General features: G+C 32.2%; 5 protein-coding genes across 5 annotated transcripts; all 5 read right to left on the bottom strand.

Moving 5' to 3' along the window:
- Positions 1–5,399: 5,399 nt before the first annotated feature.
- Positions 5,400–29,544, bottom strand: LOC143048573 (adhesion G protein-coupled receptor L3-like). The gene is made up of 19 exons (XM_076222319.1): positions 29,477–29,544; positions 27,837–27,951; positions 27,153–27,248; positions 26,631–26,694; positions 25,004–25,097; positions 23,674–23,720; positions 22,543–22,663; positions 21,632–21,735; positions 20,851–20,953; positions 20,212–20,362; positions 19,541–19,610; positions 18,477–18,543; positions 14,913–14,998; positions 13,450–13,576; positions 12,662–12,703; positions 11,639–11,713; positions 10,748–10,781; positions 8,904–8,991; positions 5,400–6,130 (listed from the first exon to the last, which is right to left on the bottom strand). Exons 2-18 carry the CDS (start codon positions 27,919–27,921, stop codon positions 8,915–8,917), a joined length of 1,443 nt encoding a protein of 480 aa, XP_076078434.1. The 5' UTR covers positions 27,922–27,951; positions 29,477–29,544; the 3' UTR covers positions 5,400–6,130; positions 8,904–8,914.
- Positions 29,545–31,220: 1,676 nt separating this feature from the next.
- On the bottom strand, positions 31,221–36,159 carry LOC143049593 (uncharacterized). The gene is made up of 3 exons (XM_076223194.1): positions 34,795–36,159; positions 32,479–32,571; positions 31,221–31,228 (listed from the first exon to the last, which is right to left on the bottom strand). Exons 1-3 carry the CDS (start codon positions 35,837–35,839, stop codon positions 31,221–31,223), a joined length of 1,146 nt encoding a protein of 381 aa, XP_076079309.1. The 5' UTR covers positions 35,840–36,159.
- A 17,173-nt stretch (positions 36,160–53,332) lies between these two features.
- LOC143049592 (adhesion G-protein coupled receptor D1-like) lies at positions 53,333–66,473 on the bottom strand. Its single transcript, XM_076223193.1, has 8 exons — positions 66,434–66,473; positions 62,857–62,942; positions 61,384–61,516; positions 60,596–60,637; positions 59,572–59,646; positions 58,681–58,714; positions 56,837–56,924; positions 53,333–54,063 (listed from the first exon to the last, which is right to left on the bottom strand). The coding sequence occupies exons 1-7, from the start codon at positions 66,467–66,469 to the stop codon at positions 56,848–56,850; spliced, it is 483 nt and encodes a 160-aa protein (XP_076079308.1). The 5' UTR covers positions 66,470–66,473; the 3' UTR covers positions 53,333–54,063; positions 56,837–56,847.
- Positions 66,474–67,430: 957 nt separating this feature from the next.
- Positions 67,431–85,937, bottom strand: LOC143049591 (uncharacterized). The gene is made up of 17 exons (XM_076223192.1): positions 85,824–85,937; positions 82,475–82,553; positions 80,615–82,246; positions 78,980–79,072; positions 78,318–78,412; positions 77,528–77,719; positions 77,023–77,094; positions 75,387–75,501; positions 74,703–74,798; positions 74,208–74,271; positions 72,897–72,990; positions 71,553–71,599; positions 70,419–70,539; positions 69,510–69,613; positions 68,726–68,828; positions 68,088–68,238; positions 67,431–67,501 (listed from the first exon to the last, which is right to left on the bottom strand). The coding sequence occupies exons 2-17, from the start codon at positions 82,551–82,553 to the stop codon at positions 67,431–67,433; spliced, it is 3,129 nt and encodes a 1,042-aa protein (XP_076079307.1). The 5' UTR covers positions 85,824–85,937.
- An 8,305-nt stretch (positions 85,938–94,242) lies between these two features.
- LOC143048570 (uncharacterized) lies at positions 94,243–123,956 on the bottom strand. Its single transcript, XM_076222315.1, has 25 exons — positions 123,833–123,956; positions 120,953–121,031; positions 118,145–120,334; positions 116,218–116,310; positions 115,777–115,871; positions 115,057–115,242; positions 114,438–114,509; positions 113,318–113,432; positions 112,527–112,622; positions 111,834–111,897; positions 111,370–111,463; positions 110,516–110,562; positions 109,866–109,986; positions 108,876–108,979; positions 108,054–108,156; positions 107,399–107,549; positions 106,725–106,794; positions 104,718–104,784; positions 102,540–102,625; positions 101,908–102,034; positions 101,118–101,159; positions 100,095–100,169; positions 99,205–99,238; positions 97,705–97,792; positions 94,243–94,973 (listed from the first exon to the last, which is right to left on the bottom strand). The coding sequence occupies exons 2-24, from the start codon at positions 121,029–121,031 to the stop codon at positions 97,716–97,718; spliced, it is 4,188 nt and encodes a 1,395-aa protein (XP_076078430.1). The 5' UTR covers positions 123,833–123,956; the 3' UTR covers positions 94,243–94,973; positions 97,705–97,715.
- Positions 123,957–132,260: the final 8,304 nt, after the last annotated feature.

Genomic DNA, 132,260 nt, shown 5'->3' with positions numbered 1-132,260 from the left:
ACATTACTACGTATATTTATTACAAAGCCCATATTTCATTAAAAACTACATGTATGGTAAGACAGTATTGTGGAGTCCATTCAGTTTTGATTTTAATCAATTTTGTACAGAAGCATTGTATAATTGTCCATGGTTTATTTATTTATTATGTTAACATTTTGTTGTCAGAGGCTTGGATGAAATTTGAAAAAGGCAAGACACGCATTTGAGCAAACATTAATTTAAGACAGTAACAGTAATTTGGCATAACAGGCAGATTACAATTTATGTAAACAATTAATTTCAGGATCACGAGTTTAAATAAATTTTAAAATCCGCTATTCCGAAGTTCGAAAAAAGAATTCCCTTATCCCGAAATCCCAAACTTAAAAAAAAGATTCTGGTGCAATTCCCCCCTCTATCCAATGATTAAAAAAATGCAGGACAACATTTTTAATTCTAGCCCTCCCTTCTCCCCCCCCCCCACACACACACACTATATAAACAAATGGTATTATCCTTAGACTTTTGACTTTTTGTACTTTATTCTATTTTATGTAAGACCTAGGCATTGGCAAGTAAAAAACGAAAACAGTTATGGTCCTTTCTGTTTCCCTACTTTTCTAACGTCCCGGTTTTCTTTTGGTAATTTTTTTCACTCTGAAATTTCCCTTTTATGTCTCTTTGAAGATTCATCTATTGAAAATGAGTAACTTTAAATGGATTAAAAGATTAAATGAATAACAATAGGTGTACATCTGCTCTTAGCAATCATGTAAACATTCTGATCATGATCTTTTAAAAGCTTGCATATTGCACATGATTTTAAAACGTAGCAACGAATCAGACTATGAGTAAGAGTTATCTTATCTTAGGTGTTATGTACCCCCTTAAAAGGGTTAACAACAAAATGATTGTATATGTTAATTAACATTGCCATCCAGTCTTGTACATGTTGCCGTTTTCAAATCTTGAATACTTTTTGAGAAAAATATAAAAGAAAAAAATTGTTTCAAGGGGACATAACTCTCATAGGGAATGATGAAATCCTTAGCAGCCTCATATGGTAACACATCATGATGAGATCTAACTGTTGTCCAAATAAGGTCATGATATCTTCAAAAACAACGAGTGGGGGCCATGTCGAAAAAAAAAACAATAAAAGGGAGATAACTTGTAAAGGGGATGATGAAATCCTACACAGCCTCATCTGGTAATACCTCATGTTGAGGTCTACCGATGGTCCATATTTGGTCTTGATAACTCCAATAGAAACAAGGGGAGGCCATGTTAAACAAATGCTGGATGAAAAAAGAAAAAAAAAAAACATGAGAAAAAACAATAAGGTCTTTCCTCGCGGTAAGCATGGCTAAAGAGAGCAAAAAAAAAAAGACAAACAAAAATGGCGATCATGAAAAGGACCTTCTTTAAGAAAAAAAAGAAAGACAAGGATTCACTCTCTCAAAAGGAATAAATCAATTGAAAAGGCACATGAATATGTTCAAATATTCACGACTGAAAAAAAAATAAACGATGAAATTTTGTTACTCATTAAAGGATATACCATCTCCCTCGACGAAATTTTCAAAACTTAGTATTAATACAGATTCCAATACATTTTCAAAACATGTAAATATAAATTTTGACAAGGGTGATATTTTGAAACGTCATCCCTTTTTAACAAATTAGGCATTTGAACCGGAACTTGTTAACAATGCAATTAAGACAAATATATTAAAAAACTTATACTGAGATACATAATTTAACATTACAAATAGCACGCTATTATCTCACTACGGTGGAAAGAAAAGGAATGTATTCCCTGAAACGAAACAAAAAAAGTTATTCGAAAAGCAGATCAAATAATACCACAGTGCACGTGATTAAAACAGAATATATAAATAAAAGACTGAGGCAACTGAGTAGTTATACTCTCTTCATAGAAATTAAAAACTAACATATAAGAGACAAACCAGAAATCAACTATTTCATCTTTGAAATGCATAGAAAATGGGTCATGTATAAAAACACATTTACATATTTTTCTGCCTTAATTGTACAAACTAGATCCTGAATTAATAGAAAAGGTGCAACAGAATACAACGAGGTATGAAAATGCCAGAATTCAAGGGGGCCACTTGTTTCATTAGCTGGAACTATCTTGAGGGAACTATTTGGAGAAATTCATGCCTCCAGCAGTGGTACAATAAGAAACATATTTAAGGGACATAAATATTATTGAGAAATTGCAGGCACACATTTTTGTTCTTCCTTGGCCGGGATTTTAACTCCTGCTACTGAGATATCGTGACACCAAATCGCATTGCGATATGCTCGACGCTCTATACCACTCGACCTACTAGCCTCTACAGTAAAAAAGCTTTTTGTGGCCAGATGCTACATTTCCTCGTCAGTTTTTGTCTAGCGTCGAAACACATGTATATCATTTTAGTTACATGGTGTGTTAGTGGCCTAATATACAGTATATACGGGGTCAGTAAATTCCATATGGAGTGAGAGGATACCAGAACGGTGAAAGGTGTTCGTAATTCCGGAAACATTGATTATAAAAGCCGAACTTGATTTATAATTATGTAAACAAATATCTAGAAAAAAATATTCTCTCAAAATACAAGTAGAAAAATACAATCAATTTCTCAAATGTTATTGCACGAGAAAAAAACAGACAGAAACATTTGTTATGCATATAATGATAATGATGATAATAATAAAAACACGAGGGTTTTCCGTTTTACCACTGATAAGATTTACCGTTAACGTCAAAGAATAACACAACAAAATCATGCAATTGTGAATAAAAATGAAAACGTTGTATGATTTGAACAGCGAGATTAAACATTTTGAAATATAACTCGTGCAAAGATTTAAATTATAATAATGATGATAATACGATAAGGTCTTATCAATACATAAATTGGTACAAAAATAAATCAATGTTAAACAGATTATCCTAATTATACTTATGATAATATTGACTTGTCTCCATTACAATTTTTTTAAGACACCAGTTGTTATCTCCCATGTCTAAATTGGCAAGGCGAGTCTAAGAAAGATAACTCAAATTTTTCACAAGATGTAAGTATAATTATGTTATTTCATAATATTATGCAATTTCCTATTTGCCTCGACTGTACATGCCATTAAAGGTATTTTGATTTTTTCAGTACAAGACACCATAAACTGTTGCTTTGAAATGCAATGATTGCCACTTTTTTTTTTTAACTTTAAACAAAAGAGGTGTGCCTGCTTAAAACAGAGGAATTTAACATAGAAAGCAATGGGACTATTGAACTAGTTGTGTACTTCCTAAAGGGTTGGGGGATAACTTCGGTTTTTGGTTAAAAGTGGGTACAGAAGTGCGGCTTAAATGTGACCCACATTCAGATATCAATGCATTAAATTTTCAGCCAACTCATATTTGGGGGGGGGGGGAGTTGAGTTGAGCTCTGAGCACAAAGACACCTGAAATCATACATGGTTGGTATAATTGAATAGGTAAAGGGTGCTATAGATACAGTTAAGCTACCTCATATCTTGATTTACATCTAGAAATTGACAATGAGGGTCAGTTGAAAACAAAACTTTACGACAAAACAGATGATTTCAACTTCCCAATTGTAAACTTTCCATTTCTATGTAGCAACACTCCAGCAGCGCCTGCCTATTGTGTATATATCTCCCAATTGAAACGATATTCAGGGCTTGTGTTTCCTATTATGATGTCCTTGAAAGAGGATTGGTGCTCACAAGGAAGCTATTAAACCAATAGTTTCAAATGTTGACGATGCAATCATTCCTTCGTAAATTTTACGGACGCCATCACGACTTTGTTGAACGTTATGGAAAAACCGTTTCACAGATGATATCGTATTTGTTTTTTATGTCGTAAATACAACACCCGTCCGTTTTCACGAATGCGACATACTGAATTAGTCTATTTACCGAATTTATGTATGTAATTACATAAGCAACACGACGTGTGCCACCTGTGGAGCAGCGTCTGCCTACCCCTCTGGAACTCCTGAGATCACCGCCAGTTTTTGGTGGGGTTCTTGTTACTTTGTCTTTAGTTTGCTATGTTGTGTATTCTGTACTATTATTTGTTTGTTTGTCGTTTTATTTTTAGCCATAGCTTTGTCAGTTTATTTTCAATCTAAGAAGTTGACTATCCCTCTGGTGTCTTTCGTCCCTCTTTTACAAGTACAAATATATGTGTTTTCTATGTATGTTAGACCTAGATTTACGTTGGGTCTCTAATCGACGTCCGTTCCTCAACAAGACGTCCGAATCTGACGCCACGTTCTCAAATCAGTGTTCAACATTTAAACCCTCGAATCGACGTCGAATGTGACGTTATGACTTACAAAAACGACGACTGATTTATGAGGGTCTCCTCTCATTGCGATGTTTAAATATGCTATTGACTTATTTATTTCTAAATTGATCTGCATGTTTTTTTGTGTGAAGTAGAGCCATAGAACAATAAAAAAAAATTAAAAAAACGTATTTTTCAATGCATGTTTGAATTTTAGGTTCAATCCACCCTTTAAAAAAGATATGATTACACTGCGTCAAGTCCATAAAATGGATGTCTATTCAAATGATCTGCAACTTCAAACGATGTCAACCGCGAAATTATAGATTCATGGCGAAATAAGTACATTGTTTAGATGCTAGTTATACAAATAGTGTCTCTCAATTTCAATCGTTTTTGTACCTGATTAACTATTCGTTATTATTTTTAAAATTTTAAGGGTTCAGTCCTGAGATAAGATTATGTTATCATGACGTCACTGCGAACAGCACCAGTAACAGCAGGAGGTTTTAGGTTCACTGAGAAGTTGATATGAAACTGTATAGACTCTCCTTCATTACACTTGTACATCTATTGACATGCATATTTTATTTTTATTTTATGACTTTTGTATTTATGGTGTTATGTGTTTTCGCCTCAAACCAAACAAACGATTTATTGATAATTATGTCTATTATCGTACATTTAAACGTACAAATATACTTTCATGAATAAAATATTATAAGTTTTAAAATTTTTATTACTGGGGACTACTATATTTTGGTCATCCAACTGCTACGTAAGTTGCATAAAAAAAATAGTGTTCAAATAAATGGCGACAGCAAACTGATAGCAATTAAACCTTTGAATTAACATCGAACAAAAACAATTGAATAGTTTCCCTTATGAAACAAAGCAGAAGTTTTACAACGTCATAAAGCTATTGTATATACATTTTGACAACCCACTTTATCAAATATAGAATAAGAAAAATAGCAGTTTTGAGCTTTGTTGTGTTGATATAATAATGTATATACTATATCTCCTTCGTTTCCATTCAAAAGTCGGTCGTAAATATAAATAAGTTCAGGAAAAATGTCAAATGGAAAAAGTAATTTCTTTAATATTCATTTGATACATTAAATATAGGGTACTATCACATTTACATTTAGGGTAAACAAAATGTATCAATACAAATATGTTTACCCTCAGTTCGAATGAATGCATATATAATTGGTTTACAATACGATTTTATTTTGTGACAAACAAAATAATCATTTAACAAAAGAATTAATATGAAATCTTCAAAAGACATTCCATCTTTAAAGTGTAAAACATCTTGTAAATATACAAACAGTAAGTACTGATTATTTTGCATATACATGTGTCGTACATACAGTCATTACTTGTTACACATATGTCTGAAATCAAAATATACCAAGATATTTTGAAGATAATATTTCTTTTTAACAAGCTCGGATGATGTTCCTCTCTCTGCTACTTTTTTTACTGATTAAATTAACAAATAGTATACAAGATAAATGTGAAGGAATAACATACAACACAAAACATCCACGAACAAATATATTAAGGCCCATTATTGACGACCATGAACTTATTAATTTCGGTGTATGTTTACCAATTATTCTATCAAAACATTCTGTAAAATAATAGTCTTTGTGATAGTTTAGTATAGCTAACATACGACAGTCAGTAATTTCTTCATATTTCATCAAATTTTAGTTTTAGATTGATTGCATTAGACATGCACTAGTTTGACAATTTGTTTGGTGTACGCTACTATTCTTTTTCTCTCATTGAAAGAATTCTTGATGTCTGAAAATAAAAACAAAATAAATGTACAGTTTAAACTGAAAAACTATTCTTTCCATCTATCAATTGTTTTATCTGTCAGTCTTGTTAGTTTAAGTTGTAAATGGAATATGACAAGTTCATTAACGTTGGTATACATGAAAACTTATTCATCTTGAGTAAAAGTAATCTTTGATATATCATTATACTAAGTTTAAATTATACATTTTCATATTTCATCGTAATCGATTACCCTACACGACATAAGCTATTTCATGTAGGACTTTTGTTTTCATATTAAATTTAGATTTTTAATTTTGTTCCTCAAATAGTTCCAGAAACAAACTTCAATTCAATAATACGTTAGCTGAAGCAATAAGGTCCAATTCACTGGCGATCACCATCAGCTTTTTAAAGATGTTTGTGTTGTTCATTTTAAGAAGTTTGATGTAGATTTGATTTATTCGTCGTTTTTCGTTCTACTATGTATGTATCGGCCTGTTATAAAAGAGGGACAAACGATACCAGAGGTACAATCAAACTCATAAATCGAAAATAAACTGACAACGCCATGTCTAAAAATGAAAAGGACAAACAGACAAACAATAGTACACATGACACAAGAAAGAAAACTAAAGAATAAACAACACGAACCCCACCAAAAACTAAGGGTGATCTCAGGTGCTCCGGAAGAGTAAGCAGACATGATTTTTTTACATAAATAAGGCCGTTAGTTTTCTCGTTTGAATTGTTTTATATTGTCTTATTGGGGCCTTTTATAGCTGACTATGCGGTATGGGCCTTGCTCATTGTTGAAGGCCGTACGGTGACCTATAGTTGTTAATGTCTGTGTCATTTTGGTCTTTTGTGGATGGTTGTCTCATTGGCATTAATACCACATCTTCTTTTTTATAGATCCTGCTCCACATGTGGCACCCGTCGTGTTGCTTATGAGATAACAAATCCGGTAAATAGTCTAATTCGGTAGGTCACATTCATGAAAGGGAAGGGGATTGTAGTTACGACGTAAGGAACATATCCGATATCATTTGTGAAACGGTTATATATAAGAGTCAGCCAACTCGTGATGGCGTCTCTAAAATTTACGAAGAGATGATTTCAACTTCACCATTTGAAACTCTTGATTAAATAGCAACAACCCTCTATCAAGAAAATCATGATAGGAAGTGCAAGCATGGGAATATCGTAGCAATTGGGAGATATATACACTGTATGCAGGTGCTGCTGGAATGTTGCTACTTAGAAATGGAAAGTTCACAATTTGAAAGCTGAAATCATCTCTTTTGTCGTAAAGTTTTGTTTTCTATCGACCCTCATTGTCAATTTCTAGATGTGAGTCAAGATATGAGGCCGACTTAACTGTATCTGGTGTATCCTTTATCTCTAGTTCAATGGGATAGATGCGTTTGACATAGTCACCAAATTGTGAATTATTTAGTGAAAGAACATCATCTATATAGTGGAAAATAGAGTTAAAGGATATTGCTAACTTCTTATCTTTCTTCATAAGAAGCTCATGTATATAGTCATCCTCATAATAGTAAAGAAACATGTCGGCAAGAAGAGGGGCACAATTCGTTCCCATTGAAATACCGATAGTCTGTTGAAAAACATTTCCTCCGAACGTAACAAATATGTTGTCAATCAAGAAATCAAGCATCTTGATAAAGTCAGTTTCAGAGAATGTTTTGTTTGAATCAGAGTGATCCTTTACAAAGGAGGATTTATCCCTTCCTAAGACAGGATACTTGTATCTTTGTTGGCCATTCTTGTTTATGAAACAAAGCCAAATACCAACTCTTTCAATTTATCTTTTAGTTTGGAATGTGGAATACTTGTATAAAGTGTAGAAAAGTCAAATGTTTTAATACTATTACAAGATGAAAGAGAGTTAGATTGTATGTACTCTAAAAGATCTTTGGAATTTTTAAGTATCCACATCAGAGTCTCGCCACCTCTAGAAAAGGCAGTTTCACAATAACTTTGAAGCCCGTCTTTGATTGCTGATAAAATAGATGTTAATAATTGAGAAAGATGTTTCGTGGAGCACTTGGAAGACCCAGCAATATACCGTTGTTTGTAAGGAGACTTATGCAGTTTAGGTATCCAATACAGTGATTGAAGATCCAGTTCATCATCTTTGGTTGATAGAACAGACCTATGATTATCCAGGATTTCCTCTTTGGTAAGTGTCGTGAGGGTATATGTTCGGTTTCAAAGTGAATTGTCAATACCTAATTTGTTTATCAAGCAGTTACTGTAATGAGTTTTACACACAAAAACGATGTTGTTTGGGGTTTTATCTTAGGGGACAACAACATATTTGTCATGAAGTTAAGATGATAAGTGTTATGCAATATAAGGGTCTTTAAAGATTGTCGTAGCATGGGCATTGGTAGACCCATTCAGTTTCCTAATTCTGATTTGTATCAACGACCTCACTACCTTAATCCACTCGGAAAGAGTGTCTACGTCTTCCTTCTCACGCTTAGCCCATTGCCTGGCATAACCCTCGACTGAATCCATCAAAATTTTAAAGTTGTATATCCAATTGATGGTTTTCAGTCCACAATATTTTGGACCTTTCGATAACACATTTCGTCGGGATGTGTTATTAACAATGTTGTTATAAAGCTTTGAGTCTTATTTCTTCCCAAATTTTCACCCGTATACATTTTGATATTCTCTGGAGTTTCTAAGTGTATTTTATAGTTTCCAATTCTCACAAGTTAACGTTACAAAAGAATTTCCTATACCTTATTTCTTTCACACTTACATATTTTACATTCAAATAAAAGTCCGCATCCTCAGATGGGCCCTCATTGGTTTGTCGTATGGATATTCATCTGAACTCATTTGGTTACCTTGTTAAAAAAAAATTAAAGAATGCACTTTTCTATCTTACACACTCATCATTTATTTTTCAATAAATGAAAGAGAATTCTTTAAATGTTTTAGATTTTTCTACCGGAAGCAGGCTAATCTATGTCCTGTGAATCATTTTTATGTTTGAAAGCTTTAGTGGATTTGGATAAATAAACTTCATCAAGAGGTATTCCATTAATAAGGGTGAGATGGTCTACCTGTACTAAAGAATTATGCATTTAGTGATGTATACGGATAAGATGTGATGATTTTAGTAATACTCGATTATATTAATCCTTTTCAACGTATATCAAATTTAGTAATCATAACAATGTCACTATTAAAGATGAATTTCAGACAATCTGCAGTATCTGATTACAATGTAATTAGTTGAAGATGGACTTCAGGACCCCGCAGTACCCGATTCCAGTATAACTAGTGAAAGATGAACTTCAGGACCCCCGCAGTATCCGATTCCAGTATAACTAGTGGAAGATGAACTTCAGGACCCCGCAGTACCCGATTCCAGTATAACAAGTGAAAGATGAACTTCAGGACCCCCGCTATACCCGATTCCAGTATATAACTAGTTGAAGATGAACTTCCGGACCCTCGCAGTACCTGATTCCAGTATAACTAGTTGGAGATGAACTTCAGGACCCCTGCAGTATCCGATTCCAGTATAACTAGTGAAAGATGAACTTCAGGACCCCCGCAAAACCCGATTCCAGTATAACTGGTTGTAGATGAATTTCCGGACCCCCGCAGTACCTGTACCAGTATAACTATTTGAAGAAGAACTTCAGGACCCCTGCAGTATCCGATTCCAGTATAACTAGTGGAAGATGAACTTCAGGACCCCCGCAGTACCCGATTCCAGTATAACTAGTGAAAGACGAACTTCCGGACCCCCGCAGTACCCAATTCCAGTATCACTAGTGAAAGATGAACTTCAGGACCCCCGCAGAACCCGATTCCAGTATAACTAGTGAAAGACGAACTTCCGGACCCCCGCAGTACCCGATTCCAGTATCACTAATGAAAGATGAACTTCAGGACCCCCGCAATACCCGATTCCAGTATAACTAGCTGAAGATGAACTTCCGGACCCCCGCAGTACCCGATTCCAGTATACCTAGTTGAAGATGAACTTCAGGACCCCCGCAGTATCCGATTCCAGTATAACTAGTGGAAGATGAACTTCATTACAATGTAAACGGTGTAATATATAATTTTAGTATACATTGTAAGTTTTAACACTCATTGCTGAACAGCACTTTATGTTGGCCTTTAAAATATATAAGCATATCATGAGCTTTTTGTTCTATGATATAATTTTAACAACACGTCTTAGTGAAAACGGTACAGTTTCAGCCGTAAAAGGAAATTGCATTGTATACATTAACAGAAATGCAACATATGTGTACTTTAACATATAACAAGACATAAAGATCCAGTTTGCGCCTGTCCCACGTCACGGGCATCTGGCTTTTAGAAATCTTGTTTGACTTTTCATTTAAGTTCATTTATATATTTCTGAGTTTTTTATGACATCTATTATCACTGAACAAGTACACCTTTTTGTTAAGAGCCAGCTGAAGCACGCCTACGGGTACGGAATTTTATCGCTGTTTTGAAGACCCACTGGTGACCTTCGGCTATTTTCTGCTCTTAGATCGGGTTTTTGTCTCTTTGAAACATTTCCCATTTCCATTCTAAATTTAATTAATGACACAAGAACAAGTGTTAACATACCTTTAAAATCAAATCTGTTCTGTAAACCAGAAGACTACGAAAAACATAATATAAAGATTTAAATTTTTTTAATGTACAACGACAGGAATCAAAATATGTCGGATCTTTTACCTAGTACATTGGAACTCATACACTGTGAATAAAAATTTGTAGATACAATCTTTTGTTTTGAAAATCACGAACTTTACAAAACTATCACTTAAAGAGGGGTTAAATATGCAGCGGGCAACTGAAAATAATCTGACCACGCCATGGCTAAAAAAGAACAGAAACAAACAATAGTACATGAAACACAACAAACAATAAGTAAAGACTAATCAACAGGAATCCACCAAAACCTAGGGTGATCTCAGGTGCTCCGTAAGGTTAAGCAGATCCTGATCTCTTTGTGGCACCCGTCGTTTTGCTCATGTTAGTACACACTCTGTAATAGGTATAATTCTGTATGTCAAATTCGTGAAAAGGGAACGAAATTGAAGAAACGACTCAAGTTCTATATGTAAATCAAGATATGACGAAGATTTTTTAGTGAGAAGACATCATTTATATAGCGAAAAGTAAGGTTAAAGGATGTTGCTTACTTCTTTTGTTTCTTCTTAAGAAGTTCCTGTATGAATAAACTTCAGTAGGGTAAAATACACACTATTAGCAAAATGTATTTGTACCAAGTGTACATTGGTGAATGACTTTGCGTTTGTAATTATCCTTGGCGTTTGGTTTTCTTGCTATGCCACTTTTTTTGCAGAAATCATCATCATTGAAATATAAGACGCGTTGATAAATTCGAACACAATGTGGATCATCGATAACTTAAATTTCGATTGTGATTCACATGATGAGATTTGTTTAGTTGTTTCTTAATCGTCTAGACATGTAAAAGTTTGATCAAACCTGTGTTTTACTGCTTCCTTTTAACATCGAGTTTGATCTGTATCTATGCACCGCTTTTCTGATTCCTTCGTGTAACTAAAATGCAATAAAACACTGAATGAATAAGTAAGTGAAAATCGTGAAGATTATATGTCCTCTATTCTGTTTTTTTTGGTGAATAATAGAACAAGGAAGGGTGCATAAATTATGTTGTCATAATTCAAAATTGTATTGTTTTTTAATAAACGATCATACATTAAAAGGAAAGAAGAAATAACTGCAAGTACTTAAAGATCTGCACTTGTAATCTTATATTGTACTGTTACACCACTTTACTAGGTTAGGAGGAGAGCTCAGTGCTCACAAACATTTTTTACACCGAAACATTCTTAAATTGCTTCTACCAATTCATGAGTTAGCTCGGTGGCTTTGTTGGTTTATGTCTTTTGATTTTTTTTTCGTAAATTGATCTGTTATATTCTAAGCCGTTATTTTTCTCAATTTAACTGTTTAATATTTTTCATGTCGGTTTTTTTTAGCTGACAATACCGTATGGTGTTTCTTATTGTTGAAAGCCGTATGTTTGCCTCAATTTTTTTTGAATTCAATAAATTTAGACTGTGATGGATAGTTGTCTCATACGCAATCATACTACATCTCCTCATTTTTATATTAACCCACCCAATTTGTCGGAAATACCTGTTTCAGGTCAGGAATATGGCATTGTTTTGGTTTAATGTTTTTCGGTTGCTTGATATCGTAGATTTTTTAAGTTGTTATTGAGTGCCCTTTTTCAAATTTGTTTTGGAGTTCGGTATAACTATTTGGTTTTCAATTGTTTGCCTCGAATCTAACTGGAGGGACATACGGTGTCGATATCGCATATGGCGCAGTTAAATAGGTACCGTTTATGTTATTATCAGTTCTAAAAACTTATGTAAGTTATGGATAAGAATAAACTACGTTTAATTATTACTGGATGTTGTTGAATCAACAATTTGTCAAACTGAAACTGTTATCAATACATAATTCTTTAGAACACACCTTTTTATTTGAAACTGCATCTCTTATAAATATAATAAATCCCTGAAAACATAAAAAAGCAACAAAAAGACTTAAAAACAGATAAGTCAACTTTGTCAGATTGTATTGCCTATTTACATGCATATCGGGTGCCAAAAAATTGGTTCCGTTAACGTTTTTAAAATAACATGTCAAACTTATTTAGTATTGAAATAACCCTCAGAAACTGCAGCTATGCATGTCCCCATGTATAAACGTAAATGTAAATACACAGGTAGTCACGTGGGATAGAGTAATGGCCCTTTTCCCTTCGGACCTGGTTTCGTTTTTGAATTAGGTCATATATTTGAAAAAGAATTACAAGAATGGTTTTTGCGGATTGATTCAATAACCAAAATCGTATTTATTTCTTTAATACCTTTAATTGTGTCATTCTTTTCATTTTTAATTTCTGATGATGCTCACCACACGCGCAACTCATGTAAAAGAAATTATCATCATAAAGGCTGTATGCATGTCAGAAAATTGTATATCAGATATTTTTTATTTATTATTTTAACGTTTTAGTCGTTTTTTCGCTGTATTGTTCCATATGAGTTTGAATATCATTTTGGTATCATCTGACTCCCATTTAAGTTGAACTAAACTAGCTGCTGTGCTTTAAAAAACATTATTTCAAAATTCTGCATTTATTTTTTAAAAGTTGAAAAAAATATCTTATTTTTTATATGTTGTTAATTCGTTAGTAATGCATTTAAAGAACAATTTAATATTTAGTAATATATATATATATATATACGAAAATATACCTGGAGGGAAGTAGAAATACCAAATAAATACTGAAATATGATGGTATCTTCATTATATGCCAGAATTCCAAATAACCACGATAATCCTAATACTGGTATTAATACAACCATACATTTAACACCCGCTCTATAAAACATAAATACTTCTTTACCTATAGAACTACTATAGTAAATAAATTCATCATAGATACCAGGACTAAATTTAGTATACGCCAGACGCGTGTTCGTTTACAAAAGACTGATCAGTGACGCTCGAATCCAAAGAAGTTAAAAAGGCCAAATAAAGAACGAAGTTGAAAAGCATTGAGGACCAAAATTCCTAAAAGTTTTGCCAAATACCGCTAAGGTAATCAATGCCTGAGGTAGAAAAGCCTTAGTATTTCAAAAAATTCCAAAAAAAATTTGATCTTTGATGATTATGTCCTATTCTTATTGTGAATTCGCATGGTAGTTGATGCATATATGCATTATATACAGCAGCACACACTTATCAAGTCGACAAATCAGTTTTTACGCCCAAAGTAAAGATGTATTATGGCATACAAATGTTCGCCAGTGAATTTTGTCGCCTGTCCGTAAAAACGATAGCTCTAATTCGCATGCAATGTTACAACAGCATTAACCTAAGAACGCTTTCTTTTGTATTAATTTTATGTTGGCACATCGGACTTTAAAATGGCGTGTACTAGCTCAATTTAGCTTAGATAATATGTTTGTCAACTGAACACTTTTGTCGGTATTGGTGCATGTAGAATGACTTAAATTTCTCGGGTTGACATTTCGAGTTATGGAACTTTGAACAGACACAACATGTATACGGCTAATAGGGACATTATCATGCATATTTTCCAGAGAGATATTTGGATTTAATTCTTTCTCCATACCCCTTTTAATTATTGCAGCAGGTACTCTTGGTGCAGATGTAATTTTGTTTTTATCTTGATTTGTCTCTTCGGAATCAATTTGATGAGATTTGAAGATCTTTACATATTGTTACACTAGTGTCGCCTTAACTCTAATCAATGATTGAAGGACTTCGAGTACATTCATGTTACTTTTGCATCATTTCACTACTTTATTATCAAATGCAATAATTCAAAAATATAAGCAGAATAGAACAATGCAGTACAAATAATAGATATGTATATACATATCTGATGTCCAGTTGTTATCGTTTGTTGATGTGGTTCATAAATGTTGCTCATTTCTCGTTAATTTTCTCGTTTGAATGGTTCTAAACTAGTAATTTTTGGGGGCCATTTACAGATTACTGTTTGGTGTGAGCCAAGTCTACGTGATGAAAACCGTTTAACCTGTAGTTGCTTTTTTTCATTTTTTATCTTGGATCTAAATCTCATCGGCACTCATACCACATCTTCTTGTATCTGCACAAAGGAAAAATATATCAGGCTATAATTAGACGTATTCGCTTAAAACAGACTTAGACTGAAAAAAATACAAACCTGACTTTTTTCTTTAATCTTTCGTTCACCATAGCATGTGTAGAATAAATAGCTTTTAATACAACATGTATTATTCCTATATTAATCTACAATCAGGGAATTGATATCAATAGAATTATGATAGATGCTAATTTGTTGATTTGTTAATTACTAGTAAGTCGTTCTCTCAATGAAAAATCGCTTTGCTACGAAAGAATTTTGACAAACACAAAAGATTAAAGATGTTTTTATCTAGAAATATCAAGCGTGCATTAAAAATTCAACAGGAATACAAATAGGAAATACAATGAGCAAACAGAAAAGGCAAAACATAGCAGAAAATACCAAGGCAACATGAAAACTCATCTGTCGGAGAAAAGCTGCAAACGCCGAGGTAAATTGTCACTTTGAGATAAAGAGGACAGGGATTGTGGTTACGATATGTGGGAAAAACACCAAGATCATAAAAACTTTCTTTGTTGGCGACTATGTAAGATTGTTATATGTGTGTTTATTTTTAAAAATTGTTTAGTTGATTGTATTATACTGAATCTTTGTCATACTAGTTGTTATACTAACATAGTTTTCCCCTGCTAGTCTTTGTTAAATTTAAATGTTTCAATAAATTAACATTTATTGTAGATAAAAGACTTTTTGGCTGGAATTTCTGATAATATTGATTTTATTAATGTCATCTGCGTAAGAAGACATTTCTTTGTTTAAGTATATCAACATGAAGTGAAGGACTGCAGCATGTTCAATGCATGATCATCTAATTACATTATTTGATTGGTCAATTCTTGAGATCTGTAATTAATATCAAATTTATACATGTGCTTGGACATGCGGTCATTCGCCTTTGTTTTGGGAGAGAGAAACGATCGTTTTGAATTTGATCTGAAAACCCTCCCATTTCCCTCCCTTTTAAGTGTTTTCATATAGGACATTTATTTTTCTTTAAACATGAACTAATTACAATATTCATGTAGTGTTTATATAATTTGTATATACATAAGTTGGTGAGTTAATTTTTCACTTTTATTTTTTTGTCATTTTTATGATGTTTATTTTGTTACGGTGTGGCACTTTTTCAACCCCACCTTGCTTATTAAAGTCATTGTCATTTATGCAGTACTATTATAATTGTTATGATGTAAATTGCATTTTAAATTAATTTCTGAATGAATGACATTTTACTCAACTTGTGTTTTATTAACAGCAAACATAGCTCAGACTTATGTATACAAGGTTGTTATCTGTGTCTAGGAACATTAGCTGACAAAAATGCACAATTTCAAATCAAGTGCTTATCGCTTGGGCCTCAACGGTAGTTGCAAAAAAACACCTTGGCACTATAAGGGTTAAATAAAGAACGAGTTGGCATGAGTCAAGTTTTATCCTATCCAGTACTACAGAAAACCATTTCCATAACAATGCATTGCATATAAGATATAATTACATTGGTTGCAATGAATTACATAGATTTCCCAATGAAATAAAAAAAAACACGATAATTTCACATGTGAAATAACAGTGATTATTTCACTCCTCGGATGTCATAAAACAATAGGCGTTGCCAAGACGTTGTCGATTACGTCGGATCGAAAGTCATTGTGAAACAGATATAGCTTCTTACTTTTTTACTTTAATTTCATTAAACAAATACTTACAAATGTAATAAAAAGAAAAACTAATAAAATAATTCAAATAATATTTAACGAGTGACAGAAAAAAACATTAATCACGATTGCGCGTAATTATCAAAGTAACAGAGTAACCTCAAATTTTCTAAACACCAAATACAAAAGAATGGTGCTTAAAGCATCAATGGTATATGTCTAGGTTTATGACTCAGAAATTCGTTACTTTTTGAAATAACATTCGAGGTTCATTTATACATACATAAAATGGAAAATGGAAAATAGGGAATGTGTCAAAGAGACAACAACCCGATCAAAGAGTAGACAACAACTGGGTCGATGCCACTGCTGGTGGAGTTTTATTTCCCCGAGGGTATCACAAGCCCAGTAGTCAGCAGTTCTGTGTTGACCTGAGTTATTATTGATATGTTAATAATAATAAATGTACTGTCAACAAAACTTTGAATATTTGAAATACTAAGGTTTTTCTACCTTAGGAATAGATTACATTAGCTGTATTTGGCATAACTTTCAGGAATTTTTGGTCCTCAATGCTCTTCAACTTCAAACTTCATTTGGCATTTTAAACATGTTTTGATTCGAGCGTCACCAATGAGTCTTTTTTAGACGAAACGCGCGTCTGGCTTAAATATAAAATTTTAATCCTGGTGTCTATGATGATTTTATTTACATGAACATATGTCAGGTGTTACAGTAAATTAAGACAACAGTAGTATACCGCTGTTCAAAAGTCATTAATCGATTGGGAAGAAACAAATCCAGGTTACAAATTAATACCCAGGGAAATACATCAACTATTAAAGGAAAGCAACGAAACAACATAAAAACTGAAGTTCAACAAAAATCAAAAGACAATACAACACACACAGAAACGAACTATAAGATAACAACTGTCATTTTCCTGAATCGGTACACGACATTTAAAGGAGCACTAGCTACGAGATATATGAAAAACCTATATAATGTTTTTGCTCAATCAGTAATGAAATACAAATAGTGGAATAATAATTCCTTTTAAGTTGTCAATTAGGTTCAATTTTGTCGAAATAAGCAAAAAACATTGATTATGAATAATTCACTTGCAAGTGAATAATTCGACCTCATTGAATCCGTATTCAATTGAACTTTAATTTAACCCCTTAGCTTGAGATGGATAACACGTGAATTGTATGTGTAAAGTTATTTAAAGGAAGAGAATGTCAACATTGAAAGTGAAACAAAGGTAAATCATTTGATTGACTGATTCGATCCACAAATAAACATTCTAATACAGGTAAAAACGATGATAAACATTTATTTTTATCTGTAGTATGAAATTAAAAAGACCTAGAATAACTCAACAGCACGTGTTTGTTTATTCTATTTATATCTATATTTATGTTTACGTCGCTTATATGGTCATCGGATGACTATAGAGGTCAACTCGATAAATAATTATATGGCCTCTAGACTCAAATACACACGAAACGAAGCTTCGTATTTCCAAGCATGTGCCTTGTTTATTGTTTTATTTTGATTTTTAATAGTTTGGATCAATGTTTTACACTGATATAAATCAAATATGAGAATTTGATTAGAATCGATGAACATGAATTTGACAGTTAGTAAGCTTTAAGGAAAACGTGGTGGTTCTAACCTGGTTTTGTGGCTAGCCTAAACTCGCGCTTTTATGGCAAAGTTAAATATAACACTCAAATGGTAATACATATATTACATGACAGGACTACAGTACAAATAAATGTTTGAACATTCATTACAGAAAAATACTCAAATAAACAAGACATTAGCACATTTGGACATGCTAATAGTTATCAAAGCTACCAAGCCCACAGTCCAGTAATGATAATTAAATTAATAAAGCAGATCATTTGTTGTGTGTTTCTTTCATCTTTAAATATGAGATATAATCTGTAAATAAGCTTACCAGTATAATAAGTAAAGCAGGTCCAACAAAGGCCATAACTACAAAATTATTTGTGCTTAGCCAGCAACTAAAAACATATAATACAAAAATCAAATAGAGACACTTTATAAGACTCTTTGAAAAAAAATCAATTTAATTGTGTTCACTTAAAACGGAGTTGTTCATTTATGCTCATTTCATCATACATCTATTTCGAAACCATACACGGGGTCCCAATAGGAAGTAGCGTATACGCCATAAATAAATTATCAAACAAACAAAACACAACTGTCATTTGTTTTAGTCTCTTTTTTTCGTGTATGTGTGTGTGTAGTGCCCTAGATTTTCATTTAGGATAAAACATTTATCTGATTTGATTTGGAATATTCTATATCTCATGATATTAATGTATATTGTAGTTGTATATACAAAAAAAATATTATGTTCCAGTAGTTTAATCGTGCATTTCATAATCAAACGTGTTACATCTGGTGGGAAAGCGTTAATGTTGATACTAGTATTCTTTTTAATCATATTGAACTGTACCCATGTCCTTGAAATAGAAAATTATTTTGAGAAACACTGACGTTTGATTTATTCCCGATGCCTAAATATAAGTATATATACACCAAAAGCCAATTATCAACACGACAAAAGTGAAAAATCGAAAAATCAAACTATGGCTGATCCATGGAATCAATGCAATGCATTAGGGATTACAAATTACTGAAAATTACATTAAGATAGCAGAATTTAGTTTTGTTCAGAATTTGACCATTGTAAATATGTAGCTTTCAGTTAATCTTAAATTGACAATTCAATTTTAATCAGGTCAAACACTTTGACCTGAAATACAAGTTTTAATTGTATTGCTGATTCATGTGATCAACGTTTAATCCAAACATAAAAACTCGAAATACTGGTTAACTAAAAAAACATAGAAAACATAGAAAACATTCAAAACATTGAATAACAAAACTTTTTTTATTGTTTGAAGTTAAAGTTGGTGAAACATAGGCTTTTAAGTAGATAAAGTATAAAACACTTTTCATTTTCTATTCTTATTCATACTAATTTATACATACTATTTTTCCGAATGATAGCCTTTAAGGCGCGTTACTCCAAGAGTTATTCCTACAATCACCAACGGAACACCTGAAGAAAAATATGTTTTGTTACTGCCTACTGTATCATTTGTATGCATATGATATATTTTTTTTTAAATCAATACTTTTCTTACATGGATAGAAATAGTTTGAATCAAACCTATATTGTTTTAAAGTTGGGACAACATTGATTCTATCACACTTTAAATATATCAAATATACAATTAATCAAAATTCATATATGGACTCACATCTACAAATTGACTATGGTGTCGCTGCAGCTTTACGACAAAAAAGGGGGTTTAGCTTTCTAATTGCTAACGTTCAATGTTAATGAATCAGCCTTCAAAAAGCTGCACATATGAAGTTCATCTATCCTTGTTTAAGTAGACTTTTAATTCTTGCATTTCTTTTCTCGGTCTAACTTTGGCTTATTTAGAAAGATTTCCTGTTCAGTATATTCAGTCTTTTTTTAAATTCATTTGAACTAGTTGCTTATATTATAAGTAATAGTTTCGGCTTCTTTATTTTTTTTAAATTAAGTAAACTTACAAACCGAACATAGTGTCATTTTACTATAATCACTCTTTAAATAAATTCTGTACTAGTAAGATGATTTTTTTTATTTCAAATACGCAGAAATGTCTTACCCCATGCAAATGGTAAATAAAAGCGTACTTCAGATTTTCTCTTGAAAACAACTGTGACAGATCTAGCTACTGATATTCCTTCACATAACATGAGGAAAAATACAACCAAAAACACGTAATGTAGAACAGCTGTTACTATAATACAAGCAATCTGAAACAGATATGTAAGACAGTACTGACAGATAACAATATATATGTGAACGTTTACATAAAAGTTTAGTTACATTTATTTTGCTGTTCTATTTTTCAGTTCATAGTAAAAATCTAGTTAACTTAAAATTGAAGGTAGCATCAATAAGGGAATTCTGAAATCTATGTTTTACTTGCTCTGTGTAAACGTCTTTAAATGTTTAACATTATGCTTGTCTATTGTAGGGTATCATACTTTGTCGAGCCGTTCAAGTTAGGAATACAGCTGTTAACAAACATCATGTGTCCATGTATGTTGGCGGTTTTGTTGTTGTTGTTTTTGCAGTGTTCCTATTATCCTCTAATAGTGGAGATGTGTGTCATTGGTTTAATCTGGTAGACCGGATTTGTTTTCTCTCTATCGAATTCAAACAATGGTATAAATACTTTTGCCTTTATTTAGGAACTACATATGATCCTTTTGAATATTCCAACTGGTATAATACTCACCTCATTGTCTGTGACGTTAGTAGAACTTAAGAAAACGGAATATCCAATGATCAATACAACGCACATATTCGATAAAATGACCGTCCATTCATTTTTTACATACCTAAAATAGTAGGTACATTATTCAACTACCACAGCTATAAAGTTATATTTATATCAAAGCATTATATTTAGACGGAACATTAAATTCTTTCAAACAATTAAATGTCTGCATCATTTCATCGACTACTATATAACAGATAAAATAGGTCAAAACAACGAATCTCTGGCATATGCTTATAATGCAATTTAACCATATATTAACGTATTCTTGTTTTGCATGCAAATCAATTGTTAGGTTTAAGTCGTATGAAACGAGTTTCCTATAATTACCTTACGGAGTAAAAATTAGGTTTGAAAGATAAGTATGGTCATATCATACTCCGAAATCAAATTATTTGAGCACTCATAATGCAGATTAATCCAGGATTCGGACCCACCAATTTCATAGTGTTATTTCTTTTTGAAAGGATATCATATGGTTTAATTATAGTATAAGAAGTATATAACAAATTAAGTCTTAAATTGTAGTATAACAAGGATCCCTATTTTGTTAAGACTTTTTGCTAAACTTGTAAGGTTTCTAAAAAGGTGTTACATTGCTCTCTAGTTAGTTAATATCCCTTTTTTTCGTAAAAATACTTTTTTTTAAATTGTGCACACATTTATCTGCATAACATTTTTTTTCAATTGTGTATTTGATACAATACACATGTATTATTCTGTCTTTTTAACATCTAACCTCCAGAATACAAAGTAAGTAATAAGGGTAAGAGTACATCCTAATATTGATAGTCCACAACCAACAAACGTGATAATTTCTAAGGCTCTCTGGTGTAAGTCTGTCTGAAATAGATATATAACATTGAGAATGGAAATTGGGACTATGTCAAAGATACAACAACACGAACAAAGAGCAGACAACACCAGAAGGCCATAGTATTAGGTTTCTGAAAGAGTGTTGCATTGCTCTATAGTTTGTTAATATTCATTTTTTTTTTATCGTAAACACAACTTTGTTTTGTGCACGCATTTAACTGCATAACAATTCCTTTCTGTTGTGTATCTTGATACAATACACGTGTATTATTCTATCTTTTTAACATCTTACATCCAGAATACATCCGAATAACATGTTTCTTATTTATTGAATGACAATATCTAATTTTTCTTGAAGTTTCATCCAATCATTTGAGAATAAAATAATATATCAAACATTGCTTAGAACAGTGAGCCATATTCCGCTAAATAAACAATTAAGGCTAAATCTTAAATATCATAAGCAAAGATATATTTATATCTTAACAATGACACGGGTATATTATAATTTTTAAAGCAACACTCAGCTTCTGAACTTATCGTAGTTATCAACGATACCCGGTTGATAATTGATTACGCAAAATTCGTATATCAGATACCGTAGTTGAAGATCAAAAGTTTCCTTTATTCTGGTTTCCGTAAAAGAAATGTCAAATACATCTAATAAATATATCTTTTAGCGTTCCTGATGAAAGTAGAAACAAACGCTTTAAACGCAGGAAATTGGTAGGTTTTTATTATTTCAATATTATGTGAAATTCATAGTCGTCAACAAACTTTTGTCATAAACACACAACAGTTTGTTTATACATATGTAAACTAATTCAAACTTACAATTTCAAAATCGCTAGGACTCATCAGTATGGCAAAATTTGTTAAATGATTACATGTGCATGTAGAAACTTTAGATTCAGTCCTTTTTAGATAACACCCGCTACTAGCCCAACTTCTAGAACTGAAAAATAGCTACATATAAATCGAGACATAACTACAGTTCACACTATTGTTAAACAATATTAGGAAATGGTTGAAAACAACACAATGTACTCTATAATTTATTTCTAATTTTCACAAAGATCCCGCAATGAAAATATAGTTCGATTAAAATCAAATATTTTAACAGATTTATGACTATCCGGGTCATTTGAAGATCGAAAACGCCATAGTATAACAAGATAATGTTCCTCATCAAACAAATTTTTTTTTTTTTTTAATTTAGAATAAAATTGAGAATGGAAATGGGGAATGCACCAAAGAGACACAACCCGACCATAGAAATAAACAACAGCAGAAGGTCACCAACAGGTCTTCAATGTAGCGTGAAATTCCCGCACCCGGAGGCGTCCTTCAGCTGGCCCCTAAACAAATATATACTAGTTCAGTGATAATGAACACCATTCTAATTTCGAAATTGTACACAAGAAACTAAAACTAAAATAATACAAGACTAACAAAGACCAGAGGCTCCTGACTTGGGACAGGCGCAAAAATGCGGCGGGGTTAAATATGTTTGTGAAATCTCAACCCTCCCCTATATCTCTAGCCAATGTAGAAAAGTAAACGCATAACAAGACGCACATTAAAATTCAGTTCAAGAGAAGTCAGAGTCTGATGTCAGAAGATGTAACCAAAGAAAATAAACAAAATGACAACAATACATAAATAACAACAGACTACTAGCAGTTAACTGACATGCCAGCTCCAGACTTCAATTAAACTGACTGAAAGATTATGATTTCACCATATAAACATCAGGCACAATCCTTCCCGTTAGGGGTTAAATATCATACCATCATAACATATATGAGAAGAACATAACCCGTGTCATGCCAACAACTGAAGACAAGAAGAATTATTGAGATAAAAAAAAAACAATAGCAATCTCATAGTGAATTAATTACGAAATGACAACGGCATTGCAGTGTTTTACTCCCGCTATGATAAGACTATGATTAAAACATTTACCTGAAGTTCCAATATCCACAAGATATCTTTGGATCTGTGTATTGTACCTGTAGTTCAGGATAGCAATAATGTCACTAGCAATTAATTCATATTTAAAACTGGCACATTTGGCATTTTTGTTATCTTTTTTTATTTCTTGATGCGTGCAACGATACATCCCCATCTTATCTGCATTCTTAAAACATATTCATTGTATAGCAATTTTTGGGATGTTTAAATACGCAGTCTCTGTTGCAATTGCTCTACCGTTGTCATATTTTAAATATTATACCAGCTTAGATCGGTCAGGACTGTTTATTGGTACTGTATTTCCACGCAGTTTTAAACATCTCAACTGTCACCACCTTTGGGAATTGAGAGTTGTGCCAGTTCACATCGTAAATAACTCTTTTTATTTTGGCATATCTTTGAAGTCTTTGCACCGTGTTTGGAAATTTTAAAATTGTTCCAGCGTTCGCTCAAATTGTCTTAATTTGAAATGACATGATTCATTTGTCATCGTGTAATTACCGAGGAAGGATATCTGTTATCTGAAATATCTAACATATTATTCGTTTTATTGTGTTTTTGGTGATGTTGTACCCTTTTAGACTTGTTTTATATATGAATAATAGACAAGAGTAGTTTATCGATGTTCAAATATCATAAATCTATTTAGAAGATACAAATCAAGCATAAAAACTAAAACTTCACAAATGGCAATAGCTTTAAAGAGCAAGAGATCGGGTGCGTCGACAGGGTTATCACTTCCTCCTATGTAAAATATTTCATACATAAAATGCTTTTGCACATTTATATCACATGTACGCTTTCCAATTAAACACATGAACGTTAATAAAGTCTGTTTCAATTGAACCGTACTATTGTTCTTTATGCTGTTTTTGGACTTTAATGGTAGAGGGTATCTTTCGGTCAGTGACAAGTGCTTGTAGAATAGGCATGATAACTATGTATTCCGAAAGCATATTATCTGATATGTGTATCTCATCGAACACGAAGTTTGCAGTTTCATAAGGAAAAGTTGACATTAAACAATTGTGACTAATGTTTAAATGTCTTTTTGTGTAAATGTTTTGCATACCGTTTAAAGGATTAGTTTTCCTAGAAGAAAGGTCTCGGTTGTACAGTATGAAGGTATTAAGGGAAACGGGTTTAATTATTACAAATCGAAATCATGTTATCAAATACGTCTTACTTCCTTTCAAATCACTATGAATATGTACAATTTGTTTTTAATAATTATTTAATATCACTTCATTCTACTAACGTGCAAATTATTGTTCTTTTGTAATATACAATGATACAAAACATGAGTCAGCTTACATTTTACCTTTTTATTTTGCTCAAATCGGATTGTTATATTTTCTGTTAAATTGGCAATAGCTTGGCCAAATGATACCGAAATCACGTCAGAACCAACCGATCTAAAAGAAAATATTTGCTTTCATAACTTAAGATAAGAAATGTATTTGATTGTTTTTGAAATAGATATATTCTGTTCTTGGAATATTAAAATTGCGCGGAAAATATGGCAATGTGTATGTATAGAAACTTACAGTCACTAACTCAACATGCTTTAAAAGGTAATGTTTTTTTTTTTAAATCAACGATTTGTTCATATAATTAAGAAAACACGATCAAAACAATATAAAACCCTTAATCTATATAACACAACTAACATTACGTCAAGCAAAAAGGCTTAAAGACTAACAAAGGACCCCAAACAACACTCTGAAATGCAAAAAAAAAACAAACAACGAAACCTATATTTTTATAAGAGAAGATCTCTATCGCTCAGTAAGCATTATAAGATTTTCCATTACCAATAATCCATCATATACTTTTCAATAAGTACTGGCAATGCCATGGAAAAACAACGGAAGACAATCACATATCTACAAATTACTGTATACAACGTAAAGGTGGTACGGTAGTATTTGCATTTCAATGCGTCAAAGATTGCAATTTGAAAATGCCAATTATCTATGAAAACAGGTATTCAAAATAAAATCGAACGATATTGTGTTTCCATTTACTGACCATTAAACGATCTACACGAGAAATTGTATTCATCAGACAAATACGATCTTTGTTGTACTTTTGCCTTTATTTGTAATGTTCTCCCTATCCAAAATATACAAATATGTTTAGTATAGTTACTGTACATGACTTTTAAATATTTTCACATACGGTTAAGTCTAACGATTTCTTTGCTATGTTATAAGAGAGATTAGTTGCAGAACACATATAAACAATTAGTGACAGCATAAATATACTCTTCAAAATAAGACGATATGGTATAAATGCCAATGAGACAACACCCAATAACTGACAACAATGACACGGAATGTATCAACTATAGGTCAGTCACCATCAACAATGGGTAAAACCTATACCCTATAGTCACCTATAAAAGCCTTTATTTGTAATGTTCTCCCTATCCAAAATATACAAATATGTTTAGTATAGTTACTGTACCTGACTTTTAAATATTTTCACAATCTCTGTTTTTTTTCAAAAACATACGGTTAAGTCTAACGATTTCTTTGCTATGTTATAAGAGAGATTAGTTGCAGAGCACATATAAACAATTAGTGACAGCATAAATATACTCTTAAAATAAGACGATATGGTATAATTGCCAATGAGACAACACCCAATAACTGACAACAATGACACGGAATGTATCAACTATAGGTCAGTCACCATCAACAATGGGTAAAACCTATACCCTATAGTCACTTATAAATGGCCCGAGGAAAAAAAAAGGTAAAACAAAAGAAAAAACAAACGACAACCATTGAATTTGGTTCCTTTAATAGAAGAAAGTGATCAAATATTTAGTTCAATATGAGGAAGATATTGTCAATTAACGATCACGAAATACGTTTTATAAATTAAAATCAATGGCTTTATATTACCAATTTAAAGTAAAGGTTTAGAGAAAAATTCCATACCTATTTGGCGTTGTTGGAAGTATACCCGACAATGTCCTGTAGAGGGCCGCTGTGTAAAATGTATCTGAAAGAATATTGATTATAATATACGTGTACAATCTTCAAACTTATGATAAACTGACGAACAATTCATCTATATTTCAATGTTAAGACTTCAACCTTTCGGACTTTGTGGATAGTTATTGTAAGTAGCAAAGTAACTATAAGAAAGCCCTGGTATCTGCACGTTGTATAGAGCACTATATATATTTCTAAAGACATAGAACAAACTAATTTCTACGAACATTTGTTTTAATGGTTTTTCATTTAGATTGACAATTTGTCTATACATAGTTGTGCTTGAAAAACATAACATATGAGTTTGTCCCGGTCACAATTTTTAAGAAATATGTGTTTTTGTCTTGTAAAATTACTTTGCAGTCAATAGATGTGTTATTGTACTTTTTAAAATGATTTTTTTGGTATACATTTTATACATTAACACAAGGGCATATTAAAAACATTCCGGTAAATTAAATGTACCTTGTAGAGTTGGTTGGGCTGCAAGAATCAATTTTGACATCGAATTTGAATCTGGCGGGAAAGTAAGGTTCTTCTTCATTGTTGAAACCTCTATAACTGAAACAAGAAAAATTCTCTTCATTACGTGCATGAATATAATAGTTAATTGATTTCATGTTATATAAAATAAACCATCTTTTAAAAGTTTAAAATACCCACAATATAAACATTTGGATAATGAAGACTGCACTCCTTTTCAATGTATAACTTCCTAAATAACCATCACCTCAATATCATATTGTAAATTAATCAGAACAGCTTCATGATTATAAAGTCCTCACATCGATACCTTATAATTGAGCGTTCTAGTTTGGAAACATGAAATATTGACGTTGAAATGTGTATCTTTCCTAGTACATGTAGTATTCGGCTTTTGACTGATAAAGCTAAGTCAACAGAAAAACTTCAGACAAATACAATTATACAGTGTTATTTTCATTTTTTTATGATCCATTTAATGATTTCGAGTTAAGGTTTTCATAAAAATCAAACATGTTACTTATATGTTTACGCAAACATAATTATTTACTTTTTATCAGTTTATGGTGTGTTTCATAGATATAATTTACATGTACATGTATATAGTAAGATGTATCAATGCGTTTATTCATGTAGTTCGGACAGTATACTAGAAAATAAGCTTACCTAAGTTTGTTTTGTTAATGATTACGGTTTCATTATGTAGTAAATTCTTTTGAACGAGACTACCTAGATCGTCTACTATTCCCATTATTTTTGATGCACCTTTGTCGGATTGTTCCTGTAAAAATGTGTGATTTACCATTTTTAAGGACATATGGATAAATTTTATATCAAAATTGGAATCTTTTGGTTACAAAACGTGTTAGGACGTCGGTGGCGGCAAAGGTTTTCCTAAAGCTTTTAGGTTATAAAAATGTCCAAAATGGGCCTACTTTTGCGAATATGATGTACTTTTAGGAAAAACCTGATTTATTTAGCATTAAGCCTCTTTGAATACACCATTTAAGAATCAAATTGAGACTTTTTTCGTGTTTTATGATAAAATTGTTATTTTAGGCCATTTTGTGCCATAAGAGAACCTTTTCACACAATTTAACTACATTTGTAATACAAGTACCGAACGAAAACGTTTTGCCATAGGGGACAACACAGACAGTTCTCTCTTGGTTATTTATTCCAGAGATTATTTTCCATTGGAACGAGTGGTTGACCATTGGCTTAATCGGCATGACATGCGGTCAACATTTGGTAACGTCACAAAGCCAGTGACGTAATCTGCTACATCCATTGAAACGTTTACGAATTTGCATTTTATTATTAATAAACACAATATGCGCAACGTACAAGCACATGAAATGCACAAGAAGCCTAACGTGAGGTACATGGACGTGTAAGTAAGAAACGAGTATAATAGGATACAGGATTGACATTTCAAATCGACATATTATAAACTACACAATTTAATCAATATGAAAAAATTGGCACTTTTTCTTTCAAAATATGATAAAGGTATTCTTTCAAAATGTTTAAGTAAAAAATTCATGTAAAAAGTTTTCATATATACAGAAAGCAATATTGTTCAAAGGAATGTAAAAGTGAGATGAAAGATACCAAAGGGACATGTGGAAGCCCTGGTCGTACCATTTAGGAAATATTTTTACCGTATGCGGGCTCTGCTGGAATATTGCTACATAGAAATGGAGAGTTCACAATTGGGAAGCCGATCTCGTCTCTTCTGTTCAAAAATTTTGTTTTCTACCGACCCTCATTGTCTATTTCTAGATTTGAGTCAAGACATGAGACACACTTATCTATAGCTATTGTATCTGTTATATCGTTTTGAGTCATGGAGATGTCCGTTCATTTTAAACATATGAGTTTGAGTGTTCCTCTTTTATCCTTGGCCCCTTTTTTTATATCATATTAGATGGGAAAGATACGTTTAACATAGTTACAAAATTTTTAATTAATAAAGTAAGATAACATAAATGTATACAGAAGAAAGAAGTATGGAACAAGACAGACACAGCTAGGTCTCATGGGAATGCCGATTGTTTGTTGAAAAAACACGTCCTTAAGCGTAACAAATGTAATGTCAATCCAGATATCAAGCACCTTTCATGTCAGTTTCAGAGATTTGGTTGCTAGAGTCAGAGTTAATTTTTACAAAGAAGGATTTATCCCTCTATGAGACCAGCTACTTAGTTGGTTATTCTTTTCATGAGGTAAATGATTGAAATTGAAATAAAGGCCGCGTAAAGTAAAATGCATACATTAAATTGTTAATCTTATACAAACTCTACCTCTGAATTAATTTCATTCCAGCTATCGCTATTATTTGTATCCAACACGGAATTTAGAACATCTCCGAATTTCTGAAATCATAATTAATTTTTATCAAATTTATTTATAATATTTTGTTGTTAGATATGGACGATACATAACACTGTTTGTATTATGTCATATGCATTTGCTTAATGAGAGATTTTCAATTCCACAATACAATGTTACATGATCATCATACCTTTTATTGTCCATTCGTTCACCCGATTAATGCATATTTTCAGTGCTGTTTTGTTATCTGTCAGAAATATTAAAGAATTGAATAACTTAGGTATATTTTTAAAATCTGCAGAAAAACTTAGAATTTAATTGCAGTAAATAATATTTTTGTTCTCACTTTATTTAAGTGTTATATCATTATATCATTCTCCGCTCGTATTTCGTATTTTGTATTATGTATTATATGTTCTTTCATGCATACCTTATATTTATCTATAATACTAAAATTACGAGGTCCAATTTGTTAGCCGTCATCACGTAAACACGACGAATCACAGAATTCAACTTTATATATAACTAATATAGTACAAAGGTGTAGATTAAAAATTACACCACTCCAGGCCCTTTTGTTTTCCACGTAATTAATATTGCCAATAATTAAGAAGTTCCGGGTCGAGTCCGCTACCGATACCAATAGTATATTCACCTGTTACCTATTACCTTATCTGTACGTTCCGCATCTGACAGGCGCACCACCAAACGTTGTATTCAGGATTAATATGCTATATACACGGGTCATAACCACAGGGTTGACACTACTAAATTGTCAAATTGTTACCTATTGTAGTATTTTAATCAGTAAGACTTTCTAAGATAACAATACGAATACTAAAAATCTGGACTAAAAATAAGGCGTATAGGTACAGTTTTCAATTTGTTAGTGGGCATGACGTAAAACAGCGAAGCAAAGAATTCAACTTTATTTATAACTTATATAGGACAATGCTGTTGATTAAAAAATACTCCATTCCATGACCTTTTGTTTTCCAAATAATTAATATTATTGTTTCAGTTCGACGGGTTCAAATAGAAAGACTTGAAAGCAGAGAAAAACTGTGTATCTTATAATCGGCATGACTTTATCAGATGACAATACTAATACTAAAATAAGGCTTGCGCATAGTTATATACTTTAATTCAGTCACGGACCCGTGATATCACGGGTGTGTTCTAGTATATATTATATATCTCTTGTAAGATTCTTATATTGGTGTAAAATTGTGTATATGTATCCTATAAGCTGTATTGCTTTCGGAATAAAGTATTATTATTATTGATGCAACATCAATTCATCATGATAAGACATATACTCCTATCAAACGAAAAATATACATACACAAATATTGTCATTGGTGTGTGTCATACGTTGTCCGTTTTAGTCAAGATACTGTTAAATTATAGATAAAAAATTATTCCGTTACAATATGTATTATACATGTACGTAGATGACCCTATTTAGATCATATTTGCATGATACGTTTTGCTTACATGTATGAAAAAGATGATAGAATATTATATACCTCTGAATTAACAGTTGCATTTGCCGATATCCCTATGTCGATAATATCAGACAGGATAGTAGTGGTATGTTTTAAATCTCCAGATGTAACTTGATTTTCGTTTCCAGTAGTATGATTATTTATAGTATTCAGTACGTCAGATATACCTTCTGCTACCTCCTCAGAATTAGTGTTGTTTCTAAGTTCATTCACCTACAATATAAGGAAATATTGTTAACAATAATTTGTTAAACATTATATCGTTAATGTGTCAATGTGTCAATTGATGATGATTGCAACTTGACTGTTTCTAATTGTTATAAAACTGAAGTGAAAATGGGTTGTTTTTATTTTACTTCAAGTTTCTGTTATATACATTAGGATACATGCATAAGATACTTCAAAGAAATAAATATAACGGCGAAATCCGTCAACAAAATACAATTAATCACATACCATAGTCTAGAGGCTCACTCGAATGCTTCAGCAGACTGGCAGTGTCTATTTTGATTTTAATATTCGTCAAGTTGCTTATTGCAAGTAAACAGTCGGTGAAAAGTTGCATTCAGAAAATATATTTTATGTAAAGGTAGCTTTAACAAAACAAGTAGACATATCAGTGGGAATATATAATCTGTATTTTAAAGTTCTGTAAGTTTACTTTAACATAATGAGCAAGCCTCTTCCAAACTTTATTCAGAATAAATAGATGTACGAATATATTAAATGTAAAATAACGATTTGATGAAGAGTATTCATTGGAGTTATAGGGCTCAAAATATTCAATATTCAAAATGTACAAGAATAACCTTTTCTGATGTTTCATAAAGTGCCATATTAACACATTCTATATATACAGGAGCTTCCCAATTACCGTTGTCGTTGCATATTCGAAAGACATTTCCTACAAGTAAGAACAAGGATTAATATAAATCATAAAACAAACTTTGCCAATCAATATCAAATTTTTGGATCAATGAAACGTCTTCTAATTAGTAAAGAATGAAGTAAAATTACATTGTTTAATATATATTTTACTACCGTAAACCAGAAATGTATTTGTCGGTTGCCTGAAGGGTTAGCTTGTTTTATACTAATGCAATACCACTAAATGTATGTATATGCGTATGTCAAGTAGAAAAAAAACTCAAACAGCTTGATGGTTTTATCATTATTCCTTATACTTTTACATTATTACCCATTCTGTTATTAATTGTTTTACTGGTCAACGGGTAGAAATGGCTAATCGTTGCAGCAATGCTATGTCATTTTGAGGTAGAAAAGAATACATTACCATTATAAAGTTTAATTTGATTTCTGTCTTTAAATAAAATTATTCCCCTCTCAGTTTAATATACAATGTCATTTTTAATATCTACAATTCATGGAACCACCCGTTGTGAGGACTTACAGTCATCGTTTTTATTTTCATAGTATTAGAATATGTGTTTTACGTGAAATACCTGTATATCCATGCGGACATTTTTGTGCGTCTTTTTTTCCTGCTTCTATCTGTGACCATCTAATATTTTTATACATTTCTGCCGGACAATAGGCTACAAAGTTCCATATTGGAATTATGATTATGTTTTATTAGTTGTTATTGGTATTGTACTGTCTGCCAGTAACTGTAATTCTTGTGTTATATCTGTTGTAAGAAATGTATTAAACCTTACTACGCCGTTCTGTGTTTTCGGGAGATGTTTTTTTTGTTCGGATTTTTTTCAAACAGATGAGTTAAGCCTTTTTAAACTGATGTTATTAGGTTGTTCTTGTTGTTATGTTACATCACTATGTTAACCTCACCATATGCGCTATATGTTTAGTTATAAGTGTGTGGTTCAGTGGTTGTTGCTTGCTCATATATTGTGTTTGATACTTTTATAAATGTTATAGCCGCAAAAAAGGTACGGTTGTTTTCCCATTGTTGAAGGTTGTGCGGTTGCTTATCATTAGAAGTTTGGTTGAATATTATTTCATTGACAATACTCCCACATCTCTTTAATTTTATAATGTCTCTGTACTTTATATTGATATGACTAAGGTGTGTTTATTGTACAAATGATTTCAGGTGATCTTACGGGTAGTAATAGCAATGTCCAGTAATTACCTGTTTTGTTATCTTCATGGCTTGTAAATATCGATGCAAAGGTTACTTTAAGTTTTGTCGCAATTGACAAAAGATCACAGTATTAATGATAATGAAATTAGAACATGTCTTTTGTCATCTATTTATCATTTCAATGGAATTTAGAATGATGGTTATAGGAATACCTACAACCCGTCGATAAATTTTATAAACGAAACGTGCATAAATGTTGTAAATATCGCATCACACATTAACGCTTAACTATTGTTTCTTGAATTTGCACTATTGTATACTTTCTTAATTTGAAGGTAAAGTAAGTGAGTTTAATTAACCATATCCTTATTCATTAAATAAATCTAAGTTCACAATAAATTGGTTACATAAATGCAAATACAGCATTAAACGTCTATCTATAAAATTATCAGGCATTTGACCATTATCTGTGATGTACAAAACAAAACAAATTTGACCTTATTTCTAATCACGTATAATAAGTATGTTACCGAAATTACTATTTACTTAAGATATGTAGTATATACTGTATCAACTTTACTAAATACTATGTCTAGGCATATCAATAAATACTAAAATACTATATATAGCCGATAGCCCAGCAATACTGGTGGACCCCATATTATATTAATATAAATATAATAGATATATATATACACAATATACATGAAGCATAAGTATCAATGCACTATAAATGAACTTTCATAAGGAATTCTTTAGAAAAAACGAGTAAATTGTGTTCAAAAATATGGGCTCTGTCATAAACGATCCCGCCGGCCAGGAAAAACCAACAAAAACGAGTTACCTCGGTTCAAACTCCATTTAAACTGCAGTCAAAAGACTACATTTTAAATAAAGTGGAAAATTTTGGAAACCTGTGTCCAAACCCAAATGCTCGGAAGACCGTCTCGAGAGGTACACTTGGACTGTGTATAACTGAATAAATATACTATATGGAATACATAATAAATCAAGTAACTTTATAAATCCCTACTAAATACAAATTAGAATAGCAATTCAATTGAAAATGAAATTTATTTCACTGTTGTCCAGTCTGATGCTTGGCTAGAAGTGACCAACAAGGGAAAATATTCCCGCTAAATATCAGTATCACGTGATACATGTATGTATATACGTGTACATAAGAAGTACCCGTATCAATAGTATTCACTAGTACCGTTATTACAATAATTTCCCACTATACTATCGAACCGTTGGAAATTATAAATATTTGAAAAATAAAATGGACAAATTAAATGTAAACGTTTATTTTTAAAATATGATATACAGCTAAAATAATGTAAAGAAAAAACTCGGATTACTATCATTACAAAAATATCAACAATAACATACAAAATAAGAAAAACGGAAACACAAATGAATATAGGGATAACAAAGAGAATACAAGGATTCGAACATAAACCGTTTTGTATATGCAACAGTTATTGACCAAATTCAAATATCATATACTCATGCGGAAGATAAGGTATATAATTATAATCGAGTGAGTATCATAATCTCCAAAAGGAGAGTCTCCAGATGTGTCGACAGGTTAAGCATCAACTGCTCTATATGTCATGTATGTATATATGAAAGAATATTGTTCCGTTATGTAAATTGTTTTGTTTCAAACTATTTTCGTAATGGTCAGAAATCATTGAGTAACAAAATTACTTACCAGTTGCAACTCGTGTAGTCATTGGGATATTCAGAGGTGATGACGTTGTTAGTTGTTTTGTAGTTTCAGTGCTGAGTTTGTATGTTGTCGTTATATCGGTAGAAGTACTATTACCTGATGTCGTTGTCTCAACAGTTGATGCCATCGTTGTTTCTTCGGGAGAAGTAGTTAAATCAGATGTCGTTGTCTCAACAGTTGATGCCATCGTTGTTTCTTCGGGAGAAGTAGTTAAATCTGATGTCGTTGTCTCAACAGTTGATGCCATCGTTGTTTCCTCGGGAAAAGTAGTTAAAGCTGGTGTCGTTGTCTCAACAGTTGATGCTGTTGTTGTTTCTTCGGGAGAAGTAGTTAAAGCTGATGTCGTTGATTCAACAGTTGATGTCATCGTTGTTTCTTCGGGAGAGGTAGTTAAAGCTGATGTCGTTGTCTCAACAGTTGATGTCATCGTTGTTTCTTCGGGAGAAGTAGTTAAAGCTGGTGACGATGTCTCAACAGTTGATGTCATCGTTGTTTCTTCGGGAGAAGTAGTTAAAGCTGATGTCGTTGTCTCAACAGTTGATGTCATTGTTGTTTCTTCGGAAGAAGTAGTTAAAGCTGATGTCGTTGTCTCAACAGTTGATGTCATTGTTGTTTCTTTGGGAGAAGTACTTAAAGCTGGTGTCGTTGTCTTAACAGTTGATGTCATCGTTGTTTTTTCGGGAGAAGTATTTAAAGCTGATGTCGTTGTCTCAACAGTTGATGTCATTGTTGTTTCTTCGGAAGAAGTAGTTAAAGCTGGTGTCGTTGTCTCAACAGTTGATATCATCGTTGTTTCTTCGGGAGAAGTAGTTAAAGCTGGTGTGGTTGTCTCAACAGTTGATGTCATCGTTGTTTCTTCGGGAGAGGTAGTTAAAGCTGATGTCGTTGTCTCAACAGCTGATGTCATCGTTGTTTCTTCGGGAGAAACAGTTAAGGTTGATGATGTTGTCTCAACAGTTGATGTCATCGTTGTTTCTGCGGGAGAAGGAGTTAAAGCTTGTGTCGTTGCCTCAACAGTTGATGTCATCGTTGTTTCTGCAGGAGAAGTAGTTAAAGCTGGTGTCGTTGTCTCAACAGTTGATGTCGTTGTTGTTTTATCGGGGGAGAAGTAGTTAAAGCTGGTGTCGTTGTCTCAACAGTTGATATCATCGTTGTTTTTTCGGGGGAAGTAGTTAAAGCTGATGTCGTTGTCTCAACAGTTGATGTCATCGTTGTTTCTTCGGGAGAAGTAGTTAAAGCTGATGTTGTTGTCTCAACAGTTGGTGTCATTGTTGTTTCTTTGGGAGAAGTACTTAAAGCTGGTGTCGTTGTCTCAACAGTTAATGTCATCGTTGTTTCGTCGGGAGAAGTAGTTAAAGCTGATGTCGTTGTCTCAACAGTTGATGTTATTGTTGTTTCTTCGGAAGAAGTAGTTAAAGCTGGTGTCGTTGTCCCAACAGTTGATGTCATCGTTGTTTCTTCGGGAGAAGTAGTTAAAGCTGGTGTGGTTGTTTCAACAGTTGATGTCATCCTTGTTTCTTCGGGAGAAGTAGTTATAGCTGATGTCGTTGTCTCAACAGCTGATGTCATCGTTGTTTCGTCGGGAGAAACAGTTAAGGTTGATGATGTTGTCTCAAAAGTTGATGTCATCGTTGTTTCTTCGGGAGAAGGAGTTAAAGCTAATGTCGTTGCCTCAACAGTTGATGTCATCGTTGTTTCTTCAGGAGTAGTAGCTAAAGCTTGTGTCGTTGACTTAACAGTTGATGTCATCGTTGTTTCTTCGGGAGAAGAAGTTAAAGCTTGTGTCGTTGTCTCAACAGTTGATGTCATCGTTGTTTTCTCGGGAGAAGTAGTTAAAGATGGTGTTGTTGTATCAACAGTTGATGTCATCGTTGTTTCTTCATGGTAAGTAGTTAAAGCTGATGTCGTTGTCTCAACAGTTGATGTCATCGTTGTTTCTTTATGGTAAGTAGTTAAAGCTGATGTCGTTGTCTCCTGAGTTGATGCCGTTGTTGTGTCATTGGTAGAAGTTGTAATGTGTAATGTAGCTGTGTCGTTAGTTGTTGCAGTTGTTTTTTCAGTAGAAAAAGTTGTTTCATTAGCCGCATTTGTTGGTTTAATCGTTAAATTATTGACAGTAGTTATAGTCGTTGTCGTTGCAGCAGATGCGGGAAGAACTGGAAAATATATGAACAAAAGAAAATATATATATATTACATAAATATCATTGAAATTAGAATAAAATTTCTTGAAATATTTTTATATAGTTACAGTTACAAAAGTATGAATATAAATTCCACCAATTAATTAACCTATTGCAATTGGCTGCAAATGAAAATTACTTCTTTCGTGTCTATTGAACAAATGTGTAATTTAGGAAACTTTAGGATAACAAATTGAATCACTATTTCATAATGCCAATTTATAAAAACGTAAAATAACAAAAATATCCCCTAATCAAATGTCAAAGTAAAAAGCTCAAATAAATCTTATTAACGGATAACAACTGTCATAGCCCTAATTTGGTACAGTCATACACTTGTATATAGCTAGCTATTTTTTTCTGATTTGAAAGTGGAAGAAAATATTTTACAAATGTTAGACTATATCTTTAACTGCTGTATATGTAACTATATTTGCAATTTGCATTTGACTTTTCCAGTAATGTATCTAAAGTTATGATAATTTAAGAAAGCTGCCGTATAATCAATTATGATATATACCTGTAACTGTAATAATATTCACAAGCATACACGTACAAGATAATGTAAGCACTGTACACATATTCTGCGGCAGATACATCTGCAATAAAACACACTTCAATATGTCAGCGTGTTCAATTACAAATGATGTTTCACGTTCTGATAATAAATTTTGTTTTATTTTTTTACAAAAGATGACCTTAAACAAAAGTTATATTTTGCAGATGCTTCTTTGATATACATTTCCCAACTTATTCGATATTCCATAGCTTGCAGCTTCTATTCAGACTTTGTAAAACGTCACCAGTGTTGATGGTCTGAGTATGTTAAAGAACGTTTCGCCCTTTTTCTAAACAAGTTCATCGGAAGGTACCAAGAACTTGTTGATGAATATTTCGTATCAACTTCACAATTAATACATGATGATCTAGGTGTATAGATACTGTGTACTGTCGTTGTTAATCATCGTAATAACGTGTTATAATTTTCATGGGTCTTTTTATTATTATTAATGGTACTTTCACTGTTTGGTTTGTTTTCAGTAATACCCTTTTGACATGGTTCGGTACTTATACATGTACATCCCGTCAATGTGTCTGTATTATCTTTCTTTATATTCTGGTGTGCTTTGTACGTGTGACTTTCCATGTTTCTTTGGTACATATTACGTGACTCCTCTGTACTTTTAAACAGCCCGTCGACATTATGGTTTTTGTTCTATCAAAAGGCTATTATCTAAATGTTCTATTATGACTTTGAAAATACTTTGAACTACAAAAATATTTTATCTCAATGTGTTGTTTATAATATGTTTCATTTTTGCTGGTGTGCTTTGTACGTGCTTCATTTTGTGTTTCATTGATATATATAACTGTTAATATCTTACCATATATATAATTGTCCTATCATAATGTCATTAAGTTAAAGTTCTATCCCAGTAGTTAAAACTTCGGTGTTGACATTAATATCAATAATGTGGTCAATTTTATAAATTTCCTGTTTACAAAACTTTGAATTTTTCGTAAAACTAAAGACTTTCTTATCCCAGGCATAGATTACCTTAGCCGTATTTGGCACAACTTTTTGGAATTTTGGATCCTCAATGCTCTTCCACTTTGCACTTGTTTGGCTTTATAAATATTTTGCTCTAAGCGTCACTGATGAGTCTTATGTAGACGAAACGCGCGTCTGGCGTACAAAATTATAATCCTGGTACTTTTGATAACTATTTAACCAGTATAGATTAATTCAGTAAAGTTGTATTTAAAGGAGCACATAAATTTAGGAAAAAAAAACATTTCATAAAAAAAAACTCTGGAATCCCTGGTTCTCTAAAATAAATAATAAGTGTTTTTTTTATGTTTTATCAAATTTGATTAGAGCACCACAATGTATATATACATGTAGATACTCTTATATCAGCATTACAATATTAGATCTGCAAATTGTGGAAGCAAATTGTTGTTCTTCTCTCGCCGATATTCAAATATCCTTTCTGTAAAAATTCAATTATGTACATATATGTTGTGCTAGTTTAATTTTACTATAAAGCAAAATCAGACGAAAATAAGAAGACAAATTTTTAAAATAAATTTGCTAATAATATTATTTTAAATTTAATGGTAGATGGAGCATACATATATCACTCGGCATGGAATAAGTTATATTTACCCCGCCTGAAATATCATTGAACCATAATGTTTTATTCAAAAAGGAAAATCACAAAAATACTGAACTAAAAGGAAAATAAATTCGGAAAGTTCATAATCACATGGCAAAATCAAATAACAAAACTCATCAAAAACGAATGGACAAGAACTGTCATATTCCTGACATGGTACAGGCATTTTCAAATGTAGAAAATGGTGGATTAAACCTGGTGTTATAGCGCTAACCCTTTCATTTTAATGACAGTCTCATCACATTCCGTTATATTTACGGTGCGTTAAGTAAAAAGACACAATAAATAAAATAGTCAAAATATGGGTATATCAGTCATCATCGTATAACAATTTTAAAATAAACAATTTAACAGATGGTCTACAATATGACCTAATTCACTATCAATCTGAGAAATTTAAATCAAAGGACAAAGACCTGATTTACCTTGCATAAAGATTGCATATTTATCATATCAAGGTGTACGTCAGGTCAAAGATTAATGTTTCAAAGGAAAAATATCCTGCTTGAATGATACTTAATTGTACTTTTAATATAGTTTAAATGAAATATTTCCAATAGAAAGAGAAAAAAACGTCCTGCTTAGAAGAAAGTTCTAAACAAATCTTTTTAACCTTCCTTCCTTTAGTGCAGTTTTATTTCGCCTGCCAAGAAAAATCTATTCAACAACAGATGCGAAACTAACTATGAACCTTTATTTTTTATATTTTTAAATAAATTTAATTTAAAAAAAAAACTTATCTCCATAGTAAAAATTTCTGATCTTTGATTTTTAAGTTTTATATATACTTATTTTCGTTATTCATTTACTGATATCAATTGATACGGTATGCTCGTGCTAATCTTTATTTCGTGACTTCATGAGCTTGGGATATTCTCCTTACATACAAACTGCTCATAATTGTCAGGGTCAAATTATTACTAGATTTATCCCTTTGTTCCTATTGTATCCTTCATTTACACCAAAACCATTTACCAACAGTGTTTCAACTATAAACAAGCATTGCCGGACCATGGTTTAGAACTCAAAATCCCTCTGACATGTGACTGTTCTCATTTACAGCCTCTCTGGTTATGGTATCACTGGGGATCTTTAATTCCTCGGCGTTTTGTATTTTAGTGATTTAAATTCGTATGATCCCCATCATGAATTCCTTTCCTAATACGATATCCTCTGTGTCATAACACAGTAGCGACATGTGTGTTTTACACTTCGTAAGCCAATTGATATTTTTACATTTCTAATTAATTCTTGAATATGTGAATCAGCTAGACCGCTTAGAAGTAAGGAACACTGTCCTAACTATAATATTAACTATCAGGAGTTCACAGTGGTCTGGATGAACATGAAGATGTGTACAAAATTCAGAAAAAAATCATTTGTTGATAGTATTAACAAACACGAGTTCATTTCCAATATGTTATGCAAATGTAATTAAATTCTATTACCTAATTTGAAGATAAAATGGTAATTTTGTATTTTAGAAAATGCCCATATTTTTTTACAAAAATGTTCAATGTAATTAGAAAATGTTTTGTCGACTGCAGTATTGTCTATTTTTGGTTGATATTTGATTTAGTTTAAAAAAAAAAAAGGTTATGAAAACACACATTTTCTGATATGAACGTTTTCGAATCATCGAGCGGGTTTCTTTTATCTGTTAAATATTAATATTAGTCTGCTTACCTTAGTCTACTTTCGTTACGAATTAAATATAAACTTAACCTCTTGGTATTATTGTTATGAACAATGACATATCATTTATATATTTTAACGCACGTTATAAACCCTTAGTATCATTTAAAATGACTAGACTTAAAATCAATATTGTCAAGTGTAACACGGATACAACGGATAGTTTAAAACAATTTTACAAACAAACAATTTTGCAAATCTGTAATACTAAACCTTCCTGTAGTATTATACAGTCAAAGTAAAATAAGTGCATTGTTATCAGTTACCAGTTTTTTACCTTGAAATTGTTTTCCTTCGTATTTTATGAATTGTTATAATCGTCAATTTTTTTTTATCTATTAATTGTATCGGCGGGTCCTGGATTTTTGGAGGTCGGGATTTGATATTGCCAATGTACACATCATGACCTTTCATTTAATATACAACAACCATATCTTAAAAGAAAATTTATTTTTTAAACTCAATGATCCCATCCAGCCCATTTTTGGGAGACGTCAATTTGAAATTTGAAATGTTCGCTTCATGTTCTTTCATTTGATATGCGATAACCTAACCATCTGCGAAATTTGAATGTTTGCACTAATTGACCCAACCCGTCCCCCTGGAATGAAAAAAGGGGTTTAAAATTTCATTTTTAAGTAGAGTTTATTAAGACCTTCAATTTGATATATCAGATGACCCCATTTGACAAAGTGCAAATAATGATGCTATATCAACTTTATAAATAGAAGTTATGAAACTTACAAAGTCAATGCAAAACTTGAAAATTTCAAATTGATTTTTTTGTGTTTTTTTCATGGAATGTTTTTGGTATTTAGTCAAACATATAACTATGTTAACCTCTTCAATTTGTAAAACATTTTAAGTGGTAACCTCTTGTTGATTCAGAAATACATTCATCCGCTCGCAAAACTTCAAACTGCATTATCTCTAAGTCGACAATAGATGTCTCAAATCTGTTAAATGGTAACTGATCTACAGTGGAATGACAACATTATAGAAAAAGAATTGGGATAATTTCAAAGTTCACCAAGGTCACAATTAATCATCAAATATATGATGCAGTACCAAACTTAAGAACCGGAAGTCAAAGAGACATGAGACTATCACCATTCAACTGAGGACCACTTGACCTTTCAAATATCACAAGGTCAAGGTCATTGTATACTGTTACAGTAAGGTCAAGGTGAAATTTCATCATGACCAGACATTGACCTCAAATTGACGGTCTCCAATTACTGATCATCTTTGCTGTTTATAGTAGGTTGATATCTGTTACCTTTAAAAAGATATACACAAAATACTATACTTTTAAGAATCATCCCGTTGTAACTTTTGAACAGTCAGTCGGACATTTTTGGACTTTGCATATAAAATGAAGAACTCGTAGAGAGGAACATTGTATACGCTGTATGTATGCAGCAAAGTCTTATAGTTTTCCTAATTTGTAAGCTTGAAATTGCAGAGTAATTTGTTTTTGCACTCAGTGACCTTTGACCTTGACTACATATTAAAGGTCACATGAATTAAAGAATATTGGTGAAGGTCCCAAGTCTCTACGACTTCTGGTTCTCGAAATACAATTTTTCTAAAATGATGTACAATTTTTAAGGGGAATAACTTCTTATAAGGGTTAATACCAAAATGATTGTACATGTTCATTAACATTGTTCTCTGTTCTTGTACATGTTGCCGTTTTGAAATCGATTCTATCTCTTATACTTTGTGAGAAAAATGCAAAGGAAAGAAATTGTTTCAAGGGGATATAACTCTCATAGGGGACGATGAAATCCTATTCAGCCTCACATGGTAATACATCATGATAAGATCTACATTTTGTCCAATTAAGGTCCTGATATCTTTAAAACCAACGAGGGGGGGGGGCCATGTTGAAAAAAATCAATAAAAGGGAGATAACTCCTAAAAGGGATGATGCAATCCTTAACAGAGTCATTTGGTTATACATCTTTGTGAGGTCTAGCGATGGTCCATATTTGGTCTTAATAACTTCAACAGAAACAAGAGGCGGGAGTTGAAAGACCTTAAAAAGAAAAAGAAAAAACATTAGAAAAACTAGTATCTCAATTGTTTGTAAAACAATTGAAAGGTCTTTCCTGTAAAAGTGATGTTTTCGTAATGTACTTTGTACGACCTTTCGTTTGATATACGACAAGCGTACCTTCAGAAACTTATCGATTTTTACACTTAATAACCTCATCCGCTTACATTTTAAAGATTGGAAGTATGATATATGTAACACAGGGTAGATGAGCTTTCATTTGATATGCTACAACGCCATGTTCTAGAAAGTTTGATTTTTGCACTTAATAATCCCATCCAACTAATTTTTGGAGGTCGTGAATTTGATATTTCAAATGTACACATCATGACCTTTCATTTGCTATACAACAACCCTATCGTAAAAGAAAATTTATTTTTTGCACTCAATGACCCAATCCAACCAATTTTTGTTGGACGTCAATTTGAAATTTGAAATGTACGCTTTATGTTCTTTCATTTGATATGCGACAACCTTACCATCTGAGAAATTTGAATTTTTACACTAAATGACCCCACCTTTCCGCCTGGGATGAAAAAGGGGTTTAAAATTTTCATTTTTAAGTAGAGTTTATTGAGACCTTCAATTTGATATATCAGATGACCCCATTTGACAAAGTGCCAAAAATGATGCAGTATCAACAATATAAATAGAAGTCATGAAACTTACAAAGTCAATGCAAAACATGAAAATTTCAAAATGATTTTTTGGTGGGTTTTTTTCATGGAATGTTTTTGGTATTTGGTCAAACTAATAACTATGTTAACCTCTTCAGTTTCTAAAACATTTTAAGTGGTAAGCTCTTGTTGATTCAAAAATAAATGCCGCTGCTCGAAAAATTTCAAACTGTATTATCTCTAAAACGACAATCGATATCTCAAATCTGTTAAATGGTAAATGATCTACAGTTAAAGGACAACATTATAAAAAAAGAATTTGGACAATTTCAAAGTTCACCAAGGTCACAATTAATCATCAAATATATGATGCAATACAAAACTTGAGAACCGGAAGTTGTAGAGACATGGGACTATCACCATTCAACTCAGGACCACTTGACCTTTCAAATATCACAAGGTCAATGTCATAGTATAATGTGAAGGTCAAGGTGAAATTTCATCATGACCTGACATTGACCTCAAATTGAAGGTCTTGAACTACTGATCATCTTTGCAGTTTATAGTAGGTTGATATCTGTTACCTTTAAAAAGATATACACACAATACTATACTTTTAAGAATCATCCCATCATAACTTTTGAAGAGACAGTCGGACTCTTTTGAGCATAGTGTATAAAATGTAAAGCTCGTCGAGAGGAACATTTTATACGCTGTAAGTATGCAGCAAACTCTTATCGTTTTCTCAATATGAAAGCTTGAAATTGCAGCGTAATTTTTTTTTGCACTCGGTGACCTTTGACTTTTGGCTGCAAATTAATGGTCACATGAACTTAAGATTATTGGTGTAGGTCCAAAGTCTTTACGACTTCCGTTTCTCGAGATACAATTTTTCAAAAATTGTGTATATTTTTTCAAGGGAAATAACTCCTTAAGGGGGTACCCAACACTATACCCCAAAAAATTCCTGTCGTTTAATTTTCTTAATTTTTTTTTCATTGATAAACTAGGCCAACCTAAACATCTTGTAAAAATTTTAAAAGATTTAAACCATAGGTTTAAAAGATTTGGCAACTCAAATATAGCATCTTTTACATACTAGTATCGGCCAAAATTGGAAATTTCTGAAATATGGGTATGGGGTTAAATATGTTAAATTTTTTAAAACTTAATCCTAAATTGACAATAGCATAGCTAATAATGATAGCTGAGGTGAATATTAGTTTACTGATACCCTTTTCTTGTTAGTTTTTTATTCTAGATTTAAAATTTTGCCCTAAATTTAATAGGGGGTGTCAGAATCAGCCCCGAAAAGTGAATGCTGTGCTTCTAGTATTTGAAGAAGAATATTTTTTGGAAAAAAAATGTGTCGTTTAATTTTTTCAAAAAACTAAGCTTTTGGAGAGCTATACTAGTCGGTTCTTCTTGCAAAATTTTTAAATAATTTAACCGTTAGATTTTTTGGTATTTAAGTTTAAAGTACCCCCCACCCTCAAATTGGTTCATTAAATAAGGGCAAAATTTATTCAAAAAGTACATAATGGCCATATTTTTTTTCGTCTTTTAAACTAGGCCTTAGATATTTGGCATGTGGATGTATCATCACGGGGTTAAGTGTCTTGCATCATGATGACCTTAGTGTGACCTTCAAATGTGACCTCAAGGTCAACTTTCTGGGTTTTTTTTCATGAAAAACACAACCATGTAGGCCATAACTTCTTCGCTCATGACCTAGGTCTTACATCTTTGGCATTTGGATGTATCATAGTGTGCCTTCTTAAAAATTTGACCTTCATGTGACCTTGAAGGTTGACCCCGATGATGATAGTTGTGTTTTTTTTTATAAAAAACACTTGTACGGGCCATGACTTTTATGTAGTTATGGATTCATATTTATTTTTAAAAATCATATTACACAAGCTTTAATCAACCATACAACAATATAGACACATTTTATGACATGTCAACCCATTCCATGAACACGAAATACATAATGGACATGTAGTCATATATTTGAAAAAAGAATAGTTTCTATTGAAGCGCGCACTGTAGGTAAATGTACTTAACTACTCAACAGACAGCAAGGTGAAAACTTTCTAATAATCAAACAGTAAGATGAGTTATGCCAAATATATACCAATAATTCATGCCAAGAAATACTCGCTAAAAATTCCGGTCGACCCCCTACGGCAGTCATTAGTAGCTAAAGATTTGATTTCATTCAAGAAATTAATGTATGACCTTCATGTACGTGTCGCTCAGAACACGGCCATATACCAAATGGTCAAAATTAATCATCCATGTAATTTGCTCTATAGGGTGTTTGCAGAATTTCAACGGAGGCAATTTCTTGGCATGGGTGAAAGGAAGAAAGACCATTCACAATTTGTCTTACATTTGTTTTTCTCTTTTTTAATTAAATAGAAAAATAATAAAACTTTCAAATGTACAGTTCATAAGATAAAAAATATTCCCTGTGGAACACTTCCCCCCTTTTTTTTTGGTGCTCTCTATGTTTAACCCTCGAATTAAGCTTTCCAATCTAATTAAAATTAAAACCTTGCTTTCTAACCAATCTATTCACGTTCCGGACCGGCAACTTTCTTTATTCAATACGAAAATCTACAGTGCCGTTATACACATGCATGCATGTTGTTTGCTTGGAGTCCCTTCGCGAAAAGAAAGAAACAGCCTAACTCCAAGATACTATATTCCTGCATCACGTGATTTTTACTACGTGGAGCTTAGATTTGAATAAATACCGAATATGGAAAGTGAAACTACAATTCAAAACATAAAGTCCGAAGGCACAAATAAGAAAAAAGAAAGGTTTTTTTTTTTTTTGGCAAAGGGTGCCGGGGTAATTCTCTCGGTGTTCAAAATATACATGAAATATTTGCCACTGCCCCTTTTCTGTTCTATGAATTTTGACCCTGAGTTTTCTATCTGTTACATGCCAAGAAATCCTCGCTAAAAATTCCGGTCGACCCCGTACGGCAGTCATTAGTAGCTAAAGATTTGATTTCATTCAAGAAATTAATGTATGACCTTCATGTACGTGTCGCTTAGAACACGGCCATATACCAAATGGTCAAAATTAATCATCCATGTAATTTGCTCTATGGGGTGTTTGCAGAATTTCAACGGAGGCAATTTCTTGGCATGGGACGGACGGAAGGACAGACGGACAGGGGTAAAACAATAATATACCCCCCCCCCCCCCCCCCGCGACATTCAGTTGCAAGGGCAAAAGGACTAAACTGATTTTTGATTTGACACGTAAATTGTTGTATGCCTTCGAAATTCAAATTGATAATGCAAAAATAACATGTTCTATATCATACATGTGTAGTTTCAGTTTCAACCCCGGTTCTAAATATAGACTTTTTCCCCCTTAAATTGCAGACGGAATAGAACACACCCGTTTATTTTCTACACCTGTCAGGATAAAGGTTGAAAAAAGATACTAGAAAGATGTAGTATTTTTTTTATGCAGATGAATATGAAAGTGCATACATGTGTGTATTGTCTTGTGGACTGAATCGGATGTTTTTTTCTTCTTCTTGTCTTTGTTCCATGACATGTTAATGATGCACTGGTGGACGGTTGATTATCCCCCTCGGTATCTTCTTACTTTTTACATGAATATTGACTTACTTACTTAATCCACTTCGTCCCAAGGGGGACATAGGGCGACTACAGTTTCTCTCCATTTCTTCATGTCCTTGGCTCAAGCCGTTGACGAGTAAGAGGGGTTTCTTCTGTAGTCGTTATTGTAACGTAATATTTTTTACAGGTTAGGGGTGTTGGCCCTAAGCTAAACCTTCTACGTGAAGGGTCGGGTTGTTCTGTAGGGGTTTTCCATCCCTTAGACGATTGCTGTTGCTAACGAGTTCCATCTACCCGGATTTTCTGTTTGGATTAACTTCCATAGCCTTTGACTATTCCCAAGTCACCCACAAGGCAGTGGGGCATTTAACCCATAGCTGGGGCAAGGTTGATGAGAGCCAGGGCGTGTCCACTCGCCGGTGGGCCTGCACTCTGCATCTCTAAGGCCCTTGCTGCTCTGAGATCCCTTGCAAATTAGCCTGAGATACTAGACCCCAGTATCCGTGTATTACCGCGAGGAGGCATTGCAAGAGTCTTGATGGTGTAGAGGCTTTGTACCAGCAGGAGAGGCTGACGCACTCGGCTCTCTTTTCGTCCACAGAGTGGACTAGCTGATGGTGGATGTTAAGTCTATGACCACACCACACTAGACGCATATCACCATCCTGTGTGCAAACACACCAATACACATGAATATTAATCATCTAATAAAATATTCAATTGCACTTCAAAAATATATGCCAGAAATTTTTAAATTATAAATTATTCATAACCTATTTAACATTACTACGTATATTTATTACAAAGCCCATATTTCATTAAAAACTACATGTATGGTAAGACAGTATTGTGGAGTCCATTCAGTTTTGATTTTAATCAATTTTGTACAGAAGCATTGTATAATTGTCCATGGTTTATTTATTTATTATGTTAACATTTTGTTGTCAGAGGCTTGGATGAAATTTGAAAAAGGCAAGACACGCATTTGAGCAAACATTAATTTAAGACAGTAACAGTAATTTGGCATAACAGGCAGATTACAATTTATGTAAACAATTAATTTCAGGATCACGAGTTTAAATAAATTTTAAAATCCGCTATTCCGAAGTTCGAAAAAAGAATTCCCTTATCCCGAAATCCCAAACTTAAAAAAAAGATTCTGGTGCAATTCCCCCCTCTATCCAATGATTAAAAAAATGCAGGACAACATTTTTAATTCTAGCCCTCCCTTCTCCCCCCCCCCCCCACACACACACACTATATAAACAAATGGTATTATCCTTAGACTTTTGACTTTTTGTACTTTATTCTATTTTATGTAAGACCTAGGCATTGGCAAGTAAAAAACGAAAACAGTTATGGTCCTTTCTGTTTCCCTACTTTTCTAACGTCCCGGTTTTCTTTTGGTAATTTTTTTCACTCTGAAATTTCCCTTTTATGTCTCTTTGAAGATTCATCTATTGAAAATGAGTAACTTTAAATGGATTAAAAGATTAAATGAATAACAATAGGTGTACATCTGCTCTTAGCAATCATGTAAACATTCTGATCATGATCTTTTAAAAGCTTGCATATTGCACATGATTTTAAAACGTAGCAACGAATCAGACTATGAGTAAGAGTTATCTTATCTTAGGTGTTATGTACCCCCTTAAAAGGGTTAACAACAAAATGATTGTATATGTTAATTAACATTGCCATCCAGTCTTGTACATGTTGCCGTTTTCAAATCTTGAATACTTTTTGAGAAAAATATAAAAGAAAAAAATTGTTTCAAGGGGACATAACTCTCATAGGGAATGATGAAATCCTTAGCAGCCTCATATGGTAACACATCATGATGAGATCTAACTGTTGTCCAAATAAGGTCATGATATCTTCAAAAACAACGAGTGGGGGCCATGTCGAAAAAAAAAACAATAAAAGGGAGATAACTTGTAAAGGGGATGATGAAATCCTACACAGCCTCATCTGGTAATACCTCATGTTGAGGTCTACCGATGGTCCATATTTGGTCTTGATAACTCCAATAGAAACAAGGGGAGGCCATGTTAAACAAATGCTGGATGAAAAAAGAAAAAAAAAACATGAGAAAAAACAATAAGGTCTTTCCTCGCGGTAAGCATGGCTAAAGAGAGCAAAAAAAAAAAGACAAACAAAAATGGCGATCATGAAAAGGACCTTCTTTAAGAAAAAAAAGAAAGACAAGGATTCACTCTCTCAAAAGGAATAAATCAATTGAAAAGGCACATGAATATGTTCAAATATTCACGACTGAAAAAAAAATAAACGATGAAATTTTGTTACTCATTAAAGGATATACCATCTCCCTCGACGAAATTTTCAAAACTTAGTATTAATACAGATTCCAATACATTTTCAAAACATGTAAATATAAATTTTGACAAGGGTGATATTTTGAAACGTCATCCCTTTTTAACAAATTAGGCATTTGAACCGGAACTTGTTAACAATGCAATTAAGACAAATATATTAAAAAACTTATACTGAGATACATAATTTAACATTACAAATAGCACGCTATTATCTCACTACGGTGGAAAGAAAAGGAATGTATTCCCTGAAACGAAACAAAAAAAGTTATTCGAAAAGCAGATCAAATAATACCACAGTGCACGTGATTAAAACAGAATATATAAATAAAAGACTGAGGCAACTGAGTAGTTATACTCTCTTCATAGAAATTAAAAACTAACATATAAGAGACAAACCAGAAATCAACTATTTCATCTTTGAAATGCATAGAAAATGGGTCATGTATAAAAACACATTTACATATTTTTCTGCCTTAATTGTACAAACTAGATCCTGAATTAATAGAAAAGGTGCAACAGAATACAACGAGGTATGAAAATGCCAGAATTCAAGGGGGCCACTTGTTTCATTAGCTGGAACTATCTTGAGGGAACTATTTGGAGAAATTCATGCCTCCAGCAGTGGTACAATAAGAAACATATTTAAGGGACATAAATATTATTGAGAAATTGCAGGCACACATTTTTGTTCTTCCTTGGCCGGGATTTTAACTCCTGCTACTGAGATATCGTGACACCAAATCGCATTGCGATATGCTCGACGCTCTATACCACTCGACCTACTAGCCTCTACAGTAAAAAAGCTTTTTGTGGCCAGATGCTACATTTCCTCGTCAGTTTTTGTCTAGCGTCGAAACACATGTATATCATTTTAGTTACATGGTGTGTTAGTGGCCTAATATACAGTATATACGGGGTCAGTAAATTCCATATGGAGTGAGAGGATACCAGAACGGTGAAAGGTGTTCGTAATTCCGGAAACATTGATTATAAAAGCCGAACTTGATTTATAATTATGTAAACAAATATCTAGAAAAAAATATTCTCTCAAAATACAAGTAGAAAAATACAATCAATTTCTCAAATGTTATTGCACGAGAAAAAAACAGACAGAAACATTTGTTATGCATATAATGATAATGATGATAATAATAAAAACACGAGGGTTTTCCGTTTTACCACTGATAAGATTTACCGTTAACGTCAAAGAATAACACAACAAAATCATGCAATTGTGAATAAAAATGAAAACGTTGTATGATTTGAACAGCGAGATTAAACATTTTGAAATATAACTCGTGCAAAGATTTAAATTATAATAATGATGATAATACGATAAGGTCTTATCAATACATAAATTGGTACAAAAATAAATCAATGTTAAACAGATTATCCTAATTATACTTATGATAATATTGACTTGTCTCCATTACAATTTTTTTAAGACACCAGTTGTTATCTCCCATGTCTAAATTGGCAAGGCGAGTCTAAGAAAGATAACTCAAATTTTTCACAAGATGTAAGTATAATTATGTTATTTCATAATATTATGCAATTTCCTATTTGCCTCGACTGTACATGCCATTAAAGGTATTTTGATTTTTTCAGTACAAGACACCATAAACTGTTGCTTTGAAATGCAATGATTGCCACTTTTTTTTTTTAACTTTAAACAAAAGAGGTGTGCCTGCTTAAAACAGAGGAATTTAACATAGAAAGCAATGGGACTATTGAACTAGTTGTGTACTTCCTAAAGGGTTGGGGGATAACTTCGGTTTTTGGTTAAAAGTGGGTACAGAAGTGCGGCTTAAATGTGACCCACATTCAGATATCAATGCATTAAATTTTCAGCCAACTCATATTTGGGGGGGGGGGAGTTGAGTTGAGCTCTGAGCACAAAGACACCTGAAATCATACATGGTTGGTATAATTGAATAGGTAAAGGGTGCTATAGATACAGTTAAGCTACCTCATATCTTGATTTACATCTAGAAATTGACAATGAGGGTCAGTTGAAAACAAAACTTTACGACAAAACAGATGATTTCAACTTCCCAATTGTAAACTTTCCATTTCTATGTAGCAACACTCCAGCAGCGCCTGCCTATTGTGTATATATCTCCCAATTGAAACGATATTCAGGGCTTGTGTTTCCTATTATGATGTCCTTGAAAGAGGATTGGTGCTCACAAGGAAGCTATTAAACCAATAGTTTCAAATGTTGACGATGCAATCATTCCTTCGTAAATTTTACGGACGCCATCACGACTTTGTTGAACGTTATGGAAAAACCGTTTCACAGATGATATCGTATTTGTTTTTTATGTCGTAAATACAACACCCGTCCGTTTTCACGAATGCGACATACTGAATTAGTCTATTTACCGAATTTATGTATGTAATTACATAAGCAACACGACGTGTGCCACCTGTGGAGCAGCGTCTGCCTACCCCTCTGGAACTCCTGAGATCACCGCCAGTTTTTGGTGGGGTTCTTGTTACTTTGTCTTTAGTTTGCTATGTTGTGTATTCTGTACTATTATTTGTTTGTTTGTCGTTTTATTTTTAGCCATAGCTTTGTCAGTTTATTTTCAATCTAAGAAGTTGACTATCCCTCTGGTGTCTTTCGTCCCTCTTTTACAAGTACAAATATATGTGTTTTCTATGTATGTTAGACCTAGATTTACGTTGGGTCTCTAATCGACGTCCGTTCCTCAACAAGACGTCCGAATCTGACGCCACGTTCTCAAATCAGTGTTCAACATTTAAACCCTCGAATCGACGTCGAATGTGACGTTATGACTTACAAAAACGACGACTGATTTATGAGGGTCTCCTCTCATTGCGATGTTTAAATATGCTATTGACTTATTTATTTCTAAATTGATCTGCATGTTTTTTTGTGTGAAGTAGAGCCATAGAACAATAAAAAAAAATTAAAAAAACGTATTTTTCAATGCATGTTTGAATTTTAGGTTCAATCCACCCTTTAAAAAAGATATGATTACACTGCGTCAAGTCCATAAAATGGATGTCTATTCAAATGATCTGCAACTTCAAACGATGTCAACCGCGAAATTATAGATTCATGGCGAAATAAGTACATTGTTTAGATGCTAGTTATACAAATAGTGTCTCTCAATTTCAATCGTTTTTGTACCTGATTAACTATTCGTTATTATTTTTAAAATTTTAAGGGTTCAGTCCTGAGATAAGATTATGTTATCATGACGTCACTGCGAACAGCACCAGTAACAGCAGGAGGTTTTAGGTTCACTGAGAAGTTGATATGAAACTGTATAGACTCTCCTTCATTACACTTGTACATCTATTGACATGCATATTTTATTTTTATTTTATGACTTTTGTATTTATGGTGTTATGTGTTTTCGCCTCAAACCAAACAAACGATTTATTGATAATTATGTCTATTATCGTACATTTAAACGTACAAATATACTTTCATGAATAAAATATTATAAGTTTTAAAATTTTTATTACTGGGGACTACTATATTTTGGTCATCCAACTGCTACGTAAGTTGCATAAAAAAAATAGTGTTCAAATAAATGGCGACAGCAAACTGATAGCAATTAAACCTTTGAATTAACATCGAACAAAAACAATTGAATAGTTTCCCTTATGAAACAAAGCAGAAGTTTTACAACGTCATAAAGCTATTGTATATACATTTTGACAACCCACTTTATCAAATATAGAATAAGAAAAATAGCAGTTTTGAGCTTTGTTGTGTTGATATAATAATGTATATACTATATCTCCTTCGTTTCCATTCAAAAGTCGGTCGTAAATATAAATAAGTTCAGGAAAAATGTCAAATGGAAAAAGTAATTTCTTTAATATTCATTTGATACATTAAATATAGGGTACTATCACATTTACATTTAGGGTAAACAAAATGTATCAATACAAATATGTTTACCCTCAGTTCGAATGAATGCATATATAATTGGTTTACAATACGATTTTATTTTGTGACAAACAAAATAATCATTTAACAAAAGAATTAATATGAAATCTTCAAAAGACATTCCATCTTTAAAGTGTAAAACATCTTGTAAATATACAAACAGTAAGTACTGATTATTTTGCATATACATGTGTCGTACATACAGTCATTACTTGTTACACATATGTCTGAAATCAAAATATACCAAGATATTTTGAAGATAATATTTCTTTTTAACAAGCTCGGATGATGTTCCTCTCTCTGCTACTTTTTTTACTGATTAAATTAACAAATAGTATACAAGATAAATGTGAAGGAATAACATACAACACAAAACATCCACGAACAAATATATTAAGGCCCATTATTGACGACCATGAACTTATTAATTTCGGTGTATGTTTACCAATTATTCTATCAAAACATTCTGTAAAATAATAGTCTTTGTGATAGTTTAGTATAGCTAACATACGACAGTCAGTAATTTCTTCATATTTCATCAAATTTTAGTTTTAGATTGATTGCATTAGACATGCACTAGTTTGACAATTTGTTTGGTGTACGCTACTATTCTTTTTCTCTCATTGAAAGAATTCTTGATGTCTGAAAATAAAAACAAAATAAATGTACAGTTTAAACTGAAAAACTATTCTTTCCATCTATCAATTGTTTTATCTGTCAGTCTTGTTAGTTTAAGTTGTAAATGGAATATGACAAGTTCATTAACGTTGGTATACATGAAAACTTATTCATCTTGAGTAAAAGTAATCTTTGATATATCATTATACTAAGTTTAAATTATACATTTTCATATTTCATCGTAATCGATTACCCTACACGACATAAGCTATTTCATGTAGGACTTTTGTTTTCATATTAAATTTAGATTTTTAATTTTGTTCCTCAAATAGTTCCAGAAACAAACTTCAATTCAATAATACGTTAGCTGAAGCAATAAGGTCCAATTCACTGGCGATCACCATCAGCTTTTTAAAGATGTTTGTGTTGTTCATTTTAAGAAGTTTGATGTAGATTTGATTTATTCGTCGTTTTTCGTTCTACTATGTATGTATCGGCCTGTTATAAAAGAGGGACAAACGATACCAGAGGTACAATCAAACTCATAAATCGAAAATAAACTGACAACGCCATGTCTAAAAATGAAAAGGACAAACAGACAAACAATAGTACACATGACACAAGAAAGAAAACTAAAGAATAAACAACACGAACCCCACCAAAAACTAAGGGTGATCTCAGGTGCTCCGGAAGAGTAAGCAGACATGATTTTTTTACATAAATAAGGCCGTTAGTTTTCTCGTTTGAATTGTTTTATATTGTCTTATTGGGGCCTTTTATAGCTGACTATGCGGTATGGGCCTTGCTCATTGTTGAAGGCCGTACGGTGACCTATAGTTGTTAATGTCTGTGTCATTTTGGTCTTTTGTGGATGGTTGTCTCATTGGCATTAATACCACATCTTCTTTTTTATAGATCCTGCTCCACATGTGGCACCCGTCGTGTTGCTTATGAGATAACAAATCCGGTAAATAGTCTAATTCGGTAGGTCACATTCATGAAAGGGAAGGGGATTGTAGTTACGACGTAAGGAACATATCCGATATCATTTGTGAAACGGTTATATATAAGAGTCAGCCAACTCGTGATGGCGTCTCTAAAATTTACGAAGAGATGATTTCAACTTCACCATTTGAAACTCTTGATTAAATAGCAACAACCCTCTATCAAGAAAATCATGATAGGAAGTGCAAGCATGGGAATATCGTAGCAATTGGGAGATATATACACTGTATGCAGGTGCTGCTGGAATGTTGCTACTTAGAAATGGAAAGTTCACAATTTGAAAGCTGAAATCATCTCTTTTGTCGTAAAGTTTTGTTTTCTATCGACCCTCATTGTCAATTTCTAGATGTGAGTCAAGATATGAGGCCGACTTAACTGTATCTGGTGTATCCTTTATCTCTAGTTCAATGGGATAGATGCGTTTGACATAGTCACCAAATTGTGAATTATTTAGTGAAAGAACATCATCTATATAGTGGAAAATAGAGTTAAAGGATATTGCTAACTTCTTATCTTTCTTCATAAGAAGCTCATGTATATAGTCATCCTCATAATAGTAAAGAAACATGTCGGCAAGAAGAGGGGCACAATTCGTTCCCATTGAAATACCGATAGTCTGTTGAAAAACATTTCCTCCGAACGTAACAAATATGTTGTCAATCAAGAAATCAAGCATCTTGATAAAGTCAGTTTCAGAGAATGTTTTGTTTGAATCAGAGTGATCCTTTACAAAGGAGGATTTATCCCTTCCTAAGACAGGATACTTGTATCTTTGTTGGCCATTCTTGTTTATGAAACAAAGCCAAATACCAACTCTTTCAATTTATCTTTTAGTTTGGAATGTGGAATACTTGTATAAAGTGTAGAAAAGTCAAATGTTTTAATACTATTACAAGATGAAAGAGAGTTAGATTGTATGTACTCTAAAAGATCTTTGGAATTTTTAAGTATCCACATCAGAGTCTCGCCACCTCTAGAAAAGGCAGTTTCACAATAACTTTGAAGCCCGTCTTTGATTGCTGATAAAATAGATGTTAATAATTGAGAAAGATGTTTCGTGGAGCACTTGGAAGACCCAGCAATATACCGTTGTTTGTAAGGAGACTTATGCAGTTTAGGTATCCAATACAGTGATTGAAGATCCAGTTCATCATCTTTGGTTGATAGAACAGACCTATGATTATCCAGGATTTCCTCTTTGGTAAGTGTCGTGAGGGTATATGTTCGGTTTCAAAGTGAATTGTCAATACCTAATTTGTTTATCAAGCAGTTACTGTAATGAGTTTTACACACAAAAACGATGTTGTTTGGGGTTTTATCTTAGGGGACAACAACATATTTGTCATGAAGTTAAGATGATAAGTGTTATGCAATATAAGGGTCTTTAAAGATTGTCGTAGCATGGGCATTGGTAGACCCATTCAGTTTCCTAATTCTGATTTGTATCAACGACCTCACTACCTTAATCCACTCGGAAAGAGTGTCTACGTCTTCCTTCTCACGCTTAGCCCATTGCCTGGCATAACCCTCGACTGAATCCATCAAAATTTTAAAGTTGTATACCCAATTGATGGTTTTCAGTCCACAATATTTTGGACCTTTCGATAACACATTTCGTCGGGATGTGTTATTAACAATGTTGTTATAAAGCTTTGAGTCTTATTTCTTCCCAAATTTTCACCCGTATACATTTTGATATTCTCTGGAGTTTCTAAGTGTATTTTATAGTTTCCAATTCTCACAAGTTAACGTTACAAAAGAATTTCCTATACCTTATTTCTTTCACACTTACATATTTTACATTCAAATAAAAGTCCGCATCCTCAGATGGGCCCTCATTGGTTTGTCGTATGGATATTCATCTGAACTCATTTGGTTACCTTGTTAAAAAAAAATTAAAGAATGCACTTTTCTATCTTACACACTCATCATTTATTTTTCAATAAATGAAAGAGAATTCTTTAAATGTTTTAGATTTTTCTACCGGAAGCAGGCTAATCTATGTCCTGTGAATCATTTTTATGTTTGAAAGCTTTAGTGGATTTGGATAAATAAACTTCATCAAGAGGTATTCCATTAATAAGGGTGAGATGGTCTACCTGTACTAAAGAATTATGCATTTAGTGATGTATACGGATAAGATGTGATGATTTTAGTAATACTCGATTATATTAATCCTTTTCAACGTATATCAAATTTAGTAATCATAACAATGTCACTATTAAAGATGAATTTCAGACAATCTGCAGTATCTGATTACAATGTAATTAGTTGAAGATGGACTTCAGGACCCCGCAGTACCCGATTCCAGTATAACTAGTGAAAGATGAACTTCAGGACCCCCGCAGTATCCGATTCCAGTATAACTAGTGGAAGATGAACTTCAGGACCCCGCAGTACCCGATTCCAGTATAACAAGTGAAAGATGAACTTCAGGACCCCCGCTATACCCGATTCCAGTATATAACTAGTTGAAGATGAACTTCCGGACCCTCGCAGTACCTGATTCCAGTATAACTAGTTGGAGATGAACTTCAGGACCCCTGCAGTATCCGATTCCAGTATAACTAGTGAAAGATGAACTTCAGGACCCCCGCAAAACCCGATTCCAGTATAACTGGTTGTAGATGAATTTCCGGACCCCCGCAGTACCTGTACCAGTATAACTATTTGAAGAAGAACTTCAGGACCCCTGCAGTATCCGATTCCAGTATAACTAGTGGAAGATGAACTTCAGGACCCCCGCAGTACCCGATTCCAGTATAACTAGTGAAAGACGAACTTCCGGACCCCCGCAGTACCCAATTCCAGTATCACTAGTGAAAGATGAACTTCAGGACCCCCGCAGAACCCGATTCCAGTATAACTAGTGAAAGACGAACTTCCGGACCCCCGCAGTACCCGATTCCAGTATCACTAATGAAAGATGAACTTCAGGACCCCCGCAATACCCGATTCCAGTATAACTAGCTGAAGATGAACTTCCGGACCCCCGCAGTACCCGATTCCAGTATACCTAGTTGAAGATGAACTTCAGGACCCCCGCAGTATCCGATTCCAGTATAACTAGTGGAAGATGAACTTCATTACAATGTAAACGGTGTAATATATAATTTTAGTATACATTGTAAGTTTTAACACTCATTGCTGAACAGCACTTTATGTTGGCCTTTAAAATATATAAGCATATCATGAGCTTTTTGTTCTATGATATAATTTTAACAACACGTCTTAGTGAAAACGGTACAGTTTCAGCCGTAAAAGGAAATTGCATTGTATACATTAACAGAAATGCAACATATGTGTGCTTTAACATATAACAAGACATAAAGATCCAGTTTGCGCCTGTCCCACGTCACGGGCATCTGGCTTTTAGAAATCTTGTTTGACTTTTCATTTAAGTTCATTTATATATTTCTGAGTTTTTTATGACATCTATTATCACTGAACAAGTACACCTTTTTGTTAAGAGCCAGCTGAAGCACGCCTACGGGTACGGAATTTTATCGCTGTTTTGAAGACCCACTGGTGACCTTCGGCTATTTTCTGCTCTTAGATCGGGTTTTTGTCTCTTTGAAACATTTCCCATTTCCATTCTAAATTTAATTAATGACACAAGAACAAGTGTTAACATACCTTTAAAATCAAATCTGTTCTGTAAACCAGAAGACTACGAAAAACATAATATAAAGATTTAAATTTTTTTAATGTACAACGACAGGAATCAAAATATGTCGGATCTTTTACCTAGTACATTGGAACTCATACACTGTGAATAAAAATTTGTAGATACAATCTTTTGTTTTGAAAATCACGAACTTTACAAAACTATCACTTAAAGAGGGGTTAAATATGCAGCGGGCAACTGAAAATAATCTGACCACGCCATGGCTAAAAAAGAACAGAAACAAACAATAGTACATGAAACACAACAAACAATAAGTAAAGACTAATCAACAGGAATCCACCAAAACCTAGGGTGATCTCAGGTGCTCCGTAAGGTTAAGCAGATCCTGATCTCTTTGTGGCACCCGTCGTTTTGCTCATGTTAGTACACACTCTGTAATAGGTATAATTCTGTATGTCAAATTCGTGAAAAGGGAACGAAATTGAAGAAACGACTCAAGTTCTATATGTAAATCAAGATATGACGAAGATTTTTTAGTGAGAAGACATCATTTATATAGCGAAAAGTAAGGTTAAAGGATGTTGCTTACTTCTTTTGTTTCTTCTTAAGAAGTTCCTGTATGAATAAACTTCAGTAGGGTAAAATACACACTATTAGCAAAATGTATTTGTACCAAGTGTACATTGGTGAATGACTTTGCGTTTGTAATTATCCTTGGCGTTTGGTTTTCTTGCTATGCCACTTTTTTTGCAGAAATCATCATCATTGAAATATAAGACGCGTTGATAAATTCGAACACAATGTGGATCATCGATAACTTAAATTTCGATTGTGATTCACATGATGAGATTTGTTTAGTTGTTTCTTAATCGTCTAGACATGTAAAAGTTTGATCAAACCTGTGTTTTACTGCTTCCTTTTAACATCGAGTTTGATCTGTATCTATGCACCGCTTTTCTGATTCCTTCGTGTAACTAAAATGCAATAAAACACTGAATGAATAAGTAAGTGAAAATCGTGAAGATTATATGTCCTCTATTCTGTTTTTTTTTGGTGAATAATAGAACAAGGAAGGGTGCATAAATTATGTTGTCATAATTCAAAATTGTATTGTTTTTTAATAAACGATCATACATTAAAAGGAAAGAAGAAATAACTGCAAGTACTTAAAGATCTGCACTTGTAATCTTATATTGTACTGTTACACCACTTTACTAGGTTAGGAGGAGAGCTCAGTGCTCACAAACATTTTTTACACCGAAACATTCTTAAATTGCTTCTACCAATTCATGAGTTAGCTCGGTGGCTTTGTTGGTTTATGTCTTTTGATTTTTTTTTCGTAAATTGATCTGTTATATTCTAAGCCGTTATTTTTCTCAATTTAACTGTTTAATATTTTTCATGTCGGTTTTTTTTAGCTGACAATACCGTATGGTGTTTCTTATTGTTGAAAGCCGTATGTTTGCCTCAATTTTTTTTGAATTCAATAAATTTAGACTGTGATGGATAGTTGTCTCATACGCAATCATACTACATCTCCTCATTTTTATATTAACCCACCCAATTTGTCGGAAATACCTGTTTCAGGTCAGGAATATGGCATTGTTTTGGTTTAATGTTTTTCGGTTGCTTGATATCGTAGATTTTTTAAGTTGTTATTGAGTGCCCTTTTTCAAATTTGTTTTGGAGTTCGGTATAACTATTTGGTTTTCAATTGTTTGCCTCGAATCTAACTGGAGGGACATACGGTGTCGATATCGCATATGGCGCAGTTAAATAGGTACCGTTTATGTTATTATCAGTTCTAAAAACTTATGTAAGTTATGGATAAGAATAAACTACGTTTAATTATTACTGGATGTTGTTGAATCAACAATTTGTCAAACTGAAACTGTTATCAATACATAATTCTTTAGAACACACCTTTTTATTTGAAACTGCATCTCTTATAAATATAATAAATCCCTGAAAACATAAAAAAGCAACAAAAAGACTTAAAAACAGATAAGTCAACTTTGTCAGATTGTATTGCCTATTTACATGCATATCGGGTGCCAAAAAATTGGTTCCGTTAACGTTTTTAAAATAACATGTCAAACTTATTTAGTATTGAAATAACCCTCAGAAACTGCAGCTATGCATGTCCCCATGTATAAACGTAAATGTAAATACACAGGTAGTCACGTGGGATAGAGTAATGGCCCTTTTCCCTTCGGACCTGGTTTCGTTTTTGAATTAGGTCATATATTTGAAAAAGAATTACAAGAATGGTTTTTGCGGATTGATTCAATAACCAAAATCGTATTTATTTCTTTAATACCTTTAATTGTGTCATTCTTTTCATTTTTAATTTCTGATGATGCTCACCACACGCGCAACTCATGTAAAAGAAATTATCATCATAAAGGCTGTATGCATGTCAGAAAATTGTATATCAGATATTTTTTATTTATTATTTTAACGTTTTAGTCGTTTTTTCGCTGTATTGTTCCATATGAGTTTGAATATCATTTTGGTATCATCTGACTCCCATTTAAGTTGAACTAAACTAGCTGCTGTGCTTTAAAAAACATTATTTCAAAATTCTGCATTTATTTTTTAAAAGTTGAAAAAAATATCTTATTTTTTATATGTTGTTAATTCGTTAGTAATGCATTTAAAGAACAATTTAATATTTAGTAATATATATATATATATATACGAAAATATACCTGGAGGGAAGTAGAAATACCAAATAAATACTGAAATATGATGGTATCTTCATTATATGCCAGATCTAGAATTCCAAATAACCACGATAATCCTAATACTGGTATTAATACAACCATACATTTAACACCCGCTCTATAAAACATAAATACTTCTTTACCTATAGAACTACTATAGTAAATAAACTCATCATAGATACCAGGACTAAATTTAGTATACGCCAGACGCGTGTTCGTTTACAAAAGACTGATCAGTGACGCTCGAATCCAAAGAAGTTAAAAAGGCCAAATAAAGAACGAAGTTGAAAAGCATTGAGGACCAAAATTCCTAAAAGTTTTGCCAAATACCGCTAAGGTAATCAATGCCTGAGGTAGAAAAGCCTTAGTATTTCAAAAAATTCCAAAAAAAATTTGATCTTTGATGATTATGTCCTATTCTTATTGTGAATTCGCATGGTAGTTGATGCATATATGCATTATATACAGCAGCACACACTTATCAAGTCGACAAATCAGTTTTTACGCCCAAAGTAAAGATGTATTATGGCATACAAATGTTCGCCAGTGAATTTTGTCGCCTGTCCGTAAAAACGATAGCTCTAATTCGCATGCAATGTTACAACAGCATTAACCTAAGAACGCTTTCTTTTGTATTAATTTTATGTTGGCACATCGGACTTTAAAATGGCGTGTACTAGCTCAATTTAGCTTAGATAATATGTTTGTCAACTGAACACTTTTGTCGGTATTGGTGCATGTAGAATGACTTAAATTTCTCGGGTTGACATTTCGAGTTATGGAACTTTGAACAGACACAACATGTATACGGCTAATAGGGACATTATCATGCATATTTTCCAGAGAGATATTCGGATTTGATTCTCTCTCCATACCCCATTTAATTATTGCAGCAGGTACTCTTGGTGCAGATGTAATTTTGTTTTTATCTTGATTTGTCTCTTCGGAATCAATTTTATGAGATTTGAAGATCTTTACATATTGTTACACTAGTGTCGCCTTAACTCTAATCAATGATTGAGGGACTTCGAGTACATTCATGTTAGTTTTGCATCATTTCACTACTTTATTATCAAATGCAATAATTCAAAAATATAAGCAGAATAGAACAATGCAGTACAAATAATAGATATGTATATACATATCTGATGTCCAGTTGTTATCGTTTGTTGATGTGGTTCATAAATGTTGCTCATTTCTCGTTGGTTTTCTCGTTTGAATGGTTCTAAACTAGTAATTTTTGGGGGCCATTTACAGATTACTGTTTGGTGTGAGCCAAGTCTACGTGATGAAAACCGTTTAACCTGCAGTTGCTTTTTTTCATTTTTTATCTGGGATCTAAATCTCATCGGCACTCATACCACATCTTCTTGTATCTGCACAAAGAAAAAATATATCAGGCTATAATTAGACGTATTCGCTTAAAACAGAGTGACTTAGACTGAAAAAAATACAAACCTGACTTTTTTCTTTAATCTTTCGTTCACCATAGCATGTGTAGAATAAATAGCTTTTAATACAACATGTATTATTCCTATATTAATCTACAATCAGGGAATATATATCAATAGAATCATGATAGATGCTAATTTGTTGATTTGTTAATGACTAGTAAGTCGTTCTCTCAATGAAAAATCGCTTTGCTACGAAAGATTAAAGATGTTTTTATCTAGAAATACCAAGCGTGCATTAAAAATTCAACAGGAATACAAATAGGAAATACAATGAGCAAACAGAAAAGGCAAAACATAGCAGAAAATACCAAGGCAACATGAAAACTCATCTGTCGGAGAAAAGCTGCAAACGCCGAGGCAAATTGTCACTTTGAGATAAAGAGGACAGGGATTGTGGTTACGATATGTGGGAAAAACACCAAGATCATAAAAACTTTCTTTGTTGGCGACTATGTAAGATTGTTATATGTGTGTTTATTTTTAAAAATTGTGTAGTTGATTGTATTATACTGAATCTTTGTCATACTAGGTGTTATACTAACATAGTTTTCCCCTGCTAGTCTTTGTTAAATTTAAATGTTTCAATAAATTAACATTTATTGTAGATAAAAGACTTTTTGGCTGGAATTTCTGATAATATTGATTTTATTAATGTCATCTGTGTAAGAAGACATTTCTTTGTTTAAGTATATCAACATGAAGTTAAGGACTGCAGCATGTTCAATGCATGATCATCTAATAACATTATTTGAATGGTCAATTCTTGAGATCTGTAATTAATATCAAATTTATACATGTGCTTGGACATGCGGTCATTCGCCTTTGTTTTGGGAGAGAGAAACGATCGTTTTGAATTTGATCTGAAAACCCTCCCATTTCCCTCCCTTTTAAGTGTTTTCATATAGGACATTTATTTTTCTTTAAACATGAACTAATTACAATATTCATGTAGTGTTTATATAATTTGTATATACATAAGTTGGTGAGTTAATTTTTCACTTTTATTTTTGTCATTTTTATGATGTTTATTTTGTTACGGTGTGGCACTTTTTCAACCCCACCTTTGCTTATTAAAGTCATTGTCATTTATGCAGTACTATTACATGTATAATTGTTATGATGTAAATTGCATTTTAAATTAATTTCTGAATAAATGACATTTTACTCAACTTGTGTTTTATTAACAGCAAACATAGCTCAGACTTATGTATACAAGGTTGTTATCTGTGTCTAGGAACATTAGCTGACAAAAATGCACAATTTCAAATCTAGTGCTTATCGCTTGGGCCTCAACGGTAGTTGCAAAAAAACACCTTGGCACTAAAAGGGTTAAATAAAGAACGAGTTGGCATGAGTCAAGTTTTATCCTATCCAGTACTACAGAAAACCATTTCCATAACAATGCATTGCATATAAGATATAATTACATTGGTTGCAAGGAATTACATAGATTTCCGAATGAAATAAAAAAAACACGATAATTTCACATGTGAAATAACAGTGATTATTTCACTCCTCGGATGTCATAAAACAATAGGCGTTGCCAAGACTTTGTCGATTACGTCGGATCGAAAGTCATTGTGAAACAGATATAGCTTCTTACTTTTTTACTTTAATTTCATTAAACAAATACTTACAAATGTAATAAAAAGAAAAACTAATAAAATAATTCAAATAATATTTAACGAGTGACAGAAAAAAACATTAATCACGATTGCGCGTAATTATCAAAGTAACAGAGTAACCTCAAATTTTCTAAACACCAAATACAAAAGAATGGTGCTTAAAGCATCAATGGTATATGTCTAGGTTTATGACTCAGAAATTCGATACTTTTTGAAATAACATTCGAGGTTCATTTATACATACATAAAATGGAAAATGGAAAATAGGGCATGTGTCAAAGAGACAACAACCCGATCAAAGAGTAGACAACAACTGGGTCGATGCCACTGCTGGTGGAGTTTTATTTCCCCGAGGGTATCACAAGCCCAGTAGTCAGCAGTTCTGTGTTGACCTGAGTTATTATTGATATGTTAATAATAATAAATTTACTGTCAACAAAACTTTGAATTTTTGAAATACTAAGGTTTTTCTACCTTAGGAATAGATTACATTAGCTGTATTTGGCAAAACTTTCAGGAATTTTTGGTCCTCAATGCTCTTCAACTTCAAACTTCATTTGGCATTTTAAACATGTTTTGATTCGAGCGTCACCAATGAGTCTTTTTTAGACGAAACGCGCGTCTGGCTTAAATATAAAATTTTAATCCTGGTGTCTATGATGATTTTATTTACATGAACATATGTCAGGTGTTACAGTAAATTAAGACAACAGTAGTATACCGCTGTTCAAAAGTCATTAATCGATTGGGAAAAAACAAATCCAGGTTACAAACTAATACCCAGGGAAATACATCAACTATTAGAGGAAAGCAACGAAACAACATGAAAACTGAAGTTCAACAAAAATCAAAAGACAATACAACACACACAGAAACGAACTATAAGATAACAACTGTCATTTTCCTGAATCGGTAAACGACATTTAAAGGAGCACTAGCTACGAGATATATGAAAAACCTATATAATTTTTTTTCTCAATCAGTAATGAAATACAAATAGTGGAATAATAATTCCTTTTAAGTTGCCAATTAGGTTCAATTTTGTCGAAATAAGCAAAAAACATTGATTATGAATAATTCACTTGCAAGTGAATAATTCGACCTCATTGAATCCGTATTCAATTGAACTTTAATTTAACCCCTTAGCTTGAGATGGATAACACGTGAATTGTATGTGTAAAGTTATTTAAAGGAAGAGAATGTCAACATTGAAAGTGAAACAAAGGTAAATCATTTGATTGACTGATTCGGTCCACAAATAAACATTCTAATACAGGTAAATAAAGGCAACAGTAGTATACCGCTGTTCAAAACGATGATAAACATTTATTTTTATCTGTAGTATGAAATTAAAAAGATCTAGAATAACTCAACAGCACGTGTTTGTTTATTCTATTTATATCTATATTTATGTTTACGTCGCTTATATGGTCATCGGATGACTATAGAGGTCAACTCGATAAATAATTATATGGCCTCTAGACTCAAATACACACGAAACAAAGCTACGTATTTCCAAGCATGTGCCTTGTTTATTGTTTTATTTTGATTTTTAATAGTTTGGATCAATGTTTTACACTGATATAAATCAAATATGAGAATTTGATTAGAATCGATGAACATGAATTTGACAGTTAGTAAGCTTTAAGGAAAACGTGGTGGTTTTAACCTGGTTTTGTAGCTAGCCTAAACTCGCGCTTTTATGGCAAAGTTAAATATAACACTAAAATGGTAATACATATATTACATGACAGGACTACCGTACAAATAATGTTAGAACATTCATTACAGAAAAATACTCAAATAAACAAGACATTAGCACATTTGGACATGCTAATAGTTATCAAAGCTACCAAGCCCACAGTCCAGTAATGATAATTAAATTAATAAAGCAGATCATTTGTTGTGTGTTTCTTTCATCTTTAAATATGAGATATAATCTGTAAATAAGCTTACCAGTATAATAAGTAAAGCAGGTCCAACAAAGGCCATAACTACAAAATTTATAAGACTCTTTGAAAAAAAATCAATTTAATTGTGTTCACTTAAAACGGAGATGTTCATTTATGCTCATTTCATCATACATCTATTTCGAAACTATACACGGGGTCCAAATAGGAAGTAGCGTATACGCCATAAATAAATTATCAAACAAACAAAACACAACTGTCATTTGTTTTAGTCTTTTTTTTTCGTGTATGTGTGTGTGTAGTGCCCTAGATTTTCATTAAGGATAAAACATTTATCTGATTTGATTTGGAATATTCTATATCTCATGATATTAATGTATATTGTAGTTGTATATACAAAAAAAATATTATGTTCCAGTAGTTTAATCGTGCATTTCATAATCAAACGTGTTACATCTGGTGGGAAAGCGTTAATGTTGACAATAGTATTCTTTTTAATCATATTGAACTGTACCCATGTCCTTGAAATAGAAAATTATTTTGAGAAACACTGACGTTTGATTTATTCCTGATGCCTAAATATAAGTATATATACACCAAAAGCCAATTATCAACACGACAAAAGTGAAAAATCGAAAAATCAAACTATGGCTGATCCATGGAATGAATGCAATGCATTAGGGATTACAAATTACTGAAAATTACATTAAGATAGCAGAATTTAGTTTTGTTCAGAATTTGACCATTGTAAATATGTAGCTTTCAGTTAATCTTAAATTGACAATTCAATTTTAATCAGGTCAAACACTTTGACCTGAAATGCAAGTTTTAATTGTATTGCTGATTCATGTGATCAACGTTTAATCCAAACATAAAAACTCGAAATACTGGTTAACTAAAAAAACATAGAAAACATTCAAAACATTGAATAACAAAACTTTCTTTATTGTTTGAAGTTAAAGTTGGTGAAACATAGGCTTTTAAGTAGATAAAGTATAAAACACTTTTCATTTTCTATTCTTATTCATACTAATTTATACATACTATTTTTCCGAATGATAGCCTTTAAGGCGCGTTACTCCAAGAGTTATTCCTACAATCACCAACGGAACACCTGAAGAAAAATATGTTTTGTTACTGCCTACTGTATCATTTGTATGCATATGATATATATTTTTTTAAATCAATACTTTTCTTACATGGATAGAAATAGTTTGAATCAAACCTATATTGTTTTAAAGTTGGGACAACATTGATTCTATCACACTTTAAATATATCAAATATACAATTAATCAAAATTCATATATGGACTCACATCTACAAATTGACTATGGTGTCGCTGCAGCTTTACGACAAAAAAGGGGGTTTAGCTTTCTAATTGCTAACGTTCAATGTTAATGAATCAACCTTCAAAAAGCTGCACATATGAAGTTCATCTATCCTTTCAATTCTTGCATTTCTTTTCTCGGTCTAACTTTGGCTTATTTAGAAAGATTTCCTGTTCAGTATTCAGTCTTTTTTTAAATTCATTTTAACTAGTTGCTTATATTATAAGTAATAGTTTCGGCTTCTTTATTTTTTTAAATTAAGTAAACTTACAAACCGAACATAGTGTCATTTTACTATAATCACTCTCTTTAAATAAATTCTGTACTAGTAAGATGATTTTTTTTATTTCAAATACGCAGAAATATCTTACCCCATGCAAATGGTAAATAAAAGCGTACTTCAGATTTTCTCTTGAAAACAACTGTGACAGATCTAGCTACTGATATTCCTTCACATAACATGAGGAAAAATACAACCAAAAACACGTAATGTAGAACAGCTGTTACTATAATACAAGCAATCTGAAACAGATATGTAAGACAGTACTGACAGATAACAATATATATGTGAACGTTTACATAAAAGTTTAGTTACATTTATTTTGCCGTTCTATTTTTCAGTTCATAGTAAAAATCGAGTTAACTTAAAATTGAAGGTAGCATCAATAAGGGAATTCTGAAATCTATGTTTTACTTGCTCTTTGTAAACGTCTTTAAATGTTTAACATTATGCTTGTCTATTGTAGGGTATCATATTTTGTCGAGCCGTTCAAGTTAGGAATATAGCTGTTAACAAACATCATGTGTCCATGTATGTTGGCGTTTTTGTTGTTGTTGTTTTTGCAGTGTTCCTATTATCCTCTAATAGTGGAGATGTGTGTCATTGGTTTAATCTGGTAGACCGGATTTGTTTTCTCTCTATCGAATTCAAACAATGGTATAATACTTTTGCCTTTATTTAGGAACTACATATGATCCTTTTGAATATTCCAACTGGTATAATACTCACCTCATTGTCTGTGACGTTAGTAGAACTTAAGAAAACGGAATATCCAATGATCAATACAACGCACATATTCGATAAAATGACCGTCCATTCATTTTTTACATACCTAAAATAGTAGGTACATTATTCAACTACCACATCTGTAAAGTTATATTTATATCAAAGCATTATATTTAGACGGAACATTAAATTCTTTCAAACAATTAAATGTCTGCATCATTTCATCGACTACTATATAACAGATAAAATAGGTCAAAACAACGAATCCCTGGCATATGCTTATAAAGCAATTTAACCATATATTAACGTATTCTTGTTTTGCATGCAAATCAATTGTTAGGTTTAAGTCGTATGAAACGAGTTTCCTATAATTACCTTACGGAGTGAAAAATCAGATTTGAAAGATAAGTATGGTCATATCATACTCCGAAATCAAATTATTTGAGCACTCATAATGCAGATTAATCCAGGATTCGGACCCACCAATTTCATAGTGTTATTTCTATTTGAAAGGATATCATATGGTTTAATTATAGTATAAGAAGTATATAACAAATTAACAGTCTTAAATTGTAGTATAACAAGGATCCCTATTTTGTTAAGACTTTTTGCTAAACTTGTAAGGTTTCTAAAAAGGTGTTACATTGCTCTCTAATTAGTTAATATCCCTTTTTTTCGTAAAAATACTTTTTTTTAATTTGTGCACACATTTATCTGCATAACAATTTTTTTCTATTGTGTATTTGATACAATACACATGTATTATTCTGTCTTTTTAACATCTAACCTCCAGAATACAAAGTAAGTAATAAGGGTAAGAGTACATCCTAATATTGATAGTCCACAACCAACAAACGTGATAATTTCTAAGGCTCTCTGGTGTAAGTCTGTCTGAAATAGATATATAACATTGAGAATGGAAATTGGGACTATGTCAATAATACAACAACACGAACAAAGAGCAGACAACATCAGAAGGCCATAGTATTAGGTTTCTGAAAGAGTGTTGCATTGCTCTCTAGTTTGTTAATATTCATTTTTTTTATCGTAAACACAACTTTGTTTTGTGCACGCATTTAACTGCATAACAATTCCTTTCTGTTGTGTATCTTGATACAATACACGTGTATTATTCTATCTTTTTAACATCTTACATCCAGAATACATCCGAATAACATGTTTCTTATTTATTGAATGACAATATCTAATTTTTCTTGAAGTTTCATCCAATCATTTGAGAATAAAATAATATATCAAACATTGCTTAGAACAGTAAGCCATTTTCCGCTAAATAAACAATTAAGGCTAAATCTTAAATATCATAAGCAAAGATATATTTATATCTTAACAATGACACGGGTATATTATAATTTTTAAAGCAACACTCAGCTTCTGAACTTATCTTAGTTATCAACGATACCCGATTGATAATTGATTACGCAAAATTCGTATATCAGATACCGTAGTTGAAGATCAAAAGTTTCCTTTATTCTGGTTTCCGTAAAAGAAATGTCAAATACATCTAATAAATATATCTTTTAGCGTTCCTAATGAAAGTAGAAACAAACGCTTTAAACGCAGGAAATTGGTAGGTTTTTATTATTTCAATATTATGTGAAATTCATAGTCGTCAACAAGCTTTTGTCATAAACACACAACAGTTTGTTTATACATATGTAAACTAATTCAAACTTACAATTTCAAAATCGCTAGGACTCATCAGTATGGCAAAATTTGTTAAATGATTACATGTGCATGTAGAAACTTTAGATTCAGTCCTTTTTAGATAACACCCGCTACTAGCCCAACTTCTAGAACTGAAAAATAGCTACATATAAATCGAGACATAACTACAGTTCACACTATTGTTAAACAATATTAGGAAATGGTTGAAAACAACACAATGTACTCTATAATTTATTTCTAATTTTCACAAAGATCCCGCAATGAAAATATAGTTCGATTAAAATCAAATATTTTAACAGATTTATGACTATCCGGGTCATTTGAAGATCGAAAACGCCATAGTATAACAAGATAATGTTCCTCATCAAACAAAAATTAATTTTGTTTTTTTTAATTTAGAATAAAATTGAGAATGGAAATTGGGAATGCACCAAAGAGACACAACCCGACCATAGAAATAAACAACAGCAGAAGGTCACCAACAGGTCTTCAATGTAGCGAGAAATTCCCGCACCCGGAGGCGTCCTTCAGCTGGCCCCTAAACAAATATATACTAGTTCAGTGATAATGAACACCATACTAATTTCGAAATTGTACACAAGAAACTAAAACTAAAATAATACAAGACTAACAAAGACCAGAGGCTCCTGACTTGGGACAGGCGCAAAAATGCGGCGGGGTTAAATATGTTTGTGAAATCTCAACCCTCCCCTATACCTCTAGCCAATGTAGAAAAGTAAACGCATAACAAGACGCACATTAAAATTCAGTTCAAGAGAAGTCCGAGTCTGATATCAGAAGATGTAACCAAAGAAAATAAACAAAATGACAACAATACATAAATAACAACAGACTACTAGCAGTTAACTGACATGCCAGCTCCAGACTTCAATTAAACTGACTGAAAGATTATGATTTCACCATATAAACATCAGGCACAATCCTTCCCGTTAGGGGTTAAATATCATACCATCATAACATATATGAGAAGAACATAACCCGTGTCATGCCAACAACTGAAGACAAGAAGAATTATTGAGATAAAAAAAAACAATAGCAATCTCATAGTGAATTAATTACAAAATGACAACGGCATTGCAGTGTTTTACTCCCGCTATGATAAGACTATGATTAAAACATTTACCTGAAGTTCCAATATCCACAAGATATCTTTGGATCTGTGTATTGTACCTGTAGTTCAGGATAGCAATAATGTCAACAGCAATTAATTCATATTTAAAACTGGCACATTTGGCATTTTTGTTATCTTTTTTTATTTCTTGATGCGTGCAACGATACATCCCCATCTTATCTGAATTCTTAAAACATATTCATTGTATAGCAATTTTTGGGATGTTTAAATACGCAGTCTCTGTTGCAATTGCTCTACCGTTGTCATATTTTAAATATCATACCAGCTTAGATCGGTCAGGACTGTTTATTGGTACTGTATTTCCACGCAGTTTTAAACATCTCAACTGTCACCACCTTTGGGAATTGAGAGTTGTGCCAGTTCACATCGTAAATAACTCTTTTTATTTTGGCATATCTTTGAAGTCTTTGCACCGTGTTTGGAAATTTTAAAATTGTTCCAGCGTTCGCTCAAATTGTCTTAATTTGAAATGACATGATTCATTTGTCATCGTGTAATTACTGAGGAAGGATATCTGTTATCTGAAATATCTAACATATTATTCGTTTTATTGTGTTTTTGGTGATGTTGTACCCTTTTAGACTTGTTTTTTATATATATATATATATATGAATAATAGACAAGAGTAGTTTATCGATGTTCAAATATCATAAATATATTTAGAAGATACAAATCAAGCATAAAAACTAGAACTTCACAACTGGCAATAGCTTTAAACAGAAAGAGATCGGGTACGTCGACAGGGTTATCACTTCCTCCTATGTAAAATATTTCATACATAAAATGCTTTTGCACATTTATATCACATGTACGCTTTCCAATTAAACACATGAACGTTAATAAAGTCTGTTTCAATTGAACCGTATTATGGTTCTTTATGCTGTTTTTGGACTTTAATGGTAGAGGGTATCTTTCGGTCAGTGACAAGTGCTTGTGGAATAGGCATGATAACTATGTATTCCGAAAGCATATTATCTGATATGTGTATCTCATCGAACACGAAATTTGCAGTTTCATAAGGAAAAGTTGACATTAAACAATTGTGACTAATGTTTAAATGTCTTTTTGTGTAAATGTTTTGCATACCGTTTAAAGGATAAGTTTTCCTAGAAGATAGGCCTCGGTTGTACAGTATGAAGGTATTAAGGGAAACGGGTTTAATTATTACAAATCGAAATCATGTTATCAAATACTTCTTACTTCCTTTCAAATCACTATGAATATGTACAATTTGTTTTTAATAATTATTTAATATCACTTCATTCTACTAACGTGCAAATTATTGTTCTTTTGTAATATACAATGATACAAAACATGAGTCAGCTTACATTTTACCTTTTTATTTTGCTCAAATCGGATTGTTATATTTTCTGTTAAATTGGCAATAGCTTGGCCAAATGATACCGAAATCACGTCAGAACCAACCGATCTAAAAGAAAATATTTGCTTTCATAACTTAAGATAAGAAATGTATTTGATTGTTTTTGAAATAGACATATTCTGTTCTTGGGATATTAAAATTGCGCGGAAAATATGGCAATGTGTATGTATAGAAACTTACAGTCACTAACTCAACATGCTTTAAAAGGTAATGTTTTTTTTTAAATCAACGATTTGTTCATATAATTAAGAAAACACGATCAAAACAATATAAAACCCTTAATCTATATAACACAACTAACATTACGTCAAGCAAAAAGACTTAAAGACTAACAAAGGACCCCAAACAACACTCTGAAATGCAAAAAAAAAACAACAACGAAACCTATATTTTTATAAGGAGAAGATCTCTATCGCTCAGTAAGCATTATAAGATTTTCCAATACCAATAATCCATCATATACTTTTCAATAAGTACTGGCAATGCCATGGAAAAACAACGGAAGACAATCACATATCTACAAATTACTGTATACAACGTTAAGGTGGTACGGTAGTATTTGCATTTCAATGCGTCAAAGATTGCAATTTGAAAATGCCAATTATCTATGAAAACAGGTATTCAAAATAAAATCGAACGATATTGTGTTTCCATTTACTGACCATTAAACGATCTACACGAGAAATTGTATTCATCAGACAAATACGATCTGTGTTGTACTTTTGCCTTTATTTGTAATGTTCTCCCTATCCAAAATATACAAATATGTTTAGTATAGTTACTGTACATGACTTTTAAATATTTACACTATCTCCGTTTTTTTCAAAAACATACGGTTAAGTCTAACGATTTCTTTGCTTTGTTTTAAGAGAGATTAGTTGCAGAACACATATAAACAATTAGTGACAGCATAAATATACTCTTCAAAATAAGACGATATGGTATAATTGCCAATGAGACAACACCCAATAACTGACAACAATGACACGAAATGTATCAACTATAGGTCAGTCACCATCAACAATGGGTAAAACCTATACCCTATAGTCACCTATAAATGCCCCGAGAAAAAAAAAGGTAAAACAAAAGAAAAAACAAACGACAACCATTGAATTTGGTTCCTTTAATAGAAGAAAGTGATCAAATATTTAGTTCAATATGAGGATGATATTGTCAATTAACGATCACGAAATACGTTTTATAAAGTAAAATCAATGGCTTTATATTACCAATTTAAAGTAAAGGTTTAGAGAAAAATTCCATACCTATTTGGCGTTGTTGGAAGTATACCCGACAATGTCCTGTAGAGGGCCGCTGTGTAAAATGTATCTGAAAGAATATTGATTATAATATAAGTGTACAATCTTCAAACTTATGATAAACTGACGAACAATTCATCTATATTTCAATGTTAAGACTTTAACCTTTCGGACATTGTGGATAGTTATTGTAAGTAGCAAAGTGACTATAAGAAAGCCCTGGTATCTGCACGTTGTATAGAGCACTATATATATTTCTAAAGACATAGAACAATGGTTTTTCATTTAGATTGACAATTTGTCTATACATAGTTGTGCTTGAAAAACATAACATATGAGTTTGTCCCGGTCACAATTTTTAAGAAATATGTGTTTTTGTCTTGTAAAATTACTTTGCAGTCAATAGATGTGTTATTGTACTTTTTAAAATGATTTTTTTGGTATACATTTTATACATTAACACAAGGGCATATTAAAAACATTCCGGTAAATTAAATATACCTTGTAGAGTTGGTTGGGCTGCAAGAATCAATTTTGACATCGAATTTGAATCTGGCGGGAAAGTAAGGTTCTTCTTCATTGTTGAAACCTCTATAACTGAAACAAGAAAAATTCTCTTCATTACGTGCATGAATATAATAGTTAATTGATTTCATGTTATATAAAATAAACCATCTTTTAAAAGTTTAAAATACCCAGAATATAAACATTTGGATAATGAAGACTGCACTCCTTTTCAATGTATAACTTCCTAAATAACCATCACCTCAATATCATATTGTAAATTAATCAGAACAGCTTCATGATTATAAAGTCCTCACATCGATACCTTATAATTGAGCGTTCTAGTTTGGAAACATGAAATATTGACGTTGAAATGTGTATCTTTCCTAGTACATGTAGTATTCGGCGTTTGACTGATAAAGCTAAGTCAAGAGAAAAACTTCAGACAAATACAATTATACAGTGTTATTTTCATCTTTTTATGATCCATTTAATGATATCGAGTTAAGGTTTTCATAAAAATCAAACATGTTACTTATATGTTTACGCAAACATAATTATTTACTTTTTATCAGTTTATGGTGTGTTTCATAGATATAATTTACATGTACATGTATATAGTAAGATGTATCAATGCGTTTATTCATGTAGTTCGGACAGTATACTAGAAAATAAGCTTACCTAAGTTTGTTTTGTTAATGATTACGGTTTCATTATGTAGTAAATTCTTTTGAACGAGACTACCAAGATCGTCTACTATTCCCATAATTTTTGATGCACCTTTGTCGGATTGTTCCTGTAAAAATGTGTGATTTACCATTTTAAAGGACATATGGATAAATTTTATATCAAAATTGGAATCTTTTGGTTACAAAACATGTTAGGACGTCGGTGGCGGCAAAGGTTTTCCTAAAGCTTTTAGGTTATAAAAATGTCCAAAATGGGCCTACTTTTGCGAATAGTATGTACTTTGAGGAAAAAAACTGATTTATTTAGCATTAAGGCTTTTTAAATATACCATTTAAGAATCAAATTGGTGTTTTATGATAAAGTTGTTATTTTAGGCCATTTTGTTCCATAAGAGAACCTCGTCACACAATTTAACTACATTTGTAATACAAGTACCGAACGAAAACGTTTTGCCATAGGGGACAACACAGACAGTTCTCTCTTGGTTATTCCAGAGATTATTTTCTGGATGGTCCATTGGAACGAGTGATTGACCATTGGCTTTATCGGCTTGAAATGCGGTCAACATTTGGTAACGTCACAAAGCCAGTGACGTAATCTGCTACATCCATTGAAACGTTTACGAATTTGCATTTTATTATTAATAAACACAATATGCGCAACGTACAAGCACATGAAAAGCACAAGAAGCCTCACGTGAGGTACATGGACGTGTGAGTAAGAAACGAGTATAATAGGATACACGATTGACATTTCAAATCGACATATTATAAACTACACAATTTAATCAATATGAAAAATTTGACACTTTTTCTTTCAAATTATGATAAAGGTATCCTTTCAAAATGTTTAAGTAAAAAATTAATGTAAAAAGTTTTCATATATACAGAAAGCAATATTTTTCAAAGGAATGTAAAAGTGAGATGAAAGATACCAAAGGGACAAATGGAACCCTGATCGTACCATTTAGGAAATATTTTCACCGTATGCGGGCTCTGCTGGAATATTGCTACATAGAAATGGAGAGTTCACAATTGGGAAGTCAATCTCGTCTCTTCTGTTCAAAAGTTTTGTTTTCTACCGACCCTCATTGTCTATTTCTAGATTTGAGTCAATAAATGAGACACACTTATCTATAGCTGTTGTATCTGTTATATCGTTTTTAGTCATGGCGATACCCGTTCATTTTAAACATATGAGTTTGAGTGTTCCTCTTTTATCCTTGGCGCCTTTTTTTTTATATCATATTAGATGGGAAAGATACGTTTAACATAGTTACAAAATTTTAAATAAATTAAGTAAGATAACATAAATGTATACAGAAGAAAGAAGTATGGAAGAAGACAGACACAGTTAGGTCTCATGGGAATGCCGATTGTTTGTCGAAAAAACACGTCATTAGGCGTAACAAATGTAATATCAATCCAGATATCAAGCACTTTTCATGTCAGTTTCAGAGATTTGGTTGCTAGGGTCAGAGTGAATTTTTACAAAGAAGGATTTATCCCTCTATGAGACCAGCTACTTAGTTGATTATTCTTTTCATGAGGTATATGATTGAAATTGAAATAAAGGCTGCGTAAAGTAAAATGCATACATAAAATTGTTAATCTTATACAAACTCTACCTCTGAATTAATTTCATTCCAGCTATCGCTATTATTTGTATCCAACACGGAATTTAGAACATCTCCGAATTTCTGAAATCATAATTAATTTTTATCAAATTTATTTATAATATTTTGTTGTTAGATATGGACGATACATAACACTGTTTGTATTATGTCATATTCATTTGCTGAATGAGATTTTCAATTCCACAATACAAGGTTACATGATCATCATACCTTTTATCGTCCATTCGTTCACTTGATTAATGCACATTTTCAGTGCTGTTTTGATGCGACATCATCATGATAAGACATATACCCCTATCAAACGAAAAGTATACATACAAAAATATTGTCATTGGTGTGTGTCATACGTTGTCCGTTTTAGTCAAGATACTGTTAAATTATAGATAAAAAATTATGCCGTTACAATATGTACTATACATGCACGTAGATGACCCTATTTAGATCATATTTGCATGATACGTTTTGCTTATGAAAAACATGAAAAAATATTATATACCTCTGAATCAACAGTTGCATTTACCGATGTCCCTATGTCGATAATATCAGACAGGATCGTAGTGGTATGTTTCAAATCTCCAGATGTAACTGGATTTTCGTTTCCATCAGTATGATTATTAATAGTATTCAGTACGTCAGATATACCTTCTGCTACCACCTCAGGATTAGTGGTGTTTCTAAGTTCATTCACCTACAATATAAGGAAATATTGTTAACAATAATTTGTTAAACATGATATCGTTAATTTGTCAATGTGTCAATTGATGATGATTGCAACTTGACTGTTTCTAATTGTTATAAAACTGAAGTGAAAATGGGTTGTTTTTTTATTTTACTTCAAGTTTCTGTTATATACATTAGGATACATGCATAAGATACTTCAAAGAAATAAATATAACGGCGAAATTCGTCAACAAAATACAATTGATCACATACCATAGTCTAGAGGCTGACTCGAATGCTTCAGCAGACTGGCAGTGTCTATTTTGATTTTAATATTCGTCAAGTTGCTTATTGCAAGTAAACAGTCGGTGAAAAGTTGCATTCAGAAAATATATTTTATGTAAAGGTAGATTTAACAAAACAAGTAGACATATCAGTGGGAATATATAATCTGTATTTTAAAGTTCTGTAAGTTTACTTTAACATAATGAGCAAGCCTCTTCCAAACTTTATTCAGAATAAATAGATGTACGAATATATTAAATGTAAAATAACGACTTGATGAAGAGTATTCATTGGAGTTATAGGGCTCAAAATATTCAATATTCAAAATGTACAAGAATAACCTTTTCTGATGTTTCATAAAGTGCCATATTAACACATTCTATATATACAGGAGCTTCCCAATTACCGTTGTCGTTGCATATTCGAAAGACATTTCCTACAAGTAAGAACAAGGATTAATATAAATCATAAAACAAACTTTGCCAATCAATATCAAGTTTTTGGATCAATGAAACGTCTTCTAATTAGTAAAGAATGAAGTAAAATTATTTTGATATGAGCGTCACTGATGAGTCTTATGTAGACGAAACGCGCGTCTGGCGTACTAAATTATAATCCTGGTACTTTTGATAACTATTAATATATATTTTACAACCGTAAACAAGAAATGTATTTGTCTGTTGTCTGAAGGGTTAGCTTGTTTAATACTAATGCAATACCACTAAATGTATGTATATGCGTATGTCAAGTAGAAAAAAAAACTCAAACAGCTTGATGGTTTTATCTTTATTCTTTATACTTTATACATTATATGCCATTTTGGTGTAGAAAAGAATACATTAACATTAAAAAGTTTAATTTGATTTCGGTCTTTAAATAAAATTATTCCCATCTCAGTTTAATAAATAATGTTATTTACAATTCATGGAACCACCCGTTGTGAGGACTTACAGTCATCGTTTTTATTTTCATAGTATTAGAATATGTGTTTTACGTGAAATACCTGTATATCCAGGCGGACATTTTTGTGTGTCTTTTTGTCCTGCTTCTATCTGTGACCATCTAATATTGTTATATGTTTCTTCCGGACAATAGGCTACAAAGTTCCATATTGGAATTATGATTATGTTTTATTAGTTGTTATTGGTATTGCACTGTCTGCAAGTAACTGTAAGTTCTCGCAGATCTATATTCTTGTGTTATATCTGTTGTACGAAATGTATTAAACCCTACAACGCCGTTCTGTGTTTTCAGGATATGTTATTTTTTGTTCGGATTTGTTTCAAACAGATGAGTTAAGCCTTTTTAAACTGATGTTATTAGGTTGTTCTTGTTGTTATGTTACATCACTTTGTTAACCTCACCATATGCGCTATATGTATAGTTATAAGTTTGTGGTTCAGTGGTTGTTGCTTGCTCATATATTATGTTGGATACTTTTATAAATGTTATAGCCGAAAAAACGGTACGGTTTTTTTCCATTGTTGAAGGTTGTACTGTTGCCTATCATTAGAAGTTTGGTTGAATATTATTTCATTGACAATACTACCACATCTCTTTAATTTTATAATGTCTCTGTACTTTATATTGATATGAATTAGGTGTGTTTATTGTACAAATGATTTCAGGTGATCTTATGGGTAGTAATAGCAATGTCCAGTAATTACCTGTTTTGTTATCTTCATGGCTTGTAAACATCGATGCAAAGGTTACTTTTAGTTTTGTCGCAATTCACAAAAGATCGGAGTATTAATGATAATAAAATTAGAACATATCTTTTGTCATCTATTTATCATTTCAATGGAATTTAGAATGATGTTTATAGGAATACCTACAACCCGTCGATAAATTTTATAGACGAAACGTGCATAAATGTTGTAAATATCGCATCACACATTCACGCTTAACTATTGTTTCTTGAATTTGCACTATTGTATACTTTCTTAATTTGAAGGTAGAGTAAGTGAGTTTAATTAACCATATCCTTATTCATTAAATAAATCTTAGTTCACAATAAATTGGTTACATAAATGCAAATACAGCATTAAACGTCTATCTATAAAATTATCAGGCATTTGACCATTATCTGTGATGTACAAAACAAAACAAATTTGACCTTATTTCTAATCACGTATAATAAGTATGTTACCGAAATTACTATTTACTTAAGATATGTAGTATATACTATTTTTGAAAAATAAAATGGACACATTAAATGTAAACGTTTATTTTTAAAATATCTAATACAGCTAAAATAATGTAAAGAAAAAACTCGGATTACTATTATAACAAAAATATCCACAATAACATACAAAATAAGAAAAAACGGAAACACTAATGAATATAGAGATAATAAAGAGAATACAGGGATTTAAACATAAGCCGTTTTGTAAAGGGAACAGTTATTGACCAAATTCAAATATCATATACTCATGCGGAAGATAAGGTATATAATTATAATCGAGGGAGTATCATAATCTCCAAAAGGAGAGTCTCTAGATGTGTCGACAGGTTAAGCATCAACTGCTCTATATGTCATGTATGTATATATGAAAGAATATTGTTCCGTTATGTAAATTGTTTTGTTTCAAACTATTTTCGTAATGGTCAGAAATCATTGAGTAACAAAGTTACTTACCAGTTGCAACTCGTGTAGTCATTGTGATATTCAGAGGTGATGACGTTGTTAGTTGTTTTTTAGTTTCAGTGCTGAGTTTGTATGTTGTCGTTATATCGGTAGAAGTACTATTACCTGATGTCGTTGTCTCAACAGTTGATGCCATCGTTGTTTCTTCGGGAAAAGTAGTTAAATATGATGTCGTTGTCTCAACAGTTGATGCCATCGGTGTTTCCTCAGGAAAAGTAGTTAAAGCTGGTGTCGTTGTCTCAACAGTTGATGCCGTTGTTGTTTCTTCGGGAGAAGTAGTTAAAGCTGATGTCGTTGTCTCAACAGTTGATGCCATCGTTGTTTCTTCGGGAGAAGTAGTTAAAGCTGATGTCGTTGTCTCAACAGTTGATGTCATTGTTGTTTCTTCGGGAGAAACAGTTAAGGTTGATGATGTTGTCTCAACAGTTGATTTCATCGTTGTTTCTTCGGGAGAAGTAGTAAAAGCTGATGGCGTTGTCTCAACAGTTGATGTCATCGTTGTTTCTTCGGGAGAAGTAGTTAAAGCTGATGATGTTGTCTCAACAGTTGAAGTCATTGTTGTTTCTTCGGGAGAAGTAGTTAAAGCTGATGTCGTTGTCTCAACAGTTGATGTCATTGTTGTTTCTTCGGGAGAAACAGTTAAGATTGATGATGTTGTCTTAACAGTTGATTTCATCGTTGTTTCTTCGGGAGAAGTAGTAAAAGCTGATGGCGTTGTCTCAACAGTTGATGTCATCGTTGTTTCTTCGGGAGAAGTAGTTAAAGCTGATGATGTTGTCTCAACAGTTGACGTCATTGTTGTTTCTTTGGGAGAAGTACTTAAAGCTGGTGTAGTTGTCTCAACAGTTGATGTCATCGTTGTTTCGTCGGGAGAAGTAGTTAAAGCTGATGTCGTTGTCTCAACAGTTGATGTCATTGTTGTTTCTTCGGGAGAAGTAGTTAAAGCTGGTGTCGTTGTCTCAACAGTTGATGTCATCGTTGTTTCTTCGGGAGCAGTAGTTATAGCTGATGTCGTTGTCTCAACAGCTGTTGTCATCGTTGTTTCTTCGGGAGAAACAGTTAAGGTTGATGACGTTGTCTCAACAGTTGATGTCATCTTTGTTTCCTCGGGAGAAGTAGTTAAAGCTGATGTCGTTGCCTCAACAGTTAATGTCATCGTTGTTTCTTCAGGAGAAGTAGTTAAAGCTGGTGTCGTTGACTCAACAGTTGATGTCATCGTTGTTTCTTCGGGAGAAGAAGTTAAAGCTGATGTCATTGTCTCAAGAGTTAATGTCATCGTTGTTTCCTCGGGAGAAGTAGTTAAAGCTGGTGTCGTTGTCTCAACAGTTGGTGTAATAGTTGTTTCTTCATGGGAAGTAGTTAAAGCTGATGTCGTTGTCTCAACAAATGATGTCATCGTTGTTTCTTCGGGAGAAGTAGTTAAAACTGATGTCGTTGTCTCCTGAGTTGGTGCCGTTGTTGTGTCATTGGTAGAAGTTGTAATGTGTAATGTAGCTGTTTCGTTGGTTGTTGCAGTTGTTTTTTCAGCATGAAAAAATGTTTCATTAGCTGCATTTGTTGGTTTAATCGTAAAATTATTGACAGTAGTTATTGTTGTTGTCGTTGCAGCAGATGAGGGAAGAACTGGAAAAAAATATGAACAAAAGAAAATGTATATATATTACATATATATAATAGCTAGCTATTTTTTTCTGATTTGAAAGTGGCAGAAAATATTTTACAAATATCAAACTATATCTTTAACTGCTGTATATGTAACTATATTTGCAATTTGCATTTTACTTTTCCAGTAATGTATCTAAAGTTATTTTAATTTAAGAAAGCTGCCTTATAATCAATTATGATATATACCTGTAACTGTAATTATATTCACAAGCATACACGTACAAGATAATGTAAGCACTGTACACATATTCTGCGGCAAATACATCTGCAATAAAAACAATTCAATTTGTCAGCGTGTTCAATTACAAATGATGTTTCACGTTCTGATAATGAATTTTGTTTTATTTTTTTACAAATGATTACCTCAAACAAAAGTTATATTTTGCAGATGCTTCTTTGATATACATTTCCCAACTTATTCGATATTCCATAGCTTGCAGCTTCTATTCAGACTTTGTAAAACGTCACCAGTGTTGATGATCTGAGTATGTTAAAGAACGTTTCGCCCTTTTTCTAAACAAGTTCATCGGAAGGTACCAAGAACTTGTTGATGAATATTTCGTATCAACTTCACAATTAATACATGATGGTCTAGGTGTATAGATACTGTGTACTGTCGTTGTTAATCATCGTAATAACGTGTTATAATTTTCGTGGGTCTTTTTACTATTATTAATGGTACTTTCAAAGTTTGGTTTGTTTTCAGTAATACCCTTTTGACGGGGCTCGGTACTTAAACATGTACATCCCGTCAATGTGTTTGTATTAACTTTCTTTATATTCTGGTGTGCTTTGTACGCGTGACTTTCCATGTTTCTTTGGTACATATTACGTGGCTCTGTACTTTTAAACATCCCGTCATTATGTTTTTTGTTCTATCAAAAGGCTATCATCTAAATGTTTTATTATGACTTTGAAAATACTTTGAACTACAAAAATATTTTATCTCAATGTGTTGTTTATAATATGTTTCATTTTTGCTGGTGTGCTTTGTACGTGCTTCATTTTGTGTTTCATTGATATATATATAACTGTTAATATCTTACCATATATGTAATTGTTCTATCATAATGTCATTAAGTTAAAGTTCTATATCCCAGTAGTTAACACTTCGGTGTTGACATTAATATCAATAATGTGGTCAATTTTATAAATTTCTTGTTTACAAAACTTTGAATTTTTCGTAAAACTAAAGACTTTCTTATCCCAGGCATAGATTACCTTAGCCGTATTTGGCACAACCTTTTGGAATTTTGGATCCTCAATGCTCTTCAACTTTGCACTTGTTTGGCTTTATAAATATTTTGATCTAAGCGTCACTGATGAGTCTTATGTAGACGAAACGCGCGTCTGGCGTACAAAATTATTATCCTGGTACTTTTGATAACTATTTAACCAGTATAGATTAATTCAGTTAAGTTGTATTTAAAGGAGCACATAAATTTTGAAGAAAAAAAAATTTCATAAAAAAAACTCTGGAATCCCTGGTTCTCTAAAATAAATAAGTGGTTTTTTTTTTATGTTTTATCAAATTTGATTAAAGCACCACAATGTATATATACATGTAGATACTCTTATATCAGCATAACAATATTACATCTGCAAATTGTGGAAGCAAATTGTTGTTCTTCTCTCGCCGATATTCAAATGTCCTTTCTGTAAAAATTCAATTCTGTACATATATGTTGTGCTAGTCTAATTTTACTATTAAGCAAAATCAGACAAAAATAAGAAGACAAATTTTTAAAATAAATTTGCTAATAATATTATTTTAAATTTAATGGTAAATGGAGCATACAGATATCACTCGGCATGGAATAAGGTATATTTACTCCGCCTGAAATATCATTGAACCATAATATTTTATTCAAAAAGGAAAATCACAAAAATACTGAACTAAGAGGAAAATCAATTCGGAAAGTTCATAATCACATGGCAAAATCAAATAACAAAACGCATCAAAAACGACTGGACAAAAACTGTCATATTCCTGACTTGGTACATGCATTTTCAAATGTAGAAAATGGTGGATTAAACCTGGTATTATAGCGCTAACCCTTTCACTTTAATGACAGTCTCATCAAATTCCGTTATAATTACATTGGTGCGTTAAGTAAAAAGACACAATAAATAAAATAGTCAAAATATGATATACCATCATCGTATAACAATTTTAAAATAAACAATTTAACAGATGGTCTACAATATGACCTAATTCACTATCAATCTGAGAAATTTAAAACAAAGGACAAAGACCTGATTTACCTTGCATAAAGATTGCATATTTATCATATCAAGGTGTACGTCAGGTCAAAGATTAATGTTTCAAAGGAAAAATGTCCTGCTTGAATGATACTTAATCGTACTTTTAATATAGTTTTAATGAAATATTTCCAATAGAAAGAGAAAAAAACGTCCTGCTTAGAAGAAATTTCTAAACAAATCTTTTTAACCTTCCTTCCTTTAGTGCAGTTTTATTTCGCCCGCTAAGAAAAATCTATTCAACAACAGATGCGAAACTAACTATGAAACTTTATTTTTTATATTTTTAAATAAATTTAATTTAAAAAAAAAAACTTATCTCCATAGTAAAAATTTCTGATATTTGATTTTTAAGTTTTATATATACTTATTTTCGTTATTCATTTACTGATATCAATTGATACGTTATGCTCGTGCTAATTATTATTTCGTGACTTCATGAGCTTGGGATAATCTCCTTACATACAAACTGCTCATAATTGTCAGGGTCAAATTATCACTAGATTTATCAGTTTGTTCCTATTGTATCCTTCATTTACACCAAAACCATTCACCAACAGTGTTTCAACTTTAAACAAGCATTGCCGGACCTTGGTTTAGAACGCAACCTTAAAATCCCTCTGACATGTGACTGTTCTCATTTACAGCCCCTCTAGTTATGGTATCACTGGGGATCTTTAATTAATCGGTGTTTTGTATTTTAGAGATTTATATTCGTATGATCCCCATCATGAATTCCTTTCCTAATACGATATCCTCTGTGTCATAACGCAGTAGCGATATGTGTGTTTTACACTTCGTAAGCCAACTGATATTTTTACATTTCTAATTAATACTTGAATATCTAAATCAGCTAGACCGCTTAGAAGTAAGGAACACTATCCTAACAGATATAATATTAACTATCAGGAGTTCATAGTGGTCTGGACGAACATGAAGATGTGTACAAAATTCAGGAAAAAAATCATATGTTGATAGTATTAACTAACACGAGTTAATTTCCCATATGTTATGCAAATGTAATTAAATTCTATTACCTAATTTGAAGATAAAAATGGTAATTTTGTACTTTAGAAAATGCCCATATTTTTTTACAAAAATGTCTAATGTAATTAGAAAATGTTTTGTCGACTGCAGTATTGTCTATTTTTGGTTGATGTTTGATTTAGTTTTAAAAAAAAGGTTATGAAAACAGACATTTTCTGATATGAACGTTTTCGAATCATCGAGCGGGTTTTTTTTATCTGTTAAATATCAATATTAATCTGCTTACCTTAGTCTACTTTCTTTACGAATATTAAATATACACTTAACCTCTTGGTATTATTGATATGAACAATGACATATCATTTATATATTATAACGCACGTTATAAACCCTTAGTATCATTTAAAATGACTAGACTTAAAATCAATATTGTCAAGTGTAACAAGGGTACAACGGATAGTTTAAAACAACTTTACAAACAAACAATTTTGCAAATCTGTAATACTAAACCTTCCTGTAGTATTATACAGTCAAAGTAAAATAAGTGCATTGTTGTCAGTTACCTGTTTTTTACCTTGAAATTGTTTTCCTTCGTATTTTATGTATTGTTATAATCGTCAATTTTTTTTTATCTATTAATTGTATGGGCGGGTCCTGGATTTTTGGAGGTCGGGATTTGATATTGCAAATGTACACATCATGACCTTTCATTTAATATAGAACAACCCTATCTTAAAAGAAAATTTATTGTTTGCACTCAATGATCATATCCAGCCCATTTTTGGGAGACGTCAATTTGAAATTTGAAATGTTCGCTTCATGTTCTTTCATTTGATATGCGAAAACCTTACCATCTGAGAAATTTGAATGTTTGCACTAATTGACCCAACCCGTCCCCCTGGAATGAAAAAGGGGTTTAAAATTTTCATTTTTAAGTAGAGTTTATTAAGACCTTCAATTTGATATATCAGATGACCCCATTTGACAACGTGCAAATAATGATGCAATATCAACTGTATAAATAGAAGTTATGAAACTTACAAAGTCAATGCAAAACTTGAAAATTTCAAATTGATTTTTTGGTGTTTTTTTCATGGAATGTTTTTGGTATTTAGTCAAACATATAACTATGTTAACCTCTTCAATTTGTAAAACATTTTAAGTGGTAACCTCTTGTTGATTCAGAAATACATGCATCCGCTCGCAAAACTTCGAACTGCATTATCTCTAAAACGGCAATAGATGTCTCAAATCTGTTAAATGATAATTGATCTACAGTGTAAGGACAACATTATAGAAAAAGAATTGGGACAATTTCAAAGTTCACCAAGGTCACAATTAATCATCAAATATATGATGCAATACCAAACTTAAGAACCGGAAGTCGTAGAGACATGAGACTATCACCATTCAACTGAGGACCACTTGACCTTTCAAATATCAGAAGGTCAAGGTCATTGTATACTGTTAAGGTCAAGGTGAAATTTCATCATGACCAGACATTGCCCTCAAATGGACGGTCTTCAATTACTGATCATCTTTGCTGTTTATAGTAGGTTGATATCTGTTACCATTAAAAGATATACACAAAATACTATACTTTTAAGAATAATTCCGTTGTAACTTTTGAACAGACAGTCGAACATTTTTGGACTTTGCATATAAAATGTAGAACTCGTGGAGAGGAACATTTTATACGCTCTATGTATGCAGCAAAGTCTTATCGTTTTCCTAATATGTAAGCTTGAAATTGCAGCGTAATTTGTTTTTGCACTCAGTGACCTTTGACCTTGACTGCATATTAAAGGTCACATGAATTAAAGAATATTGGTGAAGGTCCCAAGTCTCTACGACTTCTGGTTCTCGAAATACAATTTTTCTAAAATGAGGTACAATTTTTAAGGGGAATAACTCCTTATAAGGGTTAATACCAAAATGATTGTACATGTTCATTAACATTGTTCTCTGTTCTTGTACATGTTGCCGTTTTGAATTCGATTCTATCTCTTATACTTTTTGAGAAAAATGCAAAGGAAAGAAATTGTTTCAAGGGGATATAACTCTCATAGGGGACGATGAAATCCTATTCAGCCTCACATGGTAATACATCATGATAAGATCTACATTTTGTCCAATTAAGGTCATGATATCTTTAAAACCAACGAGGGGGGGGGCATGTTGAAAAAAATCAATAAAAGGGAGATAACTCCTAAAAGGGATGATGAAATCCTTAACAGAGTCATTTGGTAATACATCTTGGTGAGGTCTAGCGATGGTCCATATTTGGTCTTAATAACTTCAACAGAAACAAGAGGCGGGAGAGGAAAGACCTTAAAAAGAAAAAGAAAAAACATTAGAAAAACAATAAGGTCTTTCCCATGTAGGGGAAAGACCTTAATTAGAAAAACAATAAGGTCTTTCCTCGCGTAGGGGAAAGACCTTAATTAGAAAAACAATAAGGTCTTTCCTCACGTTCATTTTTGCAGTTTATAGTAGGTTGATTTCTGTTACCTTTTCAAGGATATACACACAATATTATACCTTTTTTAATCATCTTGATGCAACTTTTGAACAGACGGTCGGACATTATTGAGAGTATGTATAAAATGTAGAGATCGTCGAGAGGAACATTTAATACACAGTATGTATGCAGCAAACTCTTATCGTTTTCTTAATATGTAAGCTTGAAATTGCAGCATATTTTTTTTTGCACTCAGTGACCTTTGACCTTGAGTGCAAATTAAAGGTCACATGATTTAAAGAATATTGGTGAAGGTCCCAAGTCTCTATGACTTCCGGTTTTCGAAATAAAAAAATTCCAAAAATGTATAATTTTTCAAGGGGAATAACTCCTTATCAGGGTAAATAACCTACTAATCGTTTAGGTTTATTAACATTGTCATCTGTTCCTGTACATGCTGCCATTTTTAATTCTATTCTATCTCTAATACTTTTCAAGAAAAATGCAAATAAAAAAAAAATGCTTCAAGGGGATAGAACTCTCAAAGGGGATGATGAAATCCTACACAGCCTCATCTGGTAATACGTCATAATGAGATATATCGATGGTCAATATTTGGTCTTGATGACTTCAATAGAAACGGGGGGAGGGCATGTCAAAAAAATATTGGAAGAAAAAAAACCATTAGAAAAACAATAAGGTCTTTCCTTACGTAGGGGAAAGACCTTAAAAAACAAAATAATTGCGAAAGCTAATTTACAGATCTAACATTGTTGGGTTGCTGTTTGATCTGTAAATTCTTCCCTCGCCGGGATTCGAACCCATGCTACTGAGATACACAATCATAATTAATAGATAATTGATCGAGCAGAACACAGCTGGTTAGTTTATCAATGAACCCAATGCATTTATGATGAAACACAAATGTTTACAAATATCTCATTATTTCAATTTGAGAAATAAAATCATTAAAGATACTATTTTAAATTGTGAAAACGATTAATGCATAACTTCACTGAAGCTGGTCCTAATGAATACATAATAATTAAACGCACCGATTGTTATCAGCAAAAGCAATAGTGCATTGATAATGTGTTTCTAATTCCTATCGAAAATATCAAATCGAAAGGTTAAAGGGTTCATCAATTACGTCAATTTTATATTAAAGTTATGTGCCCACGAGAATACGGGGAAAGTAAATGTAAAAACCGAAACGTCAGAGATTCTTAAGTGAGAGGAATATGTTGATAATCATGTAATGTAAAAGTTGTAAATATCAGCGGCCTGCTGAGATCTGCAATATAACAATGAATGTTTTTTAATTGTCTGATAAATTATAAAGTCGAATTGGTAATGCATCTGGTCACGTATCAGTTCATAAAGCAATGAATGATGATTGGTTGCAAGGTCTAGGAGGGTGTTCTCCTCTTCCCTTACTATGGTTTTCTATTGGATAACTAATATCTGATTGGTTTGTGAGTTAATGCAGGCTAACTAAAGAATCAAGATTACATCAATTAATGAATTGCATGCTGCCTTTTGGTGATTTCCTTTAATCTGTAAGCATGACTAAAGAGAGCAAAAAAAAAAAGACAAACTAAAAAGGCGATCATGAAAAGGACCTTCTTTAAGAAAAATTAGAAAGACAAGGATTCACTCTCTCAAAAGGAATAAATCAATTGAAAAGGCACATGAATATGTTCAAATATTCACGACTGAAAAAAAATAAACGATGAAATTGTGTTACTCATTAAAGGATATACCATCTCCCTCGACGAAATTTTCAAAACTTAGTATTAATACAGATTACAATATATTTTCAAGACATGTTAATATAAATTTTGACAAGGGTGATATTTTAAAACGTCATCCCTTTTTAACAAATTAAGCATTTGAACCGGAACTTGTAAACAATGCAATTAAGACAAATATATCAAAAACTTATACTGAGATACATAATTTAACATTACAAATAACACGCTATTATCTCACTACGGTGGAAAGAAAAGGAATGTATTCCCTGAAACGAAACAAAAAAAGTTATTCGAAAAGCAGATTAAATAATACCACAGTGCACGTGATTAAAACAGAATATATAAATGAAAGACTGAGACAACTGAGTAGTTATACTCTCTTCATAGAAATTAAAAACTAACATATAAGAGACAAACCAGAAATCAACCATTTCATCTTTGAAATGCATAGAAAATGGGTCATGTATAAAAACACATTTACATATGTTTCTGCCTTAATTGTACAAACTGTATCCTGAATTAATAGAAAAGGTGCAACAGAATACTACGAGGTATGAAAATGCCAGAATTCAAGGGGGCCACTTGTTTCATTAGCTGGTACTATCTTGAGGGAAGTATTTGGAGAAATTCATGCCTCCAGCAGTGGTACAACAAGAAACATATTTAAGGGACATAAATATTATTGAGAAATTGCAGGCACACATTTTTGTTCTTCCTTGGCCGGGATTTTAACTCCTGCTACTGAGATATCGTGACACCAAATCGCATTGCGATATGCTCGACGCTCTATACCACTCGACCTACTAGCCTCTACAGTAAAAAAGCTTTTTGTGGCCAGATGCTACATTTCCTCGTCAGTTTTTGTCTAGCGTCGAAACACATGTATATCATTTTAGTTACATGGTGTGTTGGTGGCCTAATCTACAGTATATACGGGGTCAGTAAGTTCCATATGGAGTGAGAGCGATTAGGTCACTAGTCCACTGTGCAACGAACTTATTTTACTGACTATCTTTAAGTGTAGTATATATTAAGTCTTCCTTACTTAGTATTAAGAACCTACCATTTTTTATACAAAAAAACAAACTCCAACAATAACTAATTATCTTAACATTTGTTTAATGAATTTAATCATTACATCTATCATTTTTTTTGCGTCTGTTGATTTAACGGACGCCATCACGAATTGGTTGACTGTTATGGAATAACCGTTTCACAGATGAATGTGACAAACTGAATAAGACTATTTAGTGGATTTGTAATAACATGAGCAACACGACGGATGCCATATGCTGAGACGGATCTGCTTATCCTTCCGGATCAACTGAGATCTCCAATAGTTTTTGGTGGGGTTCGTTTTGATCTTTTTTACGTTTTCTATGTTGTGTCCTGTATGCTAAATAACCCTATATTTTTTTAAGACACCCTATATCAAATATATATAGTCACCACGTGTAGTCCTGTAACCAATCATATCCCTATAAATCTATAGGAGGTAAAATAAATGTATATGTATATTTGATATGTCTTTAACTCTTTCTTATATAAATTTTGAATCAAATCTAAAGATTTCGGAACGACGCGAAAGATCAGAGAGGATACCAGAACGGTGAAAGGTGTTCGTAATTCCGGAAACATTAATTATAAAAGCCGAACTTGATTTATAATTATGTAAACAAATATCTAGAAAAAAATATTCTCTTAAAATACAAGTAGAAAAATACAATCAATTTCTCAAATGTTATTGCACGAGAGAAAAACCAGACAGAAACATTTGTTATGCATATAATGATAATGATGATAATAATAAAAACACGAGGGTTTTCCGTTTTACCACTGATAAAATTTACCGTTAACGTCAAAGAATAACACAACAAAATCATGCAATTGTGAATAAAAATGAAAACGTTGTATGATTTGAACAGCGAGATTAAACATTTTGAAATATAACTCGTGCAAAAATTTAAATTATAATAATCATGATAATACTATAAGGTCTTATCAATACATAAATTGGTACAAAAATAAATCAATGTTAAACAGATTATTAAATTTCTGCTATATCCTAATTATACTTATGATAATATTGAGTTGTCTCCCTTACAATTCTTTTAAGACACCAGTTGTTATCTCCCATGTCTAAATTGTCAAGGCGAGTCTAAGAAAGATAACTCAAATTTGTCACAAGATGTAAGTATAATTATGCTATTTCATAATATTATGCAATTTCCTATTTGCCTCGACTGTATATGCCATTAAAGGTATTTTGATTTTTTCAGTACAAGACACCATAAAGTGTTGCTTTGAAATGCAATGATTGCCACTTTTTTTTAACTTTAAACAAAAGAGGTGTGCCTGCTTAAAACAGAGGAATTTATCATAGAAAGCAATGGGACTATTGAACTAGTTGTGTACTTCCTAAAGGGTGGGGGGATTACTTCGGTTTTTGGTTAAAAGTGGGTACAGAAGTGCGGCTTGAATGTGACCCACATTCAGATATCAATGCATTAAATTTTCAGCCAACTCATATATGGGGGGAGGGGAGTTGACCTCTGAGCACAAAGACACCTGAAATCATACATGGTTGGTATAATTGAATAGGTAAAGGATGCTATAGATACAGTTAAGCTACCTCATATCTTGATTTACATCTAGAAATTGACAATGAGGGTCAGTTGAAAACAAAACTTTACGACAAAACAGATGATTTCAACTTCCCAATTGTAAACTTTCCATTTCTATGTAGCACTCCAGCAGCGCCTGCCTAGGGAGTATATATCTCCCAATTGAAACGATATTCCAGGGCTTGTGTTTCCTATCATGATGTCCTTGAAAGAGGATTGCTGCTCACAAGGAAGCTATTAAACCAATAGTTTCAAATGTTGACGATGCAATCATTCCTTCGTAAATTTTACGGACGCCATCACGAGTTTGTTGAACGTTATGGAATAACCGTTTCACAGATGATATCGTATTTGTTTTTTATGTCGTAACTACAACACCCTTCCGTTGTAACGAATGCGACATACTGAATTAGTCTATTTACCGAATTTATGTATGTAATTACATAAGCAACACGACGAGTGCCACCTGTGGAGCAGCGTCTGCCTACCCCTCTGGCGCCCCTGAGATCACCGCCAGTTTTTGGTGGGGTTCTTGTTGCTTTGTCTTTAGTTTTCTATGTTGTGTATTCTGTACAATTATTTGTTTGTTTGTCGTTTTATTTTTAGCCATAGCTTTGTCAGTTTATTTTCAATCTAAGAATTTGACTATCCCTCTGGTATCTTTCGTCCCTCTTTTACAAGTACAAATGTATGTGTTTTCTTTGTACGTTGGGTCTCTAATCGACGTCCGTTCCTCAACAAGACGTCCGAATCTGACGCCACGTTCTCAAATCAGTGTTCAACATTTAAACCCTCGAATCGACGTCGAATGTGACGTTATGACTTACAAAAACCACAACTGATTTATGAGGGTCTCCTCTCATTGCGATGTTTAAACATGCTATTGACTTATTTATTTCTAAATTGATCTTCATGTTTTTTGTGTGAAGTAGAGTCATAGAACAATAAAAAAAATAAAAAAACGTATTTTTCAATGCATGTTTGAAGTTTAGGTTCAATCCACCCTTTACAAAAGATATGATTACACTGCGTCAAGTCCATAAAATGGAAGTCTATTCCATGATCCGCAACTTCAAACGATGTCAACCGCGAAATTATAGATTCATGGCGAAATAAGTACATTGTTTAGATGCTAGTTATACAAATAGTTTCTCTCAATTTCAATCGTTTTTGTACCTGATTAACTATTCGTTATTATTTTTAAAATTTTAAGGGTTCAGTCCTGAGATAAGATATGTTATCATGACGTCACTGCGAACAGCACCAGTAACAGCAGGACGTTTTAGGTTCACCGAGAAGTTGATATGAAACTGTATAGACTCTCCTTCTTTACACTTGTACATCTATTGACATGCATATTTATTTTTATTTTATGACTTTTGTATTTATGGTGTTATGTGTTTTCGCTTCAAACCAAACAAACGATTTATTGATATTTATGTCTATTATCGTACATTTAAACGTACAAATATACTTTCATGAATAAAATATTATAAGTTTAAACATTTTTATTACTGGGGACTACTATATTTTGGTCATCCAACTGCTACGTAAGTTGCATAAAAAAATAATATTCAAATATATGGCGACAGCAAATTGATACCAATTAAACCTTTGAATGAACATTGTCTCACCTCGAACAAAAAAAATTGAATAGTTTCCCTTATGAAACAAAGCAGAAGTTTTACAACGTCATAAAGCGATTGTATATACATTTTGACAACACACTTTATCAAATATAGAATAAGAAAAATAGCAGTTTTGAGCTTTGTTGTGTTGATATTAAAGTGGTATATACTATATCTCCTTCGTTTCCATTCAAAAGTCGGTCGTAAATATAAATAAGTTCAGGAAAAATGTCAAATGGAAAAAGTAATTTCTTTAATATTCATTTGATACATTAAATATAGGGTACTATCACATTTACATTTAGGGTAAACAAAATGTATCAATACAAATATGTTTACCCTCAGTTCGAATGAATGCATATATAATTGGTTTACAATACGATTTTATTTTGTGACAAACAAAATAATCATTTAACAAAAGAATTAATATGAAATCTTCAAAAGACATTCCATCTTTAAAGTGTAAAACATCTTGTAAATATACAAACAGTAAGTACTGATTATTTTGCATATACATGTGTCGTACATACAGTCATTACTTGTTACACATATGTCTGAAATCAGAATATACCAAGATATTTTGAAGATAGTATTTCTTTTTAACAAGCTCGGATGATGTTCCTCTCTCAGCTACTTTTTTTACTGATTAAATTAACAAATAGTATACAAGATAAATGTGAAGGAATAACATTCAACACAAAACATCCACGAACAAATATATTAAGGCCCATTATTGACGACCATGAACTTATTAATTTCAGTGTATGTTTACCAATTATTCTTTCAAAACATTCTGTAAAACAAAAATCTTTGTGATAGTTTAATATAGCTAACATACGACAGTCAGTAATTATTTCATATTTCATCAAATTTTAGTTTTAGATTGATTGCATTAGACATGCACTAGTTTGACAATTTGTTTGGTGTATGTTACTATTCTTTTTCTCTCATTGAAGGAATTCTTGATGTCTGAAAATAAAAGCAAAATAAATGTACAGTTTAAACTGAAAAACTATTCTTTCCATCTATCAATTGTTTTATCTGTCAGTCTTGTTAGTTTAAGTTGTAAATGGAATATGACAAGTTCATTAACGTTGGTATACATGAACTCTTATTCACCTTGAGTAAAAGTAATCTTTGATATACCATTATACTAAGTTTAAATTATACATTTTCATATTTCATCGTATTCGATTACCCCATACGACATAAGCTATTTCATGTAGGACTTTTGTTTTCATATTAAATTTAGATTTTTTATTTTGTTCCTCAAATAGTTTCAGAAACAAACTTCAATTCAATAATACGTTAGCTGAAGCAATAAGGTCCAATTCTCAGGCGATCACCATCAGCTTTTTAAAGATGTTTGTGTTGTTCATTTTAAGAAGTTTGATGTAGATTTAATTTATTCGTCGTTTTTCGTTCTACTATGTATGTATCGGCCTGTTATAAAAGAGAGACAAACGATACCAGAGGTACAGTCAAACTCATAAATCGAAAATAAACTGACAACGCCATGGCTAAAAATGAAAAGGACAAACAGACAAACAATAGTACACATGACACAAGAAAGAAAACTAAAGAATAAACAACACGAACCCCACCAAAAACTAAGGGTGATCTCAGGTGCTCCGGAAGAGTAAGCAGACATGATTTTTTTACATAAATAAGGCCGTTAGTTTTCTCGTTTGAATTGTTTTACATTGTCTTATTGTCCTTTTATAGCTGACTATGCGGTATGGGCTTTGCTCATTGTTGAAGGCCGCACGGTAACCTATAGTTGTTAATGTCTGTGTCATTTTGATCTTTTGTGAATGGTTGTCTCATTGGCATTAATACCACATCTTCTTTTTTATAGATCCTGCTCCACATGTGGCACCCGTCGTGTTGCTTATGAGATAACAAATCCGGTAAATAGTCTAGTTCGGTAGGTCACATTCATGAAAGGGAAGGGGATTGTAGTTACGACGTAAGGAACATATCCGATATCATTTGTGAAGTGGTTATATATAAGAGTCAGCCAACTTGTGATGGCGTCTGTAAAATTTACGGAGAGATGATTTCAACTTCACCATTTGAAACTCTTGATTTAATAGCAACAACCCTCTATCAAGAAAATCATGATAGGAAGTGCAAGCATGGGAATATCGTAGCAATTGGGAGATATATACACCGTATGCAGGTGCTGCTGGAATGTTGCTACTTAGAAATGGAAAGTTCACAATTGGAAAGCTGAAATCATCTCTTTTGTCGTAACGTTTTGTTTTCAATCGACCCTCATTGTCAATTTCTAGATGTGAGTCAAGATATGAGGCCAACTTAACTGTATCTGGTGTATCCTTTATCTCTAGTTCAATGTGATAGATGCGTTCGACATAGTCACCAAATTGTGAATTATTTAGTGAAAGAACATCATCTATATAGTGCAAAGTAGAGTTAAAGGATATTGCTAACTTCTTATCTTTCTTCATAAGAAGTTCATGTATGAAGTCAGCCTCATAATAATAAAGAAACATGTCGGCAAGAAAAGGGGCACAATTCGTTCCCATTGGAATACCGATAGTCTGTTGAACGTAACAAATATGTTGTCAATCAAGAAATCAAGCATTTTGATAAAGTCAGTTTCAGAGAATGTTTTGTTTGAATCAGAGTGATCCTTTACAAAGGAGGATTTATCCCTTCCTGAGACAAGATACTTGTATCTTTGTTGGCCATTCTTTTTTATGAAACAAAGCCAAATACCAACTCTTTCAATTTGTCTTTTAGTTTGGAATGTGAAATACTTGTATAAAGTGTAAAAAAGTCAAATGTTTTAATACTATTACAAGATGAAAGAGAGTTAGATTGTATGTACTCTAAAAGATCTTTGGAATTTTTAAGTATCCACATCAGAGTCTCGCCAACTTTGATTGCTGATAAAATAGATGTTAATAATTGAGAAAGATGTTTCGTGGAGCACTTGGAAGACCCAGCAATATACCGTTGTTTGTAAGGAGACTTATGCAGTTTAGGTATCCAATACAGTGATTGAAGATCCAGTTCATCATCTTTGTTTGAAATTCCAAAGGAACATAGAACAGACCTCTGATTATCCAGGATTTTCTTTTTGGTAAGTGTCGTGAGGGTATATGTTCGGTTTCCAAGTGAATTGTCAATACCTAATTTGTTTATCAAGCACTTAATGTAATGAGTTTTACACACAAAAACGATGTTGTTTGGGGTTTTATCTTTGGGGACAGCAACATATTTGTCATGAAGTTAAGATGATAAGTGTTATGCAATATAAGGGTCTTTAAAGATTGTCGTAGCATGGGCATTGATAGACCCATTCAGTTTCTTAATTCTAATTTTTATCAACGACCTCACTACCTTAATCCACTCGGAAAGAGTGTCTACGTCTTCCTTCTCACGCTTAGCCTATTGCCTGGCATAATCCTCGCCTGAATCCATCAAAATTTTAAAGTTGTATATCCAAATAATGGTTTTCATTTCACGATATTTTGGACCTTTCGATAACACATTTCGTAGGGATGTGTTATTAACAATGTTGTTATAAAGCTTTGAGTCTTATTTCTTCCCAAATTTTCACTCGTATACATTTTGATATTCTCTGGAGTTTCTAAGTGTATTTTATAGTTTCCAATTCTCACAAGTTAACGTTACAAAAGAATTCCCTATACCTTATTTCTTTCACACTTACATATTTTACATTCAAATAAAAGTCCGCATCCTCAGATGGGCATTCATTGGTTTGTCGTATGGATATTCATCTGAACTCATTTGGTTACCTTGTTAAAAAAAATTAAAGAATGCACTATTCTATCTTACACACTCATCATTTATTTTTCAATAAATGAAAGAGAATTCTTTAAATGTTCTAGATTTTTCTACCGGAAGCAGGCTAATCTATGTCCTGTGAATCATTTTTATGTTTGAAAGCTTTAGTGGATTTGGATACATAATCTTCATCAAGAGGTATTCCATTAATAAGGGTAAGATGGTCTACCTGTACTAAGGAATTATGCATTTAGTGATGTATACGGATAAGATGTGATGCTTTTAGTAATACTCGATTATATGAATCCTTTTCAACGTATATCAAATTCAGTAATCATAACAATGTAACTATTAAAGATGAATTTCAGACAATCTGCAGTATCTGATTACAATCTAATTAGTTGAAGATCAACTTCAGGACCTCCGCGGTACCCGATTCCAGTATAACTAGTTGAAGATGAACTTCAGGACCCCGCAGTATCCGATTCCAGTATAACTAGTGAAAGATGAACTTCAGGACCCCCGCAGTATCCGATTCGAGTATAACTAGTGAAAGATGAACTTCAGGACCCCCGCAGTATCAGATTCGAGTATAACTAGTGAAAGATGAACTTCAGGACCCCGCAGTACCCGATTCCAGTATAACTAGTGAAAGATGAACTTCAGGACCCCTGCAGTACCCGATTCCAGTATAACTGGTTGAAGATGAATTTCCGGACCCCCGCAGTACCTGTACCAGTATAACTATTCGAAGATGAACTTCAGGACCCCTGCAGTATCCGATTCCAGTATAACTAGTGGAAGATGAACTTCAGGACCCCCGCAGTACCCGATTCCAGTATAACAAGTGAAAGACGAACTTCTGGACCCCCGCAGTACCCGATTCCAGTATCACTAGTGAAAGATGAACTTTAGGACCCCCGCAATACCCGATTCCAATACAACTAGCAGAAGATGAACTTCCGGACCCCCGCAGTACCCAATTCCAGTATAACTAGTTGAAGATGAACTACAGGACCCCCGCAGTATCCGATTCCAGTATAACTAGTGGAAGTTGAACTTCAGGACCCCTCAGTACCCGATTCCAGTATAACTAGTGAAAGACGAACTTCCGGACCCCCCGCAGTACCCGATTCCAGTATCACTAGGCATCTGGCTTTTGGAAATCTTGTTTGACTTTTCATTTAAGTTCATTTATATATTTCTGTGTTTTTTATGACATTTATTATCACTGAACAAGTACACCTTTTTGTTAAGAGCCAGCTGAAGCACGCCTACGGGTGCGGAATTTTATCGCTGTTTTGAAGACCCACTGGTGACCTTCGGCTATTTTCTGCTCTTAGGTCGGGTTTTTGTCTCTTTGAAACATTCCCCATTTCCATTCTAAATTTAATTAATGACATAAGAACAAGTGTTAACATACCTTTAAAATCAAATCTGTTCTGTAAACCAGAAGACTACGAAAAAAATAATATAAAGATTTAAAAATTTTAATGTACAACGACAGGAATCAAAATATGTCGGATCTTTTACCTAGTACATTGGAACTCATACACTGTGAATAAAAATTTGTAGATACAATCTTTTGTTTTGAAAATCACGAACTTCACAAAACTATCACTTAAAGAGGGGCGAAAGATCCAGCGGGCAACTGAAAATAATCTGACCACGCCATGGCTAATAAAGAACAGAAACAAACAATAGTACATAAAACACAACAAACAATAAGTAAAGACTAATCAACAGGAATCCCACCAAAACCTAGGGTGATCTCAGGTGCTCCGTAAGGTTAAGCAGATCCTGATCTCTTTGTGGCACCCGTCGTTTTGCTCATGTTAGTACACACTCTGTAATAGGTATAATTCAGTAGGTCAAATTCGTGAAAAGGGAACGAAATTGAAGAAACGACTCAAGTTCTATATGTAAATCAAGATATGACGCAGATTTTTTAGTGAGAAGACATCATCTATATAGCGAAAAGTAAGGTTAAAGGATGCTGCTTACTTCTTTTGTTTCTTCTCAAGAAGTTCCTGTATGACTTACCTTCAGTAGGGTAAAATACACACTATTAGCAAAATGTATTTGTACCAAGTGTACATTGGTGAATGACTTTGCGTTTGTAATTATCCTTGGCGTTTGGTTTTCTTGCTATGTCACTTTTTTGCAGAAATCATCATCTTTGAAACATAAGACGCGTTGATAAATTCGAACACAATGTGGATCATGGATAACTTAAATTTTAATTGTGATTCACATGATGAGATTTGTTTAGTTGTTTCTTAATCGTCAAGACATGTAAAAGTGTGATCAAACCTGTGTTTTACTGCTTGCTTTTAACATCGACTTTGATCTGTATCTATGCAACGCTTTTCTGATTCCTTCGTGTAACTAAAATGCAATAAAACACTGAATGAATAAGTAAGTGAAAATCGTGAAGATTATATGTCCTCTATTCTGTTTTTTTTTTTGGGAATAATAAAACAAGGAAGGGTGCATAAATTATGTTGTCATTATTTAAAATTGTATTGTTTTTTTATAAACGATCATAAATTAAAAAGAAAGAAGAAATAACTGCAAGTACTTAAAGATCTGCACTTGTAATCTTATATTGTACTGTTACACCACTTTACAAGGTTCGGATGAGAGCTCAGTGCTCACAAACATGTTTTACACCGAAACATTCTTAAATTGCATGTACTAATTCATGAGTTAGTTCGGTGGCTTTGTTGGTTCATGTCTTTTGATTTTTTGTTCGTAAATTGATCTGTTATATTCTAAGCCGTTATTTTTCTCAATTTAACTGTTTAATATTTTTCATGTCGGTTTTTTTAGCTGACAATACCGTATTGTGTTTCTTATTGTTGAAAGCCGTATGTTTGCCTTAATTGTTTTGAATTCAATCAATTTAGACTGTGATGGATAGTTGTCTCATACGCAATCATACTACATCTCCTCATTTTTATATTAACCCATCCAATTTTTCGGAAATACCTGTTTCAGGTCAGGAATATGGCATTTTTTTGGGTTAATGTTTTTCGGTTGCTTGATATCGTAGATTTTTTAAGTTGTTATTGAGTACCCTTTTTCAAATTTGTTTTGGAGTTCGGTATAACTATTTGGTTTTCAATTGTTTGCCTCGAATTTAACTGAAGGGACATACGGTGTCGATATCGCATATGGCGCAGTTAAATAGGTACCATTGATGTTATTATCAGTTCTAAAAACTTATGTAAGTTATGGATAAGAATAAACTACGTTTAATTCTTACTGGATGTTGTTGAATCAACAATTTGTCAAACTGAAACTGTTATCAATACATAATTCTTCATAACTCACCTTTTTATTTGAAACTGCATCTCTTATAAATATAATAAATCCCTGAAAAAAATAAAAAAGCAACAACAAGACTTAAAAACAGATAAGTCAACTTTGTCAGATTGTATTGCCTATTTACATGCATATCGGGTGCCAAAAAATTGGTTCCGTTAACGTTTTTAAAATAACATGTCAACAAATTTAGTATTGAAATAACCCTCAGAAACTGCAGCTATGCATGTCCCCATGTATAAACGTAAATGTAAATATACAGGTAGTCACGTGGAATAGAGTAACGACCCTTTTCTCTGCGTACCTGATTTCGTTTTTTGAATTAGGTCATATATTTGAAAAAAGGAATTACAAGAATGATTTTTGCGGATTGATTCAATCACCAAAATCGTACTTATTTCTTTAATACCTTTAATTTTGTTATTCTTTTCATTTTTAATTTCTGATGATGCTCACCACACGCGCAACTCATGTAAAAGAAATTATCATCATAAAGGCTGTATGCATGTCAGAAAATTGTATATCAGATATTTTTTATTTATTATTTTTAAAGTTTTAGTCGTTTTTTCGCTGTATTGTTCCATATGAGTTTGAATATCATTTTGGTATCATCTGTCTCCCTTTTAAGTTGAACTAAACTAGCTGCTGTGCTTTACAAAACATTATCTCAAAATTCTGCGTTTATTTGTTTAAAGTTGAAAAAAATATCTTATTTTTTATATGTTGTTAATTCGTAAGAAATGCATTTAAAGAACAACTTAATATTTAGTAATATATATAAATATATATGAATATATACCTGGAGGGAAGTAGTAATACCAAATAAATACTGAAATATGATGGTATCTTCATTATATGCCAGAATTCCAAATAACCATGATAGTCCTAATACTGGTATTAATACAACCATACATTTAACACCCGCTCTATGAAAAATAAATAAATCTTTACCTATAAACTACTATAGTAATTTGATCTTTGATGATTATGTCCTATTCTTATTGTGAATTCGCATGGTTGGTGAGGCATATATGCATTATATACAGCAGAACGCACTTATCAAGTCGACAAACTAAGTCTCGCTCCCATCAGTTTTTACGCCCATAGTCAAGATGTATTATGGCATAAAAATGTTCGCCCGTGCATTTTGTCGCCTGTCCGTTAAAACGATAGCTCTAATTCGCATATAATGTTGAATGTTCTAAACTAGTAATTTTTGGGGGCCCTTTACAGCTTACTGTTTGGTGTGAGCCAAGTCTACGTGATGAAAACCTTTCTTAACCTGTAGTTGCTTTTTTTATTTTGTATCTGGGATCTAAATCTAATCGGCATTCATACCACATCTTCTTATATCTGCACAAAGGAAAAATATATCAGGCTATAATTAGACGTATTCGCTTAAATTAGATTTAGCCTGAACAAAATACAAACCTGACTTTTTTCTTTAATCTTTCGTTCACCATAGCATTTGTAGAATAAATAGCTTTTAATACAACGTGTATTATTCCTATATTAATCTACAATCAGGGAAAAGACATCAATAAAATTATGATAGATGATAATTTGTTGATTTGTTAATTACTAGTAAGTCATTCTTTCAATGAAACATCGCTTTGCTACGAAAATTTTGTCAAACACAAAAAAAGATGTTTCTCTCTAGAAATACCAAGCGTGCATTTAAAATTCAACAGGAATACAAATAGGAAATACAATGAGCAAACAAAAAGGCAAAACAAAGCAGAAAGTACAAAGACAACATGAAAACTCATCTGTCGGTAAAAAGCTGCAAACGCCGAGGCAAATTGTCACTTTGAGATAAAGAGGACGGGATTGTGGTTACGATATGTTGGAAAAACACCAAGATCACAAAACTTTCTTTGTTGGAGACTATGTAAGATTGTTATATGTGTGGGTTTTTTTTAATTGTTTAGTTGATTGTATTATACTGAATCTTTGTCATACTATGTGTTATACCAACATAGTTTCCCCTACTAGTCTTTGTTCAATTTAAATGTTTCAATAAATATGCACAATTTATAATCCAGTGCTTATCCCTTGGGCCTCAACGGTAGTTAAAAAAACCACCTTGACACTATCAGGGTTAAATAAAGAACGAGTTGGCATGAGTCAAGTTTTATCCTATCCAGTACTACAGAAAACAAAAGCGATAATTTCACATGTGATATAACAGTGGTTATTTCACTCATCTGATGTCATAAAACAATAGGCGTTGCCATTGACATCGGATCAAAACAAATTGTGAATGTGTAGAAAAAATATAGCTTTTTACATTTTTTACTTTAATTTCTTTAAAAACCTGTTACCAATGTAATTAATAGAAAAACTAATAAAAGAATTCAAATGTAGAAAAATATTCAACGAGTGACACAACAACACATAAATCACGAATGGGCGTAATTATCAAAGTATCAATGTAGCCTCATTTTTTCTAAATATTTCATAGAAATACCGAATACAAAAGGATGGTGCTTAAAGCATCAAAGATATATGTCTATGTTGACATGTATGTCTCAATTAATTTGTTATGCAACAAAACGTAAAATTGGTTGCCTACAGGGAGTATTTGTCGTTTGCAAATGGATGTGACGTACTATGATTTGGTGGTATTGTTTTACATTTTAATTTTGTAACTGACCAACTGCTAAAAACGTTGGGGGTTTAAAAATCTATGAACCAGGTTTAACCTACCATTTGCTATATAAAAAAAAAAGTAAAATCACAAAATATTGAACTTAGAGGAAAATCAATTCGGAAAGTCCATAATCATGATAATCACATGGCAAAATCAAATAACAAAACGCATCAAAAACGAATGGACAAGAACTGTCATATTCCTGACTTGGTACAGGCATTTTCAATACTATTTGCTATTGAAATGACTGTGCCGACTTTGGATTTGGCTGCTGTTTTTCACTCGTTCTGTTTTTATGGACTTTTTGAAATAACCTTGGAGGTACATGTATACATGCACCAATGCAAATATACTAAGAACACATTTTGCTACATATTTAAAAAACAAAAAAGAATATTACATGAACATAAGTCATTTGTTACAGTAATTTAAGGCAACAGTAGTAGACCGATGTTCTAAAGTAATAAATCGATTGAGAGAGAAAAAAATACGGATTACAAGCTCATACCGAGGGAACTCATCAACTATAAGAGGAAAACAACGAAACACCAGAATCACTGAAGTGCAACAAAAATCAGAAGACAATGCAACAGACACTAAAACGATCTATAAGATAACAAATGCCATTTTCCTGACTTGGTACAGGACATTTTAAGAAAAAGTGATGGTTTTAAACAGATTTTGTGGCTAGCTTACTTCGCGGTTTTGTGGCAAAGTAAAATATATCACTAAATAGGCAACATTACATGACAGGACTGCAATGCAAATAAATGCAAGAACATTCAGGACAGAGAAAAACACAAATAAACAAGAAAATAGTACATTTCGATATGCTTATCTTTATCAAGGGTACCAGTCCCACAATCCAGCAGTAATAATTAAATTAATAAAACAGATCATTTGTTTTATGTTTCTTTCATCTTTGAATATGATACAGAATCTGTAAATAAGCTTACCAGTATAACAAGTAAAGCGGGTCCAACAAAGGCCATGAATACAAAATTATTCGTGCTAAGCCAGCAACTGTAAACATATAATAAAAGTTAAATAGAGACACTTTACAAGACATTTTGAAAAATAATCAATTTAATAGTGTTCACTTGGAAAGGAGTTGTTAATGTATGCTTATATTTTCATAGATATAGGAAGATGTGGTGTGAGTGCCAATGAGACAACTCTCCATACAAATAACAATTTAAAAAGTAAACCATTATAGGTTAAAGTACGGCCTTCAACACGGAGCCTTGGCTCACACCGAGCAACAAGCTATAAAGGGCCCCAAAATTACTAGTGTAAAACCATTCAAACGGGAAAACCAACGGTCTAATCTATATAAACAAAACGAGAAACGAGAAACACGTATATATTACATAAACAAACGACAACTACTGTACATCAGATTCCTGACTTAGGACAGGTGCAAACATTTGCAGCGGGATTAAACGTTTTAATGGATCCAAACCTTCTCCCTTTTTCTGAAACAATAGCATAATAGCATCGCAACAAAGAAAAACATACGATAAAATATCAATTGGCAGACTTAACTCAATCAAAAAACGTATGATTAAACAATGAACGAATAAATTTGATCTGCGATATCTGAATACAAATGCACAATTATTTAAATATTAGAGACAAACATTCATGACCAAAAAGCTAACAAACAAATTCAAACACAGGACATGACTGAGAAATATTTAACCAATCAATGTTCACTTTAGAAAAAAAACGGTTTTTTTATTATCTTGAAGTTTATACAAATGTTGTAAGAATAAGTGAAAAATTGAAGATATTACAAATAATGAAAGCTGGTGTACAGAAAAGATCCATATAAATAAAAAATAACAAAAAAGCATTATAAACAGTATCAACAGGTCGAATTAACAAGAAAATACGATTTGAGAGTACTCGCAGTTACTGACAGCTAGTTAAAAGCCAAAACCAATAAATAATAAAAAAATCATGCATCAGAGACTAAAATCGACTAAAACACATCACAGGGATTTAGTATTTTAACGTCATTAATAGTCTAAGAAGACATGACTTGTGCAATGCAAAAAATAAATGTATCGACAGGTAGTAGTATAGTGAAGAGCGACTTCTATAAAAATAAAAGTTAACGTGTCTGTGTCTCTATACATATTTTTCGAAACTATCCAGGAGTTAAAGGAAGTAGAGTATACGTCAAAAATAAACTATCAATTTTTCGTGTATGTGTGCAGTGCCCCTAGATTTTCATTTTAGATCAAACATGTATCTGATTTGATTTGAAATATTCTATATCTCATAAAACTAATGTATATAATTGTATATACAAACAAATATTATTTCCCAGTAATTTGATAGTGCATTTCTTAATAAAACGTGTTACATCTGGTGGGAAAGCGTTAATGTTGATACTAGTATTCTTTTTATTTGAACTGTACCGATGTCCTAGCAATAGAAGATCATTTCGAGAAACAAGAACGTTTAATTTATTCCCGATACCCAAATATTAGTATATATATATAAAAATCAAAAGCTGATTATGAACATGACAAAAGTCACAAATAAAAAATTCAAACTATGGCTGATCCATGGAAGCAGTGTATTAATTCAGTGATTAAAAATTACTGAAAATTACATTAAGATAGCTGATTTTTTTTGTTGTTCATTTCTGAAAGGAGAATTTGTCGTGTGTAAATATATAGCTTTCAATTAATCTTAAATTGACAATTCAATTTTAATTAAGTCAAACACTTTGACCTATATACATGTTTCAAACTGTATTGCTGATTTCATGTGAACAACGTTTAACTAAAAAAAAAACAAGTTAACATTATGTAAGATGATTATATCAAACCATTGAATAACAAAACTTTTTTATTGTTTGAAGTTAAAGTTTGTGAAACATAGGCTGTTAAATAGAAGAACTCTAAAAACAGTTTTCATTTCCTTTCTTATTCATACTAATTTATACATACTATTTTTCAGAATGATAGCATTTAAGGCGCGTTACTCCGAGAGTTATTCCAACAATCACTAACGGAACGCCTGAAGAAAAAAATTTTGTTACTGCCTACTGTATTATTTGTATGCATATGATATATATATATTTTTTAAATCAATACTTTTCATACATGGATAGAAATAGTTGAAATCAAACCTATATTATTTTAAAGTGGGGAAAGCATCGATTCAAACTTTAGATATATCAAATATACAATTAATCAGAATTCATATATTGACTCACATCGACAAATTGGCTATGGTGTCGCTGGAGCTTTACGACAAAAAAGGAGATTTTTGCTTTCCAATTGTTTACGTTAAATTTTGATGAAGCAGCCTTCAAAAAGTTGCATGTATATAGTTCACCTATCCTCGTTTTAGTCGACTTCCAATTCTTGAGTTTGTTTCTCGGTCTTTTGTTAATTAAGAAAGATTGCCCGTTTAGTATATTCAGTTGGGTTTTTTTTTTAATCATTTATATTAATTGTCAATTTTATAAGTAATAGTTTCGGTTTCCTTTATTATTTACATTTAGTAAATTTACAAACCGAACATAGTGTCTTTTTACAGTAATCATCTTTAAAAGGAATTTCGTGCTAGTCAACTATATTAAGACATAAGAAGAAATATCAAAGATTAATAGTCTTACCCCAAGCAAATGGTAAATAAAAGCGTGCTTCAGATTTTCTCTTGAAAACAACGGTGACAGATCTAGCTACTGATATTCCTTCACATAACATAAGGAAGAATACAACCAAAAATACGTAATGCAGAATTGCTGTTACTATAATACAGGCAATCTGAAACAGATATGTACAACAATTCCGCTTGATAGAAATACATCAGTTAACGTTGACATAAAAGTTTTAGTTACATTTATTTTGCTGTTCCATTTTCATTCATATAATAAATATGTTTTTAACTTAAGAATTGGAAGTAGCATTAATAAGTGAATTCTAAAATCTATGTTTTACTTGCTATTTGTAAACGTCTTTAAATGTTTAACATTATGCCTGTCTTTTGCGAGATATCATACTCTGTCGAGCCGTCCAAGTTAAGAATATCACTGTTAATAAAGTTTCTGTGTCCATTTATGTTGGCGTTTGTTGTTGTTGTTGCACTGTTTCTGTTTTTCGGTTGGTATCCTCTAATAGTTGAGATGCGTGTCCCATGGTTTTACCTTGAATCCCAGATTTGTTTTCTCTCTATCGAATTCAAACAGTGGTATAATACTGTAATATAATAACACAATACTGTTGCTTTTATTTATGAGCTGTAATCATTTTTATTGGTACAATACTCACCTCATTGTCTGTGACGTTTGTAGAACTTAAGAAAACGGAATATCCAATGATCAATACAACGCACATATTCGATAAAATAACAGTCCATTCATTTTTAACATACCTAAAAGAGTAAACATATTATTTAACTATCACAACTTTAAATGTATACTTATATCAAATTTAAGAAAGAAGATGTTGTATGATTGCCAATGAGACAGCAATCCACGAGAGACGCATAGATTTAGTCTGCATCATTTTATCGACAACGATGTAATAGATAAAATAGGCTAAAACAATGATCCCTGACATATGATTATAAGGTAGTTTTACAAAATTGCATTATCATATACTAATGTATTCTTGTTTTGCATGCAAATTAATTGTTATGTTAAAGTCGAATGAAACGCGTTTCCTGTAATTGCCTTACGGAGTGAAAAAGCAGATTTGATGGATTATGTCCACTTTGATGATTTCATTCTCCAGCTCTGAAATCAAATTATTTGAGCACTCATTGTGCAGATTATTCCTGACCAGAGTTTCATAGAGTCTTACTTCTATTTGAAAGGATATCTTATTGATTAAATATTCTTAGAAGTATCTAACAAATTAACTTTTTTCAATTGTAGTATAGCAAGGAATCTTTTTCTTAGTCATGTTGCTAAACTTTTAAGGTTTCTGGAAGGGTGTTGCATTCATCTCTAGTTAGTTTCTATCTTTTTTTCGTAAATTTTTTTTTCATTTCTGCACACATTTATCTGCATAACAATTCCTTTCTATTATGCATTTTGACACAGTACACGAGTAGTATTCTGTTTTCTTTTTTTTAACTTTAATTCTTACCTCCAGAACACATAGTATGTAATAAGTGTAAGAGTACATCCTAATATTGAAAGTCCACAACCAACAAACGTGATAAGTTCTAATGCTTTCTGGTGCAAGTCTGTCTGAAATATAGATTTTAGAATAGAAATGGGGAATATGTCAAAGAGACAACACCACTACCAAAGAGCAGACAACAACCGAAGGCCATGTTACTTGGTTTTCGAAAGGGTGTTGCATTGCTCTTCAGTTAGTTATTATCCTAATTGTTTTATTTTTTTTTTTTTATCGTAAACACATTTTGTTTTGTGTACTCATTTATACAAATTCTTTTCTATTGTGTATTTTAACACACTACACGTTTATTATTCTGTCTTTTAAACATATTACCTCCAGCATACCTTATCTATTGAATGAAAATATGTTTTTTTTCTTTAAGGTTCATACAATGTTTTGAGAATAAAATAAAACATTGCTGAGATCAGTCAGTCAAATTACGCTAGATACATAATGATGGCTTAATCTTAAATTTCGTCAGCAAAGATATAACTAAATCTAAATATTGACACAGTTATATTATAATTTTAAGCAACACTTCGTTTCTGAATTTATCCGTGTTATAAACGATATCAGGCTGATAATAGGTCCACACAATTTGTATTGCATAAACAAAGGAATCATCACTGGTTTTAAAATCAATACAGTTGAAATGCGAAAACACCAAAACCAGGATCAAGATCAAAAGTTCATAAAGAACATGCAGCATCCGCCTTCCAGATACCGTACTTAAAAATCAAAAGTTTCTTTCATTCTGACTTCCTAAAAAAAATGTAAAAGAAACCTAATAAATATATTTTTTAGCGTTTTGAATGAAAGTAGATCCAAAAATAGTTTTAGACGCATGAAATTTTTAACGTGTTCTTATTTTTAGAATAATATGTGAAATTCATAGTTGTCAACAGGCTTTTTCATCGATACACAACAGTTTGTTTATACATATGTAAAACTTACGATTTCAAAATCGCTAGGACTCATCAAAATAGCAAAATTTGTTAAATGATTGCATGTGCATGTAGAAACATTCGATTCAGTCTGTTTGAGATAACATCCACTACTAGCCCAACTTCTAGCACTGAAATATAGCCAAACATAAATCGAGACAAAACGAAAGTTCAGAACAGTGTTAGAAAAATCATGAAAAAGTTTAAAACAAAACAGTGTCCTTGAAACTTTACTTTATTTATTTCTCAATCTTTATAAAGATTTCAATAACAAATTTAAATTCAGTTAAACTAATTTTGAAATCAGAATCAAGACTATCCGGGTAATTTGAAGATCGATTACAAGATACGGTTCAACTAGACAAAGTTCCTAATCAAATATCGTTAAATCATTTGATTATTTAGAAGACAGAAATAATTAAAAAAAAGCAAATGCAATGCTTAATTGAAATAAAAAGCACAATAGCAAACGTATAGCGTTGTCCAAAAAAATTGCAGATCTGCAAATCAGTTTTATGCATAAACTTAAAAGGTATGATACGAGGTGTCCAGGTACATTTTAATACAGGAGCTGAGATAGCTGTTACGATAATTACGATTAGAAAACGCAATAGCAGTATATTACTCCCGGTTGGAGAAGACTTTGACTAAAACATATACCTGAAATTCCAATATCCACAAGATATCTTTGGGTCTGTGTAATTTACCTGTAAATCAGGACAACAATAAAAATAAATTCATGTTAAATTGGCATTAAAATAAGGATATAGTATATTAAACGATTTAAAAGAAACTCCAATTTGGCTTTTTTAAATAATTTTTCAAATATCATTAATCCATTAACAAATCAAGGTAAACACATCTAAAACGTCACAAATCGCAAAACCTTTCAACAGATAGATATCGGGTACATCGATTGAATTATCGTTACATTATATGTAAAACATTGCATACATTTAAGTGTTTGTAAATTTATATCAACAGCTATACGCTTTCCAAACACATGCACGTTGATAAAATCTATTACAATTGAATCGTACTATTGTCCTTTTTTTACTGTTGGTGGGCATTAATGGTAAAGCATATCGTTTTCCAAGTGACGAGTGCTTGCGTGTATGTTTGTAGCGTAAAGACGTGTATCTCACCAAACTCTAAGTTTGCAGCTTTATAATGAAAAGTTGAACTTAAACAATTATGAGTAATGTTTGAATGTTTGAATGTTTAATGTTTTAATGCCTATGTTTTATAAATGTGTTGCAGACTTAAAGAATTAAAGATTTGTCTTTCTAAAAGTTAGGTCACGATTGTACATTATTCAGGTATTTAGGGAAACACGTATAGTTCTTACAAAGGTCGAAATCATACGTTAATGTTGTTACATAGTCTTTACTTCATTTCAAATGACTATGATTGATGTACAATATGTTTAAAATGATTTATCACTCTACAATGTCGCAAGTATTGTTCTTTTTGAATATACAATACTATTAAAATCAAGTCAGTGTACATTTTACCTTTTTATTTTGCTCAAATCTGATTATAATATATTCTGATAGGTTGTGAACATCTTCGCCAAAGGACACGGAAATCACATCTGAACCAACTGATCTAAAATGAAAATATCTACCTCAATAATTTAAGCTATGAAATGCATATAATCTTTCATCGGGTCAGAACAAATAAGGGCAACAATAGTATACCGCTGTTCAAAAGTCAAACATCTATAGAGACAACAAATCTGGGTTACAAACTAAAACCGAGAGAAACACATCAACTTTAAGAGGTAAACAAAGGACCAACATGTACACTAAAGTAACAAAAAACGCCAAGATTAATAAAAACAAACTATTTGATAACTGTCTTATTCCTGACTTTGTACAGGACATTAAAAAAATTGGTTGGTTGACCTAGCTATATGTAGTTAAAATGGCATTAATTAACTTAATGTTAAGAAGTAGTTTTGTTGTAAATTCCAAACCTATTCGGTGTTGTTGGAAGTATTCCCGACAATGTCCTGTAAAGGGCTGCTGTGTAAAGTGTATCTGAAAAATATAAAATTTAATATATATGTGTACATTGAAGACCAATTGGTGGCCTTCGGCTGTTGTCTACTCTATGGTCGGGTGGTTGTCGCTTTGACACATTCCCCATTTCCTTTCTCAATTTTAGTCTTCAAAACTGATAAAAAAAAATGATAAACTTACAAAAACTGCATGTAGCTTTATTTTAATTCCAAGAATTCTACCTTTCTATGATTATGTGACTACTGTTAGTAGAAAAGTAATTATAATAAATACAAGGAAGGAACGACTCATACACCTTGGTGTCTGTCTGATAAATAGAATATTCTATAATTTTAAAAGACGTAGAACTTACCAAATTCAACCAGCAAGGTTGTTTTGTTTTGTTTGTTTTTATTTTGTTTTGATGTTTTCAAGATTAACAATTTGTGGATGTTAATTGGTGCAGAACGAACGTATATGATTTTGTCCCGGTATATTTCGGAAGGGAATGAGTGTTATTCAAAGTTGTGAATATATCATCGCACTGCTCTTGCAAATTAACTGTTTAATCATAATATGTGTTCTCGTACTATTAGATATTCTCATAGTTTATGCATCAACGCAAGCAGCACAGTTGAATAAAAGACAATTTGTATAATTAGATATACCTTGTAGAGATGGTTGATCTGCAAGAATCAATTTTGAAATCGAATTCGAATCTGGCGGGAAAGTAAGGTTTTCCTTCATGGTTGAAACCTGGATAACTAAAAACAATAAAATTCTATTCATTGCATTTAATTGAGTTATGTTATAGAAAATACACTCTGTTATATTTGGTATAGTTTTGAATACCCACAACATAAACATTAAAATAACGATTACTGCACTCCGTTCTACTGTATATTTACCTAAATAACCATCACCACAATACCATTTTTTCTAAATTAATCAGTCCAGTTTAATGTTTATAATATCCTCCCATTGATACCTTTTATTTCACTGTTTTGGAAACATGCATTATCGACGTTTGAATATGTATCTTTTACAGTATTTGGCTTTGACTAATGGAGGTAAATTAAGAAAACTTTCAGAAGAATGCAATCATTTAGTTTGTTATCATCTCATAATTGATCCAAGTTAATCTTGAACCTACCAATAATGTGTACTTATATAGGCATACACAACCTTTTCCATTTATAAGCTTATGCTTTGTTTCAAAGTTATAATCTATATAGTAAAACGTATCATTTGTTATAATCAAGTATCACTGAACTAGTATATATTTGTTTTGGGGCCAGCTGAAGGACGCCTCCGGGTGCGGGAATTTCTCGCTACATTGAAGACCTGTTGGTGACCTCCTGCTGTTGTTTTTTTCAATGGTCGGGTTGTTGTCTCTTTGGCACATTCCCCATTTCTATTCGCAATTTAAAGTAGACTGTAAAATGGTTAGTAAGCTTACCTAAATTTGTTTTGTTAATGATTATGGTTTCATTTGATAATAACTTTTTTTGCACGAGACTTCCAAGACTGTCTACTAATCGCATAATGTTTGATGCACTATTGTTAGACTGTTCCTGTAATAAGTTTTCAAAAACATTTATCAATGACATTTTCAAAAGATAAACGATTTCAAGACATCTATTACAAAAGGAAAATGCTTGCTTATTTTGTTTTCCTCTTCCAAGTAAAGGATCAAATGTAAATCTTCAATGTAAAATTCCCGAGCGCAAACAAATTGTGACATGGCGGACAACACAGACTTTTCTCTCTTAGTTTATTTATTTCAGGACGATTTTCTTATCATGATTTCCTTGACAGAGGGTTGTTGTTCATAAATTAGCTATTACACCAAATTTAAGTGTTGAAATTGAAATCATCCCTTATAAACGGACGGCTTAACTAGTGGATTGAACTGTTATTGAGTTGCTATTTCACAGATCTTCTAATTAACCACAATCACATCCCCCTTTCCTCGAATATGACTTACTTTATTAGACTTAGTATCGTTGTGTACTTACATGAGTAACACGACGTTCAAAATTTTAAGCAGAATTCGCTTCGTATTGCAAAGTTTTCTATGCTATGTTTTGTGCACTGTTGTTTGTCTGCTGGTCTTTTATTGTTACAGCCATTGCGTTGTCAGTTTAATTTCGCCTCTCTTTAACACTTAAAACGTTCTATATTGAATTTTGTTAAACATTGTTACCTTTATTATTTTACACAATACCGCCAAAACAGTTATGAATTCCTGAACTATACTGGTAGTTGGTTTACTTGATGATAGGACATGAGTATAATAGGACAAATGATCGTCACAATTCAACTTATTATAACTTACACAAGTTTATCAATTTGTGAGATTTTGCACGGTTTCTTTCAAAATGATTTAGACAAAATTTCTAATTTTAAATGGGAGGTAAAAGAGACATTTTTATTGGTTGCTTTTTAGTATATGAGTACAAAAAACTGACTCAAAAAGTTTGATGACTTCAAGGCCAGATACTTATTTATGATTGAAATGGAAAATCTGTGTTAACTCATATGTATGTAATGGACTGTTTAATTTTAACAAACTTTACCTCTGAATTAACTTCATTCCAGCTACCGCTATTATTTGTATTCCACACCGAATTAAGAACATCTCCAAATTCCTGAAATTATATTTAATTTTTATCAAATTCATTAATAATTTGTTGTTGTAAGATATGGACGATATATTTTTCACTGTTTGTTTATGTCATATTTATTTGCTTAATGGGCATTTCATTCCCTTATATTACGTTGCATGATCGTTGTACCTTTTAATGTCTATTCGTACTATATAATTATTTAAGTGTTGTTTTGTCTCAAATCTATCATATGTGTGATTTTTATATGGATTATGTTTTAATGATTCAATAACTTGTGGGTTTATCAAATTCCTCAAAAACTTTTAAAGAAAACTTTATGATGATAAAATCCACTACGATATCATCATGATAAGACATATACCATTATCAAAAGAAAACAATACCTCAAAAGTTATCAATAAAAACATTTTCAAGAAAAGTATTGATCAAAAACCTTTTCTCGTTTGGTCAAGAGACTGTTGTTAAAACATGAATAAAACCGAGTTTTCCGTTACATCATTTATTTTACGTAGATAACCCTATGAAGATCCCATTTACATTTTGCTTATGAAAAAGATGTCAAATATACCTCGGAATTAACAGACGCATTTGACGATGTCCCTATTCCGATAATATCAGTCAGAATATTAGTGGTATGTTTCAAATCTCCAGATGTAGGAATTTCTTTCCCTAAAGTTTTATCTATAGTATTTAGTACGTCAGATATAATTTGTGCTGCTAACGTAGAATTAGTGCTGTTTTTCAGACTATTTATCTACAATATAAATATAATTTGTTAAACATAATGGTGTAATGGTAATAATGTTTCACTATCTAATGACTTCAATTGGACTTTTTCGAATTGTTATTATAATATTACATTGCAGTGAAAATAGTGTTATATTTGACAACCTTTGCAATGAGTTTAACGGCGAAATAAATTAACAAAATACAATTTATAAAGATGACTATAATAGGCATACTCGAATGCTTCAGAAGACATGCAGCGCTTGTTTCACCTTTGACACTGGTCGTGATACTAATTGCAAGTAAACTGTTGTAAATAAGTTGCATTTAAAAAATAAATATGACAAAACGGTAGCTTTGCCAAGACAAGGAAAACATATCCGCGGTCAGCTGTGCCATTAATATTCTATACTTTTAAGTTTACTTTAACATAATGAGAACTCTTCTTCCAAATACTTAATTCAGGATAAATATACTTTATGATAAGATAAATATAAAACAATTTGATATAGAGCATTCAGTGGAGTCATAAGGCCCCAATAATCAATAAATATAAAATTACCTTGTCCGTTGTTCCATGAAGTTCCATATTGACACATTCTAAATATACAGGATCTTCCCAATCACCGTTGCCGTTGCATTTTCGAAAGGCATTACCTACAAGTTATAAGTAAAAAGATAAGTAAAAATCAAAGATCAGACTTTATTATCAAGTTTCTGGATCAATGAATTACTTCAAATTAACAGTTATGATGAAAAATACAAGTTTTACTTCCATAAAAAGTAGGTAGAAATGAGAAATCGTTGAATTGTGATGAAGAAAATAAATCATTACAAATATATAGTTTTACTCGATTTCGGTATTGGAAAAAAACATTCCCCTCCAAAACCAATAATCACAGTTCAAATATATATAATTCATAGTTCCACCGGTTGTGTGGATTGACTGTCATCTTTTTTTTTCATTTTTATAGGATCAAAATATGAGTGTTACGTGAAATACCTGTATACCCAGGCGGACATTTTTGTGTGTCTTTTTCTCCAGCTGCTACCTTTGACCATGTTATATTGTTAAATATGTTTTCTGGACAATAGGCTGCAAAAGATACATGTCAGAACTATAATTAATTTTCAATAATGTGGATCGATAGTGAACAAGCTGTCAATTTCTGTGAGTACTTTGAGAGCAATATAGTGTGTGTCATTTCAGTTGTTAGGATGTTACAATACCCTGTTACGTCTGTAGTGTGTTTTTGCTAGATATTTGTTTCTGCATTGTATCGAACTGGTGAGTTAAACCGCTTTTAACTGATTTTTATAGTTTGTTCTAATATAACTGTTATGGTATCGCACTGTAACATCACTGTCCCAGGTTCGGGAGACCGTTTGGTGCCTTAATACATTTCTAACCTTACCATATTCCGTTTGAGACTGTCTGAAGTCATACGTTTGTAGTGCAGTGGTTGTCGCTGCTTCACAAATGTATCTATGGTTTTGTTTTTTTCGTAAATTGTTGTTTTATAAATTAGGTTGTTTGTTATTTATATCAATTTATCTCATATTTATTATGTCTCACAAAAGCCGACTATAAGGATTTGTTTTCGCATCCTTTAAGGTCGTACGATTGTCTTAAATTGCTAACAACAACTTCATCCGAACTTTGGTGGATTTTAGTTTAACTGACAATGATACCACATTTCTAGAATTTTATAATGTCTCTGTATATAACATTGATATTACTGAGGTGTGTTTATTGTATGAATGATCATAGGTAATCTGAAGGGTATTAATATCAAGGGTTAGTAGCTACCTGTTTCGTAATGATCATGGCTTGTAAACATTAATGAAAAGGTTACTTTAGTTGATGTTGCATTAAATGAAGTATTATAGATAATAAAATTAAAAAAATATCTTCGACATCTATTTATTATACAAATGGAATTGAAACTAGTTTTACTAAGTTTGTCAATAAACTGTGATACATATCATCATCATGCCATCACCAGAACAATTTTGCTATTAAAAGGGCAAACATGGTGTTCTACAACCTGTCGGTAAACTGAATTACCGGACCGTACATAAATGTTTCGAAGGAGAAAATGTTCATCAAACATTCAGCAAGTGTACTTAGCATAATTACCATACTTCTCAGAAAAATCGGATGAATATTAGCTATTTCTTTAAAACATCCAACAAATGTTTTACACTTTAAATTTAGTTAAATCTACAATTTGCATATGATTTATTTCAAAAGTTAATGATAAGTTCTTGGAAAGTAGCTAAGGAACATTATTAGTTAAGCCCTAACTAGAGGCCGAGATGAAACGATATTTCACGTTTTTTTATATAGTGTAGTTAACCAATACATAGTTGGGATCATACGAATCTTTTAGCTGATGTAGTAGTGAAATAATTAGATTGAAATTATGTAGTTTCCATACATTTTTATTCAAATATACGGATAGTTATGCATAGAAGATATAGATATTCGACTGCTATTGCTTGTTCTAAAGTAGAATAAATATAACAATAGCATTGCATTACTGATATATACAAACAAAGTCAGTATATGTTAAACAGCATGTAAAGTTCCTGTATATTTGTGCAGTGATGACTATTAGCATTCTTCAATGTAGATTTTCGAAAAACAGAAGTTTGCGTTAGAATAAAATAGAGTTTATACATTTTGACATTTTGAAAACTTTTTCCTATCAATTATTTTCTACATCAATTTTTAAACGGCTTTTGCAGAGACAACAGTGATGAACCATATTCAAATATAATATTCTCATTCGGAAGATAATGTAAATAACCATTACCGAGGGAATAGCATAAACGGCATGTTTAAATGAAAGTTCATTGTTTCTGTTATGTATATTATTTTGTTTTATACTTTTTTCAAAATTGTCAGAAATTATTGAGTGTCTTACCTGTTACAACTTTTGTAGATGTTGTAATCACCAGAGGTGATGACGTTGGTAGTTGTACTGTAGTTTGGGTTTCTAAATTGTGTGTTGTTTTAACATTTGTAGAAGAAGTTATAGCTGATGTCGTTGTCTCCTGAGTTGATACCATTGTCGTCGCATCTGGTGAAGTAGTTGAAGCTGATGTTGTTGTCGCCTGAGTTGATACCGTTGTTATGTCATCGGGAACAGTAGTTACAGCTAATGTTGTTGTCTCTATTGTTGATGCCTTGGTTGTTTCATCGGGAGTAGTTATTGTTAATGTTGTTGTCTCCACAGTTGAAACCATCGTTGTAATATAGGGAGAAGTAGTTAAAGCTGATGTCGTTGTCTCCTGTGTTGATGCGATTGTTGTTTCATCGGGAGAAGTAGTTATAGCTAACGTTGTGGTCTCCCGAGTTGACGCTGTTGTTGGTTCAACCGGAGAAGTAATTATAGGTAATGTTGTTGTCTCCACTGTTGATGCTGTAGTTGTTTCAACCGAAGAAGTAGTTATAGCTAATTGGGTGGACTCCTGAGGTAATGATGACGTTTCATCAGGAAAATTAGTGATAGTAAATGGTGTTGTCGCCTGAGTTGATGCTGTTGTTGTTTCAACGAGAGAAGTTATTATATCTGATATTGTTGTCTCCAAAGTTGATGCCGTTATTGTTTCAACGGGAGAAATGGTTATAGCTAATGTTGTTACGTCCTGAGTTGATGCTACTGTAGAGGTAATTAAAGGTAATGTTGTTGTCTCCACAGTTGATGCCGTTGTAGTTTTATCGAGAGAAGTAGTGATAGGTGATGGGGATGTTTCATTTAAAGAAATACTTATTGCAGGTGTTGTTGTATCCACAGTTGATGAATTTGTTGCTGCAACGAAAGAAGTAGTTGTAGGTAAAGCGGATGTCTCATGAATTGCTGCCGTTGTCGTCTCATCGGAAGTGGTAGTTTTAGTTGATATGGTCGTCACCACAGTTGATACCGCTGTTGTATCAACGAGATCAGTAGTTGAAGGTGCTGCGGTTGCTACCTGAGTTGATGTCGTTGCTGTTTCATTTGAAAAAGTAGTTAAAGCTGATGTAGTTGTCACCTGAGTTGTTGCCGCTATTGTGTCATTGGGTGAAGTAGTTATAGGTGATGTAGTTGTCACCTGAGTTGTTGCCGTTATTGTGTCATTGGGTGATGTAGTTATAGGTGATGTAGTTGTCACCTGAGTTGTAGCCGTTATTGTGTCATTAGGTGAAGTAGTTATAGGTGATGACATTGTCACCTGAGTTGTTGCCGCTATTGTGTCATTGGGTGAAGTAGTTATAGTTGATTTAGTTGTCACCTGAGTTGTTGCAACTATTGTGCCATTGGGTGAAGAAGTTATAGTTGATGTAGTTGTCACCTGAGTTGTTGCCGCTATTGTGTCATTGGGTGATGTCGTTATCGGTGATACAGTTGTCACCTGAGTTGATGTCGTTGCTGTTTCATTTGAAAAAGTAGTTAAAGCTGATGTAGCTGTCACCTGAGTTGCTGCCGCTATTGTGCCATTGGTTGAAGAAGTTATAGGTGATGTAGTTGTCACCTGATTTGTTGCCGCTATTGTGTCATTGGGTGAACTAGTTATAGGTGATGTAGTTGTCACCTGAGTTGTTGCAACTATTGTATCATTGGGTGAAGTAGATATAGGTGATGTAGTTGTCACCTGAGTTGTTGCCGCTATTGTGTCATTGGGGGATGTAGTTATAGGTGATGTAGCTGTCACCTGAGTTGCTGCCGCTATTGTGCCATTGGTTGAAGAAGTTATAGGTGATGTAGTTGTCACCTGATTTGTTGCCGCTATTGTGTCATTGGGTGAACTAGTTTTAGGTGATGTTGTTGTCACCTGATTTGTTGCCGCTATTGTATCATTGGGTGAAGTAGTTATAGGTGATGTAGTTGTCAACTGAGTTGATGCCGTTGTTGTGGCATCGAGAGAAATAGTTAAAACCGCTGGTATTGTCCCTTGAGTTGATGCCGTTGTTGTGTCATAGGTAGAAGTAGTTATAGCTAACGTTGTTGTCTTTTGGTTTGTTGCTGTTGTTGGATTAGCATGAGAAGTTGCTTCATTAGTTGCAGTTGTTGGTTTTATCGTAAAGTTATTGACAGCTATTATAGTTGTTGTCGTTGCAGCAAATGCAGGAAGAACTAGATATACACAAAAGAAAAATAATGTCAAATGCATATTTGAATATATTGATGAATCACTGAAATTTAAATAACACTTCTCAAGTAGTTTTATATAGCTTACAGTTACAAAAGTGTGACTTGTATGAATTGTGTGTGTGTTAAGAAGTTCTCTTCCACCAGTTAGTTAACCCATTGAAAATGGCTGCTAAAGACAATTACTTCTTTTGTGCTGAATAAATGTGTAATTAAGGTAACTGGTTTGGAAAAAAGGTATAATAACAAAGAAAAAGAACCCCAAAGAATATTTAAAAAGAAAAGTCCCTAATAAAATGGCAAAATCAAAAGTTCAAACTGTCATGTACCTTTCTTGGTACAGGCATTTTTCTATGTTAAAATGATGAAATAAACCTGGTTTATGACTAGCTAAATTTCACACTTATATAACAGTCGCATAAAATTATTTTACTCCATGTGTGATTATGCCTTTAATAACATTAACGGTACCAATTTTCCTGCACCAGAAACTGGTGTATTTGTATTTGTCTTTATATTTTAAATTTACATTTGACTTTTCCCTTTGTAACTTAAGTTATTAAAACTTCCGAATGCTGCCGTATAATAAATTATTATATATACCTGAAACTGCAATTATATTCACAATCATATATGTACAGGACCATGTCAACACTGTGCACATTTTCTGCGGCAAAAGCATCTGCAAGAAATTTTCAATTTGTCAGAGCATTCAGTTTTAAATGTTGTTTTCCGTTCTGACATGGGATTTTGTTTAATTAATTTGACAAATGCTTAAAACAAACAAAAGTACAATTCTGCATATGCTGCGACAGAGGAGCTTTTCTAGATAAAACTCTGCTTTCGAATGCCATCATTTCAAAAGGCGATTCTGCATATAGTTTCATGGAAACAGCACAAAGCCATTTACAGTCAATACCATGAATACTTAGTGTATTTAAATGTTATATACAACTACACGGCCACATACACATCCACTCTGTGTTTTTGTTACATGTATTTATATGTGTATCCTTCTCCTTTTTCAACTGATTGTTATAGTTCGTTCTTATGTCGTACTGTGAAACCACTGTCCCCGGTTAGGGCAGGGTTAGATCCCGCTTATATGTTCAACCCAACCACATTCTGTATGTACGTGCCTTTTCGAAATCAGGAGCCTGTTATTCAGTGGTTGTCTTTTCTTATTGTGTTACATTTTTTTTTCGTTCATTTGTTGTACATAAATAAAGCCGTTAGTTTTCTCGTTTGAATTCTTTTACATTGTCATTTCGGGGCCTACGTGAATATGCAATTCTGAATATCTTTTTTGTGCAAGCCTAGTTGTTACTATATTTGGCAAAATCAAAGGTGAAGAAAACAAGTAAGTAAGGTAAACACATTCTTCTTCAATTCAAAACTAGATAGATCTGGTAAACTTCACGCGGCATGAAATCAGATATGTTAAACTTCTCTCTAATATTGTTGAAACATAACATTGTATTCAAAAATACTAGACAAACTGACCTGATATAATATTGATTTGATAAATTGTAAACCCAAGGACCTATACCTGATTTAACTTGCATAGAGAAACCATATCAATCATATTTAAGTATACCTGCAAGTCAATTAATTTTCAAAGTAAAAATGTCCTGTTTAAATGACAGTTATCAGTATTTTTAATACAGTTTGAATGAAATATTTCTAAGAGAAAGAGAAAAACGTCCTCTTATGGAGAAATTTGTAAAACAAAATCGGTTGACCTTCCTTCTTTTTTGTGCTTTTTTAATTCACCTGTCAAGAGAAATTTATTCAATAACAGATGCGAAACTTACTATGAAACTATTTCTTGAAAAAAACTAGTTGGCTGGGGTTAGCTACTTACATAAAACTACTTAGAGCCCACTAGATAGGTTGTGCGATCCCTATCATGAATCAATTCCTGATAAGATATCTCTGTGTCATAACTCAGTAGCGACATGTTTGTTTTACACTTCTTACGGTAATTGATCTTTTTATGTTATCAGGTTTATATTTTTTAAAAGTATAAGAATGTCATCTTTAAATAAATTTCTTTCACGTATTGATATTGGAGAAAATTAGCCAGGGTTTTGTCATTCATGGTACTGGTAGATATTGAATGGCTCACAATCAACAAGACACTTTACGCATAAGATATAGGAAGTTGTTTGAAACATAAACGATTACTTATATTGGATCGGTACGGTATAATTTCACACACCAATCACTTTAACTTTCATCCGTATTGATACAACTGTAATTCATTTCAGAATCACATTTTACGAAATAAAACAAACAATTGTTAGAGCTCTAGCAACACATTAGTCAATTTGATTACAGTTGGTTTGTGGGAGACGGATGCAAATATCTTATTTCTATCACACGTCAGCTGAAATTAGTTTATAATAGTTTGATATTTGAATATGTCTTTGACAAATAAACGAGACCGTTTTCAAATAAGGAACACTGTCCTATCAGATATAATATTAACTTTCAGTAAAACATAAGTGGTCCGGACACAGCTGATGAACATGAAGATGTGTACATTACAAAATTCAGGAACACGTTTTTTGATAATATTAACAAGCATGAATCAGTTTCAAATATGTTATGCAAATAATTAAATTCCGAGAACACAAATGTCGTCCCTTGATTTTCGTTGTTCACGAATATAGTCCGTAGTGTTAAAAGTGGGTTACTGGCCATTAATTTGTATACCCCTTCCAAATTTATTTCTCCATGTGTAATGCCTCAAATTGCAAGTAGGGGGTGAAATTACACTGCAAAATAAATTTGGGTCCAGAATTTTAAAGGAAAGTAGTGATTTGGGCCAGCTGAAAAGGTTAAAAATTAGCACTTCGGAAGCTGTCAAAAGATTTCAAGACGCCCTAAACATAAAATTGTCCATATTATGAGTTGGAGCCGATTAAGTTTCTATAACTTTGTATACACTGTAAAAAATTTCATTGAGAAAGTGCAGTTGGGATTTTTTTAATTTTCATTTATATTCTAAAAGAAATGCACTACGAAATAATTGTGGTCTCGGACCGAGAAGATTAAAATGGTAATTTTGTATTTTATAAAATGCCCATATGTTTTAATAAAATGTCCATATGTATTAAGAAGATGTCCATAATTTTTTTTATGTACTTTGAAATACGTTAAACACAGAGGTGCTTGTTTTTTTAAATTTTAGGACAATCCTACAAGTTTGGTCGACAGCAGTATTGTCTATTTTTGGTTGATGTTTGATTAAGTTTTAAAAAAGGGTTATGAAAACAGAAATTTTCAAATATTAACTTTTCCAATTTTTACGACAAAACGGTTTAGAAGAGTTAAGAAAATGACATGTTTGATTTATCAAAAATCAATTGAGGTTTCGTAGCGTTAGTTTATGCTTTGGAATTAATACTTCATTTTGATCGAATCATTAAGCAACTGGTTTTTTTTTAATTTGTTAAATATTAATATTACTCTGCTTACCTTATTCTACTTTCTTTACGAATATCAAATATACACTTAACATCTTGGTTTTATTGATATGAACAATGACATATCATTTATATATTTTTAACGCACGTTATAAACCCTAAATATCATTTAAAATGACTAGATTTAAAATCAATATTGTCAAGTTTAACAAGGGTTCAACGGATAGTTGAATGCAACTTTATAAACAAACAATTTTGCAAATCTGTAATACTAAACCTTCCTGTAGTATTGTACAGTCAACGTAAAATCAGTACATTGTTATAAGTTACCTGTTTATTACCCTGAAATTTTTTTCCTCCGTATTTAATGTATTGTTATAATCGTCAAATTTTTTATCTACTAATTGCATTGGTGGGTCCAGGATTTTTTAAAAGAATAGAATTCCAGAAAAAGAAATGAAGAAATACTACGGGGGAGGCGAACAAATAATCGGTGAGTGTATGCTAGAAAATTCAAATAAATTAGAAAAATAAAATTTTAAAAATGACGATCAAAGTGCAATGCAATTTCATGGATCCGATTGTGACATTTTGAATAAGCGCAAGCTAATAAGGCGGTTGACGATGACACTGTCAATGCACTACGGCTTACTCTTTACCAGAGTTCATCCGTGTATCCTTGATTGGTAGTTTGTTTTAAAATGAATGAGACGTGAACAACAGAAAAATACTGTCGGATTTTGTACCTTTTGGTTGTTAACTATTTTAATAGATGGATTGAACCTGGTTTTATAGCTAGCTAAACCTCTCACTATTATAACAGATGCATCAAATTCCATTATATTGACAGCGATGCGTGAACAAAACAAACAGGCATAATAGGTAAAAATGTTTAGAATAAAGCAGTCAACATTATGTTATAATCTTAATCACTAAACAAACAAACAAAGAAGCACAAAACGGCACATAGACCAAGCATGTTAGCAAAAATTAAAGACAAGAATACACAAATCTACCCTAGTCCAATAACACAATGATGGGAGGTATAAATACAGAACCAAGTCATAAATGTAACAAAGAAACATAAAAAGGCATAAAGACAAAGAACATTGCAAAAATGTAAGACAAGCAACAAACAAGTTTTACAACAGCACACAGGAATACAAGAATATCATAAACAGTTATGACAGGATATATAAGTACCACAAGTATCTGAATAACAATAGACAAACAAATATTTAACAAAGAAGCACAGAAAGCCATTGTTATATTATCGTTCGTTTCTGTGTGTCTTACATTTTAGTGTTTTGTTTCTGTTGTGTCGTAATTCTCCTCATATATTTGATGTGTTTCCATCAGTTTTATTTTGTAACCTAGATTCGTTTTTTTTTCTCAATCGATTGATGAATTTCAAACAGCGGTAAATTACTGTTGCCTTTATATATCAGTTTTACCGACCTCCTTCATTACTTTTGCATTGAATTTTATTTATGTATGTTAAATCCATCCATAAACGATTGAACGATTTTCAATACTGGGACGGAATGGTCAAATTATATGGCTCTAACGTAGAATCGAGCTTTTGTTGTCAGAATGTAAATAAAGGATACAATAGTTTACCGCTGTTCGAAATTCATAAATTGATTGAGAAAAAAACAAATCCGGGTTACAAAATAAAACTGAGGGAAACGCATCAAATATAAGAGAAGAACTACGACACAACAGACACACAACATTAAAATGTTGCACACACAGAAACGAACTATAATTGAACAATGGCCATTTTCCCGACTTATTACAGAACATTTAAAAACAATGGTGGATTGAACCTGGTTTTTGGCATGCCATACCTCCTGCTTGTATGGAAATGTTAAATATAACATTAAAATGACAACATTACATGATAGGACTACAATACAAATAAATGGGAGAACATATAGGACAAAGAAACACACGAATAATAGCTAACAAAAGGTACCAGATTAAAACTTTAATACGCCAGACTTGCGTTTCGTCAACCCAAGACTAACCAGTGACGTTCAGATAAAATAAAGTTCGAAAAGGTACAAAGTTGAAGAGCACAGAGGATCAAAAGATCCAATACGGTTAGGGTTTTCTGCCTGGGTTAAGATTTAGATATATAACGTCACATAGGTAGAGATATTCAATAATTTTGTCGTTCAAAGTATGAAAATAATATAGTCTATAGTTCTATAGGCATATCTTCTGTAGAATGTAAATAAGAACTTGCCGCTTGTCTATATGCTTAATGTGTGTCTCTTCTAAAAACAAGAGTCACGTCATTAAATTTTAAAGAAACACAAAAGGGCATAGAATAAGCAAATATGGATGACCAGAATATAAAAATTATAATAGAACAACACAATAGCGGGATGTTTAAGCACAGAGCCACGTCATATGTATCAAAGAAACACAATAAGTCAAACGGACAAAGCAAATATGACAGATAATGCAAACAACACAATGACGGGATGCGTCCGTACATATCTTATTATTTCGACCACTTACGAAAACAAAAATTTGTCTTTCGTTTCTACGCTGGTAGTCATGATATCATACATCAAAAAGTGTACAAACATCATCAACAAAACTAGTAAATAAAATAAACCACACGAACCAACGAAAAGTAAGGTTGAAAAAGTGTACAAACGTCATCAACAAAACTAGTTAATAAAATAAACCACACGAACCAACGAAAAGTAAGGTTGAAAAAGTGTACAAACATCATCAACAAAACTAGTTAATAAAATGAACCACACGAACCAACGATAAGTAAGGTTGAAAAGTGTACAAACGTCATCAACAAAACTAGTTAATAAAATAAACCACACGAACCAACGAAAAGTAAGGTTGAAAAAGTGTACAAACATCATCAACAAAACTAGTTTATAAAATAAACCACACGAACCAACGAAAAGTAAGGTTGTTTCGGAGAGAAAATAATAACAGACGATAACAAAGACAACAAAAACATATGTTTTAATTAACCTGCCTTTCTTCAGTTTGCCTTTGGTCCCTTTTACTAAACTAATGCAAATATGTTCAGTGCCTAAATGAGCGTCGTTGCTATTGTTTATTACTTGATTGATATTTTAAGCGTCATCTTATGAATGTGTTATAAACACTTCTTCACTATTTTAGGTCGGTTCTAACACAATTTGACTGTTAAGGTCTTTATGGTGTAATCTAATAAGTGAACGTATTATGGAATCAAACTATCACTGATGTAGTCATTTACTCTCAAAATTATTGAAAACACACCAAAAACAGTGTTTTTTTCTACTCCTAGGCTCAGATTAATTCAACAAATTCACACAACTGTGAAATATCTTGTTTTCAATAAAAAGTAAAATCACAAAAATACTGAACTTAGAGGAAGATCAATTGGGAAAGTCCATAATCACATGGCAAAATCAAATAACAAAACGCATCAAAAACGAAGGGACAAAAACTGTAATATTCCTGACTTGGTACAGGCATTTTCAATAACAGCACATAACTCTTTATACGTATTATATCAAATAATATCATATTCATAGTACCAGTAATAAGGGAAAGTCAAAGCTGTATACAAGATATAAATAGATAATTATATATATTATAATTCAGGAATGAAATGAGATCTTGTGGTTGTTTTGTGTTTGTATGTTTGTTAATACCTTTTTTTTACTTTCTGTCCTGCTTCTTCGATATATTAATGCTGTTTTATTATGTTATCTTGTGTTCTTCTACTGCACTGGGATACCTAAGATGATTTGCATTAATCGACGTAAGATACGATTTTTAATCATGGTACTAATTTATTGTAGGGCATGTATAAAAACCCGTCCATTCAGAACAAACCTAAATCTTTTTAGTGGTATGCATACCAGCCCTGGTTCATAATAAAAAAATGTGACAACAAAATCAATTTTCTTACATACCAAAAGTGTCGATAAGGAGAGAGTCACCTTGGGAAAACCCCGAACATTGAAGATAAACATATGCTAAGTAAACATTAAGAAATTTATGACACTAGACGTGGTTTTTAAACACTATTGATTGTGTATGTGTCTACAGATAACTTAGATTTACAAACATGATGAGTATTGTAAATTATCGTTATTGCATTTATATTACACTATATATTTACATATGTATTGCAACTTTTTCATCGAGTGCACCTATGGTGTAAGATTATCCTGAAATGGCTTCGGAGGCCTGAAATAAATAGTTTTATTCTCATACACTGAATTTATGCGTGAATAGTCATGATATCTTCTGAACGACCATACATGTTTATTTATTCAATTTCTCATCTATCATTATTCAACAAAACATAAACATGTACATTACGCTAGCATTTAATGAATTACTACGAATTTTAGCACTTATGATGTTGAATTAATACTTTCTGCTTTTATTATGCTAAAATCAAATATTCAGCCTTTGTGCAAATTTGAGCTCATAAAATTGAATGGGTGGTAGCATTTGCAAAAAGTCCAACGTTATAAATATCACCACTTGAATACATGTATGCAGACCCATAAGTACATGTATACAAAATGCAATAAGTGTGCGCATTGAATTTTTTTCAGTGATCAAATTGAGCATCTTAACTTCGGGTTAAAATTGCACGTAAGTTCTCTAATTTTATAACAAAGCCCTGCTATACCAAAATGCAGTTTAATAATACATTTATCTAGACTTATCAACCAATGAAAATATTCGAAAGTACATGACAGACCTTTAACTAATTATAAAGCCATATCGCCATATCGTACTTTTGATGATTTTATCGTTTCAGTTAGGTCAGTTCAATCAATCGTCAACCGTCTTGTATAATTTAAGGTTTTTACATTTCTTTTTCGTGAACTTTTGATATCATATATTGTAATTTTTTATCAATACGTTAGACTACTTTTAATGGAATTTCAAAAAGTGTCGCATCCCATGATTTTAAACTTTTCATCTCTGTCACAGTCGAATGTATCAAATTAATGATTCAAACAGACTCGTAGACTACTTTATCAAAATATTATACAATACTTTTCTATATTGACCCCTCGTTCTTTCAAAAACCTATAATGTTGTCAAATTTTACATTTGTAGGTTTCCATTTCATTTGAAGATTTCTTGTTGATCCGATATATGCCTGTTATTCACATATTTCAAGATTCTGAGGTGTGGCTTTTGTACATGAACCCGCGAAAATGTTTATTTGATATCAGTTATTTGAACATGTTGAAGGATAACATAATATTCTGAATAAGAATCAAACTAATATGAAAAAAGATTCTGACAAATAAGTGAATGTTCATTAGTTTTCAGACTTTATGTTTTAAACTCCTTCCCTTCTAATCAACAATCAATTACTATCATTCGCATTTGAGATGTTGTTAGCAGCAATGGCAGCTACACTGAAGTCCTTTCACTTGTTCTTAATTATACATATTTTTCTAATAATGGCAAATGTATGCAGATGTTATTCCAGCTTTTGTTTCTTCCTTCTATTACGAATATTTTGTTCCTGTTGGTTTTCTTGTCCAATTTTGATTTTTTTAGTTTTTCAACGTTTTGTACATTTTTTGTGGGATTGATTTTTTTTTCTAATTTATTTATATTTTGATGATTAAGTGAGAACTCATTTAGCAATTTTTACACTGAATCAGATTCAAAACAGATTCTTTCTCGTGTCATGATGAATTAAAAAAAAAACGAAGGGAACGGGGAATGTGTGTGAGGGAGGGCTTAAAGAAGAAAGATGCTCACTGATCATTGTCGCAAAACAGAGAACCATGTCACATCATTTCTATAATTTATAATAATGAAAGTACCAGTAACGTGTGTTCAAGTACTGTGAATTTTGTAGAAATGGGAGAAGTACAACAAATGTACTCGTCATTTTAAGATAGAATGGATATGATTCGAATATGACAGAAAACGTCTGTACATTGAAGAAAAATATGACTCATCGCTGCAGTATTTTGCCATACTTTATGATCTTATCTTAATTTCATTTTATAACAAATGCCTGACAATTTGTATTCATGCACAATTTTAAATGTTTATTATTAAAGAGAAAAGAAAATAACACGATTATAATTAGACTAGTATATTTTCGATTCGCTTTTCTTGATTTACCCTTACTAGGAAGAGTAAGTAAACTGAATAGTTTAATAAATAAGGACACACATGCATTAATCTTTGTTGTTGTGAAGCAGGGAAACAAGTCCGATTAAACCTTGTCTCTTCTTTGTAAGAATTCACGCTCTCTTCTCTTCTCATATCTTATTGCAAATTGTTATCATTTGGGTTTTGCGTATCCACAGAACAATGCATTTTAATGTACACGATGTACAATACTTAAAACTATGTCAATTATACTTGATCCTGTACTTTCGAAACACATGTCAAAATCAAAAGCTCATACACATCTTACGAATTAAAAACAAGTAGGTACAGGGATTTCCTTGTATAGAAAAATTGTGAATTAAATCTGATTTTATTTAAATCTTTGTTATATTGTGTTATAATTCATATGTTTGGCACACATGAAAAAATTGACGATCAAAGTGTCGATTATAAAGACATTTCATAAATTTTAATTTTAATTTGTAGAACAATATATATCTCGGTGTTTCTGAAATTAGTTCTAACAAAACTTTTGATTTTTTAACCCTGTATACATTTTGTACCACTATTCCCCATGTAAAATTATATTTTTTTTTTAAATACTTTGAACGGACAAAAATATTTTTATATTTCTTCATAATTATGTGATGTTTACATTTTCTGACGTCAAACACGCGAAGCAATGAATGTGGTTTTTTAAATTTGAAAGATGCTTTTCGTTTTTCTTTTGTTAAATATTTGTTTGTTTTGAGATTGTGACACAGTGATGACTGGTGTACCCATATTTGGACTATTTTACTTATTATGTCTGTTTTGTTCACGCATCTTTGTAAATATAATGAATTTGGTGCGACTGTCATACAAGTGAGAGGTTCAGTGCAATAAAAACAGGTTCAATCCACCATTTTCTACATTTGCAAATGCCCGTACCAATTCAGGAATATGACAGTTGTTGTCCATTCGTTTGATGTGTTTTATCATTTGATTTGGTCATTTGATTAGGGACTTTCCGTTTTGAATTTTCCTCGGAGTTTAGTATTTTTGTGATTTTACTTTTTTTACGCTCGTAAACTGCAAATATGACAGTAAAACCATTTTCAGCTTTTCCATCAAGTGCATCTTGTTAACATCTGACAAAACAATAATACAAAATATGTGATGATATTTTACCAGATCAACACGCAAAGTAGGAATTTTCCTTGTTTGATCATACGATAAAAAATCTGCAGAAACATATATCATGTTAACCATATATATATATATATATATATATATATATAATATTCTTGAGTTTTAATGACATTGTATCGCCACAATGCGGAAAATATCAATTCGTGAAGCCTATTGTGTAGCATTGTTGTGAATTAAACTATCGACATTCCCTACTAGAATTTATCTGGAATGTCAAAATAAAAGGATAGAGTTATAAAACGTTTTCCTTTGTCTGCTTTAAAGAGTATTGTTTAAGATGATTGCTATACATGAATGACCCCATATAAATTCTACCTAGTAATTATACAATGTGCTTAAAATAAAATAAAAGTTCATGTACGTTTGAATAAGACTCCCACATCTATTTTAACGGTGAAGACGATTATATCATATATTGTCGTGTTTAGTTACATTTCTTAAATCATATTCAGGCTCGTTTATAGCACTCGATCAATAAAACTGATTTATTACATAGTTTCATGTCTTTATAACTTTTAATAAAATTATTAAAAGAATAATCACATTTATAGTACTTTACCTATTTTGAGGTTAAGATAAGAAGTATAAAATCTTTTGAGTAATCAAAATTAACGATCTAACATCAATCTTGAATACCTGGTGCCTTCAATCATTATTATATAAGTTAAAAGGCAGTTTCACAAATCAAGAGTATTCCATCAAGATGTTTGATTTTGCTGAAGATCATTAGAAATACTGCCGTGATATAACATTATTCTGCACATTAATTAAACTAAATTGTGAATATTGCAATCCTACAACATTTTCTTATTACATATCAACAGCTAATCTATTTGCGAAACGACTTTTAATATAGCAACTGTTACTTCAAATGTTTAAGATGCATTTGTAGAGAAGTCATTCAGGTATCCTTACCATAGTGATTAACACATCAGAATATATTGATCTTAATATTCATAGAAACCTTTCGAAAATTTTATTCACATAAATTTCATTGCACTTATGGACAAAATAGCCTCAATAAAACCGTGATACCAAAATAGAAAGGATTTCTTTTCGCTTTCGAACGAAAAACATTTATTTTATCAATACCGGGTTCGAATTTGATCATTTGACCGAAGTCGTTCTTTGTCTTAAAGGGGCTTTTTTTGTTC

The sequence above is a fragment of the Mytilus galloprovincialis genome, chromosome 10 (assembly GCF_965363235.1).
Source record: "Mytilus galloprovincialis chromosome 10, xbMytGall1.hap1.1, whole genome shotgun sequence".
NCBI lineage: Eukaryota > Metazoa > Mollusca > Bivalvia > Mytilida > Mytilidae > Mytilus > Mytilus galloprovincialis.
This window is presented reverse-complemented; position numbering and strand designations above follow the sequence as displayed.

Coding starts and splice junctions, on each gene's coding strand:
- LOC143048573 (XM_076222319.1), bottom strand. CDS start 27,921: ATGGGAATAGTAGACGATCTAGGTAGTCTCGTTCAAAAGAATTTACTA. Junction 22,664..23,673: donor TGTGGATATTGGAACTTCAG/GTAAATGTTTTA, acceptor GCTATTTTTCAG/TTCTAGAAGTTGGGCTAGTA. Junction 19,611..20,211: donor TTATTTACCATTTGCATGGG/GTAAGACATTTC, acceptor ATTTTTCTTCAG/GTGTTCCGTTGGTGATTGTA.
- LOC143049591 (XM_076223192.1), bottom strand. CDS start 82,553: ATGTATTTGCCGCAGAATATGTGTACAGTGCTTACATTATCTTGTACG. Junction 75,502..77,022: donor GGAATGAAATTAATTCAGAG/GTAGAGTTTGTA, acceptor ACATTTTTACAG/GAACAATCCGACAAAGGTGC. Junction 74,272..74,702: donor AGCCCAACCAACTCTACAAG/GTATATTTAATT, acceptor ATATTCTTTCAG/ATACATTTTACACAGCGGCC.
- LOC143049592 (XM_076223193.1), bottom strand. CDS start 66,469: ATGGCCTTTGTTGGACCTGCTTTACTTATTATACTG. Junction 61,517..62,856: donor AGATTAAAGAAAAAAGTCAG/GTTTGTATTTTT, acceptor TATGTTTTATAG/AGCGGGTGTTAAATGTATGG. Junction 58,715..59,571: donor AAGGAAGCAGTAAAACACAG/GTTTGATCAAAC, acceptor TGTTTTTCGTAG/TCTTCTGGTTTACAGAACAG.
- LOC143049593 (XM_076223194.1), bottom strand. CDS start 35,839: ATGACATCAACTGTTGAGGCAACGACACAAGCTTTAACTCCTTCTCCC. Junction 32,572..34,794: donor GACTACACGAGTTGCAACTG/GTAAGTAATTTT, acceptor GGAACTTTGTAG/CCTATTGTCCGGCAGAAATG.
- LOC143048570 (XM_076222315.1), bottom strand. CDS start 121,031: ATGCTTTTGCCGCAGAAAATGTGCACAGTGTTGACATGGTCCTGTACA. Junction 115,872..116,217: donor ATGTCCGCCTGGGTATACAG/GTATTTCACGTA, acceptor TATAACTTGTAG/GTAATGCCTTTCGAAAATGC. Junction 104,785..106,724: donor TGCTATCATTCTGAAAAATA/GTATGTATAAAT, acceptor ATATGTTTACAG/TTGCTGGCTTAGCACGAATA.